At 44.8% G+C, this 143,654-nt stretch overlaps 2 protein-coding genes across 5 annotated transcripts; one reads left to right on the plus strand and one right to left on the minus strand.

Annotated features, from left to right (window-relative positions):
- Positions 1-7,634: 7,634 nt before the first annotated feature.
- POLR3A (RNA polymerase III subunit A) lies at positions 7,635-64,538 on the minus strand. 2 transcript variants are annotated; one of them, XM_066349185.1, is made up of 31 exons: positions 64,355-64,538; positions 58,778-58,913; positions 58,384-58,521; positions 57,286-57,457; positions 56,879-57,033; positions 54,186-54,425; positions 53,902-54,064; positions 53,587-53,723; positions 52,406-52,509; positions 51,847-51,988; positions 49,145-49,285; positions 37,595-37,664; positions 37,053-37,180; positions 36,724-36,862; positions 34,814-34,978; positions 31,644-31,816; positions 29,658-29,769; positions 28,608-28,726; positions 26,864-27,001; positions 24,885-25,055; positions 23,859-23,972; positions 18,741-18,827; positions 18,571-18,653; positions 17,838-18,008; positions 16,708-16,801; positions 16,432-16,524; positions 14,584-14,748; positions 13,958-14,122; positions 13,594-13,725; positions 11,897-12,029; positions 7,635-9,905 (listed from the first exon to the last, which is right to left on the minus strand). In XM_066349185.1, exons 1-31 carry the CDS (start codon positions 64,396-64,398, stop codon positions 9,757-9,759), a joined length of 4,173 nt encoding a protein of 1,390 aa, XP_066205282.1. In that variant the 5' UTR covers positions 64,399-64,538; the 3' UTR covers positions 7,635-9,756. The 2 variants fall into 2 exon arrangements, with proteins under 2 accessions (XP_066205282.1, XP_066205283.1); XM_066349186.1 differs by lacking the exons at positions 7,635-9,905; positions 11,897-12,029; positions 13,594-13,725; positions 13,958-14,122 and having other exon boundaries at positions 14,735-14,806.
- Positions 64,539-65,175: 637 nt separating this feature from the next.
- On the plus strand, positions 65,176-72,906 carry RPS24 (ribosomal protein S24). Of its 3 annotated transcripts, XM_066349086.1 has the most exons (7): positions 65,176-65,278; positions 67,031-67,096; positions 67,607-67,816; positions 69,428-69,538; positions 70,169-70,186; positions 72,425-72,446; positions 72,826-72,906. In XM_066349086.1, exons 1-5 carry the CDS (start codon positions 65,276-65,278, stop codon positions 70,172-70,174), a joined length of 396 nt encoding a protein of 131 aa, XP_066205183.1. In that variant the 5' UTR covers positions 65,176-65,275; the 3' UTR covers positions 70,175-70,186; positions 72,425-72,446; positions 72,826-72,906. The 3 variants fall into 3 exon arrangements, with proteins under 3 accessions (XP_066205183.1, XP_066205185.1, XP_066205182.1); XM_066349088.1 differs by lacking the exon at positions 70,169-70,186; XM_066349085.1 differs by lacking the exons at positions 70,169-70,186; positions 72,425-72,446.
- The last annotated feature ends 70,748 nt before the right edge of the window (positions 72,907-143,654 follow it).

The raw sequence follows: 143,654 nt of genomic DNA on the forward strand, positions 1-143,654 counted from the left end.
TTGAGCCCCAACCCCGCCCCTCCACTCCCTGTCAAGGCATATATGAAAAGCAATCAATGAACAACTAAAGTGAAGCAACTACAAGTTGATGCTTCTTATCTCTCTCCTCACTCTCTCTCCCTTCCTGTTTCTAAAAAAAAATTAATAATATTTCATTGTATAGATATACCATATTTTGTTTAACCATCCATCCATTGACAGACATTTCAGTTGTTTGTGGTTTTTCATTATGGATAATACTGCTATGAACATTCATGTACAAGTTTTTGTGTTAACAGATATTTTATATTCTCTTAGAAATATGCCTAGGCATGGAATTACTGGGTCATATGGTAAGTCTGTGTTTAACATTTTGAGCAACTGCCCCACTGTGTTCTAAAGTGGCTTGTTATGAATTGAATGTTTGTGTTTCACCACCCCCAGCCCAATTCATATGTTGAAGTCTTAAACCGCAATGTGATGGTATTAGGAGGCGAGGCCTTTGCTAGGTAGTTAGATTTATATGAGAACATGAGAGTGAAGCCCCCATGATAGGATTAGTTTCCTTATAAGAAGAGAATAAGCTTTCTCTCTCTGCCATGTGAAGATATAGCAAGAAGACAGCCGGCCATCTGCAAGCCAAGAGGAGGTCCTCTGCCAAGTACTGAATCTGCCAGCACCTTGATCTTGGTCTTCCCAGTGTCCAGAACTGTGAGGGAAAAATGTCCATTATTTAAGCCACCCATTCTATAGAATTAGTAGTGTATGAAGTTTCTAATTTCTCAGTATCTTCTCAAACATTAATTACTCTTTGGTAATAGCCATCTAAATGGGTGTGCAAAGGGGTCTCCTGGGTTTGGTTTGTATTTCCCAAGTTGCTCTGTTGGGCCACAGCCTCTTTCTCTGCTGAGACAGAATCTAGAGGTTCTTCAAGGGTCTCTCTAGACTGACGTTCTTTTTTTTTTTTTTTTTGTATTTTTCTGAAGTTGGAAATGGGGAGGCAGTCAGACAGACTCCCACATGCACCCGACCGGGATCCACCCAGCATGCCCACCAGGGGGCGATGCTCTGCCTATCTGGGGCATCGCTCTGTTGCAACCAGAGCCATTCTAGCACCTGAGGCAGAAGCCACAGAGCCATCCTCAGTGCCCGGGCCAACTTTGCTCTAATGGAGCCTTGGCTGCAGGAAGGGAAGAGAAAGACAGAGAGGAAGGAGAGGGGGAGAGGTGGAGAAGCAGATGGGCGCTTCTCCTGTGTACCCTGGCTGGGAATCGAACCTGGGACGCCTGCACGCCAGGCCAACACTCTACCACTGAGCCAACCGGCCAGGGCCATAGACTGATGTTCTGAATCCTTTAAGTGTTGCGTTCAGAACCCTGAAGACCCACTGCTGTGGTTGGGGATCAGGGAGTGGGTGAGAGAGAGGAAAAGGAAGAGAAGGGCTTCCATAACAGCTCAGAGAAATCCTTCTAAAGAGCCAGTGTTGCCTGACCAGGCAGTGGCATAGTGGATAAAGCATGGGCCTGGGATGCTGAGGACCCAGGTTCGAAATCCCTATGTCACTGGCTCAAGCACGGGCTCACTGGCTTGAGCACGGAGTCACCAGCTTGAGTGTGGGATCATAAGCATGACCCCATGGTTGCTGGCTTAAGCCCAAAGGTCGCTGGTTTGAGTCAAAGGTTGCTGGCTTAAGCAAGGGGTCACTGCTTGGCTGAAGCTTCCTGGTCAAGGCACATTTGAGAAGCAATCAATGAACAGCTAAGGTGCCACACCTATGAGTTGATGCTTTTCATCTCTTTCCTGTCTGACCCTCTATCTATCTCCTTCCTTCGCTTAAAAAAAAAAAAAGCCATGCCTGACCAGGTGGTGGCGCAGTGGATAGAGCGTTGGACTGGGATGCGGAAGGACCCAGGTTCGAGACCCCGAGGTCGCCAGCTTGAGCGCGGGCTCATCTGGCTTGAGCAAAGAGCTCACCAGCTTGGACCCAAGGTCGCTGGCTCCAGCAGGGGGTTACTCGGTCTGCTGAAGGCCCACGGTCAAGGCACATGTGAGAAAGCAATCAATGAACAACTAAGAAGTCACAACTTGCAACGAGAAACTGATGATTGATGCTTCTCATCTCTCTTCGTTCCTGTCTGTCTGTCCCTGTCTATCTCTGCCTCTGTAAAAAAAAAAAAAAAAAAAAAGCCATCATTACTAGCTGTCAGAGCTGCTGGGACTTTTGCCTTCATCCAGTCCAACTGCAGATGAGGACACTGGGGTCCAGAGAGGAGATGGTGACCTGTAGGTGCTCAGCCTGTGACTGTGGGCCACTTTCTGAAGCACAGTTTCCCCATCTGTGTGAGGGGGATAATATCTAGCTTATGGGGTGTTGTCAGGACATAAATAACACAGCACATTCTCTGTAAATAAGTTATTTACTTTCAACTGTGGAATAATTAATATTTGCATATTGTGATCAGAGAACTTCAAACTATACAAAGAAGCACACAATGAAAACTAAGCTTCTCCTCTCCTCCCCCTCCTCGGGGCCACCACTTAGTAGCTTCCTGTCTTTCCCTTCAGATCTACTAGATCTACTCCGTGCATACAACAGAAGTTATTTATCACATGGTGCCCTACAGTTGGTGGAGATCATTAACTTGCCGTCCCTTCTAAGCTGGTCTTTCCCACTCTGCCCCTGCACCTACCGCTCTGCCAGTACACACAACCGTGGGGCTCCCTTATTTGTCCAGCTCCCCCTTCCCAAGCCCCTTCCACCTGGTAATGATTTTCTAGACAGTCTCCCAGGGGTCTCTATGGGACGTTTCCTGCTCCAATCTCCATGGTAACTCTTCAGGTTGCCATGGTGACACTTAAGTGATTATTTGGAGACCCTTAAATAAATCACCCATGGTGGTATATGCTAGAAGCATTTGGCTCTTACTCTCATGTTCAGGGCCAGGGTTGGGGACCAGGCCACAGGCAGAGAAGGGAGGAGGCGGGGAGGTGGTAGTCAGAGCCTGTTGCCCTTGGTTCTAGTGCTGAGAGGGGCCCTCTTTGGGTAAAGGTGGAATTGAACCTTTCAGGAAGTGGTGCTAGGAAGAGCAGCCAGGCCTGTGAGATCCTTGAATAGTGGTTCCGCAGCAAGAAGGACCCCTTAATAGGACTGCAGGCTCAGAACAGGGGCGGCCGCGAGGAAGCTGGGAAGTGACTGAGCAGGGATTCATACGGGACCACTGGACTCCAGGGCCTCACTGCCTGGAGCTGAAACTGAGAGGGAATCTAAGATTGAATCCATGCCTTCATTGATTTGATCAATATTTTTAAAGCACTTACTATATATGTCAGGCACTGTGCTAAGCATTGAGGATACAGCACTGAACGGACCAAAAACACCTGTCCCCATGGAGCTTACATTCTACTGGGAGGAATATAATTAGCACAGTAAATAATGAAACATGTAGGCCAGAGGGTGGTTTCAGTGTCAGGGAAGGAGCCAGACACTGCCCGGACAAGCTGTAGCAGACGCTGTCACAGGGGCTCTGGTCCCTGGGCAGTCATAGGCTCCCGCTTTTCAACAACTCTGGAAGGGAGGAGGATGAAGTGTGGGAGGTGAAAATCCCATCAGCAGTGCTTGCCTCCTTCACGAGTTCTGGGAACAAGGCTAAGCAATTGTCAGGCTTCCAGCTTCCTGGACACCTCAGCAGACACATTGAAGTAGACAGGCATGGCTGAGTTTAATCTCTGTTTTACAGCCCGGGAAACTGATGGCAGATAGAGGGGGGCAGCATGCCCGTGGCAACGTATCTAACGGCAGAACTTGAGGGCAATAGCTTAGTCCAGGACCACTTCTGTCAGGCCATTGGACTTACCATCAAGTCTACAAATTCATACCTGCCCCAAGCACTGTGTTGCAAAAGGCTGAATAAATTGCTTGTGTTGTAGTATGCTAGGCACGGGTGTGGGGGGGTCTGGTTTATTTTATTTCTGCTGTCAACCTCAGGAGGTTATGATACACTTTCCCTGACCTGCATGTCATGAATTGGTTATGCTTCTTCAGCAGCAGAACAGACCAAAGGGTAAGATTCTCCTAACCCCTGGCTTCCCTGGGAGGCAGTATCTTTTCCAGGAAATGGAGAAGATTGGAAGCAGAGGGCCAAGGCACACAGTGCAGTGTGGACTCTGCCAAAAAGCTTCCTGAGAAGGCAGTGAGACTCACGTCTCTCCACACTAGGCTCTTTCTGCCTTTTCTGAGTGTGATTTATCTATTGTCAAATAGGCCAGAGGGTTTTGGGCCAGGTTAACAGGCAATAGAAAATTATTTCTGGGACAGTTTAAGCCCCGAGAAGTGTTCACTGGAAAGGTCCTTGGGTAGTGAGTGGACAAGCTGAGCATCTAGCTTCGGGACGTGCAGGAGGCCATAGACACTCTGGGGCCTGGGCTCAGCTCAGACATCAGTGCAGTTTCTGGAGAGGATGTGATTGGTCTCCTACTGGTGGGCTTTGGCCCTTGGCAGGTCCAGAATCTCCCCTTCCACAGGGGCCTCCTGCACACTAGTCCCTCTGTCTGACCCCCCCCCCCCCCCGCCCCGCATCCTTCAAGTGTCAGTTCAGCGTCACCTCCTTGAGGAGGCTTTCACAGGCTACCCGGTGGAAGCTGGCCTCCGCATTTCTCCTGGACGACTAGAGCTATCTCTTCCTCAGCTCTTAGCAGATTTTAACTACTTGTTATAAGAACAGATCAATGTTTCTGTCTTGCTCTCTCTTTCTCTCTAAAATCAATTAGATAAAAACAATAACAAAACAAAAACGGGTTAAAGAATTGGGTTTTAGTTGTGAACTTCCAAGCCATATTTTTCAGTAAAAACGGTAGTAGTCACATAAGTGCTGACTTAAAGTGTGTATGCTGTACCAGGCACAGGTCTAAGGCCTGTGCACAAGCACACCGAGACATCAAGGGTCCTGAGTTAGGTACTAAAAAGCACCCCTACCTTTATAACTGAGTGAGGGAAAGAGAGGTTAAATTTAAGGTCACCAGACAGAAAGGGGAAATTGGGATTGGGGTTCTCATAGTCTGATCACAGAGCCCAGGCTTTTAAGCACAAAACGACTGCAGCCAGAAGGGTAAACCCCACATATGCAGGGATCTTCCCTAAGGGCCCAGCACACGGGTGGGTACTGAGCAGAAGCTTAACAAATATTCATGGCCTTAAATACCCACTCATTCACACTGCAGATATGTTGGGCTGAGCGAGGATGGCAGCACACTTTCTTGGTGACTGCAGTCTGAGTCTCTGCTTCAAGGCACACCCTCAAGAACCCAAGCTCAAGGAAGGAGGCCAAATGGTGGGGGCTTGAAGGGCCTTGCTGGGAGGGTTGGAGCCTGTGCGGGAAGAAGCTGCCCGACTCAGAGGGACCTTTCTCTTTGCCCTAGTGAGGCCTGATGCACCGAGCTTGCCCATAGGAATCAGGCCCTACATTGTGCTGGACATAATTTTGCCAAGTTTGATGCAGAATTTCTTTTCTTCATCCCTTTTCGCTGAACCATTTAGATGCATTAGTCTCTAATTTGCCTGCTTTATGGCTGTACTTCTAGTAACAAGGACAGTGACTTGGACAAAGTAGGCCCTTATTTGTTGAATGAACAGTTAAGCTAGGCACTTGTACCTAGCCAGGTGTCACTTCCAGGAAACAGATTTAGGAGACAAGGCATTGCCTCCCACTGGGTGTGAATTAGCTAGGAGTGGGATTGCTGCGGGGAACATTAGTTATTTTAGGGCTCAGAGTCCACACGCATCTCAATCACCGTTTCACAACCCACAGTAGTGGCTTTCAACCTTGCTCGTCTCACGGCACACAGAAATTACTAAAATTCAGTGGCACACCAAAACATGTATTTTTTGTCTGACCAAAAACAAAAAACATATACTATTGATTCATTCACACTGTGTGGCTATTGTGTTGGCTGTTGTCATTTTTAAATTATTTTTATTTTTTATTTATTTATTTTTTATTTTTTTTGTATTTTTCTGAAGCTGGAAACGGGGAGGCAGTCACAGACTCCCGCATGTGCCCGACCGGGATCCACCCGGCACACCCACCAGGGGGCGATGCTCTGCCCATCCAGGGCATTGCTCTGTTGCGACCAAAGCCACTCTAGCGCCTGGGGCAGAGGCCAAGGAGCCATCCCCAGCACCCGGGCCATCTTTTGCTCCAATGGAGCCTCAGCTGCGGGAGGGGAAGAGAGAGACAGAGAGGAAGGAGAGGGGGAGGGGTGGAGAAGCAGATGGGTGCTTCTCCTGTGTACCCTGGCCGGGAATCGAACCCGGGACTTCTGCACGCCAGGCCAACGCTCTACCACTGAGCCAACCGGCCAGGGCCCGTCATTTTTTTATTTGACAATCTAAGAGCAAAGAGGTCAGTGCCCCTGACTAGTCAGGTATTGCCTGTTTTAAAAATTCTTGCGGGCAGATGAATTGCTAATTTCATGTATAGCAAGTCTTTTTTAAGTTTCGGTAGAAAAATAAAATTCTGCCAAGAGATGGCAAAAACTCAAGAAAAATCATTTTACACTGTGAGGTTCAATTAGATGTGAATCAATTAATGCACATAGACAAACCTTGAAATAGAAACACATCATTTAACTGAGAGACACTGAGACTCCAGGATGCTTTTCCTACTCCTGATGCTGAACAGTGTAGGCAGTTGTAACTTGAGTTGATAGTTATTTTAATCCTCTTTGTGGAAAATATAAAAAGGGCAAAGGAATAGACAGATTTCTAGTCAGAAATATGTACCAGTTAATGGACCAGACAGAATTGAAGTGTTTTTCTTATTTTTTCCCAAACAGGCCCAGAGTAAAATCCTCACCTACTGAGCTCACTCTTGAGATTACATTGCTTTCTGGTCTTCAAACTCTGCTCTTGCTTTAAAGACGAATGCCAGGGGTAGAGCCGATAATCACATTAGGGAAAATTTTACCACCTACCCATGGCGCACAGTGGGGAGCAGAGTAGGGTTCACCAGCCAATGCTGCCTATGCAGGTGGTCCGAACAGGGCTGGTAGTACTCAAGGAGCAGCACCACCTGTGACACATCACTTCTTGCTGGGTGGGGAGCTCCCTTGCATAACCCCTCTCCTGTCCTGAGACACACGCTGATCTAAACCCAACACTGTATGCACCTAACTCACGGGGACTCATCAACACCCAAAGGCACTCCCCTCAGGTGGGATGGGGCTCCTGGTAAAGCGCCTTTACTACTCAGCACACTGCTACCACAATCTCTCCCCCCTCAACTGTGTCACACATGGGGGAAAGTGGGGGCTGGTGCTCCCTCCTGCTCCCTGGCCCCAGAGTGTCTTCTCAGTAGTCCTGGATCTGATCAGGTCTGCGGCTTCCTTCCCAGGCAAGGTCTCCAGAAGGCAGCTTTGCAACTCTGGTTCTTCTGCAGGTTGTGAGCACTGCCCGGGGTGAGGCCTCAAGTGGCAACTCAGTGTTACCAGACCTACTCCTCTGTCTTGAACCAGGCTAGCTCAATTCAAAGATGCAGGGGAGGCTGAACATGAAAATGACATTTATTTTCACATCATGGATACCCTATGGCAAGTTCATAGGTCAACTTTCTGGGTGAAGGGGGGACCAAAGGGCCAAACCATCAATACAAATTGTCATATAAGTTCTTTCTTCTTTTATTTTTTTTTAAAAAAGCTTATTAACTGATCTTAAACAGAGAGGAAGGAAGAGACAGGGAGGGAAGTATTCATTTGTTGTTCCACTTTGGTGTGCATTCACTGGTCACCTCCTGTATGTGCTGATCGGGGATAGAACCTGCAACCTTGGTGATTTAGGATGATGCTCTACCTGACTGAGCAACCAGCCAGAGCTTAATTGTCACAAAAAATTTTTTTCTTCTTTTAAAAAAATTATTTATTTATTTATTAAAGTGAATTATTGGGGTGACACTGGTTAACATAATTAACCACACTGTTGTCCATGTCCATGAGCTTTCTTTTTTGTCCTTTATAGCTTTCTCCATTTTAAACCCTGTCTTGGCCAAAACTAACTCAGGTCAAGAATTCCTAATTCAGAACCCAATCAGTACGGGAGAGCCCTCCCTCTAACGCAGACCGCAGCGCCAGGGCTGAACCAAGTGCCTCAGCAGCACTAGTTCTAACCCTGGGAAATCAGCTGGGCAGTGTGCAAAGAATGTAAGTGCACGTCCATAAATTAGCACGTGAGTTCCTCCAGCTCTCCTTTTCCTTTCACCACATCCATCTGCTGAATCTTCCAAACCTCCTCCCGCGCAACACTGGACTCCCATCTCTTCAGTTTGGGCTTATTTCCCCAGTGGCTTTATACAGGGAAACAGCGGAGGGTGGTCTTAGAAGTACACTTCCTCAAGTGCCTGGGGCCAGAAACCAGCGCCAAAGCCACTTTCACCCTCACCTCACTCCCAACGTTGCAGCCTTGGTTTCCCCGGGTCCGCTGGGGAGGAAGAGCCATTGCATCTCTCCCATGGCCTGGGGCCGATCCTAATGGCAAATCTGGTACCAAGAGACTGTCCCCAGGAGCAGAGCCTTTCTCTGTTCACTAGAAGATAACTGTGCACACCTCACTTCTGCCTACGCTGCAGAAACCCCCTCAGAAGCCCTGGGAAACACAGCAGCAATGGTGCCTGCCGTCTCTGGCGAACACCCTACAGATGAGTAAATGTGGTCCTTCTGGGGTCACTGCCGGGTCTCTCCTCCCGGCCACCTGGGCCCCCCACTGGCACAGTGCTTTCCTCTCTGAGAAGCCTGCTGTGGCCAATGGGGAGCCTCTGCTCCAGCTGGCCGTCCTCCGCAGGCCCCTCCCTTCCTGTCTGCTGACCTCTCCCCCGTTATAGCTGGCACCTGCTGCCACTGCCCCTGAGGCACTTTTTAGGCCACCAGTTGTGCACCTGTCCTGAGCGTGTGCAGGCGGCCCGGACCTGCCTCAACCATCATCTCCATGTGTACTGACAGTCCCCATCCTGGCAGGCCCCAAATGCCAGCCAGGCCTCCAGAGGCCACAAAGAATGGCCTGACGCTGTCACAGATAGAGTGAGAAGGCGGTTCCACAACCTGTGGGAACTGGAGGTAGATGAAAACAACAGGGCGGCCAGGGCATCTGTGAAGGCAGTCGGAGCAGCTTGGGCCTCAAGACAGTCTCAGCTCAATTACAGACCCTGGACCATCTCTACGGCTGAAACAGTTTTCCCAGGGACACTTCGAGGTTGGCTTTCTTGGTTTCCATAGCTTCCTGGTTTCAAAGTAAAACCAAATAACAAAAACTCCAATATTTCCAAACACAGCAAATAAATAATAGTAACAATATGTACAGGAGTCCATCATACTGAGATTCCGCATGACTGCAGAACTGAAGACCCGGACTGCCTTGGCCCTGGGGTTCAGACCCCTCAGCCCGGGCAGCTGTGAGACACACTGGGAGCCAACAGATACACAGGTGAGGTGGGAATGAGTGCCAGGGCCTCCTCTGAAGAGCAGGGAGGCGGGGTGGGTTGGAGGTGTGGAGCTCTTTATAGGTTAGGTTGCACATGACAGAGAAAGCTCCGTTGTCCTGACCAGGCATTATGGTGAGGTCAGGGTTAGTGGGTGAGGTGCTCCCTGGAGCGTAGGGGGCCTTCTCTGACTGCTGGCTTGGTGGGGGCACGGCCTCTGTCCTAGGGAGCACAAAGCCGAGGCAATAGCTGGTCTCGAGCCCCTTTCCAGACAGGACCAGGAGCCGAAGTCAGGATTGGTCCCCTTTTCCCTGGACTATGTCACAAGGGGTATGTGGAATTCGTTTGTGTCGAAGATCAGGGGCCTCCTGGGAGGGCTTGGGTCCCTGTTGGCCTTGTGGAGCAGCTTGAAGAGCCCGGTTCCAATGTTCATGGGGATCCCCATGATGATGCATTCGGACACCCCTGGAATCAACCAGAAAGGAAATTAGAGGACTTCTCAACACTCAGGCGGGCTGTCCGAACAGAAAGACTGCTGACTCAGGAGCCAGAAACTGGGATTCGAGTCCCGGCTCCACTACACAACTGGCTTAACTTGGGCTGGTTGCTCTACTCCTCATCCCTGACATGGAGATGGCTGCAAAGCACAGGCATGCACCGTGCTCCTAGATGGTGGACAGAATTTACACTTGGGGGGAGGGGGTGCCCACTCACAACCCAGTTGCTAGCTGGAGACTGACAGCTCAGTGGTTCCCTCCATCTGAGCCAAAGACACTCTGTAGCATTATACTCAGACATCAAGGCTAGGGAATGATGCTCAGGGAACCCTGAGTTTGCTACCTGGTGTTTCCTTAGCTTAGTCCCTAGAAGAAAAGCAAACAATAGGATGATACGATCAGGCAGTGGTCCCCCTGAAGGCAGCAGCACATCCTGTTCACTGTGCTCAGCTGCCAGGGCCAGGCCAGGTTTAACAGCATGCCCAAGCCTTGGGAGACCCTGGCCCTAACTCCAGACACTCAGGAGGCAGGGCTCTGTGGAGCGACAGAAATAAGGCGGTAGTGCAGATTCTTTTTCCAAGCTCCATTCAGCTTTATAAGATCCAAATGTTGGGTTCTGCATCAGGCTTCTGGTTCTAAACAAGCAAATATGTGCCTACTACATTCTGGGCTTTGTGCCGCTGGGAAACCCAACTAAAACCCACATGGAACAAGGACTGACACTATGTCACAACATGCAAAGGACCAGGAGGAGCGAGTGGGACGGCCACACCCGGCCCCTGGGCGGGGGTGGGGGTGGTGGTGGTGTCAGGAGGGAGGGAGAAGCAGCAGCGTGCAGCACAGGCCCGGGCTCTGCACACTGGGGCACGGCTGGGTGCGAGGTCTTAGTGTCCTTGTCAGGCTCACTTGATCTTAATTTCACCTTGGCTTTGGCCTTCTGCCCTAATCTCTGCTCTGTTTTTTTTCCTTTCTCCTTTTATCTTAAAGAATGTCATTTCTCTTTCCCTTCATCTACAACCTATACCTTTTTTGAAAGGAGGAAAAGTTCATCTTAGGTGTGTACTGACTGGTGCCCACTTGACCATCACCTGTTTGGCAAATCCACATAAGAATAGGAGTGAGAGGGAAAATGGCCACTAGGAAGCGGAGCTCTGGAGGAGCGATGGCAGCCAGCCTTGGGATCCCTGTGTGGGCTGAAGAGCTTGTGACTTTGGGAGGCTACTGAGCCTCCTGCGCCCCAGCCCCTCATGAGCTCCCTCCACAGGCCAGCAGGGTCTAGGCACGAGAAAGGCTAGCATAAAGCAGACACATGTCAAGGGCTCAGGGAAGAGGCAGGCAGGCCCAGGCACCTTTGTGACAATCCCTGCTCATATTCAGAGATGCACTGCGTGGTTGGGCGACAAGGCCAGTGTAGGGCAAGAGCTCTGCCGTCAGACTCGATGGCACACAAGTTATTTTCTTCAGTCTCCTCCCTTGTGAAAGGGGTTAATACCGACACCTCACAGAGGTGCTGAGATACAGGCACTTAAGGTGTCCAGATCAGGGGCTCAACAAATGGAAAAGGCAAGCCAGCTGCCTTTCCCAGGGAGGCAGGACAACAGGGACACCTGGCACTGCTCCACTCCTGCAAGCCTTGGCATTACAAAGGGTGTAGGCACAGTACAGCTGACTTCATGGGCTCGGAAAGTTCCTACATGCCCAGGGTCCATATTTTCTTCTTGGACCAAAAACTGACTGTACATATAGAGAGGCCTTCTCACATATGTGGGGCATGCAGGGTATGCGAGTCAGCCTTTGGAGATAAAAGATTGACTGGTTTCAATTCCATGACCCGACTTTAATCTTAAAAAATAAAAGCTTTACCTATTCAGCTTGTTTACCTCCCAAATAGCCTCAGCCAGGGTCTAAGTTGCAAACAACCAAGGCCTCTGGGGATGTTATTAAAAACACCCAACCTACCACACACAGAGTCCTTCTGCCCAAAGTAGGCAGCGTCGAAGAGGTGGTCAGCTGTCTTCTCAAAGGACGCCAGCATCAGCACACTTTCCTTCATCTTGGCCAGGCCAAACCTAGTAATGCCCAAGACTTCGCCCTGTGTCAGGGGAGGAACATGTCAGAGTGGCACCCATGCCACTTTGAAAGCTGAAAACCAAACCACACTCACGGCATCCCCTCAACAGAATAAGCAAAACCAGCTAAATCCAGTAGTTAAGTCACAACCTCAAGTTTGAAAAAGATACCAACAGCTGTCTGTCCACCTGTGTCTCACTGAGGCTACTAGTCACTGACAACATCGGTCCTTATGCTCACAAGCAAGAGCCACTGGAACAAAGAATTAAGACTTGAGAACTAGAATTAAGAACCTAACTAAAAAAAAAGAAAGAGGGCCCTGGCCGGTTGGCTCAGTGGTAGAGCGTCAGCCTGGCGTGCAGAAGTCCCGGGTTCGATTCCCGGCCAGGGCACACAGGAGAAGCGCCCATCTCCTTCTCCACCCCTCCCCCTCTCCTTCCTCTCTGTCTCTCTCTTCCCCTCCCGCAGCCAAGGCTCCATTGGAGCAAAGATGGCCTGGGCGCTGGGGATGGCTCCTTGGCCTCTGCCCCAGGTGCTAGAGTGGCTCTGGTAGCAACAGAGCGACACCCCGGAGGGGCAGAGCGTCGCCCCCTGGTGGGCATGCCAGGTGGATCCTGGTCAGGAGCATGCGGGAGTCTGTCTGACTGTCTCTCCCCGTTTCCAGCTTCAGAAAAATACAAAAAAAAAAAAACCTCAATGCAGGGAGACAGTTAAGTATATGTAGGTGTTTTGACTCAAAGGAATATTCTGTTATCATTAAGAAAGCACACTTCAAGACTATGTCACACATGGGAAATGTGAAGAAGTCAGGATGAAAACGGCATGCCCAACATTGCCTGCAACTACAGTGACATGACATAAGCAAAGAGAGAGAGAGTCAAAGGGAGACTTAAAAATGACAGCTTTGCCCTGGCTGGGTAGCTCAGTAAATTAAGCATCGTCCCAGTATACCGAGGTTGCAGGTTCGAGCCCCAGTCCCAGTCAGAAGACGTACGAGAAGCAATCAATGGGTGCACAACTAAATGGAACAAACTGATGCTTCTCTATCTCTCTTCCTCCCCTTCTTTCCATCTCTCTCTCTCTCAAATCTAGTGGTATGAACGGGTCATTCTTCCACCTAGTTTCTGAACTTTCTGTAGAGGCGAGAATGGGAAGGATCATGAAAACCTGTTGTCCTACAGCACTGCTAAGGGAAGACATTTTTTGGGAAAAGGAAAAAAAACATATAACCAACCAACCTCCATATCCCTCAAGATCATGTTAATTTATTCTTTTCCTGAAAATAGCTACAGAAGAAATGTGATAAATGGGGAATAAACACCCTAGCTTTTATTCCTAGCTTGTCAGGAACTCCGTGGGCTACTGGCAATGGCTAGCTGTGCTTTAGCATCATTTCTCAACAAAAAGCACCTTCCAGCTCCTACCATGAGGTGGCAATGTTCATACCAGAATTTTACCAGAACACCCAGCCTGACCACCACTCTTTGGTTTTGGGGGATGGTGACGTCTCATTTTCTGCAATGATCACCATGGCACGTCTTAGAAACATGACAGCGTCTCTCTCCCAGGCGGGGCCCCTCACAAACCTTGTAGGTCATCAGGTCGGACAGCAGCATCACGTGCCGCCTGTCGATGCTCATGCCATGGTTGACCATCGTGTACTGGATCTCATTGATGATAGTGGTCCGGGCGGCTTCGATGCCCAGAGTCTTCTCCACCTGCGGGGACGGCAGGAGCGGAGTCAGCTACTTCTGGGTGCTCCCCACTGCTCTCCACGCCCTTCTCTGCCTGCAGGGTCATGGCAAGCCCTGCCCCTTCTCCAGGAACAGCTCTTCAGTTGTAGACCCAGAGCAGCCAGCAAGGTCCCAGGAGTGTGCCGGCACCGGCTGAGGGCCGAGCGGGGCACCGAGGGAGACAGGATGAGGAAGGGGCCCTGGGCATGACCAGTACCTCATATGTGTTGTTGGAGGTGGTCCGGGTACCCTTGACACCGTGGGTGGCCATGACTGCCCGCAGGTTATCCCCCTCCACCAGGAGCTTGTACTTCTCCTTTCCGCTCTGCTCATCGATGTGGATGACAGCTCTGGACACCTCTGGGATGCCCTGCACCACCACCTGCACTCGGGGACACAGAAGGTTTGAGACCCTGCAGTGCCCATGAGGCTCCCACCACCTGGGAGCCTCAGAAACCACAGCAGCAGTGACAACAGGGGACATCAAGCCCTGGCTCTGCCACCTGGCTCGGCGCCTCTGTCAGTGTTGAGAAGCAGTAAGTTACACAACAAACCTCAAAGGGCCTGCCCACTGTTGGGGAATCAGGGAGAAAAGCAGAAGTTCAGAGAGCTGTGTCCTTTTCAACCATCAGTTCTGAGAGAACAGAGAGGAATCGAATAGACAGAACTGGCATGAGAGTGCTAAGTTGGGAAGGACTGCCACCCTGAGTCTCGGTAGTGACAGTCCCTAGGGTTTGCTGGCATCTGGCATCTAGATACTAACGTCAGAGGTGAATGTGGGCTCTCCCTTTCCAAACGTGCTGGCATTCGGCTGGCCAGGGCCTGCAGCGAGTGTCGCCTTACCTTGGGGAGGTCCTCTTTCAGGAACTGCAGCACGTAGTACATGGAGCTCTTGCTGTTCTCCCGGGGGGTGACACACACCACAGCCTCGCCGTGAACGGCCACGTCGCCTGGCTTCACACGGAGCTTGGACGTGCAGATGGAATACCGCACAGTTTCAGCATTCACCTGCAAGGTGGCCAGGTGGGGGCCGCATGCCCAGACATTACTTCCCAGGGTCTAGAGCCTTTTTTAAATTATTATTAAGATGTTTATTTTATTGATTTTAGAGAGAAGAAAGGAGAGAGACAGACAGAGATGACAGAAACATTGATCTGTTCCTGTATGTGCCTTGACCGGGGATTGTACTGACAACCTCAGTGCTTCAGGACGATGCTCTAGCCAATTGAGCTATCCCGTCAGGGCGGTCTGGAGTCTTTTTTTTTTTTTTGTATTTTTCTGAAGCTGGAAACGGGGAGAGACAGTCAGACAGACTCCCGCATGCGCCCAACCAGGATCCACCTGGCACGCCCACCAGGGGCGACGCTCTGCCCACCAGGGGGCGATGCTCTGCCCCTCTGGGGCGTCACTCTGCCGCGACCAGAGCCACTCTAGCGACTGGGGCAGAGGCCAAGGAGCCATCCCCAGCGCCCGGGCCATCTTTGCTCCTGTGGAGCCTTGGCTGCGGGAGGGGAAGAGAGAGACAGAGAGGAAGGAGGGGGTGGGGGTGGAGAAGCAAATGGGCGCTTCTCCTGTGTGCCCTGGCCGGGAATCAAACCCGGGACTCCCGCACGCCAGGCCGCCGCTCTACCGCTGAGCCAACCGGCCAGGGCCGGTCTGGAGCCTTTGATGCCAATGTTTCTCAGCCTGTTTCATCACTGCCCCTCTAAGAAGTGTTTTCAGACATTTTTTCTCTAACTTCTCTCCCCATAATGAATTCTAATACCAGCGACAGATTGCATATTTGTTATATACTGCATGTAATTTGTGCTTTATTCATAGAAAGCATAATAATTTTTTTCCTACAGATCCCTTGCCCCACTGAAAATGCATGCTCAATTCATGGCAGCACGCATGGGTTCCAGGGAGGCCGGTGGTCAGGAGCTGGTGGCCAGGCAATGACACGCATCAGTGGAGCCTCCCTGGGACCAGGCCGAGCTCAGCACAACTGCTTGAGTGCTACACCCCTTGATGCTGCCCACTCTTCTGGTTAAAGGGCCACAGGGCAGGTGGCCAGAGCCAGGCTGGAGAGCACCCCAACCAGAGAGGCAGCTGCTTAATCTGGGTCATCTTTCACATGGACAAGACACGAACGTGGTACTTGAAGGAACAGGATACGGAATGTGTATAGACTAGTAGAGATTTCAACTCTGAAAGACAGAGGAAGGAGCCAGAAAGCAACTGAGTTTTCTCCTTGCCTTAGTTTGTCCCTGAGAAAGGCCAATAATCTTTCAACTGTTACCTATATGTAACTACCAATGTAATAAGCAAGGTTAACGCACCCATCCAAAAATAGCTCCGGGGCTAGCCAGGCGCTGCGCTGGTGCTGGCCACAGCTGTGAGACAGCTAGCCCTGGGGTCCCTCCGGGCACTGGGAAGACAGGTGACTGTAATATTTTGTCACAGTGAATGGGTTACTGTGGCCTGCACACAATTCCAACTCATTTCCTGCGTGTCTTGAGATGGCAACGTGTATGTGTGAGTCGGGCTCAGAAGGCCAGAATGGGATGGTACAACAGACTGGCAGACAACCACCACCCGAGCAAAGCTGCAGGCTTCCATGTCTTGCTTCTCTCCCGGCCTGGCTTATCAGCGCCTAGCTTGGGACGAACAGAGAACGACTTCCTCCACACATGTAACTACATGACTCACCTCCAGCCTTAGCAGTCTAATCCGTTCCAGGGAGAGCTTGACAAGAATAAAGCAGTCATCAGGAAGAAACACTTCTTCAATGTACTCCGAAATCTGTGGTGTCAGAAGACCAGAAGTCAGTCACTTTCTCCTTTCCCAAGGGTATTCCCGCTCACTCTTTTTTTCAAGGACAGCCTAGTGTGGACACTGACTGGTGTGCCCACTGCACCTGCTGTCCGTGCGTCCCTGCAACACTGCTGGCCTAGTTCCCTGTTGTGAAGAGGGGTTTCTCCTCACCTCTCCCAAAAGGGTCTTCTCAATTCTCCCTTTCACAAGGCGGGCGTAATCTGCATCGTCATCCTTGTCCAGCTGTGCCGTGATGATTGGCGTGCTGAGAAGTGAAGGACGAACAGTTACACTCAGGAGTAGTCTGCCCGAGGATCACGCCTTGTGGAGTCTGAGGACTACTTAGAATCGTGATGTTGAAAGCAACTGAAACTCACTAAGCGTTTGCTCTGTGTCAAGGATGTCCTTCAGACATTCTCATTTAGATTTACTATTTTTAGAGCTTATGAGATAATCTACTCTGCCAGTGAATGAAATGGCTTCCAGAAAATTCTCTCTGACCGAGTGAACCTACCTCTTCCTCTTTGGTCCTAACAAGTAGTTAGTTTAGTTCTGTTCTCTGAGTAAGTTGGCTCTCTGTGCACTACAGCTTCCTTCCTCCCTTTCCCTGTCCCTATCACGGCTCTTCAGGACACCTCCAGCTCCTCCAACAACCAGCGACCAGCTTCCACGCCACTGTCCTGAATGGTGTCCCCTGAACCCACCCTCATGGAAGAGGTGTGACCCTAAAGAGGTCGGCAGAGCTCTTGCCACCGCGGGCGCCCCCGCTGAGCTGCAAAAAGTGCAGCTTTCCTTCACTTAATGCTATTTGTCATTTTTTTTTAAGTTTCAGACCATAGATGAATCATTCTCATCAAATACACTGCAATATGTTCCTACCTTTTCTAGCCTCAGATCACCTACAAGTCTTATCATGAAATCATGCGGCAGCCAGACTATGACCACAGCCCAGGTGCAGACACGTCCGTCAGGTCTAGTCAGGCTGGGAACATGACATCAAAAGTTTGAAATCTACAAGGACACACTGCTATAATTTTTCCAGTAGATTTTTTATGTTTCTCTCTTTCACGTAACCTGTGGCCAGAAAGAAACACTTCTTCCATTTTGACTGGATCTAATTTTAACTTATGTTTTGTCAAGTGGTTTTTTTTCTTTTTTAAAAACTAAAACATGATTAACACAAGCACGCCACCGATGTTTCAGAGACTGTCCATTTAAATTGCACATCTGAGAAGAGAATCCCTCTTCTTCAAAACACATGCCAGGAAGTGTGGGAACAGAAGGGCAGCAGAGCCAAGCACCTGATGGCCTTGGAGGCGTTGATGATCTCCTTGATCCGGGGAACGCCCAGGGTGATGTTCATGGAGGCCACGCCTGCGAAGTGGAAAGTCTTCAGGGTCATCTGGGTGCCGGGCTCGCCAATGCTCTGGGCGCAGAGGGCGCCTACTGCAGAGCCCGGCTCCATCTGTGCCCTACGAGGAGAAGACCGCAATGAAAGGCCCAGCAAGCTGCTGGGAAGCCTTCTGGTTATCTCCTTTCAGCAGAAAAAATACAGACGGCTTAAGGGTCAGAAAGGAATTGGCAACGAGCCAGGCTGTGCTGTGAAAGAGGAAGAACGGCACAGGGCAGCATCAGGTGCGAGAGGAAACAGTGCTCAGAGGGGTCCAACAGAAAGTGGATGTTGGGTGACTACATATGGCTACCGTGCGATGACTGGGCCCACAAGTCCACTGCCTCAAGAAGACAAGAGTCTGCTAACAAATAGTACTGAAGGTGGAGGTAGTAGGTGACATTTGCCAAATATATTGGTCGTTTCACTGCGGGGGGAAAACACCTGAAAATTTCTGCATTAATTTCACATCTTGGTGCATCCTATCTACTCCCTGGACTCCCTAGGTAAGAGGTGACAGACCTGCTCAGACACTGGCAGTCAGTAAGTAGGGTGGGTACAGACTTTTATTTCTGTGGGGAGACAGGAAGGATACATGGGACCCATGTGACTGCCCAGCAGTCTAAGGCAATTAGCATCCCTACCTCATGTACTTGTCCCTACAAGTCTCCAGAAACTTTTCTAACTGGGTGGGGGTGATCCGGTCCAACTGGTACAGCACACGGGGCTGGAAGAACAAAAGCAAGTGCAGAGTCAGGGCTGGCAGCCCCTGGAAACACCTTCGCGTCCTTCCCCCACTAGAGAGGCCATTTACCTCCGTCGTGCCGTTATCGTTGATGCCGTATTTGTCTCTGGTTTTCTTGATCTTCTCAGAAACCCCCTTAATGAATTTCTTTATTTCCTGAAAGATGACACAGCAAACATCAGTTGTATTATTTCTTAGTAATTCAGACGATATGATGTTTTAAAAACTTCAGTAAATATGATGATCCCATCAGATTTTAATGATAACTAAATAAATATGTAAGAGCTACATTACAGATAAAGTTTCTACTACAAAATGTCCAAGGAATACACCAAATCACCCACACCCTGGCCATATCACTCTTGGTTAGGTGTTTCCAAGGCCGTGTTACTCCAAGGGTGCTCCAGCAATGGCATGCACCAGCACTCTCGCTGCCCTGCCCCATCGCCCTGATACGGTGCACGGAGCGACAGCAGGGTAAGCCTCTGTACCTGCCCATTCTCTCCTCCCTGCGGGCATGCCACACTGCCATTCACACAGCCCAGGACAGAAGCGCGCCATTTATTCTTTCAGTCTCTACACTGATTGATTTTTTAATTTCTTTTGAAGTTGTTATAAATTTAAACACTGACAAGCTAATGCAGAGCTTTGCAGATGTTGTACACACTTCACTCACATGCTCTGAGCTTGCCTTTACTTCCGAGGAAACACCCCCCCCGAGCTCAGCTTCTCCCTCCCCCCCTGCCAGACTCTCACCATGCCGCCATCACTCCCCACCCACACACAGAACCTGGGAGGGCTGCCGGAACCAACTCTCAACACTGCAAGTAAAACATCAGTATATAGTATTTGCTATTCCTGCTGAATTTAAGAACAGTACTCTAAAAAGAAAAAAAAGGGAAGAAACAAACAAAGGATGAAAAGAGCAATACTCTTAAGTCTCAGGATGGAGACAGAATGGAGCAAAAAAGGTAACAAGTGTGTTATGTGGAGGGGACACAGGGCAGCGCTAGAGATCACTGACCTGGCTCCAAGTTTCCGGCAGGCATTCAATGGGGAAATACCCACCTGTTTTAGGACTGATAGTGAGCCTGTGAAATACACCCAGCCTCATGGTCACTCCCAGCACCTCCTCTCGGAGAGTGCTTACAGAGCGGGGTTTAGAGGGGAGTGTGCTTTGATGGACAGCCCAATCCAAGCCCTGCTCCCAGGGGTCCAGCCTGAACCACAACAGATTGTTTCTTAGAGTACTTCTAAATGAGCTGAAGGCACAAACCATACAACAGCAAGTCCTTTAGAGGTCACCGTCAATACAGTCCTGGGGCCAGCCAGTGGCTCTTTTGATCCAGAGGCATTTTTTAGAATATGGGGAGAGTGGACAGACTGCACTCCCCTCTGAAACCCCCTGAGAAATACAATTTCCCCCTATGATTTTGGGTAAGTCATGGAAAGAGGGAGCAGGAATGGGACTCTGGCCAATTGTAGGCATCCAGCTGCATGGGCAGACCAGTTAGCTGGCCCAAGGAAGGGAATGCATATTGTGGTGACCTCAACGCCTCATGAGGTCTTATTTCTGGACTCGGAGGTTTGCTGAGGGGCTCTCAAAGAGAAGACCAGCATGCCTGCCCCAAGTCTCCTCAGTTAATATCACATAGCTGAAAACGCTCAAGTTTTGTCTGAAACAAATGTTTTAAAAAGCAGACTGAACCAGAAGTCCACTTTTGCAAAACTAAACCCTACATGTTACCTATAGAGAGCTTAACACTAACCCAGTTCTATCCTAACCCTGCCAAAGTCAATCTCTTGAGTTTCCCATACACTACCTAGCAATTTCTGTTACCACCTTTTCCAAAAGTAAAATAGTCAATGGCTCATGGGCCTTCTGTCAGCGACTGTACAGCTCAGCAAGACCTCCCTATGAGGTGGCATGGCACTTAGCGCCATCACTCCAGAGCAGAGGGACTGAGGGGCTGAAGGTCAGGTGCTTGGCCAAGGGGACAGGCCCCTCCATGAAGTCAGCTGCTTCCTCCAAAGTCTGCTCTCGGGAAGGGGTTTCTGCGATGTCTTCTTTGCCCACTGCGAATTCCATTCTGTGTCCTGGGAGCCCAGGTGACTGAGGGGGAAGGACGCTAAGGTATTTGTTCTTCCAGCCCCATGGGAGGGGGATCCACTACACCTTGGCTATCCCTCGTTCATGAACATGGCCTTTGCCTTCTTATTGGGAAAGTGTGCAGATACTTGGGGGGTGTATTGTGCCACAGCCACCACTGTATGCAGAAAGGTCTTTAACTGATTTGCAAGAACTTGATAATTCTGAGGATTTTAAAAAAAATTTTATTTATTCATTTTAGAGAGAAAAGAGAGAGAGAGAGAGAGAGAGAGAGAAGGGGGGAGGAACAAGAAGCATCAACTCCCATGTGTGCCTTGACCAGGTAAGCCTGGGGTTTCTAATCAGCGACCTCAGCATCGCTGCTCAATGCTTTATCCATTGTGCCACCACAGGCCAGGCCTGAGGAGGATCCTTCTAAAGAGAAACTCTCCAGGCTTGCTTACTGATTACGAGTGTGAGACTGCGTTTTCAGATGCAGTCAGTCAGTGCAGACCAGAGAGGAAACTATAGCTGGGAAGGTGGTGAAGCAATCTCCCCTGGCGTGGCTCTGCCTCACAGTGGGAATATTCAGTCAGTAACAGCCTTTGCCATTTAGTTCTTCCTGTGTCATTCAGTGTAAAGAGCCTCTTTCACACTGCTGATTCCCAGCCCCCAGTCTGCCTGTCCACTGTTGATACGGCAAGCTCCTGAAAGCCCTCTTGGCTCAGACACTGCCATCTGATCACCAGGTGGTAAGAGGCTGCCCCACTTGTTGGTGCACGGAAACCGGAACGAGACCCTATGGCTGAGCAGACCCAGGGGACTTTCATCTGTGAGGAACTGTGCACAAATAGGAGCAGAGGACACCCTAAAGCCATTCCCCAGCTCAGGCACTGGAAATGAGATCTTTCAGCTGCCACTCACAGGGACCCACTTCCAGTGGCTTTGCTGAAAGGAATGACTTTCCTAACACAAAAGTTAGATATTCTGGAGGTTAAAAAATAAAGCTCATTTTGCAGAAATGAATACTGAAACAGGCTATTAAGAGCTCAGCTGAATCAACCCATGCATCCTACAGGAAACTCACAACACAGCAAATGGCAGGCAATTAACCACACAATTGACCAGAGTTTAATGGTGACACTCACGCCACAGCAATCTGTGAGCACAGCACCGGCCTCTGGCACGGGCGAGGGCCAGGGAGTTTCAGAGGCTCAGACAAATCTGTCTGGCCAGTGGATTTTGAACCCTCTTAGCAAAACTGAATTCATAGATTGTGAGCTACTGAAGGGCAAGGGCATGTTTAGTCATCTTTGTGTCCTCAGGATCTGTACAGTGTGTGACAGTGACGGCTGAACGAGGGCTGACTAAATCAACACTGCTGGGCAGAAGGCCACCCGGCCAACCTGGTCAGAGGCACGAGAGGAACCAGTCCAAAGTGAGGCGCAGGCAGCCAAGCCTGCGGCACACGAGGCCCCTGTCCTGGTGCCGCACGCAGCCGCCGCACGGGCCCGCCTGTGCCCAACACTCACAGCATGCCACACGCATCACCTCGGTACACTTCTCATAGCCTGTCTCAGTCAAGGTCTTCAGGGATAAACAAAGAAATAAACAAGTAAATATAACTATGTAGAAAAATAATCACAATCCTAATTTGTTAAAAATCTATAAAAATAAAACAAGGCACTCTTAACTTTAAATATTAAAATCTGTAAGATTTTCTTTTTCACATTCACCTCAACATATAAAAGAAAGACTTTCCCTTCATGTTTTGATTTCTTTTTTCTTAGAGAAATAAAGAAAGAGAGAGAGGCAGGAAGGGAGATGAGAAGCATCAAGTCATAGTTGCGGCACCTTGGTTGTTCATTGATTGCTTCTCATACGTGCCTTGATGGGGGTTGGGGCTTTAGCTGAGTCAGTGACCCCTGGCTCAAGCTAGTGACCATGGGGTCATGTGTATGATCCCACGCTCAAGCTGGCAACCCTGCACTCAAGCTGATGAGCTGGTGACCTTGGGGTTTTGAACCTGGGTCCTTAGCATCTCAGGCCGATGCTCTATCCACTGTGCCACCACTTGGTCAAGTGGTTTTGATTTCTGATACACTGAAAGGGATATATTCCTGCTGATTTTATTTTTTGCTGCATTTGAATCACCAATCAGTACACAAAGGTTACTGCTTACTGGCTTCTGTATTCCTCGCTTTTGATCGTCACCATGATTATAAACAGGAAGGAGCTGCTTGAGTAGGTCAGTGACATTAAAAAACAAACAAAAACGTTAAGAGGATATTAAGGTGACAGTTCCCTGGAAGAAAAAGGAAGTCAGATACCATGGAGTTCTGATCCACACCAAAGTAGAAGAAAGAGCAATGCAAAGTCAAAGGTACTGAAACAATACCTCTTCCAACAAAAATTAGTGCGATTCAGAATGATGGAGGGAAGAGCTGGTCCACAGGATAAGAAAGTGGTTGTAGGGTGTTTAGAGTGGTAGAGTTGTTTTCGTTTTTATTTATATTTTTGGTAGAGTTGTTTTTTAAAAAAAATCAGTTTTCCAGCTAAAGCACTTTTCCTCTAATAGAAAAAACATGTAAAAGCCATAAACTAAGAAAGATGTGAGATAAATTCTTCACAGTGGCTGGTGAGATTTCACAGGGGCAATTCTTAAAATTATTTTTTGTGACAGAAACAAAGAGAACAGAGAGAGGAACCGGTACGGACAGACAGACAGGCACAGAGAGAGATGAGAAGCATCAATTTTTCATTGCAACACCTTAGTTGTTCATTGATTGCTTTCTCATATGTGCCTTGACTGGGGGACTACAGCAGACCAAGTAACCCCTTGCTCAAGCCAGCAACCTTGGGCTCAAGCTGGTGAGCTTTGCTCAAACCAGATGAGCCCGCGCTCAAGCCGGCGACCTCAGGGTTTTGAATCTAGGTCCTTCGCGTCCCAGCCAGACGTTCTATCCACTGCGCCACCGCCTGGTCAGGCCATTTTTAAATTTCTTAACAAAGGAACACACTTACAAAGTTCACCCGCTGGCACCTGGCGAACAATTTCTTGTGGGAGGCAGGTGAGTGTGGCTACCACGTGGACTTACCTGCAGGAAGCTGTCCTGGCAGCAGAGGAACTCGTTCTTCTTCATGATGGACTCCGTGGTCAGAATCAGCTCGTTCTTGCTGAGAGCAGGCTCACCTGGACACGGGAAGACTGCCTCAAGTAGTAAAAGGAAACAGTATGATGTGTGGGGGCAATGGAGCAGGGGGATGACAGCAAAAGCAAGAACTTACAAGAGACGCAACAACCTTACTTAGAGTGATCTTTTAGCAACTCATGATGATTTTTCCCTTCAAAACGAATTTTAGATTTTACCTTTAATATAAAAGGAAAAACTGATACAGGGAAACTTACAGAATTCTGGGCTGGCCAGTGGGTTTTGTTTCATTACTCCTCAAACTTTGCCCAAACACAGATTTGCATTAAAAGTGCAAACTGTTGTTTAAAAAAACAGACAAAAAACCCCAAATACTTTAAGAGTGAAAATATTCCTCCACTCTTAAACTCATGGAATTTCCCCAAAGCTGTGACAGCTCCATGTCATCCTGATGCATAGGCAGACCATTTATACATCTGGGGTCTTCCCCACTGATAGTTTTCCTCTATTGTAAACAACACTGGGAAAACACTCTCACACTTAGGTCACTTCTGGAGGCAGAGTCCTGTAATTGGAGCTCTGGGGTCACAAGGCACTCCTGTTTAAATTCAGATCAGTACTGTCAAACTACCTTCCAAACAGGTGTTTCTAAATTACACCCCCAGTTAAAATATGTGAAAAGTGCCTGCTTTTCAACACCTGTCACTTGGAACACTGGCCTGTTACACAGCAACCAAAGCCCTCTTCTACTGGCATTTGATCACTACTAATACTAGACTTTGAAATTGAGAAAATATGTTTCCTTTAATATTTGGGAAAATGATTCAGAGGAGCAGAAAAAGGAAAACACTAAGCCAGTAGTTGGGTAGGTACCAATAAGCATTAAGGGTGTGTGATTTTCCAAAGGATACCTCCATTCTGAAGAAATGTCCTCAGAAACACTCTAACCCCAGATATAATAAGAAATCTTACTTTGATGTTGTCCAGAACCCTTTTAAACTCCAAGGGCTCATCTTTCCCCTCCATGGCTGCGGGGTCTAAGCCGTCCCCCCCATAAATGAACTGGATGATGTCGCCTGTGGAGCTTCGGACTGTCAGGTCATACTGCGAACAGAGATCTTCGAGGGACTTCACGAGCCTCCTCTAACGGGAAAGAAGCAGAGGAAACCAAGCCCAGCAGCTTTGGGAAGCCTAGTCACATGTGCAGAGAATGCGATTTGCAACTCTAAGTTCCAAGGTTACTAGCCCTTTAATCACATAAAAACATTTTATTAGAAATCTCTTTTAAAGATTCCCCTGATCCCAAGAACAATTAAGGCCAAAAGGGCCGAACTAGCTTGTCCAGTGAGATTTAGAATATACCCCAACCTCCAGCACTTTAATGTGTTTTAGAATACATGCAATTTATATCACATCAATCCCAAAGAAATATGCAAACACTGTTTTCCTAGCCTGCTTTGCCTTCCCTCTTCTTCTCCCTAAGGTATAAATTAATGTAATAACTTTGCATTTCTAAACACAACTTAATCTAGGACCCTTGTGGACTTCAATATGAATTACAGAGGATCAGGTGCAGACCCTGTTCTGGGACACAGGGGAAAGTGAGAACAGGGACAGCATTGTGTCTGAACCAGCAGGCAGTGGCCACTTCTCAAACCTGCTCAGGGAAAGCCTTTTCCCAGCAGAACATACTCTAGCCAGTGATGTGACGTCGGCCCAGTGACTTGAAGAGAAAGAAATCTTCCTCTAGGCAATTTCAAAACAAAAATCCCTCATGTCAGAACTAATTTGTTCTACATTAACACACTGCTCTGGGAAAGTTGTACTCCACTTCAGAATGTAAAGACAAAAAATAAAGTCAGAAGACATTCTGGCAAGAGTGGTAAAGCATTTTACTGTCTGTTGGGTTTCTGACAAAAGCAACACACTCCAAACTGAAGGGCAATTTCCCATCAAAAGATGATTAAGAGAGACACATCAGTAATGACACAGGAGGCACAGACGGGGCTACAGAGATGGGTGTCTACTGACGTGAGTCCATTACGCCCCGGCATCGGCCTTGTTTGTTGCGGCCTACTCATTCACATCTTCACATTATCGATCCTGGTTTCCCATGTCCAAAGGACCATGCTTCCCAAACTGGGATCCAGAGCGGGCAGAGAGGGACACAAAGCTACAGCAAGTTCATGGTCCAGCAACTTGGAGTATTAATTTTACTTGGTGTTTATATATGTATATATATGTATTTACACACACACACACACACACACACACACACACACACACACACACACACAACGGAGCATACAGAAATAAAAATCAGATTGAAAAAAAAGTCTTTGCTTGTGGTCTTTTGGAAGAACAAAGTAGGAGTGTATTTCCACCACTTTGCCATTAGAGGTACCTTTGTGCAGTCTGAGGAGTACAGGCATGGAAACCCTCTGGCGTAGCCCTGTCCCTGAGTCTATTATCCTAGAACTGTACACACAGTGGCAGCCTAGCCTCCAGGCCCTTCTGCCAGCGCCAAATAGGTTCTTGGAGCTATTAGAATGATGCTAATAACAAGTTATGTAAACAGCTGTAAAGTGAAAAGCAGAGTCCTCTCAAAAAACAGAAGGCACGCACTGTCATGCCCATTCTCATGCATTAGGAAACAGAGGCTCAGTGAGGCTCCCTGGTGGCCCCTAGATGCACCGCCAGCCCACATTCTCCTCTAACGGAGCCTTGGTGTCTGTGGCCCCGGTCTGGTCTCGGTCATTCGAGGTACCTAGGATTTGGAACATTAATATTACCCTTTTCTGTTATTTCCAGGGCACCTATGTTTCTTAATTTTTTCTTTTAAATATCAAGACCAGATAAACTTGAGCTCATGTACAAATTTGTAAACAGTAATAAAAATCCTCTGAGCCCTGAGCGACTCCATTGCTAATGGCCACATTTGTTCAGGTTACCTGCATGTATCCTGTTTCAGCTGTCTTGACGGCTGTGTCCACTAGACCTTCCCGGCCGGCCATTGTGTGGAAGAAAAACTCAGTTGGTGTCAAACCAGAATAAAAGCTATTAGCCACAAAGCCTTTGGCAGCTGGGAGCTAAAGAGATGTAAAAAAAAAAAAAAAAAAAAATTAAACAAAAAAGTTCAAGGTCCATCATTCTAAAACCCATTCACGTCAGAAAATGCCATACGTTCCAGCTAATAATACCTGGTCAGTGCACTCTCATGACATGGCAGGTTTTACATACACTTTCCTAAAGGAGAATAAATTTGGCACAACTCATCCTTTCCAGAGACAAGGAAGGAGAGGTCCCAGCCAGGGCTGGTGCCGGTGCCGGTGGCAGTGGCAGGCAAGTGGCTCAGGAAAGGGAAGCCAAAGCCCAGGCTGCTGTCCATAGAGAGGCAGGCAGTCAAGGACCCCGAGGGCAGCCACTGACTGCAGCAGCTGCCCATGCCCTGGGAAACGATGTCTCCCTAAAGACATCTTCCCTGTGGGCCAGGCTGCCCACCTCCACCATATAAGCACATGTTGCTAATGTTTATAAGGTTTCATTGTGGGGTGCTGTAAATGTTTACCGCCATAGTGATGATCACACAACTATGTAAACATACTAAGTCACCGAACTATACACATTGAATGGGTGACTATGTCACATAAAACGTATTTCAATAACACTGTAAAAAATATGTAAGTATATATAAAATGCCAGGTGAAATGGCCAAATGGTCGTAGAACTTGATTGGTCTATGTTCACCACAGGACAATCTTGACAAACAGACCAACCTGCTGCTTCCTGACTTTGCTTAAGGGCAGCTGGTGTACACAGATATTTCTAGGCAAGCACAGATACCCTGAAGTCTAATCTAGCCCAGGGTCAGGGACAGAGCAGTCTGGATGCCCTGGCCTCTCCTCTTTAAATTAGGCTGCCGTACAGCTCTGAGCCTGACAAGCACAGGCAGGTGCCATTCCAATGACTGCTCATCTGCCTGACTTCCACGAACTCTGACCGTGGGCCGAGGACCTGAATTGGCTCTGGGGCTACCTGATACAGAGAATCCCCACGTGTCTCAGTACAGAGGGGATGAACAGACCTATGGCGGTTCCATGGGGAAGAAGCAGTTGGGGCAGCTGGGCCTTAATGGGAATAAGAGCTGACTCCAAACCTAGAATTTACTGTGTGACTAAATCTACTTTAAGTTCCTTAACTACAGACTTACTAGTTGTCTGCCTCTGAATTCCAGAACATCCTCAACACACGCCTGTCCCTCTCTGCTTACACTAGCGCCCAAACTAGAATTCAGAGAAGTCCTTTAGAAGCTGAGTGAGAATTCCAAAGAACCTGAAATTTCCTGGTTGCTCTAGTGTGGTTTATACTATCGCTATTTTAGTATCCTTATATAGGTTGAATGTATATATAATTTAAGCATTCACTTTAATTACTTAAGTTGGATGGGAACCTGAAATCCTCCTGGAGAGAAAATATACAAGGGGGCATTGTCCAAAATTTATAGCTCTGAATTTAACGAGGCTCCTTCTACACGACTCAGTCTGGGCTGAAGAGGGAATGCCAATCCCGAGCAGCACCCGCCCGTACACAACACCTCCTGGAGCCGTTTGGGTGGCAGCCACAGAGCTTCAATTACTCTTTTCTGCACTCCTGATGGTCGCCCTTCAAAGTTCTGCCTGATCCACCACAGCTTACCTTTGAGTGTTTCTCAAAGTGAGGTAAGGACCTGTTTTCAAAGCCATCTGGTACTCGGGAGCCACTGATGGCTTGCTGTCCCACACAAGCAATCATCTGTGATATGTTAATGAAGGAACCTGGGAAAACAGATGAGGAAATAACATGAACTGAAGTGCGAGCAGATTTGTGGAATGAAACAGAACCACAACCCAGCACAGCCTCTTATCCCTAGTCAGTGCACGGTCCAGGGCAGAGCTCTGTCACACAAGAAAGGCAGGAGGGAGCAAACGAGCACTTCTGGGCAGGGGAAAGACTTCTGGTGCACCTTCAGGAAGCACCAAGGGCCAGCTTTCTGGCATAAACAAGGTGGAGGGAGGAATTCCGATATGGGTGGAAGAGCGGGAAACAAAGACACGGGAATGGCTAAGTGTGGCTATGTACCAGGAGCAAAAGTAAAAGAGGTGAACTTTATCTGTAAACAATGTACAGATACAGGAGAAGCACAGGGGTTCTGAATTTGAGCACAGCATCATGAAACCTAATGCTTCAATGTCCTGGATGAGTATGAAATTAAAGTTTTTTGCCTCATCACTAAATATTGTGCATTATTTTAAAAATCCCATCTTTTAAAAAAAGTTGTTTTAAAAAGCTGCTCAAAATACCTTCAAACTCAGAAACCCACATTCATTACCAGTAAGTTCTTCTAGAAGAGTTAAACTCCTCAAAATGCAAATAACCCTTTTTTTATGTACAGCTGACCCCTGAACGGGAGGGTTGGGGATCCAGCTGCCCACACAGTAAAAAACCCACATGTAATGTAAGTCAGCCTCCATATACGTGGATTCCCAACTGCGGGCTGGAAGTGCAGTGGACTAAAAAATTACAGCATATAAGGAACCCACGCATTTCAAACTCCTGTTGGTCAAGGGTCAACTGTAAATGATTTAAAAAGCCCTATTTTATAAACAAAGGGCAGTCTGAAGTTATTTATGACTTACATTTTCCAGACTAAACCAGCCAGCCCCCAGGGAGAATCCAGTGATGGCAGCAGCCAGAGAGCACACTCACCTTTGGAGCCACACAGGGCCATGGTCAGGGGGCTGTTGCTCTTGTCCAGCTCCCGGAGGCAGGCGCTGCCGGCATGGTCCCGGATCACCGACAGCTCCTTCAGGATCAGGGCCTGGGGGAGAAGGGAGAGTGTGGTGGAGTTACCCTCACTGGCTCTGCTGATCCCAAATGTACAGTCTAACTTTAAGGGACTTTGAAAAAATTTAAGCAAGATGTCAGAATGCCAAAAGATAGAGGTTTCAGCGCCTTAGAAGACCAGGATGACCAATATATACAGACCAACATCTTCCATAAGGTTCCAAAATCAGTGTGTAAGGTAAAAGTGATTAGTAACAAAACCTTGAATACTTTAAATGGCAGTACTATTGAATGCACATGGCTTTGTATACAGCAACCTATACAACAAAATATCTGTACCTATATTGCTATGGATACACATACATACCTAAGTATAAAGTGTAAGACAGCACTTCCCCAAGTTAACTGTGTGATGAAGTGACTCTACAGGAATATTCTAGTCCCTGAACTCAGCCATATCATCACTCCTTAACTCACAACTTACGATGCCGAATTTAGGAGTTGTGGTTCCATTAAATATGAGTGCTGCCGAGGCCTCAAGTAATTTTCTAGGTGAGAAACATCCATTTCTTTCTCCCTGTCTTTAAGACTTACGTGCATAAAGACTGAACTCAAGGGCCTGGCCGGTTTGCTCAGTCAGAGTGTCATTCCAGAACAAGGAGGTTTTGGGCCCTATCTTCAGTCAGGGCACATGCAGGAAACGACCACCGAATGAACTAAGTGAAATAATAATGAATGTTTCCTCCTGACCCCCTTAATTTGTCTCTCTAAAATCAATTTAAAAAAAAAGAAAGCGCTAATAAAGGTAAATCTCTCACACAACTATGCTTTACAATTCACTTCTGGCCCGGGTCAGCTGGCTTCCTGGATAGACCCAGGTTCAGTTCCTGGTCAGGGCACACAGAAGAATCGACTATCTGCTTCTTTCCTGCTCCTTCTCCTCTGCCTCTCTCTATTCCTCCCCTATAGCCAGTGGCTCAGTAGGTCCAAGCATCAGCATCAGACACTAAAAACAGCTTGGCTGATTCAAGCATCGGCCCTAGACGGGGTTTGCCAGGTGGATCCCAGTTGCGGAACAGGTGGGAGTCTGTCTCACTAGCTCCCCTCCTCTCATTAAAAAAAAAATAATAAAAAAATTCACTTCTAGCCTGGCCGATAGCTCTGTTGGTTAAAGCAGTCTCTAAGCACAAAGGTTGCCAGTTTGATCTCTGGTCAGAGCACATACAGGAACACATCGATGTTTTTGTGTCTCTCTTTCTCTCTAATAAAATATTCACTTCATCAGGAAATTTCTTACTGCTTAAAGAGCCTTTCTTTCGTACTTAGGTAGGTCAAAGCCCTGAGACCAAGGCTCCTGGGGAAGCAGAGGAGGGCCAGTACAGTCAGACTGCTGACCCAGGTTGCTCTAGGGGAAATGCAGGGCTCCCAAAGGATGGAGTAACTGATTCTGACACGTGCTGCTCCTGTTCTCAGCTAACCTAGTTTGAAATTTTTCGGGATATGACTCTCAACATGAATTTTCCATCTTCTGTACCCAAGTCTCTTTCAAACATCGTCCACTTAAACAGCTGTGGCAGCAGCTCTAGTCGAACAGTGTCGAAAATAGAAAGGGCAGAAGCACTTAAGTATCAGCTCCATAAGGGCCAAGCATGATGTGGGATCAAGGGCAGTCCCGTGTGGCCACATGAAGAGCGAGGGCTGTGTTTCCACCACTTAGAATGCGACAGCTGAAAGGGATGTAAGGGACTTGTTGAAGGCCCTCCCTCTTAGACAAACAAGGACAGGCACAAGCAGCACAGGGCCAAGACGAGACTGAAGCCACTGCCTTTACTTCCCTTCTCCTTAAGGCTCACTGCACAACCCTGTGAGCACAAAGGGGCTGAACTGACCGACACAAAGCGCACTCACCTCCAGGGTCTCCTCGGCAGTGCAACCGGGCTGCTGCTGCAGCTTGCCTGTGTTCAGGGCTTCGATATACTCATCACATTTTTTGTAGCCAGCATTCAGCAACTCATACTTGGCCTTTAGCAGCCCTTGACCTGGTGTGACATCACCAATCCCAATTGAGAACCCACGGTTTGCTATAGAAAAGTTGGTAAATAAAGCAGAAAGAGAGAGTCATGGATGCCAGTCAATGTTTTGTGGAAACAAGTTGATACCTTCAGAGAATTTGCCATAATTCAATTCAATTAAAATATACTGTATTAGCCCCTAGGGAGTTACACAAACATGACTAAAACTATCTCCTCTCTGAGACCTTACAGCTTAGTGGGGAGGACGGTGATATCCCAACTAACAATAATATAAAGCAGACTGCCCTTAATACTGGAGAGCAAGCTGAAGGAGCCAGCTATGGAAAGTGAGCAGCTGACTTCTGGTTCTAAGGCAGCATCACAGGGACCTAAATTCTTTCCCACACCCCCAAATCCTGGCTCTCTTCAAAAGTAATTCCAGAACACAGAGACTAAGAAACAAATGTAAACTCCTCCTTGATGGAACTATGCCCCATCAATAAACCTAACCCTTATATATGTAGAAAGTGAGCAGATGAGAAGTGGGGAATAAGATGCCTCAAGGTGGCTATGGAAATGATCACCAGGTTCTGCAGGTGACGGTGTATGTGCTGAAAACAGAAACCCAGTGTAAAGTCTGCATAAAAAACAGGCCCCATGCCCTTCCTTACCCCTGTGGGAGACTGGGGTTTACTACCCAATAAATGGATGTCGAGACTCTGGGTTGGGGGTTACTAAGGTGCAGACAGATGGGGATGACTGAAAATCAGCCACTGAGGGAAAGTCTTCATATTCCACGACTAAAGAGTCCTTGGCCTCTCTCCCTATCCAGCTCCCAGAATCCTGGCAGCCAGGTCTCCGTCCTTGGTAAGGAGGGTGAGACTGAAGTATATCTCTGGAGAAACCAAGTCTCTTTGGAGAAAAGCATTACTGATAGGGAGACTGGGTAGTTCCACAATCAAAAACTGGTTTCCAGCTCAGTAAGAAACCCAGAGGTCTATCAACCAATCAGCTCCATTTTCAATCAGTGTTTTAGTGCCTCACTCAGAAAATAGCAATGATAGCCAGGGAACCAGATATTTGAGGAAAATCTTTACTACAAAAGACAGAAGACAAGAAACATGCAGAAAAAAGAAACAATATTCAGGGAGCAAATAAAATAAAACTGAGTGATATTCTCTCAGACCGACAGAGAAGATATTTCTGGGGAGCAAGAACAGGAAGTCTTAGAAAAAAAGGAAAAGGAAGTAAATAACTGTGGATAAGAACAGTGGCTGGAAAGTAAATATATGATAGTGAAAAGATGTTTAAATCAATAGAAGTATTAAAAGATAATACAAATCCTGAAACAAACAAACAAAAAAATGGACAAGGAAAAGAAGATAATAAGAGTCAATCCAGGAACTCTAATAGGCAGTTAACAAAAATTCCAAAAAGATGCCTGACCAGGCAGTGCCTCAGTGGATAGAGTGTCCAACTGGGATGCTGAGGACTGAGGTTCAAAACCCTGAAGTTGCCGGCTTGAGTGTGGGATCATCTGGCATGAGCGCGGGATTATTTGGCTTGAGTATAGTGGCTCATTGGCTTGAGCATGGGATCATAGACATGACTCCATGATCGCTGGCTTGAAGCCCAAGGGTGCTGGCTTGAGCCCAGGTAAGCAAGTGGTCACTGACTTGGCTGGAGCCCCTGGGTCCAGGCACATATGAAAAGCAATCAATGAACAACAAAAGTGCTACAACAGCGAGTTGATGCTTCTTATCTCTCTCCCTTATCTGTCTGTCTGTCCATGCCTCTCTCTCTTTCTTGCTAAACAAACAACTTAAAAAAAAAGAATTCTATAAAGAAAGACCAGAGGAAATAAAGGAGAGAAAGTTATTGGAAAAATAATAGAAGAAAACTTCTGGACCCGAAGGACACATAGTTGCAGATTAAGAGTTTACAGAGTGATGAGCACAATGAATTTTAGAACACCCATGTCAAAGATATACCACTGTGAACTTTCAGGGTGCCAAAAACAAAGACAGGATTCTTAAAGCTTTCAGAATAAAAAGACAATTCAAATACAAAAACTTGGAAATAAGAATGAAAATACACTTTAACAGCAACCCTGAAAGCTAGAAAAAAGTAGGACAATAGCTTCAAAATTCTGACGGAAGTAATTTTCAATCGAGAAGTCTATATCTAGCCAGCCAAAGAATCAATCAGGTATAAAAATACATGAAAAATATTTTTGGGCAACAAGAATCTCTTGCCTGACCAGACGGTGGTGCAGTGGATAGAGTGTCGGACTGGGATGCAGAAGACCCAGGTTCGAGACCCCGAGGTCACCAGCTTGAGCATGGGCTCATATGGTTTGAGCAAAAAGCTCACCAGCTTGGACCCAAGGTCGTTGGCTTGAGCAAAGGGTTACTCGGTCTGCTGAAGGCCCGTGGTCAAGGCACGTATGAGAAAGCAATCAATGGACAACTGGGATGTCGCAATGAAAGAATGATGATTGATGCTTCTCATCTCTCTCCGTTCCTATCTGTCCCTGTCTATCCCTCTCTCTGACTATCTCTCTGTCCCTGTAAAAAAATAAAATTAAATTAAAAAAAAAAAAGAATGGCTCAATAAACCCAATAAAAAATAATTAAAAAAAAGAATCTCTTGACCCATGGCATGCTCAAACCATGAGCAAATAAAGGAAACATCACAGTGCAAAGATAGCAGGGAAATACTGAGTAATCTGGTAGGGCTAAATCATAGAAAACCCAGAGGGCTATAGCGAGTGCATGGGCCTTGGAAGCAACCCTCAAGGGCTCTTTATGTAACACAACCCTATCTGAGAGGCAACAGGGAGCCACTGTAGAGTTTGAAAAGAGACTGAAAGGCAAATTCAGATCTGAGCCATTATTCAGTATTGCATTAATTTCAGTAAGGAAAGCATAAATGTTTACACTGGACTAAGTGTCCTTTACTCTTTGTGTATGTGTGTGGGGTGGGAAAGGGAGAATGAAACAATAGCAGAAGAAACCCTAAAATCTCAACAAATAGAGCAATAAAATGAGATGCCAAGATACTCACAGAGGTACACAGGAGCCAGCCTGGCAAGCCGTGACATGGCATCAGCCGCTTCATTCTGCCCCCAGTCTCGCAGCAAAATGTAAAAAATATTGTTCTTGGATCCTGACCCCAGTGTTCCTTTGTCCATGCTGCCACTCATCAACTCACTGTTCTGGATAGTGACGTCTGGAAGGGTAATAACGATTATGCATTTAAACAATCAATTAATATACTTAGCCTCATCCCCAAAGAATTTAAGGTAGTTGAGAAAATTCATTCCCATATTAAAAATAAAGCAGAACAAACAGGAATTCAGTTTAATTGTTCCTTTGAGAGGGAAAAAAAAAAGAAATCTAGCAACTTTTAAAAAGCAGGAAAAGGCCCTGACTGGGTAGCTCAGTTGGTTAGAACATCAACTCAGTATGCCAAGGTTGTGGGTTGTGAGTCTGATCCCCAATCAGGGCACATACAAGAATCAACTGACAAATGCCTAAATAAGTGGAATAACAAATCAATGTTTCTCTCTCTCTCTCTAAAATCAATCAATAAATAAAAAATTTATTAAAAAAAATACGAATAATCCAATTAGTTAGAGTCCTAACTCTGAAATGTACTGGTTGATCCTCCTATTCATCTGTGAACTGTGAATGACAACATCAAGCACTTGCCATCTTTATTTCATGGGGATGCTTTGGGCTCATATCAATGAGATCATGTACAGCAAAGTATTTTATAACCAAAGTGCAAAGCACTATGTTATTCACCTAAGATATTGAAAACTAACAGTAGCACCATCATGAAGAGTATCCAATAAAAAATTAAAATTCTTATCTAGAAAGAAAACAAATCTAAGAAAATCCAAAATATCTAACAACAACAACAACAACAACAACAAAACCAGTGTATTTTTCAAAGGAATGGTTATAAACCTGGGAAAAAGAATGCTCTTTGAAACATTTCATCTTCATTACAAGACATAAACCTTGGCCTTTACAGAGACTCTATAGTTCTTCAGTATAGAGTCCTAAAGATCCATTTCCTGTCACAAGGCCTCATTAGCAAAGCCCATTCCTGTTGTCAGTCTGTGATGACCTCAGGAGCTCATGGCAGACAGTAAATGCTGGCGCAATGACATCAGTCTGTGGACCACACTCTGGGTGAAACGAGTCTAGATCAGTGGTTTTCAACCGTTGGCCCATGAACCAGTCGACCAGAAATTTTTTGCTGGTCTGCAAAATTAACCACCCTGATACTGTATGAAGATTGTAGACCCAATATCTTAGTTGAATTTGCTTATGCTCAGGGTAATTTCTACCTTAGTGGTCCCTGAAATAACTCTCCTATTTTCACTAGTCTCCAAGCGTAACAAGGTTGAAAACCACTGGCCTAGATGACTCAGTTGGCTTATACTTAAACACTCCCAGTATTTCACCTGATGTTTATGTTATGAGAAAATTCACTGACCAAGTGAGGCAGGTAACAAAACTGGTCCTTTTCATTATAGACTTTAGTCATACTTAATAGTCAATAAACACATTTTTGGACATAAAATTATAAATTATATGCCTTAAGTAATGAAACCCTTGTTGATGAAAAATAAAAAAACTCCAAAAAACAAAAAAGGAAAATAAAAGAAACTGTATTAAGTGATAAAAGCTACCAAAAAATACAAAAAACAAAAAAGACAGAAACTAACCACTTAAGACTAAACACCTTTGAAAAGAACATTCTAATTGCCGGATCGCGTGTCTATAGGATCTCTGCTTCTAGAGAAATGGAAAATCACTTCTGAGAGGAGAAACACCAGCCACAATTCCCTGAAGAACAAACTTCCTGCCTAAGGCTAAGGCCTTAGAGAAACATCGAGCTTGTGAACATTATTGATATCTTGCTTTTCTGACACCCCTCCCCCTCCCATAAGTATAACTCACAGGAATCATTGACACAGAGATCTTCTCCTCTCCCGCAGTACTGCTTGCCCTTGGTTCGAAGGTTGGCCCTCACTGGGTTGTCATCACTAGGTCTGAGAATGATGCTGAAGATCTGCTTTCCTGTCCAAAGGGTGACAGGCTGGAGGAGGAGAAGGAGCCAGAGCATCACTGGTCAGGTCTTGTCTCAACTACCTTTCAAGCAAATATGAGACTGCAGTGATCACATGCAAACAAGCACCATCATGGGTACATGCATTTGGGTATATGAGGATGGACAGATGGATGGACACAGACCTGTATACACACACACACACAACTCCTGCACAAACCTTTAATATTGTAGGAGGTGGGAGGCGAACTTTAATTTTCTCATCCTTGCCAACCAATATTGAAGCAATGATTTGGCAAGCCTTGGCTCGGTCAAAGAACGTGTCTTTAAGTGTGAGGAGATAGGCACCTAAAAATGTAAAGAAATACATACACAGACACACAAAGATGAAACTGAGAGGAAATCACATTTCAATTTTAAAATAAATACATACTACTACTAAAATGTGACAAAACCTAGGGCTGCTTATTGGCTCTCTTCTCCAGTGAGAATCTAAGCTCCACAAGTAAAAGGACTTAGATTTACACACTCCTGTATCCTTAGTGAGTAAAACAATTTCTGTCTACAGTAAGAGCTCAATAAATGCTTATGATTCAATTAATAATCAATCAATACAAAACTTCTCAAATAGGTTCACAGTTAAACTTAGTAAACAAAAGAATTAAAAAAGGCACTAAACAGCTTTCCAAGTTATCACATAAAACCACTGAATGAGAATCACTGTGTTCCAAAGTCTCCTTTCAAGTGACTTTCACAACTCACCTGTTAGAAAATCCTGAATAGCAGCAATGAGTGGTTCTCCATTCCTTGGAGTTACAAGATTTGCTTTAGTCTGAAAAGAAAAAGGAATACAGTAAGTTAGCCATTCTGCAGACATGATGCAGTCCAAAGACCTGCACACCCAGGATGAGAAAGGAAGCCAGGGCCTTAGTCCCATCTTTGCCACTAATTTCCAGTTGCTTCCTCTGTTGAGGGGAGAGAAGAAACCCCAGCAAGACAGACCTCAGAAGTTCCTAGCAGCACTAAAATAAAATACCGAGTGAAGATGTTTTAGACCCCTATAAAAAATTCAATTATCCAAGACTTTATTGTTATTAATAAATTCACTTCTCCAAAGATAGTTCACTTCTATGTTATCTTTGAAGTGAACCAATTCCACACTTGTCCCCGACGATGGCAGAAGTGTTAAATTTCTCTTGACATTTAGTTCTAACAACTAACAATTTAGCAATAGGATTCAACTAAAATTTAATGAGTGCCACATTGAGCAAAGAAGGATGCTCAGGGCCTAGGTAAATTTAAAGACATCTCCGTGTGTCAGAGCGCATCTGCTCAACACTTGGTGCGGAGGTGCTCAGACGCACTTGTGGGTATTTGGGGCCTCCATGCCCAGGCTGAAAGGCAAAGACCCGTCTCTGCCTTCTTCTGAGCTATCACCTGGAGTAGTGATCTTTCAACTGGGCAGGAGACAGCTGTTCACTCTGGTTAAGGCAATTATCTGGAGTAGAGCAGCGAGCAGCCTGGGGTGGGAGCAGACTGCATGAACCTGAGATGTGCATATTTTGGAAATAAGTCCTGGGTAACTAGGGCCACATTCAAGCTAGGGCCCAACTTCCTCCACTGAAACAGGACTGGTGAATCAGCACAGCAGGTGAGCTTCTCACAGGAAATTGAGGGGATTTGTCCAGATAGTAACAACAGACTCTTCTACCCAACACTGTTTTTGTTTTTAATATTAAAAAAAAATTTTTTTAAATTTTACTTACTCATTTTTAGGGAGGGAGGGAGGGAGGGCGAGTGAGAGAGAGAAGGGGGAAAGAGCAGGAAGCATCAACTCCCATATGTGCCTTGACCAGGCAAGCCCAGGGAGCCAAACAGGTGACCTCTCTACCCAACATTCTTGAAGACTGTTTTTACTGTTTTCATTTGTAACCCATGAAATATGTTACCATAAAATGTCTAATAAAATGGAGCTATAATAGCAAAGTCAATGGCAAAGTGTGCTTGGCTGAAGCTGATAGCTATTATCACTAATAACATTCCAAACATTCCTTTTAATTACAAAAATAACATATCCATTATAGGGAAAAAACCTCTAAAACCACTGCTTTAAGATTTGATATATAATGCTTCCAATTTTTTTGTTATGAAGTTTTATATACATATAAGCATCTATTTACTAAACAACTGCATATACCACTATGTCATGATTTTTAAGAGCCACAAAGGGTTTTGTTATAACCAATTTCTTATCGATAAACATTGTCTATGTTCTATTATTGCAAATAATTTTGCAGCTCTAATTATTTCCTCTAGAGAGCTTAAAATAAAAAAGAAAGCTTTCCTTATTCTAGAGGAAATCTAATTATTTCCTCTAGAGAGTCATCAGAATGAATGACTGTACTGATCTATTCACCCTTTGAGTATATGAGCACAGAACAAGAACTCATTCATGGCTATCCATCTTCCATAAACCACCCACCCATCAACCATCTTGTACTCTTTTATCACCCACCAATTCCCAACACAGCACTCATTACCATTGCTACAGATATTCAGGCTTAGGAGAAAACAAGCTAGGCTCGTTTCCCCAAGTGTGATTATACCACAGGGTCTTCGCACACGCTGCTCTTCTGCTTGAATTATTCTTTTGCTGACAGTCCCACTGCTTATTCTCCCACTTCTTTCAGAACTTGGCTCATATGTTACCTTTCTAGTGGCCTTCCCAGACTATCCTACTGTGAAACAGAACCCCCTTCATTCTTTCTTCCTTATGCTTGATTCTTTTCTTCCTAGCACTTATACTCACCTGACATATTTTGTATTTGTTTATTCCCCATCTCTCCCTACTCAGATAGGAATGAAAGCAAGAATCTGACTTTTTTATTCACTGCTCTGTTCCTAGAAGAGTGCTTGACACACAGTAGTACTCAATAAGCATCAACTAAATCACTTTAAAAGGCCAAAGAATCTAAAGAAATAATTCAAAAGGACTCTAAATAAAGATGGTCCTTGAGGAATTAATTCTCAAAGCAAATAAGAAAAACACGTTAGTCTGGGATGCGGAGGACCCAGGTTTGAAACCCTACGGTCGCCGGCTTGAGCACGGGCTTATCCAGCTTGAGCATGGGATCATAGACATGACCCCATGGTCGCTGGCTTGAGCAAAGGGTCACTTGCTCTGCTGTAGCCCCCTAGTGAAGGCACATATGAGAAAGTAATCAGTGAACAACTAAGGAGACTAAGGAACCACAACAAAAGAATTGATCCTTCTCATCTCTCTCCCTTCCTGTCTGTCTGTCCCTCCCTCTGTCTCTGTCACAAAAAAAGAAAAAACGAAAAACATCTTAAACAACAGACGGTAGAGGAGTCATGGTGTGCTAAGTTGGAGAAATACGGCAAATCCATTAAAATCAATCATGAAGACTGCAACAAATTGGGTATTTATAACATATTAAGCAGAAAAAAGGAAAACAAAGGGTATCTAAACCATTACAACTACCATCTAAATTAACAAACTGATTAGAGGTGGAAATAAAGAAAACTGTCATGTCTAGAAACTTTACCTGATTTAAATAACTTCTATTATTATGCTAGAATGTTTTAATAAATAAGAATCAATGTTTTAAAAAGTTGAAGACCTCAGTCTATTTTAGCACGTCTTAGAGTTATACAATTCTCCAAAAGATAAACATGTATATACAATTAAATGATACATTAAATATGTATTTAATTCATCAGAAAAGGTATGTCAACTTGGCCATGCAGAACCCTGGCAAGGGCCATAAATGTAGCACCCCCTTCCTGTGCCCACAAATCCCCATGGGCTTTAATATATTGCTCACAAAAATTAGCGGATATTTTATCACTTCATATTCATTTTGAAATGTTCCCTAATTTTTGTGAGCAGTATAGATTTGCCTACAGAATCTACTTGCCTTTACTTTAGAATCGACACTTAATACCCTAAACCAGGCGTCCCCAAACTACGACCTGCAGGCCGCATGCGGCCCCCTGAGGCCATTTATCCGGTCCCCTGCTGCACTTCTGGAAGGGCACCTCTTTCATTGGTGGTCAGTGAGAGGAGCACTGTATGTGGCGGCCCTCCAACAGTCTGAGGGACAGTGAACTGGCCCCTGTGTAAAAAGTTTGGGGACCCCTGCCCTAAACCAAAATAGATTAGAAGCATCATATCAGACACGGTTCTGTTTTTGCAGGAAAGCACTTAAAACCATAAGATACATTAGTTCAGAATACAGAGAACAAGAATACAGAAAAAAAGAAAGCTAAAATTGAAAAACAGACTGGGGCTATGAAGTTTAGGAGGCAAGAGCCCTACACAGCGGTACCACACGCCACGGCACTATGGCTAGGCTCAGGAGCAACTAGAGCACACAGTATGACCGTTACAGCCCAAATATAGGTTCCTAAGAACATGTATCTGCCTCACACAGCACTCAACTCCTCTAACACCTAATAGGCACTCCTTACCCGGTCGTAAAATAAAATGGTGGTAAGAGTCATTACAAAAATGACTATGTTTAGTGTGCCCTTCAGAAGACAAAGCATGTAACATATTTTTGGAAGGTTTCCACTCAGGACATTCAATAAGGTGTTCTGGTGTTTAAAGAATCTTTACCTACTGGAAAATCTACTTATGTAGAACATCAATCTTTCCCATGAAGCCCAGTGGTCAATACACGGCCATACTCTTTTTTTTTTTTTGCGTTTTAAAAATTTATTTATGATTTTAATTTGTGTTTACATAGATTCAAGTGTCCCAACGAATATATCTCCGCTCACCTCTTATTCCCCTCGGTCCCTCCATGCCCCCTCTACCCAATTCCTTCCCTGCTTCCCTCCAGGATTTGCTGTCCTGAACATATAATTTCATTAATCTCTTTCCCTTCTCTGATCCCATCTTCTCTTCTACTTTCCCTCTGGTCCCTTTGATCCCGCCTCTGTCTCTATTCTGTTCCTCAGTTCATATTGTACATTGGATTCCTCAAATGAGTGAGGTCATACGATATTTTTCTTTCTCTGTCTGGCTTATTTCACTTAGCATGATAGTTTCCAGGCCCATCCATGTTGTCGCAAAAGTTAAGATTTCCTTCTTCCTCATGGCCGTGTAGTATTCCATTGTGTGTATGTACCACTGCTTTTTAATCCACTTGTCCACTGATGGACACTTAGTTTGTTTCCAGATCTTGGCTATTGTAGACAATGCTGCCATAAACATGGGGGTGCATTTCTTTTGAATTAGTGATTTGGTATTCATAGGATATATTCCTAAAAGTGGGATAGTTGGGTCAAAGGGCAGTTTCATTTTTAACTTTTTGAGTAATCTCCATATTGCTTTCCAGTGGCTGCACCAGTCTGCATTCCCACCAGCAGCGCAGGAGGGTTTCCTTTTCCCTGCACCCTCTCCAGCATTTATTATGTGTTGTTTTGTTAATAAGCACCATTCTGACAGGTGTGAGGTGGTATCTCATGGTGGTTTTAATTTGCATTTCTCTAATGATTAGTGATGTTGAACATTTTTTCATATGCCTATTGGCCATCTGTATGTCCTCTTTGAAAAAGTGTCTATTCATTTCTTTTGCCTATTTATTTATTTATTTATTTATTCATTTTTAGAGAGGAGAGACAGAGAGGGAGAGAGAGGAGAGACAGAGAGAGAGAAGGGGGGAGGAGCTGGAAGCATCAACTCTCATATGTGCCTTGACCAGGCAAGCCCAGGGTTTCGAACTGGCGACCTCAGCATTTCCAGGTCGACGCTTTATCCACTGCGCCACCACAGGTCAGGCTCTTTTGCCTATTTTGATTGGATTGTTTATCTTCCTGGTGTTGAGTTTTACAAGTTCTTTATAAATTTTGGTATTAACCCCTTATCAGACGTATTGGCAAATATATTCTACCATTGTGTGGGTTGTCTTTTTATTTTGTTAATGGTGTCTTTTGCTGTGCAAAAGCTTTTTTAGTTTCATATACAAATATTGATCTACTTACGACCTATGCAACTTACGACCATTTGACTTTACGACCACAACCGCTAGCCACGACTGCTCCGAGTCTGGCAGCGCAAGCATTGCCCAACTGGGTGTACGACAGTGTGGACCAGCTTCCGGCAGCACTACCGTCTCTGTGTGCACCATTTCAACTGTTATCCCAGACTCAGTACAGCAATTTATGTTTTGTGTCTTGGATATTTTTCATCAAACCCCTCCCAAGATGTCTACCAAGAGGAAATTGTCTTTGCAAATATTAAACCAGTTGCACTGGTAATGTAGTGTTTTACTTAAACCTGATGAATGTAAAAATCAGAAACAAAATGGTGTAGAGATGATACAAATGGCATAAAATGAACAAAGAAAGTTATGATATATAACAATAATGACAAAAAATTATGATAAAATATGACTTAAAGATTTTTACATCATCTCACAGTACTGTATGTACATATAGCCTACTCAAATTATGACCAAATTGTGTTACGACCGGTTTGTTGGAACCAATCGTGGTCGTAAGTCAAGCACTAGCTGTAGTTCCATTTGTTCATCCTGTCCTTTATTTCACTTGCCCGTGGAGATAAGTCAGCAAAAATATTGCTACGAGAGATATCGAAGAGTTTACTGCCTATGTTTTCTTCCAAGATGTTTATGGTTTCACAATTTACATTTAAGTCTTTCATCCATTTTGAGTTTACTTTTGTGAATGGCGTAAATTGGTGATCCAGTTTCATTATTTTGCAAGTACCTGTACATTTTCCCCAACATTTGTTAAAGAGACTGTCTTGACTCCATTGTATGCTCTTATCTCCTCTGTCAAATATCAACTGACCATATAAGTGTGGGTTTATTTCTGGGTTCTCTGTTCTGTTCCATAGATCTTTATGCCTGTTATTCTGACAGTACCAACAAGCTGTTTTGAGTACGATGGTCTTGTAGTATAACTTGATATCAGGAAGTGTGATACCACCCACTTTATTCTTCTTTTTCAGGATTGCTGAGGCTATTGGTGTTCTTTCTTGGTTCCATATAAATTTTTGGAATATTTATTCTATATCTTTGAAGTATGTCATTGCTATTTTAATAGGAACTGCATTGAATTTATAGATAATTTTTGGTAATATAGACATTTTAATGATGTTTATTCTTCCTATCCATGAACACAGTATATGATTCCACTTGTTTGTATCTTCCTTGATTTCTTTTATCTATGTTTTATAATTTTCTGAGTACAAGTCTTGAACCTCTTTGGTTAAATTTACTCCTAGGTACTTTATTTTATTTTGTTGCAACAGTGAAGGGGATTTTTTTTGTAATTTCTCTTTCAGACAGTACATTGTTGGTGTATAAAAATGCCAATGATTTCTGAATATTGACTTTATATCCTGCCACCTTGCTGAATTCATTTATCAAGTCCAGTAGTTTTTTGATGGAGACTGTAGGGTTTTCTATGTACAGTATCATATATCATCAGCAAATAATGATAGTTTTACTTCTTTTCCAATTTGGATGCCTTTTATCCCTTTTTCTTGTTTGATTACTGTAGCTAGGACTTCCAGAACTATGTTGAATAAGAGTAGTGAAAGGGGGCACCCCTGTGTTGTTCCTGATCTTAAAGGGATTTCTTTTAATTTTTGCCCATTAAGTGTTGGCTTTGGGTTTGTCATAAATGGTCTTTATTATGTTGAGGTATGTTCCCTGTATTCCCACTTTGCTGAGAGTTTTGATCATAAATGGGTGCTGGATTTTTATCAAATGCTTTTTCTGCATCTCTTGATATTATCATGTGGTTTTTCTCCTTTCTTATGTTTATGTGTTGAATCACAGTGATTGATTTGCGGATATTGTACCAGCCTTGTCTCCCTAGAATAAATCCACCTGATCATGATGTATGACTTTTTTCATGTATTGCTGGATCCGGTTTGCTAGTATTTTGTTAAGAATTTTAGCACCTAAATTCATCAGGGATATTGGCCTATAGTTTTCTTTCTTAGTAGTGTCTTTGCCTGGTTTTAGAATCAGTATTATGCTTGCCTCATAAAAGGAGTTTAGAAATTTTTCCTCTTGAATTTGAAATAGCTTGAGAAGGAAAGGAATTAGTTCTTCTTTGAATATTTGGTAAAATTCACCTGTGAAGCCATGTGGCCTGGTACTTTTGTTAGTTGGGAGTTTTTTGATAACTGTTTCAATCTCATTTGATGAAATTGGTCTATTTAGGTTTTCTGATTCTTCTATATTTATTTTTGAAAGATTATATGTTTCAAGGAATTTGTCCATTTTGCCTAAGTTCTCTAATTTTATGGCATACAGTTCTTCATAGTATTTTGTTAGAATCCTTTGTATTTCTGCTGTGTCAATTGTTACTTCTCCTCATTTCTAATATTATTTATCTGAGGCCTCTCTCTTTTTTTCTTGGTGAGCCTGGTTAAAGGTTCATTGACTTTTTTTACCTTTTCAAAGAACCTTACCTTTTGGGTTCACTGATCCTCTGTATTGTTTTTTTAGCCTCTATGCCATTTATTTCCGCTCTGATCTGTATTATTTTCTTCCTCTTACTTCTTCTGGGCTTTACTTGCTGTTCTTTTTCTAGTTCTTTTAGATGCAGGGTTAAATTGTTTATGAGCTTTCTCTAGCTTCTTAAGGTATGCCTGTAGTGCTATGAACTTCCCTCTCAGGACTGCTTTTGCTGTGTTCCATAAATTTTTAGTTGTTCTATGTTTGTTTTCATTTGTTTAAAGAAAAATTTTGATTTTTTCCTTGATCTCATTGTTAACCCATTCGTTATTTAATAACATGCTATTTAGTTTCCAAGTGTTTTTGTTTTTCTATTATAGTTGATTTTTAATTTCATGACATTGTGATCAGAGAAGATGCTCGATATGATTTCAATCTTCTTAAATTTGTTGAGACTCGTTTTGTGTCCTAGCATAGTGGTCGGCAAATTCATTAGTAGGCTGAGCCCAATATCAATAGTACAATGATTGAAATTTCTCTTGAGACCCAAAAATTTAAAACTATAAAGGTAGGTACATTCCTTATTGAGGTAGCACCTGCACGTGGTATTTTGTGGAAGAGCCACACTCAAGGGGCCAAAGAGCCGTATGTAGCTCACGGGCCGCGGTTTGCTGACCACTGTCCTAGCATGTGGTCTATCCTAAAGAATGTACCATGAGCACTTGAAAAGAATGTATATTCTGCTGCTTTAGGGTGAAAGGTTCTGAAGATATCTTTTAAATCCAGCTAATCTAGTGTGTCCTTTAAGTCTGCTGTTTCTTTGTTAATTTTCTTTCTTGAGGATGTATCCAGTGATGTTAGTGGGGTATTGAAATCCCCTACTATTATAGTATTGCTGTTGATCTCGCCATTTATGCCCATCAAAATCTGCTTTATATATTTAGGTGCTCCTATATTAGGTGCGTAGATATTTACAATGATTATATCTTCCTGTTGGATTGCTCCCTTTATCGTTACGTAGTGACCTTCTGTATCTCTTACTATAGCCTTTGTTTTAAAGTCTATTTTGTCTGACATAAGTATTGCTACCCCAGCTTTATTTTTCATTTCCATTTGCATAAAATATTTTTTTCCATCCCTTTACTTTCAGTCTATGTGTATCTTTTGTTTTGAGGTGGGTCTTTTATAGACAGCATATATATGGGTCCTGTTTTCTTATCCATGCAGCTACTCTATGTCTTTTGATTGGATCATTTAATCCATTTACATTTAAGGTTATTATTAAAATGTAGTTGTTTATTGCCATTTTATTCTTTAAATCTACATTCTTCTTTTACTAGATTCCCCCTCACCCCTTTGTTCGTTTACAGCAGGTCCCTTAACATTTTTGTAGCATTGGTTTGGTTGTAATGAATTGCTTGACTTTTTTTTTGGTCTGGGAAGCTTTTTATTTTTCCTTCAATTTTAAATGATAGCCTTGCAGGATAATGAAGTCTTGGTTGTAGGCTCTTGTTTTGCATTACTTTGAATATTTCTTGCCATTCCCTTCTGGCCTCTAATGTTTCTGTTGAGAAGTCAGATGTCATCCTTATGTGGGTTTCTCTGTAGATAATAGACTGCTTTTCTCTTACAGCTTTCAGTATTCTTTCTTTATCTTAATTTTTGTATTTTAATTATGTGTCTTGGTGTTGGCCTTTTTGGGTTCATGGTTAATGAAACTCTCTGTGCTTCTTGAACTTGTGTGACTTTTTCCTTCATCAATTTAGGGAATTTTCCAGCTATGGTTTCTTCAATCAGATTCTCTATCCCTTGTTCTTTCTTTTCTCCTTCAGGAAGCCCAAAGATGCAGTTGTTATTTCTCTTCATGTTGTCACAGAGCTCTCTTAGAGTTCCCTCAGACTTTTTGATCCTCTTTCCTTTTGCTCCTCTGCTTCTGTGCTTTCATTTATCTTGTCCTCTAACTCGCTGATTCAATCCTCAGCTTCATCCATCCTGCTTTTAATTCCTTCCAGTGTGGTCTGCATCTCTGATATTGTATTTATTTCTGACTGATTCCCTTTTATTATTTCAATGTCCTTTTTCATACTTGCTATCTCTTTATTTAGGTGCTTGTTATGTACATCCATTGTTGCTCTAAGATCTTTGAGCATCCTAACAATCATTATTTTAAACTCTGCATCCAGTAATTTCATTATTGCTGTCTCATTCAAATATTTTTCTGGGGATTTCTCTTGTTGATTCATTTGTGTTGCATTTCTCTGCCTTTCTATTTTGTCTGTGTATAAGAAGGGTGTGGCCACAGGAGTCCAATAGGTGTGGCCCACCACTGCCTCGGGGGTTCTGGCACAAGTATTGGCGGTGCCGGCCCGCTGTGGTGGTCACTGAGGCTTCTGCCTCACCTCCACGGGCAGGCCTGTGTTTGTGTGCCTGGGATGCAAGCGTTGGTTGGCCCTGACTCCGCACTGCCCTCAAGGGCGGTACTGTGCTTGTGTGCCTAGGCTGCAAGCCTTGGCTGGTTCTCGGCCTTCGCCCTATCCCCGCAGGCGGGACTATGCTTGCACGCCTGGGCAGCAAGCCTCTGTCCCGCAAGCAGGGCTGCGCTCCTGCGCCTAGCCGCAAGTCTTAGCTAGTTCCCCGGCTTTCGCCTTGCCACTGTGTGCAGGTTTGCAGGCCGGACTGCTCTCAAGTGCTCTACTTGCTGCTACAGGTTGGACAGCTTTCGTGTGCCCCCTCCACCATCACGGCTGCCCTTGGCCTCTGCCCCAGCCAGCTGAGACTGCACTCATTCCAGGCCTCAGTCGCAGCCTGCCCTGGCTTCCGCCTGCACCGACGGGATGTTGCTCCTGTGTCCCGCCGCTGCTGCCTGCCTTATAGCGAGCACTCAGCAGTGTAGGGGTGGCATTGTAGCTCAGACCTCAGCACTTAATACTGTATCCCTGACAGGCTCTGTGCTTCTAAGCGATTCTGCTCTGACTGTAGCAGGAGAGCTTCTGTTTGGCTGGTGACCTGCTTCCCTTTGCTGGTATTGCTGGTTCCAGGAAAAAATACTCACCTCAGATTTGGGGAGTTACTCAGCCCAGGGTTAGGGTGGCTGTCCCTCAAAGTGCTTCTCCCTGTGCTTCGTAGATTACACTCTTTTCCTGGTACTCCAGTCTTCTCAGCTCTTCCCGCCCCCAGAGCCCCAGGTGAGTAGTTTTGAAAGAGGTTTTCTGCACGGACCCTTTAAGATGAATCCTGGGTCAGAGAAATCTGTTTCTTTCTTGCAAACAGTATCCTATATTGTTTTGCAGCTAAATACTATTTGTATGCCTCTTCTAGGCTCTAGGGCTGCAGGCTGGGGCTTTGTTCCTGAGGCTCAGGACCCTCCCCTCTCCGCTAAACTCACTTCCCGCCATGTGAGTCCCTCTGGGCTGCTGCTCGCTCCTGGGAGCCAGGCAGCCCCTTCCACATTTCCACTTTTCCTACCAGTCTCAGTGTGGCTTCTTCAGTGATCCTTAGTTAAAGAGTCCTCTTAGTGTAGTCCAAAGTTAGTTTTTCCAGATGATGGTTCTTAAAATTAAGTTGTAATGCACTTTGGTTCTAGGAGGTGGAAGTTGGTACATCTGCCTACTCCATTGCTATCTTGCAGCCCTACACTGCCATTTTCTCGTCTAATCTTTTTGTAACTGGTGCTTACATAGACATTTTCTCTCAGGAAACCACATTATAGGTCAGAATATATCAACACCCCCAATAAGCACCTAATACAGACACTAACTCACATAAACACTATAAGATGTTTTCTATCAGGGCACAACCCCTTTTCACTTCTTTCATGGAGCTACAAGTGGGGCTGCAGCACTCTACATACCCCCATTAGAACAAGGGCCTCTGCTTTAGCTTCTTCTGTTTGAGGAAGATGAAGATTCATTTCATCACCATCAAAATCTGCATTGTAGGGTGTACATACACACTCGTTAAACCTGAAGGTCCGGTGCGGCTTGACCCTGGCCTGTGGAACACAGAACAAGAGAAGAACTTAGTCGTTTATCCAAAAATTTCTTAGTTTCAAAACATTACAAAATGTCTTCCTTGCACTGGCAGGATAGCACGGTTGGTAGAGGATCATCCTAAAGCAGAGGCCGCCAGTTTAACCCCTTTCAGGCCACATACAGAAACAGATTAATGTTCCTGTCTCTCTCTCACTTTCCCTTCCTCTCATTCAAATCCATAAATAAAAATTTAAAGAAAAAAAATGAATTTTGAGAAAACTGGGAAATTTAGATTAATTTCTAGTATGTTCTGTCAAATGATATATGTCACTCGGGGACTCATTCATCACCACCAATGCAGTGAACTTGCTTTTTAATACTGTGAGGCAAACATCAACACTGGAGCCATGTGAAGGGGCTCTCTCTGGCTAATGATATTACAGTTTGATATAAAAAAGATTGATGGCAGCCTGACCAGTGGTGGCAGAGTGAATTGAGTGTCGACCTAGGACACTGAGGTCCCATGTTCGAAACTCCAAGGTCGCCTGCCTGAGCATGGAATCATCAATGTAATCCTAGGTTGCTGGCTTGAGCCCAGGGTCTCTGGCATTGCTGGAGTCCCCTCCACCTCAGTCAAGGCACATATTAGAAGCAATTAATGAACAACTAACATGCCACAACTATGAGTTGATGTTTCTTATCTTTCTCTCTCTTGCTAAAAAAAAAATTTATGGCAGAAGCTGATTCAAACACACTGATTGCATAAAAGCCCATGACTTTATAATGACAGTGAAGAAAGAATATGCCAAAACAAACAAACACAGACCCTAAAATAATGAGTTGAAAGTAAGTGAACACAAACTTTTTACTTCCAAATTGACAATAAAGGAAAAGGGATTAGGTATTTAGACTGCTTTTCCTATATGAATTTTATTTCTAGGTAAGCAAGAAGCCTTAGTTTTTTAGTACAAGGATCTTATAAACTAAATGTGTGAAAGAAATGATAAATTAGAGCCAGCATTTTGCAGCCCCAATGAAATAATGTAGGCTCATAAAATAATAACACTCATAAATAAATGAAACTATTAGAAAAAAGGTTGATGAGGAACCCTTCAAAGAAGACATCAAGGGAATCCCTACCCTTTTTAGCACAAAAGTGGGGCATTCAGATAACATGTGCTTCCTCAAGCCCTCCTGGAAGTAGCCAGTGCTACCCAGTTGTTCTTGTCAGAAAGTTGAACCTGAATTTAATCATGTCTTGGGAGCTAATTTCCAGTTTATAGGAATAAAAGGCAGAATGAAGAAATACTTAACATCATACCAATACAAACTGAGAACATGGGACATTCTTTAAGACAAACAACATGTTTTTTCCAACAATGACATTAATGTTTAAAAAAGGAGGGAATACCATTTTAGATTAATAGAGGCCTAAGATATGTATCAACCAAATTTAATGTGCAGACTTTGCATTCTGGCTTGACAAACTAGCTGCAGAAAGGTTTCTGAGACTCTTGGATAATCTGATTGTGGACTGGGCACCAGACACTACCAAAGAATGACTTCACTTTGTGAGGTATGATAATGGCACTGTGGTTATTATGTGTGTCTTACTGAAGTAAACTGAAGCTCTGACTGGATAGCTCAGTTGGTTAGTGCCATCCTGATACGCCAAGGTTGAGGGTTCAATCCCCAGTTAGGGTATATACAAAGGAACCAATAAATGCCCAACTAAATGGAACAAACTGATGTTTCTCTCTCTCAAATCAATAAATTAAAAACAAACTAAATCAAACAAAAAAATTCTATTTAAAAAAAATGCTCTAAAGCCAAGCAGAAGTTTCTAGAAAAGCAAGGCTCTGTTCTTCCCAAACCCCATAATCATAACCTCATAATCATAAGCTGTTGCTTTGGTATATCCATCATGAAGTAAAAAGACTGATGTAATGTGTTCAAAAACTACTGAAAAACTGAATCCAAAAAACACTACTTTAAGAGCCTGTTTAAACACTATTTACAAATGCTTATGGATTTAATAGCTTTGAAGATGGGAAAATTGATGAATATTTAACAAATTAAAGTTGCACCTCATTTCCATTTTAATTTCCAGAAAAAGAACTGCTGCTGTTATAAAACTATGTCACCAAAAAATATGGTTCAGGGTCTTAGTTGGAGGACTACTGCAAAGGAAAATCTCCTAAGCATTTTAGTTCCTTAGTAATATGCTAAGTTAAATCAAAAGGCAATTTCCTGCCATATCAATTTTACATAAGTTTGTAAGCACATATATGTATGTATTTTCGTTTGCAAGTAAAATCATGCTAGTCACTTTCTCACTAATTTTCAATTAGTTCCTCTGTTTTACAGTGTATGAATATTACATTATAAATATTAAAAACATATTTAAAGGGAAGCTTGAAATTTAAGTTTCATTCAAATTAAAAAGTGAGAGAAAAGGAAAAATCAAAGTTATGAAAATTTGAGTTTCCTGGCAATTTAAATTTTAGATATCTGAAATTTAGCATTGCATACACAGCAATTTCCACCCCACAGAAAAGAAACCCAGGGATCTCCTACTCACCAGATGCGCCATGATGCTCAGTTTGTGCAGCGAGGGCTGCCGATTGAACAGCACCACATCCCCATCAATGAGGTGTCTCTCCACAATGTCTCCATACTTGAGCTCCTGAGCCATCTTCTCCCTATTTCCATACTTCAAAAACCTTAACATACAATAATGAACATGATGCGTGAGAACAAAGTTCCCTCATCAGGTTTCTCTCTCTTCACATCAGGATTCCATCTCTAAAATGATCATGTTTCCACTGAATCTAAGGTGACTACAGGGGTCATCAATAAAACTACGACAAATTGATTGTAAAATATAGCTTAATTTATCCTAGGGTATTTTGTCCACCTAGACAGTAACACTAAGTGCTAGGGAATAAATTAATACTCCGTGTATATTCAATCATCAAACACGGCAAATGGCTTACCTAGGCTCACTGTAATTTAAACACGTTTCCCATATGCTAACATGTCCCAAAACTATTATGGACTGCATTCTGTGGCTAAGTATGGCGACAGTGGACTTAGTCCTGAGAAGGTTGTCACATCCCACTAGACTGGGAAAGCATTACCTTTTCATCTGTGTGTGTCTCTGCTGAATGAAATTGGCTCCTGGGTGAACTTCAGGTCCATTTTGAACCAGTTTTCTCAAAAAGTTAATGTTTGCTTTGTTGACCTGCAGGACCACAATGATACTTAGATTTTGCTTCTTATACCTCTACCAGTTGTATACTATACTGAGTTGTCTCAGTCTTACTTGCTGTGTGGTTCTAGGAGAAAGAGTGCAGCACCCTGGGCATCCTGCTGCCTAGGGTCTTGAATGTAATGACAATGGCTTGGCACACGGGAGCTCAGGTTCCAGTCTGAACTTGGTCACTCACTCACTGGATGACATGGCCAAGTCTTTCACTGGCCTTTGATATCACTATCAGTAAAATAAGTGGGCTGGATCGATCCTGTAGGATCATTCCAAAACATACTGTGATCCTAAACCCATTGGCAACTTTAACGGCAATGATTCACCATGGGTTCCTGAGGCTCAAAGCTGTGCCACCAGCACTTGAGGCCCTGATCTGCGCTGCAGGATCCTACAACCTCTTGAACAACAGTCGCCTGGAACCCCATCCCAGGGAAGGAGACTGGATCACCAGTAACTCAACTGAGGTGACTGTACACAAGTTTTACCAGAACCATCTACGATCTGGACTCATTATGAATCTCAAGGGCGAAGCCATTAATATCCCCGTTACTAGGCCTTGTACCGTACACTTTATAGTTATGATGAGTGTGGACTGGGTGTAAAGTGGTGCAGCCTTTCTGGTTATGCATCAACAGCCTTAAAGTATTCAAGGCCTTGACTCAATGATTCTAAGGTTTTAAAAAGAAAAACCCATCTCAAGAAAATAAACTGTGTGTGGTGCTTATCATTTAGTTACTTTAAGGCAAGAGGTACGAAGAAACATAAAAGATGTCAAAGATGGTATTACTTGGAAAAAAAAGTTGCAGGACAGTGTATTTAATTCATCTGTGTGTACATACACTGTCTGGTTATATATGCTGTGGACATTGCATACGGTGATGTAGGTGTAAAACCTGAAACCAACTGGAAAGATACACACACTAACACACACCTAACTGTGGGCTGGGTGGGTTCCTGAGGATTTTCTACTACTATCTGTTGCTTGGAATCTTAGACTTTAACATAAAAGACTGGATTAGGAACAAAAGACTCAAGCAGCTGAATGGTACTTACTTTCTCAGGAAAAGTTAGGATTTTGGCCACATGAACTGGCACAGCTACCTCATCAATTCGGAGGTTGGGGTCAGGTGAGATGACTGTTCTGCCTGAAAAATCCACCCTCTTTCCTGAGAGGTTGCCTCTAAATCGACCTAAATAAATAAAAAGGTGTCACAGGCCTCCAAACACAAGGTGAGCCATTTGGCTAATATTAGCAGGAGACAAAGGAAAGTCTGTGATCTCCAATTAGTTAAGTTGGACATGCACTCAAAAACAAACAAACAAACAAAGGCAGAAGACTGTCTTCTCCACATTTTGTTGGCAACGTACCCTGCTTTCCCTTCAGGCGCTGGACAAAGCCCCTGGTCCATTTCTTGGGCGCCATGTTAAGGGGAATGCCCGAGAGCTCACTGTTGATGTAGAGGGCACACTGCAGCTGCAAGAAGTCCCAGTCCTCCATGATCATCTGGGTCTTAGCTCCTGATATCCGATGCTAAAGATGAGCAGAGAATGAAGAGAAACAAGCCTCGTCAATGTGACATTCCTGATTACAAGTGTCTGCATAGTTACACTCCAAAACTTAGGGCTTGCCAGTGCTAATGGGAAGTACTGACCTTTTTAATGACATCATTTAGGAAAATGATTTCTGTCAGTTTCATTGTCAGATCGTCTTCATTGGTGCCAGATTTCAAGTCGCTCACGACTGAGGGTCTGATACACAAGGGTGGCACTAAAAGTCGCGTGAGAATCAAATCGGCGGGCTTTCCAGCTTCTGGGTTCATCAGAAGAAGAGGAACGTCTTCAGCTGGGATTTGCTTAAATAAATTCAGAACTACTAAGGGATTCAAGTTTTCCTATGGAGAGGAAAGAGATCTATTAATTTCCCACAGCTTGGGCTAGGGCTTACTTCTCCATGCTCTAGTCTATTCACCACTTACAGTAAGCATGAGTGATGACAGAGAAATGAAATCATGGTAGAGCCATACCTCGAAAAGTATGAAACCATTAAAAAAAAAAAAAAGGACACTGCAGAAATGTAGCTGTTGCCATGAAAGGTGTTCACAAAATATTAGTAAATCAAATAAGCATGTGGCCTGACCAGGCGGTGGCGCAGTGGATAGAGCGTCGGACTGGGATGCGGAAGACCCAGGTTCGAGACCCCGAGGTCACCAGCTTGAGTGCGGGCTCATCAGGTTTGAGCAAAAGCCCACCAGCTTGAACCCAAGGTCGCTGGCTCCAGCAAGGGGTTACTCAGTCTGCTGAAGGCCCGCAGTCAAGGCACATATGAGAAAGCAATCAATGAACAACTAAGGTGTTGCAACATGCAATGAAAAACTAATGATTGATGCTTCTCATCTCTCTCCGTTCCTGTCTGTCTGTCCCTGTCTATCCCTCTCTCTGACTCACTCTCTGTCTCTGTAAAAAATAAAAAAAAATAAGCATGTGTACAATATTAGCTCATTCAGGATGCACATCTATACAGAAAAGAGGAAATAAAAGAGTTTACCAAGGTTTTAACAGTGCTGTCTTTTACTAAGTCGAATTTTAACTGTTTTGCTTCTAATTTTACATTTAAGTTTTTGGCACTGAACTTACATTGGTCTGTATTAACTTATCAATAATTTAACAGAAGTGCCATAGTGGAACAAACAACTTACTCATACTACATGAATTAGGCAAATTATCAGAGATATTCAAAGATCAAAGGCAAGAATGATCACCTTGCGTCTTGTTGCTGCTTATTAATTTTTCTTGTGATCAAGGATCATGTGATTGAGAATATATGCTACATCCAGAATTTGCTATGCTTAACGAGGAGCAAAGTTCAGAAACTGTTTGAACAGCTACTTCCTTAGAACAGTGCCACAAAAGAAAGTTACTGTGGTCCCACCCTGGGGAAAATGGAAGTGAAGTCGGGGAGAAGGAAAGGAAGGTTTCCCAATCCACATCATGTCGCTTGCGTGCTCAAACCTTCGATGGCCCACACTCGTCAGAGCAGGAGGCCCTCTACAAAGTGGTCTCAGTTGTTTGTCTTTGGTCTGCACACCCTGACCTGGCAAGAAGTCTTGCTCTATCACTCACTGTCATCTTGCACAATGCTACCTTATAAAGTTGTGAGGATTCAGTGAATGAGGCAACCCGTCAAAAGCACCTGGAATAGTACCTGTGTAAAACAGCTGTCACTAAATATGAAGTACTTCCATATCACTTGGTCTTTCAAACAGAACCTCCACTTCAGAACGAGCCTAGACCCTGTCACCTGGACATTTGGAGATTACTGCCCTTGGCACTGTAAACCCTAGTGACATTGAAGAACCAGATCAAACCACACCTGTCCTCACAGTCTTCCCTAACCAAGTCCAAAGTGACATTTTCCTTCTGATTTCCCACTAAACTTACTGACCTTGCCATTCTGTGACACTCAGCACTACGGTCTATGATATTAGTCATCTTTTCACAGATTAACGGCTGCCGACACATCCGAACTGTGGGATCTTTGAGAGCAGACCCAGTGCCTGGTAGTTCCTGATGGTTCCCCATAGGTCTGACAGGGTCTGGTACTCAGTAGCCCCTCAACTAATATGAGAGTTTCATACAGTATCAATTCTAGACAATACCACGTAAACTAAGAACTAATCAGATTCAGCCTGACCAGTGGTGGTGCAGTAGACAGAGTGTCGACCCAGAACACTGAGGTTGCCGGCTTAAGCACAGGATCACTGACACAATCCCAAGGTTGCTGGTTTAAGATCAAAGTCACCAGCATGAGCAAGAGGTCACTGGCTCAGCTTGAGCCCGAGGTGATAGGTCCAATCCCCAGTAAAGGCACGTATAAAAAGCAATCAATGCATAACTAAAGTGAAGCAACTTCAAGTTGATGTTTCTCTCTCCCCCTTCCTGTCTCTCTCTCCTTCTCTCTTTCTCAATAAATAATCAAACTCAGAGCAAGGTAAAAACAAGACACTTCATAAATTCTCTTGGTTAAGTTTATGCCAATTAAAATAATGAAAATTACCTACAATTTCTTATGTCTCATTATCCAAGTGAGAAACAAGATCTTTCAGTTTGTGCTCTACACAGCTATTTTACAGTTTTTTACAATAAAAATATAACACGTTACCCGGACAATTGAAAATTTGTTAGCTACAAGGCCAGTACACATTACACTTGGTGTTAAACACTTGTCACATGAAGTATTCCTGGAGATCTAACATAACCGGACCTCTGACTTTGAAGGTGGAGGGACAGAACACGTGTGAGACCTGGGGGCGGGCAGGCAGGAGGCAGGCACATCCATCAGGCTCACCTGCGCTCTCCCCAGCAGCGGCTCCACTTCCTTGTTATGCTCGATGGCGGTTTCAAAAGACTGAAGGAAATTAGACACAATAGGATCCACCACTTTTTTGTTGGTTTTGTATTTCTCATGAATTATCTTTAGTAATCCACATTTCTTTACAGTTCCTGTAAGAATTTGTTCACCAAGGTTTAGTCAATGCGGTTCTTGGTTAGGCTGGCCTGTTGCAGCCTGGTTATTGAAATTGCTATAGCAACGAGAGATGCAAGGTGCATTTCCTAGCAGGGCATCAGCTGCTAGGCTCTAAAGGCCAATTAACAAGGAAAAGCTGACCTGGAAACCCTGCATAAAACTAGCAAGCCCAGCAGAGAGAATGAGTGGAGAGGGCCGCTGCCCAGCCTTCTCGGCACTCTGCTCACCATTAAAGGCGCCACAGTGATGGCAGATATTCCTTTTTCGGCATTTGTCAGAGATTTTCTTCTTCAGCCCCCGCTTCTGCAGGTAGGTCAGGCTGGGCCTCTTCAGATAATCCAGAAACTGTTTCTTCTCCTCCTGGGACAGCATGATGTGGCAGCAGGTTTTGCAGATCATCTTTCAAAAATTAAACAAAACAGATAAAGGATAAGAGGATGAACGGCACCCCACTTCTTGCCCAGGACACTGAACAGAGTGGCCACAGGCACAGGTCTACATGAAGACATGCACGCAGAGACAGCCATGCTCACGAGAACGCCAGCCAGTCATAGCTGGCTGGCAGGGGTTTGTTCTTTGTGTTGTGCTGTATTACTTGAGTTATTATTTTATTATCTTTTACAATGTTCATCTTCCACCTACTCAAGGAAATTCAAGGAATAAACTCTCTGGGGGGAGGATTAACACACAGTATAGTGTACAGTGATATGTTATAAAATTGGGCACCTGAAACCTGTATAATTATGTTAACCAGTGTTACTCCAATAAATTAAAAAAAAATTTTTTTTGGAGGGGTATTTTTCTGAAGTGAGAAGCAGGGAGGCAGAGAGACAGACTTCCACATGCACCCAACTGGGATCCATCCAGCAAGTCCACTAGGGGGTGATGCTCTGCCCATCTGAGGCATTGCTCCATTGCAACTGGAGCCATTCTAGTGCCTGAGGCAGAGGCCATAGAGCCATCCTCAGTGCCCAGGCCAACTTTGCTCCAATGGAGCCTTGGCTGCAGGAGGGGAAGAGAGAGACAGAGAGGAAGGAGAGGGGGAGGGGTGGAGAAGCAGATGGGTGCTTCTTCTGTGTGCTCTGGCCGGGAATCGAACCTGGGACTTCCACACGCTGGGCCGACGCTCTACTGCTGAGCCAACTGACCAGGGCCTCCAATAAATTCAATTTAAAAAAAAGAATACTTAAGCAACTTAGTTTATTGAAGATAAAATATGTATTTAGTATAAAAATTTTCCCTAATGTATCTCCCACCACTCACATTTCCTAAGCTCAATTGATAACTGTCAAGCTCACATCTGGATGTGACAGTCACACACTTACCTGTAAGATGCCTATCACTGCTCTGAAGTACCCCACGTGAAAACATGGCAGCTCCAAGTCAATGTATCCGTAGTGGCCCAGACAGTCAGCCAAGTTTTTCCCACAGGTCTCACAAGGACGGTCCTTCTCACTTGTACCCTTTGAATAAAAGCACACCCAGATATCAATAATGACTATTGGACAGCAGTCCAACCAGGTGGCCAGGTGGCTCAGAAACAGAATCACCTGGAAAGCTAAAGTGTATTCCTATCCAAGGGGCTGACGGCTGGGGGTCCTGAGATGCACAGGGGAACAGGTTGGATGGAAAGAAGCCCTTGCTTCTACCAGCCTGGTAAGTCACCTATTTCATCAGCATGTTAAAACACAAGGAACCAGGAACGGTCAGGGGTCTTACCATCCTATGGTCGAGCACCCCATACAACAAGGGTGCATGGTTGTTGTCCTGGCTGTACAGGTTCTTACTCACAACTTGGATGTGTGCCTGCTGGCGCATCTGCTCGGGTGACTTCATACCAAAGCAGATGTGGCTTCTGGAATGAAAAGAAACACAGGGGCAATTATATCAAAACCACTACCAAAAATGGTGATTATACACGTGATCCACCATAACCAAACACATCCTTCCAATTCTCTACAGGTCTGCTCTTCCATTATTATATACGGTCTACCGGAAAGTTCTGTCCGTTTTTGGAATAAAACAAAATACAAATTTTTCTTACCGTCAATAAACTTTATTAAATAATATAATTGCCATTATTATTAATGATTTCTTGCCAACATGAGGGCAATTTGTATATCCCATTTTTGAAAAATGTTTTATCTTTTGATGCAAAAAACTGAACCAGTGCTTGTTTGATATCTTCATTTTTGAATTTTTTGCCCTTCAAAAAATTTTGTAAGGACAAAAACAAGTGATAGTCGGAGGGTGCTAAGTCCGGGGAATATGGTGGATGTGACAGAATTTCCCAGCCTAGTTCTGCAATTTTTTGACGAGTCCCCAAAGCAGCATGTGGCCTGGCATTATCATGATGCAGTATGATGTTCTTCCTATTGAACATCGCCGGCCTCTTTTCTTGGACTGCTGTCTTTAAATTATCCAGTTGCTGACAATACTTCTCCGAATTGAGCTTTTCATTCGGTTTTAAAAGCTCATAATGTATTGGTCTTCGAATGTCCCACCATATACACAACATTCCCTTATTCAGAGTCAAATTTGGTTTAGAGGTGGAAGGGCTAGGTTTTCCGGGTTCACAATATGCCCTTTTCCTTACGATGTTTTCGTAGGTAATCCACTTTTCATCCCCAGTTATCATCTGGTTCAAGAAGGGCTCGATTTTGTTCCGAGCAAGCAGAGATGTGCATATGACGACTCGATCATCCAAATTCTTCTGACTTAATTCATGTGGCATCCATCTTGACTATTTCCACACCAATCCTATCTTCCGAATATGGTCCGAAATGGTTTGCTGAGCTGAATTAAGCCTTTCTGCGATCTCCGATGCTGTCAGAAAAGGATCTTGCTCCAACATGGTATTAACATTGTCATCGTCCAAAGATGGTCGCCCAGAACGTGGCTTATCAGAAAGGTCGAAATCACCTGTTTCGAATTTTTTGACCCATTTTCTGCATGTCCTATCAGAAACTGTACCTTCACCAAACACTTTCAATCAATTTCTACATGCTTCTGTAGCATTTCTTCCTTGTTGAAATTCGTAAAAATTATAGTGGCGTAAATTAACTTTATCAGTAGCCATGGGTACACATAAGACTAACGTGAATCAACTTTGTTTTAGTTAATTTGCTATGTCAGTATGTATACATTAAGTGATAAAAATAGAGAGGCACACATGTGCCAAATAAACATGCTTACGTGTTGAAACTTGTTGTGATAGAAACGGACAGAACTGGACAGAACTTTCCAGTAGACCTGATATATTCAAACCTCTCCCATTTTTTCTTGGTAAACATCCCTTCATCCTGTTGGAATTGTTTCTACTCTATCAAATGAAATGGTGTTCAGCAAGGTCACTGAGTCTACCTGCTTGTTGCCAAACTTAATTAATTAGAACATTCTCATTTTGTCTAGCTGTAGCATTAGCAGTTATGCTTCTGTCCTTGTCCCTTGTAATCATGAAATACTGTCTTCTCATGGCTTTGGTGACACCATATACTCTGAGTTTTCTTCTCTTCCATGGCTGTTGCTTTTGTGGTCTCTTTTTCTACTGCCATTGCTTAAATACTGGCATCCCTCCCTACCTAGGGTTATAACCCTCATCCTCTTTTCATTCTGCACATTCCTCCTGAGTGATCGTGTCCCTTGATTATATGTTGGTGTCTGTTTAATCCCTGTCTGTAGGCCAGCTACCTCTACTGGGCTGGAGACCATACAGACACCCCTTCCAGACAGCTACACTTAGATATCCCACAGGCACTTCAAACTCAACACATTCAAAATAGGGCCCAATACGTTCCCTACCAAATCTGTTCCTTCATTCATTTTCTCTCAAACTGAGAATTTACAATGTTCCAGCCACCATTCCGAGGGGCTGAGAATACAGATTACATAAGACAAACTAGGTGCCTGCCAATGTGGAGCTCACAGTTCAGGGTAGGCAAGGCAGATAACACACTGACACACAAAAGTGAATAAATGCACAGAATGAAAATGATGTGAAAGGGTAGGGAGAGTCTGAGGAGCCTGCTTTATGTTGTGTGATCAGAAAGTCTTGCTATAAAACTGACTTTTAAGCTGAATTTTGAGTAAAAAGGAACCAGCAAGAAGAAGACTCATTGGTTGAGCACTTGAAATAGAGCATTAAATAGGGCAAGGGTCCTAGGACTAGCACAAGCTTGGCATTTTCAAGGAACCAAATAAAAGTTGCATACTAGAGCACAGAAAGCTAATGGTACAAGATGAAATCGCCTGACCAAGTGGTAGTGCAGTGGATAGACTGTCAACCCAGGCTGCTGAGGACCCAGGCTCAAAACCTCGAGCTCACCTGCCTGAGTCAGTGTGAGCTCACCAGCTTGAGCATGGTGTCACTGGCTTAAGCATGGGATCATAGACATGACACCACGGTTGCTGGTTTGAAGCCCAAGGTCACTGGCTTAAGCAAGATGTCACTGGCTCAGCTGGAGTTCCCTGGTCAAGGCACGTATGAGAAAGCAATCAATGAACAACTGAAGTGTTGCAATGAGGAGTTGATATGTCTCATTTCTCTCCCTTCCTGGCTGTCTGTCTCTATCTCTCTCTCTCAGAAAAAGAAAAAAAAAAAATGAAGTCACTGTGGTGTGCAGGGGCCAGATCACGTAGGGCCTGAGAACTATGGTAGGGAATTTAAACATCAGTGCAAAGAAACCACTAGATTTTCAGCTGAACTGTCAGGAATGTAATCTGCATCTAAATGGAGTCCCTTGGGTTGCTTTGTGAGAACAGATTACATATGAATACAGGCAGGATTGTAGGTGTGAGAGGCCAGGGTAGATTTGGATAGATGGCCTGGGAGCATTCACCCAAGTAAGGCAATGTTCCCCAGTCCACTGAAAGACAGCCATCATACAGCTGCCCAAGCAAGAAATTCTATTTGTCAATCACATTTCTCCCTTACCTCAACCCTACCCACTTCATACCCTACCAGTGGCCGGCAAACTCATTAGTCAACAGAGCCAAATGTCAGCTGTACAACGATAGAAATTTCTTTTGAGAGCCAAATTTCTTTACCGAGGTAGCGCCCGCACGTGGTATTTTGTGGAATTACCACACTCAAGGGGCCAAAGAGCCGCATGTGGCTCGCGAGCCGCAGTTTGCCTAACCCTACCCTAACCCCTTGGAATCCACTGCTCTCCAATGACTCTACTACTCTAGTGTGGGCCATCGTCATCCTCAGCCTGGGTCCCTGGGGTGGCCTCCAAGGCTTCCCTCTACTTCTGTCTCTCTGGAATCAAGAGATCTTTCAGAAAAACTCTTAGCACACCTCCTCTCCCTTGCTTAATTAAAACCCTCCAAAGGTCCCTCGCTGCTTGCAAGAGGACTCTAGAACACAGCTGCAAATCTCCTGCTTCCTTCTCATCACCCACCCGTGCTTCCTCTAGTATGCTCCTGAAAAAGGCTGGTCTGTCCTGTGTTCTGTCTGAACCTCTTTCCCGTTCGGTGCTCTCTTGTCGGGAGCCGATCTACAACTGCTGGCTGACAAGGTCACAGCAGGAGAAGATCAAAAACTGCTGGCTGACAAGGTCACAGCAGGAGAAGATCAGAAACTGCTGATTGACAAGTCACAGCAGAGAAGACCAACGGCTGCTGGTTGACCAAGTCACCGCAGTGAAGACCAATGGCTGCGGGTTGACAAAGTCACCGCAAAGGAAAGGCACAACGATACTTCCCCCTTTGACCTTTTGAATTAATCTGGCCTTATATCCCCCCCTTCTCTGGGTGTGTGCTATCATTTATAGCACAGGGATAATAGTACCGTGCTTTCCCTGTAGATTCGTAGTAATTTCTTTGGAAATGAGACAGAGGGTGTGAGTTCCACAGAAAAGCCTATAAGCCCCTTGAACTGGGCTCATAAACATAAGAGGCTGGCTATGATATCCCTCGTAAAGGGTTAAGTTTGTAGGAGAATTTCTTCTTATTAATCATGTTAGAAAGAATAGATTGTGACTTATGAATAGGTAGGAAACAGTAACTATACACAGAGCACCTTTCAGCCTTCACTTAATTCATCACTTTTCCTCCCTAGCCTTTTCATGTGGTAGAGTAGAGAAACTTTCCTTTCTTCTTGCATAACTGACCTGCAGGTGGTGGAACACTCTGAGAAAAGTAAAGTTAGAACTTAATTAGTGTATGAATATAGTAAATAAATAAAATTTGACTGGACAATAGTATCCTAGACAAGGTAGAGTTATTAATCAGTACTGACCTTTTGCAAGTTTGTATCAATATTGTTATTGCTGTTCAAGTTATTATATAATTGTACTTTGAATGACTTACCACCTGATTTATAGTTTATAGAAATGAATTAACTGTTACCTAGGAAATGTAACCATAGTGAAACAAAAACAATGATTAATCAATGTATTCTGAATACCATGTGACTGTAACTTAGTGTGTGTGCATAAAAAGAAAGCTAGACCAGCATTTGGCAGAGATGCCTGGCAGTAAATGCTAACTAGAGAATAAAGAGAAAGAAAAGAATTCGGCTCTCTCACTCGATTCGTGCCGACACCGTCTCTTCCTGTGGGACCCCTGGATTCCCCCCGGGGCTGGACCCCGGCACTCTCTGAAGCCTCTATGCCTACCCTGTCCTTGCACTTGTCCTAGCCAACGCTGGCTTGCCTACCTTCTCCAGGTAGACTAAGCAGTCATGTCTTAATTCATGTCGTATCTCCAAGGCCTATCACTGGGACCAGCACACAGTACCTCCCTCAGTAACTGTCTGCCGTCAGGACGAGTGATTTTCATCTGGGGGCTCTAAGGAGAGGCCATGGCCTAATAAATAAGCTCTGAAGGAGAAGGCCCAGAGCAGCGGCGTCACTTCTACGCTGCTCTCCACGGCCGGTGGGACAGTCCTAACTGACAAGTCTACCTTTTCCGTCAATAATGCTGCCTCTGTCATGTGCTCCACAGCACAGCCAGGATTACACGGTCCTGCCCTGCAATGCTCCCCACGCTGCAGCGGGAGGAGAGGGATCACCGCTTGACCTCGGCAGGGCTAGCGCGTCGCCGCGCTCACGCCCCATCCCGCCCGGCCCAGGGACCACCCCGGCCGGCAGTCCCCCGATGAAATGCTTTCTGCCTGATCACTATTCTTTGACTTCCCCGGGTAGTTCTGATCTTTGCCCACACCTTCGGCTCGTTCCGGGCCTGCTCCTTCCAAATGGCCCTCACCTCAATCCCTTGAAAACCCAAGACCCCGACCTCGGACCCCTCTGCCCCTCGTTTCTCCTCCCTTTGGCCACTCTTGCTCCATCTTACATTTTTTTGGCCACATCTGTCTCCCGGAACTGCTCCTTCACCATGGTGACGGCTGCCGGGGTACCTCCTAGAGACTCCGGGAGCTGGGTCAGAAATACGTTTCCACACCTCCGCGGAGTGCCTTTCCTCTCGTTACTGACATAACCGCCGCATCCTCTCGGCCACCGTAAGGCACCCCACGTCGACGCTTCCGCTTCCGCTACTCGCCGGCTCGTCTGTCAAGAGAGGCTTCCGCACGCTGAATTTTGAGTTCTACCTACATTGCCGTCTTGCGGCACCGCCTTGAAACTGCGGTGAGGTCGTCCCCGTATTTTCAAAATCCCATTGCTGCGCCGTTTCTCCCTGTCATCTGACACCTGCAGAGCAGTTACAATGAATTGCCTCAGGACTTTTAGAGAATCAGCGAGCCAAAAATTGCATAAAATTAAAAATAGTCATTATCAACATTAATACCATTTGAATTAAAGCCTGTAATTGTTTAAGGAGAGTTGGAGCCTAAAATGAGTCCTCCTGAGGAACAGACGGCACCATCTGGAGGCCCACCCCTTCAGTGTGGCAGAAAACACTGGCCATGCATGCTCCTCTAGCTCACAGTTATTTTTAAAAATTATTTATTTATGTATTAATTGGTTTTTAAAGAGAGGGAAAGGGAGAGAGAGAGAGAGAGAGAGAGAGAGAGAGAGAGAGAGAGAGAGAGAGAGAGAGAGAGAGAGAGAGAGAGAGAGAGAAACATAGGTTTGTTCCATATATTTATGCATTGGGCCTTATGCACTTTCAATCCGGCATTGGCGTGGTCGGCCTCGCGGTCTGGCCACGCCCACACGCCTGCGACGCCCGGGGTCCTTCCATAGCGTTGATATGATTGGCCGGGGTAAAGTGGCTCTCTTTTCCTCCCTGGCTGCTTGAAGATCGGCTGCAGTCATGGTGAGTTTACCCGGGTCGTGCAGTCATCCATTGCATATCCGAGCCATCCTACGTCCCCCGTTTCTCCCGTCTGCGCTGCAGCCTCCCGAAATCTGTTTGTTTTTATCCGGCCGCGTCTGATGGACGCCGGTTGTTGCGGGCCCCGGAGACGCCGGCGGTTGTTTTCTAGGCAGCGCTGTCGACCCGAACACGCCGGGCGTCAGAGTAAAGGGCCTGGGCAGTGTTGTAGCAGCTGCTGCGTGTTTTTGATTCGTGGAACTTAAAGGACTGGGTGACGTAGAAGGAAACATCGCACCTACGGTCGCTGTTTGGGATGGGTTTGCAGGCGTTGGCAGTCCAGGAAGTGGCTGGGTGCCGGCAGACCCCAGGCCAGTTAGGACAAGTGAGAACCGTTGCCAGGTGTAAGCCAGAATATTGTCAGCTGATTGGATCGTTTTGTTATACGTTGAGGAAACTTGCCCTAGAAAGAAGCCATCAAGTTGTGACAAGTTAGTTGTATCATTCTAAAGGTTCAGCATCAGGGTTTTTTTCTATTTTTGCATTGATTGAGAGGGAAGCGTCAATTTGCTGTTCCACCTAGTTCCATTTTGCTGTGCGCTCGTTGAGTCCTCATACATGACCTGACTGGGGATTGAATTTGCAACCTCTACCTCGGTGCGCGCCCAGGAGGCTTTATCCATCGAGCCACCTGGCCAGGGCCTAGCACCAGTTTTTGAGTCCACTTCACTTGTGAGCCGTTTTTTCTTGACCCTTTGCTTTTATGATGAGGTGCTTTCGAAGTTAACTTATTTTGGTGTAGTTTTTCAAACAAATTGAAATCTAGTTACCTGTAGTTGGCATGTGAAAGCCTCCCCCTTCTCCATCCTTTGGGTAACCTTTTAGTCAGGGTAACATGCTGCATGCTGACAGCCCTTGGTGGTTGTGTAAACAAGAGCTGTGGGCATTCAGAGGGGATCTGGTTTTATGGGCTGGAGAGTTGGCCCTTCAGGAAGGGAAGTTTACATGCGGGTAGTGCAGCTTTGGTGTCAGGGTCATACAGGATGCTGCTGTTAGTGTGAGTCGCAGTTTTACTCCAGAGAAGGTGTTCTTAACTGGGGTTGGCTTTTGCCCCAAAGGGAACAAAGTCTGCAAACATTTTGTTTTGAAGTGGGAAGTGGTGCTATGGGCATCGAGTGACTAGAGGCCAAGGTTGCTACTAAAATATCTTACAATGCTTAGGACTGTCCCCACAGCAAAGAATTTGCTGAACCAAAACATCAGTAGTGCTGAGGTTGTAACAGTGCTCCAGGGTGATTCCCATAAAGTGGAGTAATATTTACAGGTTCACACAAAGCTGCTGAGTTCATATTCTTGGTACGTATATTGTGTATGTGAAGTGTGCCCTGTGAGTTAGGCACTGTGATAAGCGGGTTGGGGAGGAGAAGGGAGTTTGTACCCTTTTTTTGTTTGTTTTCAGAGTTTAAAGTGAAAGTTTATTAGTGGAGCAGTGAAATAGAGTGGCTACTCCACAGAGAGCAGCTGTGTCTTTCACCTTATGTTGAAGCTTTCCTGCTACTAGTCCATGTGGCTCTTAAACATTTGAAATGTGGCTCCTGTAACTGAGGAACTGGATTTTAAATGTTACTTAATTTTAATTACCCACATATGTTCAGAGTCTGCTAATTTGGACAGTGCAGTTCTAGATCTTGGAAAATCACAGGAAGGCCAAGGAAAGGTTGAGTAGTTTTATTAACTAGTGTGTTACGTTTTCAGAATGATACAGTAACTATCCGGACCAGGAAGTTTATGACCAACAGACTACTTCAGCGGAAACAAATGGTAATGGCTTACTTAGCACATTGACGTTTGGTTAATTGTTCTTCAGTCTTTTTTTTTTTTCTTCTGTATTTTTTTGAAGCTAGAAATGGGGAGAGACAGACAGACTCCCGCATGCGCCCGACCCTGACCGGGACACCCCCCCCCCCCCCCCCCCCCCCCCGCACGCCCACCAGGGGGCGATGCTCTGCCCCTCCGGGGGGTCGCTCGGCCGTGACCAGAGTCACTCCAGCGCCTGGGGCAGAGGCCAAGGAGCCCTCCCCAGCGTCCGGGCCATCTTTGCTCCAGTGGAGCCTTGGCTGTGGGAGGGGAAGAGAGAGACAGAGAGGAAGGAGAGGGGGAGGGGTGGAGAAGCAGATGGGCGCTTCTGTGTGCCCTGGCCGGGAATCAACCTGGGACCCCCGCACGCCAGGCCGATGCTCTACCACTGAGCGAACCAGCCAGGGTCTGTTCTTCAGTCTTTTAAAGATGTGTTTCACTATAATAAATACTAAACTTGATGTTTACTCTTAGGTCATTGATGTCCTTCACCCTGGGAAGGCAACAGTACCCAAGACAGAAATCCGGGAAAAACTAGCCAAAATGTATAAGACCACACCAGATGTCATCTTTGTGTTTGGCTTCAGAACCCATTTTGGTGGTGGCAAGACAACTGGTTTTGGCATGATTTATGATTCCTTGGACTATGCAAAGAAAAATGAACCCAAACACAGACTTGCAAGAGTAGGTATCTTCATTTTGTTCAACAGCTGCTGAAGACATTTGTCAATAGCGTGTGTTTTGGGTACAGTGGAATAAGCCAGAGCAAGCAGTCTGGGCAGGGACAACGTTCAGACTTAAAGAACTCTTAAGGGAGAGTGTGGGGGTTCAGAGGTGGGCTCTGCAGCATTTGAGTTGGGTCCAGATCAGCAGATAAAATAGTATTCCTGGAGGTAGGAACTGGAAGTGGTGAATTTGGGGAGGAAGGTTGGCACCAAATAAATTGAAGTCCTTATCATCAAACGCCGTCTGAGTTTGGAGTTAGTTCCCATGGGTAGCCAGGAAACAAAGATTTTTCGATAATTTCCTGAGTGCCAGGCACTAGAGTGAACTACAGTAAACTATAGTAGTGGACTGGGCAAGCTTCCAAGCTTACATCCTACATGGTAAATTAAACTAGCAAGTAGATTGTTTCTTCTTATGTCTGTCCTCTAGCCCTTTTCTTCCCTACTGTCAGCTAAATCTTCCTGGAGCAGGGCTCTGAGGGAGATCACTGGTGTGGCATTGGGTTTTGTTTGAGAGAGACAGATGAGAAGCATCAGCTTACAGTTGTGTCACTTTAGTTCATGATTGCTTCTCGTATGTGCCTTAATGGGGTTGGGGGGACTACAGCAGAGCGAGTGATCCCTTGCTCAAGCTAGGACCATGGGATCATGTCTGTGATTCAGTGCTCAAGCTGGCGACCTCAGGGTTTCGAACCTGGGTCCTCAGCGACCCAGGCTGATGCTCTGTCCTCCATGCCATACGTGATCAGGCGGTGCTGCACTCTTGAATTGGGTGGTCTGGGAGGCGTAGTGGTGATGTTGAAGCTGAAATCCTAGTAAAGATGGGGAGCAGTCTTCTAGGCAGCAGGAACAAGTGAAACATGGCAGAGTGAAAATAAGTGTGTTGATTATAGCGTTCTTCATGGAGGCTGGGTCTGGAGGTGAAATGGAAGAGACCTTGAAGAGAGGTCAGAATATGAAGACCTTGTGACCTGTGGGTTCAAGGCTAGACAATAATAGCCAAGTCCCCTTAACTTACATGCAGGAACTGTGGAGTGGATGTTTGTTTCCCATGTTACTGTTTTTAAGTGGGAGGTGGGGAGGCAGACAGACTCCTGCATGCGCCTAACCAGGATTCACCTGGCAACCCCCATCTGGGCCTACTGCTCTGCCCATCTGGTGTCACTGCTCCGTTGCTTGGCAACTGAGCTATTTTAGTGCCTGAGGTGAGGCCATGGAGCCATCCTCAGTGCCTGGGGCCAACTTGCTCATTTGAGCCATGGCTGTGGGAGGGGAAGAAAGAGAGAAGAGGGAGGAAAGAGGTAGAGAAGCAGATGGTCACTTCTCTTGTGCACCCTGACTGGGAATCAAACCCAGGACTTTTACATGCTGGGCCTACGCTCTACCACTGAGCAACAGGGCAGGAAACATACTGTTTCTTTAATGAACTTTTCTGTTCCAGTATTAAATGTATTTGGAAAGATTAAATTTGGGGAGCTTCATTTCTTGAGCTCCAGCCTCATCCATTTCCCTACCAAATTAGTGAGTAATGATGTTTTGCAAGTCATTTCTGTATTTCTTTCTTTTGCAGCATGGACTGTATGAAAAGAAGAAGACCTCAAGAAAACAGAGAAAGGAACGCAAGAACAGAATGAAGAAAGTCAGGGGGACTGCAAAGGCCAACGTCGGTGCTGGCAAAAAGGTATAGTTAACGGGGAAGTACAGAAATGTCAACTTCAGGTCTTTAGTTTCTAGAAAAGAGGGCTTTTATTTTTTAAATAACCTCTCTTAATGTTTCTTCCTTTCCACTTCTGTAACTTCTGGATTACAGAAGGTAATGTATTTTGAGAAGCTACATAGTGTAGTGTCAACACCACCTCAGTAGAGTAGCATCTCCCACAGCAGCTTTACAACAGCTCATAGATTAGCGCAGTACAGGGGCCACATTAGTTCAGTGATCATCCTGGTGGGCGCCTTGCAAGCCCGATCAGAAGTTCCATTTTATTGCTAATTGGCATAGACTTACTGGGGGAACAGATCTAGTTTTCTGAGACTTGACTTGTTAAAATGGTGACAACTGGCTTAAGAAGAAGTTGAATCAATGTGGCCCACGTTTTCCTGGTGTGCTGGAGAGGCAGCTGAAATCTCAATTGTTTACCTCTCCGGTTAGCCAAGACTTTAGTGAATTTAATGATACCTGGCTTTTTACCAGCTTTGCCTAGCTAATTAAACTGTTGAATTAAGGTGGTGGGTTGTTAAATTAACAAATAATCAAGTGTTCTGTGAACTTTTCTTTTGCCTTTTCCTTCTACTTGGATTTCTTGTTCATCAGAAATGAAGTGTCTGGCAGGTACTGAGATTCTGAGCACGGTGTGGGATGCATCACCTTCACTGAGTTTGCTTTGATGCTTTGCATGTTGGCTTTGAACAGCGGAGTTTTGTAGTATGGTTTATTAGGACACCACTGCTGTGTTTCACCACATTGTGAACAAAGGAGAAAAACTTTTAATCACGCTTACTTTGGAAGCTCAGAAATGCATGTTGTGAAGTGACCCAGTGGAGGAAGGTGGCCTGCTAAGTGGGCACCCTTTAACGTAACACTTGGAAAGCTGTGTTCCAGAAAGTTGCACACTCAGGAGGTGACTTCAGTTAACATGGGGTTTGGGAAGGGTTCTTTAATATGAATAGTCTTTCCCTTGGGGACTTTGGAGACTGGTCCACTCTGGCAGTTCTGGTAATAAACTGGTCTGGGAAATCTGACAAAGCTTCTGTCCTGGGCTCACCCACTCACAGCTGCCTTTTACTATTTCCTTTATCTTTCCGTTTTTTTAAGGGAGTTTTTTTTTTTTTTTTTTTTTTTTGTATTTTTCTGAAGCTGGAAACGGGGAGAGACAGACAGACTCCCGCATGCGCCGGACTGGGATCCACCCGGCACGCCCACCAGGGGCGATGCTCTGACCACCAGGGGGTGATGCTCTGCCCCTCTGGGGCGTCGCTCTGCCGCGACCAGAGCCACTCTAGCGCCTGGGACAGAGGCCAAGGAGCCATCCCCAGCGCCCGGGCCATCTTCGCTCCAATGGAGCCTTGGCTGCGGGAGGGGAAGAGAGAGACAGAGAGGAAGGAGGGGGTGGGGGTGGAGAAGCAAATGGGCGCTTCTCCTATGTGCCCTGGCCGGGAATCGAACCCGGGTCCCCCACACGCCAGGCCGACGCTCTACCGCTGAGCCAACTGGCCAGGGCCTCTTTCCGTTGTTTTTCAGTGCTCTCTAACTTTTCATCTGATATCTTTTTAATTGAGAAATTTTCAATATAATTGTATATTCACATTAAAGCCTTTGCTAAATATGCTTTTCCCACAAGTATTTGGTCAGAATGGTCCACTACCCTGTTTTAAGCACATTTTGCACAGTTGAACAGCCTAAACCATGTATAGGGGGCTGAGCCTGGGTTGGAGAAGGTAGGGTTTTCCCACAGTGATGGTCACTGCTCCTATGTGCCTCCTTTAGACTCCCCGCCAGGCCACGCAGTAAACATGTTCCGCCTGCGTAGCACTCAGGTCACATTGACTTCCCAGTGCCACTAAGTTGTAGTTAACAGACTGTCAAAGGAACTATTTGTGGTTAGAGCCACTCCGTTTGTGAGTCTTATACTTGTGGACAAGTTCTGGAGGTTGCAGAAAAGAATGAGTCAGTATTTCTGATCTTAACTGAAGGATGTTGAACACATTCTTTTCATCATTTAGTCTGAGTCTCGTGTTAGTGCTCAGTGGTGCCCAGTGCCGAGGGCTCCCTGTGGGGCCGAGCCGTCACGGCTCCTGCTTCAGGGTGCACTGGTTGCATTGCACCAGCCCTGCTCTGTAAAGGCAGCTGGGAAACGGTTGCATAAATGAGCACGTGGATTTTTTTGGCTAGAAAAGTCAGGCATATTACTGTTCCTTTATTTCAGTTTTTGTTCAGATGTTGGTATTTGCTTTATCTTTTGGGTGCAATGAGTTATTTTAAATTAAGCAATAAATAATCATGTTTGAAGAACAGTTGAAGCATTTTTAATTTTGCTAAATTTTGTCACTTTTAATACTAATTTGCGCTAACTTTGTTGAACATGCATGGTGGCTTTTAAAGAATTGAACTGAGACAACTTTTAAAAGACTTGCTCGATATTTAGAACTCTCCCACTGTGGTTATATGACTTCAGTCTGGAATGATTACCAAGTCTGTGGATGGTGCTAGTGTGTAGTGTGCCCAGCACAATGTTGCTGGGCAGAGCAGAGGGCCAGTATGCCTACTTCATCTATATGTAGGCAGCGGCAGCCTGCTGTTATACTGGTCGCTCTCCATTGTGAAATCATGCCACCTTGTTTGCATAAGAACCATAGTAATCAGGCAAGGTATTCTCAAAATTGGGAGTAATAAAATCAATGTGTGTGTCCAAGGAGTGTTCTGTATACACTTGCAAAGAAGAAAGTGGTCATCTTTAAGGTACTGGATTGCATGCATGAACTGCAGATTATTTTGGAGTTTAAAGAGACTTAATGAATGTTTCTTTTCCCTCTTCTCCCTTCCCTTCTCCTTTCCCTGCCACTGGTTCAGTGAGCTGGAGATTGGAAAACAGGTATAATTCAAGCTTTTCATTTAGATCACTAGACGTCTTGGTTTACTGACACAGTAATTGAAAAATAGAGCATGTGAAATAAAGTTAGAAGTGATTTACAAATGCTCTCAAGAGTTGTAGCCTACTAATGACTAATAATGACATGGTTTTGTTTTTAAAAATTTAGTAGTATTTAACTTATTTTTTACTTCATTCCTAACTTGAATGTTTTATTTCTTGATGCTTACATTGTATTAAGATCAGACAAAACTGACATGATTCTAGGTTACTAATATTTGTTCTGCATGAGTGTCATTTTGGAGTTTGTTGAGTGCTTTGAACTTTTAATTTATAAAGTTTAGTTCAGCAGTTACTAACAATTTTTTTCTTTGATTCACAGAAGGAGTAAAGATTCTTCAGCGACTGGTGATTATGCAGATTTCTCATGAGAGGATTAATAAACAGAACTTTTCTGTGTCTACTTGTTGTTTGAAATATATTTGAAGTTTATTGGGAGTGTAACTAGTCTGTTGTGATGGGGTGGTGGTTATCCTTTCGTTTAATAGCACAAGATGCCCAGTGTAGAGAAGGGCATTATGGGAGCATGGAGGGCCAGTTTGAAGTATTCATGCTAATATTTTGCATCTGTAGTTTCTCTTAAGAGACAGACTTAAAATCTGAATTTATTTTGGCCTTTCTAGAACCCCACTTAGTTCTTATTACTGAAAAGATGATTTGCTAGCCTCAATAAAAATTAAAATGAGGTCACATTTTCATTTATCCTGAATAGGATCTACCAAAATTGTGTGTGTGTTGTAGGTGTATACTTATGGGATAAATGAGTGGGGAATTTGAAAGAGGCTCTGGGTAATGAGTGTTTGGGTGTAGGGTATAAATCTTGATTAGTTTGGTTATGCATGCTTTCTGTAAAATAGCGAGTTAGCTGGTGCTGCCTTGTCTACCAGATCTGATTCAATGGCTTTTTGAGGCATCAGGGTTTTGGCCCTGAACATGGGTTAGTGATTAGTTGTGGGGTTGAGAGACTTCAGGGGTTGTGTCAGGATTACAGTGTGGCTTGAGAAGCCTTTCGAGAGCATAGAAGAGTTTAGGCCAGGGGTCCCCCAACTTTTTACACAGGGGGCCAGTTCACTGTCCCTCAGACCATTGGAGGGCCAGACTAAAGACTATGAACAAATCCCTATGCACACTGCACAGATCTTATTTTTTAAAAAAAACGGGAACAAATACAATATTTAAAATAAAGAATGAGTAAATTTAAATCAACCAACTGACCAGTATTTCAATGGGAACTATGCTCCTCTCACCACCAATGAAAGAGCTGCCCCTTCCGGAAGTGCTGGGGGGGCCGGATAAATGGCCTCGGGCCGCATGTGGCCCGCGGTTTATGCGTTAGGGGAGAAGAGGTGTTAATGGCTTATTTGCTTTGGATTCTATTTTATTTTTCCCTGATTGGCTTGCACTTTAGGTGTAGGTGGATCCGTCTGGGAGTCAAGTTTACAAATGCTATTAGAAAACATGGCAGTGGATGAGAAGCTCCAGAGAAACCTCAGGAAGAGGTAGAGGAGCTAAAAGACTGGTTGGTTGGGTACAAAAGGAATCCAGGGAGAAAAAATGATAAGAACCTTGCAGGTGGGAGTCGTAGGTATTCTGGAGAGAATGGTGAGAGGCCTTGACTGAAGAAGGAGCTACAAACTGGTGGGAGGAGTAAATAATTGAGGGGGGGTGTGTAGTTCATTTGTGGTTATGCTGAGGTCGTGTACTATGGTTTGTGGGACCTGTGGTCTGTTGGGTTCCCTTGCTAGGACCAGGAGACAGCAGATTGTCTACTAGGGAGAGTGGAGGAGTGGGGCATTTAGGCCTGTAAGGTTCAGTTTTCACCCAAATGACTAATGGGTATAGAATAGGGGATTTTGAAGTTGAGTGGCATTTTAAAATTAGTCATGCACAGAGGCCAGAGCTCATGTGTGCCTGAGGCAGATGCTGCAGTAGGGGCTGCAGTTTCCTGTGACAGCTAGGGTTTGGGAGTAGGGGAGTGGTGAGCAACATGGGGCCAGACTGGGAGGATACTAGGAGACCTGGAGAGGTTAAATTCAGGCTGGCTGGGTACAGGGCAGGGGGTGAAACTGGAAGCGGGTTGGAGAGGCATGGTCCCAGGAGCTGGACACAAAGTTAAGGAGCAGGGCTAGTAGAAGCAATGGATCAAAACTGAAGGTAGGAGGTGGTTTTCACAGTGGGTTACTGAGGACTGATGTGAAGATAGAGGGTGCAGCTGCAGGAAGTCTGAATGGAGGTGAAGGTTGGCATCAAAGTCATGAGCGTTATTTTTTGGGGTGTGCTCAGGGAGGGCAGTTTGTAGCTGTAGCCTTTGGAGAAGAGAACTGATTAACTGGCTGGGCCTGTTTGTTTAGGGGAGCTGCCTGGGCTGGGATGCTGTGGGTCACAAGTTGGCAGTCTTGGACAGGTAGAACATTTTAAAACAACAGACTACATGAAGATCCAGATTTCTAGCCTCTAAATCTGGGGTTGGGAACCTATGGCTCACGAGCCAGATGTGGCTCTCTTGATGGCTGCATCTGGCTCGCAGACAAATCTTTAATAAAAAAAATGTTAAAAATATAAAACATTCTTATGTATTACAATTCATTTTCTACTGCTCATGTTCATGGTTGTGGGTGGCTGGAGCCAATCGCAGCTGTCCTCCGGACAACACCAAATTTTAATTGGATAATGCGTAACATACACAGGTCATATGGCTCTCAAGGAATTACATTTTAAAATATGTGGCGTTCATGGCTCTCAGCCAAAAAGGTTCCTGACCCCTGCTCTAAATAGAGGAAGCATCAGCTGGTCCATCCTCCAGCATGGTGACAGTTGGACAGGATTAGAGCTTTGTCTGGGAGCCTCAGGAGATGTGTATTCACCAGTCCACGGTGGCCTCTGCTCCCACCACTGGCCTGCGCCCTTGTGTACCTGCTCTCTGGTCTTGTGTCCCCTCTGCTCCATTTCATCTAGTCCAGCTGAGTGGGCAGGTCACTTGGTCCCCTGATTGGGTTAATGCCTCTTAAATTGGGGCTCCCAAGGGTACTTTGCTGCCCTATCTTGTCTACTTTGAAGCTTGGGGGATGCATCTTTGTGTACAGTGTGGAAACTGAAGTGCCAAGCGACTGTGACTTTCAGTAATTCTCTTAAATTGTGGACAGTTGTGCTGTTGAACTGAAGGGTTCATGGAGATTCAGCACATTGTTGGCCCTGACAGTAATCACCACACTCCTGCTGTCAAACAGGCTTTGAAGGAGCCTCCGTAAAACTTCAAGATTAGCTTTACAAACGGGAGTCAACAGGAGAGCACATCCCTTCCCTCAACTTGATGCTAATGGTGGAATGGGGTGGTTGCTGGGGCCTTCTGGGTGATAGCAAGGATCTTTGGAGGGTGGTGAGAGGAGAAGCTAGAAGTGGTTCTGAAAAGGGCAATTTTAAAGAGCCCAATGAGTACTGGGGTGCTTTATGTTAGAACTAACTACAGCCCTGAATCCCATTTGTAGTGGCATGTGCCCCCCATTACCCAGCAGCAACTTTTCATGTGTGTACATGGTAGAGACAAAGACAGGCACACAGGAACAGGAAGGGAGAGATGAGAAGCGTAACTTGGTTGTGGCACCTTAGTTTATTGACTGCTGCTCATACATGTCTTGACCAGGAGGCTCTAGTGGAGCCAGTGACCTCTTGCTCAAGCCAACAACCATGGGGTCCTATCTATGATTTCACATGCAAGTTGGCAATCTCGGGGTTTTGAACCAGGGCCCTCAATGACCTACGTTGACACTGCTGCACCACCACCTATCCAGCAGCTTTTAATGGTCTGGTCTCTTCCCTGGTAAGTTGATTTGGGGCTCCTTAAAAGCAACATCTTAAATCCATACTTGGAGCTGAAACAGGTGCTGTTAACTGTATTAAACAATCACCTCCTTTAACCTGCACAATAACTCATGAGTCAGGTCTTACGGGCCCAGGTTGGAGAGGGTTTAGAGCAGTTAACATACCTGAAAGAGCTGAGATTGGAATTCAGTCATATGACTCCCAGGCTTCCTTGTGTATTTATTCACTTAAATATTCAGTAGCGGTATTCTGCAGGACATACAATGTTCTACATAAGACTCATGATTTGTATTCCTACTATGTGTTCAGTAAGGTGTCTTGCCAGGGAACTACTGAATTAGTTATTAGATGGCCAACTGAATTCCCCATCTACTGCTGAGCTGTGTGCTAGTTCCTGTCCTGAGAGATGGATGAAGAAGCAGTCCCTCTGAAAGCTCGGAGAGGTTTCAGCAACTCAAACAGTCCCATGGCCTGGCATCTGCTCCTTACCGTGAAGCAACAGACAGTGCAGTGGGGCTGGGTATTGGCTGGCTTCGGAGAGAGTTAACACCTACTGGGGCAACACACATGATCTAATCTAGACACGCAGGACAGGGGTCTCAATTTGGGGCCATGAAAGATGGAAAATAACACAGGTGGGGACAGCAGGCAGCCATGGTATGAAGTGATACCAATTATTCTGTTGGGGGAAGAAGGGATCGGATTGGGGAGGGTGGAGCAGAGTGCAGGTAGGCATTTTCTCCAGTGAGCTGGAAGGCCCCATGGTTGCAGGAGCATAGAGACCACACTTGATTCATGTATGCTGACAAACCAGAGGCTTTCCTGGGCTCTAGGGCTCTGGAGTGTACATCTGGGGGTGAACAGACTTCCACACTTTTCACTTGTTTTTCCACATCCACGCACCCTTAAACTTCTTTATGACACACTGCAGAAGTGAGGTGCCTCAGAACCGCAAGCTGTCCGTAGTCTGGTTGGGAGGGGTATGAGGGAGGCCCTGGTGGGAAACACTGGGAAGCTCCTCAGGGCACAGGTCAGGGAGGTCCTGTTTGCCAGGCTAAGGATTCCTCTTCAATAGTTTGGTTGAATGAATATGCTAGAGAGTCAGATTTCGGCAGAGGATTGGATTGAGTGTCTTGGACACGTGCTGAATTCTGTGCGTGGGAGCCCCTTGAGCTGTTGGACTGCTTATCGTGTGTGTAGGAGAGGGGATTTGTGCAGAAGGTTGGGTTATGAGATGGCATCCCAGCAGTTCAGCTTGGGAAAGGACTGGACTGGAATCCGGAGAACTGTTGGGCTATGGAATGGCAAGGGACTTTCCTTTTCTGGTCCTCCGTTTCCCTGTCTAGATGAGGTACAAGGGCCAGATAAGTGGCTCCCAAGCCTGGTATGTGAGGGCTTGTTCAAAATACAAATAAATGCCCCAGGCCTCTGGTCCTAGTTTCTAGACTTAGTAGTTCTGGGTGGCACCCAAGCATCTGAGAAAAAAAAAATTAAATTGATTTTTAGAGAGACAAACATTGACCTGTTGTTCCAACTATCTATATACTCATTGTCTGACTCTTGTATGTGTCCTGACCAGGGATTGAACCTGTAACCTTGGCATATTGGGGTGCAGCTCTTAACCAAATAATCTATTCATCCAGGGCTGCATCTGATGTTTTATCAGCTTCCAGTTGATGCTGCTTACCAGCTAGGTCAGGGAAACTCTGCACTGACGAGTCTCTGAGGTCCCTTTTGCCCCTGAGAATTGTGTCCTTGGGCAGGAGACATGGTCTCTGTCCTCAAGAAACTGGCAGATAAACAGTGATACTGTTGCGTCTAATAAAATAGTTAATGACAGCAGAATAGTGTTCTATGTGCCAGGTACAACTAAGTCTTGCACGGGTTATCTCATTCACCTTTCATTACTACTCTATGAGGGAGGTACTGTTATCTCCATTTTATTTTTAAATTTTTCCATTGATTGAGAGGGGGCTAGGGGAGGGAGAGAGAGAAGCATCAACTCATTCCACCTAGTTGTTTCATTTCATTGTGCACTCATTAGTTGCTTTTCCTATGTGCCCTGAGTGGGGATCAAACCCGCTACCTCCATGTGCCAGGAAGCTTTATCCACTGAGCCACCTATTGTCCCCATTTTTTTTTTTTTTTGTACAATATTTTTCTGAAGTTGGAAATGCAGGCAGTCAGACAGACTCCCGCATGCGCCCACCGGGATCCACCTGGCATGCCCACCAGGGGGCGATGCTCTGCCCATCTGGGGCGTTGCTCTGCTGCAACCAGAGCCATTCTAGCGCCTGAGGCAGAGGCCACAGAGCCATCCCCAGCGCCCGGGCCAACTTTGCTCCAATGGAGCCTTGGCTGTGGGAGGGGAAGAGAGACAGAGAGGAAGGAGAGGGGGAGGGGTGGAGAAGCAGATGGGCGCTTCTCCTGTGTGCCCTGCCTGGGAATTGAACCCGGGATTCCTGCATGCCAGGCCAACGCTCTACCACTGAGCCAACCGGCCAGGGCCTATTGTCCCCATTTTATAGACAAAGAGATTGAGGTTCAAATAGGTTAAGGAAATTGGTCAAAATTACAGAGCTTTGACATTCTGTGACACATCTGGGGACATTTGTGGGACTTTTCACAATGGAGCTGCACTGAGGTGTTTTTTCTTTTTTTTTAAGCAAGAGAGAGGGAGAGAGGGCGAGAGAGACAGGGAGAGAGATGAGAAGCATCAACTTGTAGTTGTGTCACTTTAGTTGTTCATTGATTGCTTCTCATATGTATTTTGATGGGGGGGGGGCTCAAGCCAGTGACCTTGGGCTCAAGTCAGTGACCACAGGATCATGTCAGTGATCTCATGCTCAAGCCGGTGACCCCACACTCAAGCTGGCAAACCTGTGCTTAAGACTGATGAGCCTACACTCAAGCCAGCGACCTTGATGTTTTGAACCTGGGACCTCAGCATCCCAGGTCGATGCTCTATGCACTGCACCACCACCAGTCAGGCAACTTGTATCGAGTCTTGATGGGTGTAGAGAAATTAGTTGAGGCAGTGGTTCTCCCAAAGTGGTTCTGAACAGGCAGCATTAGCAACAGGGAACTTGTTAAAAATGCATATTCTTAGGCGCCACCCCAGAACTACTCAATTAGAAACTGAGTTGCATCCAGCAGCCTGTGTTTTAAAAAGTCCTCCGGGCGATTCTGATGTGGGCTGAAGTTTGAGAAACACAGCTAGGGGAAGAGAGAGGAAGATATTCCAGCGGGGACTGTCGTGGAGATTAGGAGGAGTACTATAGACCACCCCATCACTGACCTTCCCTTTGGTGGTAAAGAAAGGTCTGATGAGCCACACAGACTCCCGCGAGGGGGCACTGTGGGCACAGGCTTGGATGCTTCCTGCTTTGTTGTAAGGGCTCTATCCTTGCGGAAGCGTAAAAAAGCCTGATGACACATCAACTGGAGAGGTCACTCTTTCTTCTCACAGAAGGTCTAATGGGGGTGGTAATCTTGTTTATAAGATTCTGGCCTTGTAGGGAAGCGGAACCTGCAGGCTATCTGCTGTTCCCACGTGCACGGCCATGTCTGACAGCCATGGCTGCACATCCTGTGCAGACGGCGTAGCTCTGGTATCTGTGCAGCCAAGGGGCTTGCAGGTTTTGGGGGAGGAAGAATGCTAGAACCTACCCAGAGGCCCAATTCTGACTCAGTCTTCCCCCTACAGTATCATGCCTGTCCTGTGTTTTGACAGTTTTGGGGGGGCCAGAGTGCTGGGTACAAGGCCTGTCTTCAAGCCTTACCTGTGCCCAACCATACTTTGTGATCTCAGGCTAGCCCTCTTTCTTCTCTGGGACTCAGTCTTCTACTCTAAGACAAGGAGTGGCACTGAGAAGGTGGCTTCGGGCACTTCCTCCACACATGGGAAATCCTGCAGTGGGAGGTGAGGAGGAGGGAGACTGTCCCACTCAAGGAGCTCGGGTTGCCAGGCAGTGTAAGCCCTGCTGCATGATACCCATCACCTGTATCCCTTAAGTAAGCCTTAGCAGGGATGTGGCGCAGGGCATGAAGGTGGAATATATCAAATTGGATATTTTAAAAAGTCTGCATCCTTGGACATCGAGGATTTGCCTGTATAGATTTCTATTCTGCATTGCTTGGAGGAAGGAAAGATTTTCACCCTGTTCTCCTCTCAGCTGCAGTATATATTTCTTCTGAAATACTTTGCTTCAGAGGGAGGGGCTGCGGCAGTGGGGGCTTCAGCATTTACCTCATTCATTCAGGGATCAGTGCCCTATACCTCACAGCAACCGCTCACCCAACTGAGGGGCTCTGCCTGGGCTGTTTGTCTCTGGAATTATGTATGCAGAAGGCTGTGGATGTGTGCATCACAGGGCCAGGCGGGCCTTGAGAGAGGGTCTGGTCCGGTCCTCTGCTGGCCACTGCTGTCAGCGATGCTGTTCAGGGAGTTTGGTTAGAAGGTGCCCAGCCTGTCACTGGTGGTTACTGCCGAGCTGCAGCTCCTTGGTGGAGCGAATGTGGAATCATGTCTCTCTCCTTCAGGCTTCCTTGCAGGAGGACAGAGAGCTCTCAGGGGATCTGGCACCTGCATTTTGCAGGCAGTAGCACTGCATTGTTTCTGCTGGCTGAGATTGCTGAGGTCCAGAGAAATCCGGTGACTTTCCCCAGGTCCCTCAGCTTCTCAGAGGGGGGGAGAGGCCTGAATTTCAAGCCTCTCCACCTTGAGCTGACTCCCTCCTGACAGCAGGTGAGCCATTTGCTACTCAGATACTATTTCCTTTTTAATGTTCTACCCTTAGGTGTTTTTTTTTTCTTTTTTCATTTTATTGAGATATAATTGACATATAACAACACAGTATTAGTTTAAGGTGTGTAATAGCATAATGACTTGATATATGTATATATTGTGAAATGATCATCACAGTAAGTCTAGTTAACATTCATCACCTCAAAGTTACAATTTTTTTTCTTGTGATAAGCAAACTTTTAAAATCTATCCTTTTAGCAACTTTCAAATGTACAATACAGTATTGCTAACTATAGTCAATATTCTATGCATTACATTCCCAGAAGTTAGTTATAACTGGAAGTCTGTCCCTTTTGACCCCTTCACCCATTTTACCCACCTTCCACCCTGCCCATCCCCTCACCCTGCCTCTGGCAGTCACCAGTCTGTTCTGTTTCTGTGAGTTGTTTTTGCTTTTACATTCCACATGTAAGTGAGCTCATGCAATATTTATCTCTCTCTCTCTCTCGTTTTCTGACATTTCACTTAGCATAATTCCTTCTAGGTCCATCCATGTCACAAGTAGCAGGATTTTCTTTTTTTATGGCTGAATAGTATTTCTGTGTGTGTGTGTGTGTGTGTGTGTGTATGCATATCTTTGCTTTATCTTTTTCTCCTTTTGTGGGCACTTAGGTTGGCTATTGTAAATTCTGCTTCATTGAACATGGGAGTGCAGATATCTTTCTGAGAGAGTGATTTCACTTCCCTTAGATGTATACCCAAGAGTGGAATAGCTGGATCACGTGGGAGTTCTGTTTTTAATTTTTGGAAGAACCTGCATATTGTATTCCGTGGTGGCTGCACCAATTTGCGTTCCTACCAACAGAGTACAAGTGTTCCCTTTTCTTCTCATCCTCGGCAACACTTACCTTGTCTTTTTGATAAGAGCCATACTAACAGGTGTAAGGTGATAACTCATTGTGGTTTTGATTTGCGTTTCCATGATGATTAGTGATGTGGAGCACCTTTTCATGTATCTCTTGGCCATCTGGATATCTTCTTTTGAAAAAATGTTTACTGAGTTCCTCTGCCCATTGAAATATTTTCTTTAATTAAAAATTTTTTTATTTTTCAATTGCAGTTTACAGTCAGTGTTATTTTTTTTATTAGTTTCAGGTGTACAACACAGCAGTTAATCATATACTTTATAAAGTGTTCCCCGATATTTCCAGTACCCACCTAGCCCCATCCATAGTTAATACAATATTATTAACTGTATTTCCTATGCTGTACTTTACATCCCCATGACTGTTTTATAACTACCAATCTGTACTTCTTAATCTCTTCACCTTTGTCACCTATCTCCCAACTTTTCTGCCAGCTTTTTAAGTTGGATTGCTCGTTTTTTGTTTTTGCTAGTGAGTTATATGATTTCTTTTATATGTTTTAGACATTAACCCCTTATCCAATATGCTGTTTGCAAATGTTTTCTTCCATTGAGTAGATTGCCTTTTCATTTTTTTGATGGTTTCCTTTCCACTGCAGAAGCTTTTTAGTGTGATGTAGTCTCACTTGTTTATGTTTTTGTTGCCTTTGCTTTTGGTGTCAAATCCAAAAAATCATACCAGGACCAATGTCAAGGAGCTCACTGCCTGTTGTTTTCTTCCAGGAGCTCTCAGGTTTCAGGTCTTTAATTCATTTGGTTGATTTTTGAGTGTAGTGTAGGATAGAGGTGCAGTTTCATTCTTTTGCATTTGGCTGTCCCGCTTTCCTGACACCATTGTCCTTCTATTTGTAAGGTTACAAAGCACTGCAGTGTTGGCTAGTGTTCTAGTGTACTTTTCTATGCTCTTCAGCTTATTGCTGGGTGCTGTCTCACAGGGTGTCAACTGTACAGAACTGTTTTCTTGGCGGCTGAGTGTTGAAATGTCTACAGTTGGTGTTCTCTGAGCTGGCTTTGTCTTTGGCTTAGATGGTATGTTTGGTAGGAGGCCTTTAGCTGCAAGTAACTGAGAACTCATCTTAAATTGCCCTGAGCAATGAGGACATGTATTTGCTTAATAAGAAGCCATCTAGATGCAGAGGGGACTTCAGGGTTTATTGATGCAACAGTTCAACAATGTTGTCAAGACCTAGACATTTTCTCTTTCTGCTTCGCTACTCACAGTCTGGGCTTTATTTGGTAAGATGGTTGCCAGTTGCAGTGGGGCTAACATGGCTAGGACTAGGGCAAGGCAATGAGATGCCTCAGACGGGAAATCTAAGGGGGCGTTCATTCAGAGTGGTACAAGTGAAAGGTCAGCGCTTTTATGACCCCAGGAGTACCTGACTCCATGCAGGGCTGGCCCTGGGCTCACCGTGCCCTCCTTCATGTTGGTGGGAGAGAGACTGCCTTGCTGCCTCATTTCAGCTACAGCAGGCTAACTTGTAACAGATAGGTCTCCAAATGTGATGGGCATAAACAGAATACAATTTTTTTATTTTTTTTATTTTTTTATTTTAATAATTTTATTTTTAATGGAGCGACATCAATAAATCAGGATACATATATTCAAAGATAACAACTCCAGGTTATCTTGTCGTTCACTTATGTTGCATACCCATCACCCAAAGTCAGATTGTCCTCTGTCACCTTCTATCTAGTTTTCTTTGTGCCCCTCCCCCTCCCCCTTTCCCTCTCCCTCTCCCCCCTCCCCCTGTAACCACCACATTCTTATCAATGTCTCTTAGTTTCTCTTTTATGTCCCACCTACGTATGGAATAATGCAGTTCCTGGTTTTTTGTGATTTACTTATTTCACTTCGTATAATGTTATCAAGATCCCACCATTTTGCTGTAAATGATCCAATGTCATCATTTCTTATGGCTGAGTAGTATTCCATAGTGTATATGTGCCACATCTTCTTTATCCAGTCATCTATTGACGGGCTTTTTGGTTGTTTCCATGTCGTGGCCACTGTGAACAATGCTGCAATGAACATGGGGCTGCATGTGTCTTTACGTATCAATGTTAACAGAATACAATTTTTAAAAAAGATTTTATTTATTGATTTTAGAGAGAGGAGAGAGAGAGAAAGGGGTGGAGGAGGAACAGGAAGCACCAACTAGTACAGTAGCTTCCCATATGTGCCTTGACTGGGCAAGTCCAGGGTTTTGAACCGGCAACCTCAGCATTCCAGGTCGAAGCTTTATCCACTGTGCCACCACTGGTCAGGCAATATACAAATTTATTTTTAATTCTCCTAATAGTCTAGGGTTGGGTAGTCATGGTCAACAGGGAACTTCCCTTCCAGCTTTCTGCAAAGGCCTGGCCGGAAGTCCACCCTTGTCATTTCTATTCCTATACCTTGGCTGTGGCTTAGTCTCCTGGCACACCTACCTGCCGGCGGGGGCGGGGAGGGGGCTGTGCTGGGAAATGTGGGCTCACGCCAGTCCAGGTAAAGGTGAGGAGAGTGGTTTTGGGGGACAACTCTTGGTCTTTTCCATGGCAGGAAGAAGTAAATGGATACTTCACAGGGACCCGCTGAATATAAGTCTGTCAAGCAAAAGGGGGAATTTATGGGAAGCTGGGAGATGTCAGACAACCAAAACCTAGGCGATGTTGGCGGCCTCCCTGAGAGTGAGGCTGGAAGGCATTCTAGTGTGCATCCGCTTTTCCTTTCTGAGCTACTCCGCTCTGGGTGTGGCTGGCTTTCTTTGCTCCTCTCCTCATGACCGCCACTCCAGGCTTCCCATTACTTCCCATTGCAAGCAAGCCAATAACACTAATTAGCTCTGGTGCTCGTCCCTTCCCAGGAATGAGATGCTTCATTCCTGGGGTCCCTTCCTGGTCCTGCCAGCTCACGGAGACGACTCTCCACTTCTCTGTGGCTGAGGGAAGGGAAGGCAGAGGAGGCTGCTGACGCGGTCACAGCAGCCACCCCTCATGTTGCTGCGGCGTCTCCTCTCCTCGTCATTCCCAGACTGCACCATGTTGCTGCTTAAAAAAAACACAAAACTATATTTAAAGTTTTTTTAAATGTTTATTTTCTTGATTTAGAGAGATAGGAAGAGAGAGAGAGAGAGAGAGAGAGAGAGAGAGAGGAACATCAATCTGTTCCTGTATGTGCCCTGACTGGTGATCAAACCCACAACCTCTGTGTTTTGGAACAATGCTCTAACCAATTGAGCTATCGGGCCAGGGCTTTAAAATTTTTATTTAAAAAATAGCTTTATTGAGATATAATTCACATACCAAAATGTTCATTTTTGTAAAGTATGCAAACAGTGGGCTTTAGTCCATTTGTAGAGTTGAGCAACCATCACCACCACCTAATTTTTGAACCTTCTTGTCATGGCAAGGGGAACTGTGCCATTCAGCACTCACCCAGACTCCCTCCAACCTCTACCCCTCGCCCTGGGCAGCTGCTCATCCACTTTCTGTCCCTATACATTTGCCTGTTCTGCACATACTATTTTATATCAATGGAATTGTATAATCCATAGTCTTTGTGATTGGATTTTGTTTTTTTCTTTTTAAACCTGGATTCTTTCACTTCCTATGTTCTCAAGCTTCATCCATATTGTAGCCTGTGTCAGTGCTTTATTACTTTTTTAAAATACAGCTTTATTGAGATATAATTCACATACCATAATATTTACCCTATAAAGTACACAACCCACTTGTTTTAGTGTATTTACAGAGTTGTGCGGCACTCCCCCAGATCTAGTTTGGGACGTTTTCATACTCTAAACAAGAACCCTCCTGCTCATTAGCAGTTTCTCCCCATTCTCCCTCCTCCCAGCCCGTGACAACAATTCATCTGCTTTAAAGTCTATACAGATAAGCCTATTCTCACATCTATCGCCTAGCATAATGTTTCCTAGGTCTGTCCATGTTGCGGCATACTACAGGGTTCTAATTTTTCCATGTCCTTGTCAAATAATCCATTATATGGATGTACCATATTTATTCATTCATTAATAAAGTCCTGTATTTATTCATTCATTAATTGATGGACTTTTTGGCTATTAAAAATAATTCTAGGGAGCATTTGAAACTGCTCTCTGGCATATGTCTTCAGTTTGACTCAAATATACCCATAAAAATTAAAAAATAATTTCTACAATGCATTATTTACAGTAGCCAGGATACGGAAACAACCCAAGTGCCCATCAATAGACAAGTGGATAAAAAAGCTGTGGCACATACATACAATGGAATATTCTTCAGTCATAAAAAGGAAACCATTTGCAACAGCATGGCTGGACCTTGAATATATTATGCTAAGTGAAATAAGTTAGAGAAAGACAAATACCATATGATTTCACATATGTGGTATCTAAAGAACAATATAAATGAACAACACAAAACAGAAACAGATTCATAGAAACAGAGAAGACTGATGATTGCAAGGCCGAGGGAAGGTGGTGGACTGGGTGAAAAGGGGAAAGGATTAAGAAGTACAGGTCGGTATTATAGAGTAGTCACAGGGTTGTAAAGTACAGAAAAGGAAATACTGCAACAACTATGCCTGGTGCCAGCTGGATACTGGAAATAGTGGGGGGATCACTTTGTAAAGTATATTGTTGTCTAACCACTATGCATTCATCTGAAACTAATACAAAATAATATTGAATATAAAAAACCCCTCGAATACTTATAGACAACAACAACATAATTCTGCTGTTATGAAAATTTATTAGCAAGTTTTTGTGTGGACATATGGTTTCATTTCTCTTGGGTGTATACCTAGGAGTGGAATTGCTAGGTCATATTTGTAACTATGGTTTTTTTGTTTTTGTTTTTGTTTTTGTGACAGAGACAGAGACAGAGAGAGGGACAGACAGATAGGAAGAAAGAGAGATGAGAAGCATCAATTCTTTGTTGCGGCACCTCAGTTGTTCATTGATTGCTTTCTCATATGTGCCTTGACCAGGGGCTACAGCAGATCGAGTGACCCCTTGTTCAAGCCAGCGACCTTGGGCTCAAGCTAGTGAGCCTTGCTCAAATCAGATGAACCTGTGCTCGAGCCAGCGACCTCGGGATTTCGAACCTGGGTCCCCCGCATCCCAGTCTGATGCTCTATCCACTGCACCGCCACCTGGCCAGGCTGTAACTCTTTGTTTGACATTTTAAGGTATTACCGAACTATTTTCCACAGATGTAGCACCATTTTATGTCTCCACCAACGATGGATGAGGGTTCTAATTTTTCCATGTCCTTGTCAACACTTATTATCTGCACTTTGATTTTAGCTATCCAAGCCAAGTTGGTGTGAAGTGGTATCTTGTTATGGTCTTTGTGTGTGTGTGTGTGTGTGTGTGTGTGTGTGTGTGTGTGTGTGTGTGAGAGAGAGAGAGAGAGAGAGAGAGAGAGAGACAGACAGACAGACAGACAGACAGACAGAAAGGGAGAGAGATGAGAAGCATCAACTCATAGCTGTGGCACCTTAGTTGTTCATTGGTTGCTTTCTCATATGTGCCTTGACTAGGAGGCTCCAGCTGAGCCAGTGACCCCTTGCTCAAGCCAGTGACCTTTGGACTCTAGCCAGAGACTGTGGGGCCATGTCTATGATCCCACACTCAAGCTGGTGACCCCATGCTCAAGTCAGCAACCTCAGGGTTTTGAACCTAGGTCCTCAGTGTCCCAGACTGATGCTCTATCCACTGTGCCACCACCTGGTCAGGCTTATTATGGTTTTGATTTGCATTTCAAAATAGTATCGGTGTAGAGCATCTTTTCATATACTTATTGGTGGTCTCCTTTAGAAACATGTCTATTAAACCTTTTGCTCTTTTAAAATTAAGTCATTTCTCACTTTATGGTTGAATTGTAAGTGTTGTATATATATTTTAGATATTAATTTCTTGACAGATGCATGGTTTGCAAATATTTTCTCCTATTCTGTGGGTTGTCTTTTCACTTTCTTGATGGTAGTCTTTATTTTTATTTGTTTTTTAAAACATTTATTTTGTTGATTTTAGAGAGAGAAGGGAGAGAGCAGGAGAGAGACAAGAACATCTGTTCCTGTTTGTGCCCTGACTGGGGATCGAACTGGCAACCTCTGTGCTTTGGGATGACGCTCCAACCCACTAAGGCAGGGGTTGGGAAATTTTTTGGCTGAGAGAGCCACAAACGTCACATATTTTAAAATGTAATTCCATGAGAGCCATACAACGACCCGTGTACATTCTGCATTATCCAATAAAAATTTGGTGTTGTCCCGGAGGACAGCTGTGATTGGCTCCAGCCACTATGAACATGAACATGAGTGGTAGGAAATGAATGGATTGTAATACATGAGATGTTTTATATTTTTAATGTTATTATTATTTTTTTATTAAAGATTTGTCTGTGAGCCAGATGCAGCCATCAAAAGAGCCACATCTGGCTCGCGAGCCATAGGTTCCCGACCCCTGTACTAGGGCTATCCAGCTAGGGCTTGATGTTATTCTTTAAAAGGCAGAAGTTTAAAATTTTGTTGAATTCCAAATTATCTTTCTTTTGTCACTTGTGCTTTTGATATTTTATCTGAGAAAACATTGTCTAAGTCAAAGTTACAAAGATACCTATATTTTATTTTATGAGTTTCATAGTTTTAGCTCTTACATTTTGGTCTATGATTAATTTTGAGTTAGTTTTTGTACGGTGTGAGAAAGGTGTCTGACTTCATCCTTTCACGTGTAGCTACTAACTTGTTTTAGCACCACTTGTTGAAAAACTGTTCTTTTCCCACTGAATTGTATTGGCACCCTTGTGGAAAATCGGTAGACTATGTTACCACTTCTTGGGTTTACTGTACTTGGAAACTGCTGTCAGGGCTCCCAGGAGACTCTGATGGAACAATAATGCCTTTCTTTTATTAAGCGCCTACTCTTATGGTAGGCATATTACATATATTCTCTCTTGCCTTTACAACAGGTTTGCAAGGTTCATTGTCAACAAATATTATTATCCTCAGCTCAGAGATAAGCGAATTGAAACTCAAGATTTAAGCCATTTGCTGAGGGTTATTCAGTAAGTGGCACAACCGGGCCTTGAACTTAAGCCAGTGTGGCTTCAAGCCCTCGATTCGTCCCTTGGCTGTGGTTCTCTGCTCCCAGGAGGCTCCACCAGCTTGGGCACCATTTCCGGTGTTCTTTGAGGTCATGATTAGCCAGATACACTTGTGATAGGGATTATGGTCTGAATCCTAAATGTAAATATATGACTTCATAGTGTAATTTGGATGTTAAAGAAAGCAAATAGTTCCCTCCAGCTGCCTTTGTAGGAAGTGGGCACCTAGAATGAAGGTCCTGTCCTGCCCTGTCCTGTTGGACCACTGCTGGAGATTTTGTTATTTCTGGAAGCCATGAAGTGGAGCCCATTCAGACAAGAGCATCGGGGTGGCCTGCCTTCAGACAATGGCTTGTGAGGCCTGTTTGATGTATTTAGCTGGAAGTGAGCTGAGCAGTGCTGTGGTTAAGGGCTATCATATAGAAAAAAGGGTAAGATTTATCTCTGAGTGTAGAAAGTATGGTGAAATGGTTAGGTCTGACAGGAGTAAGTTTTAAAATTCAGAGCTAAGGGAGGAAGGCAATGGCTGCTTCGGGGAGTGCTGAGCTTCCTGTCTCTGGTGCGTACAAGCAAAGCAGGCTCTCGCTGCTTACTTTGCAGGATTGCTGGAGAAGATCTTTGGCCTTCTGTGAGGTGCAGGCCTGGGGGATTTTTTCATGGTTTCCATTGACCCCCAAAGCCTGAATGTCATGCTTCTGGTTTTACGGGGACATCCTGTCCATGCAGCTGGGATTGCTCCCAGCTCGAATCTGTCAGGCCTCATTGATCCCGAGGGCTAAATTTGGAATTTAATAACAACACTTTGGATTTATGTAGCCTGTTTCCTTGGAGGCACTTCATCTGTTATCGCATTAATTCTCATAACACATCCTGGGTGGAAGGTGAAGGAGGGTGATAGGAGAGGTGTCTCTCTCTGGACTCTTCACATCCTGAAGGTGAGTGGGGATGGCTAGATTAGGAGCACTCAGGGGACTGGCCTAGTGCACAGCCCCCTTTGCTGCTCCCTCGCTTCCAAAAATACAGGTGGCTCATGGGGTAAGGCGTGCATCCCCCAGTGGGAAGCTCATGTCTTGGACATATGCTTTATATTGGTAATGTGATACCATAAAAAATTTAAGATATTGCCATGCATAAGGATTCAGGTCCACTCTGTCAGGAGTGGGAGTGGGGGGTTGTGGAGATGAGAAAATGAAGTCTGAGCCCCAAGGTGAGGGGGAAGGCCAATGTGTCCACCACTAACTGGCTTGCACAGGGGAGGACTTGCAAAAGTTAAGGGCCAGGGATGGCAGGAGGGCTTTTTCAGGGAGAGGGGGTTTGAGCTGAGTTTGGAAAGGGCCCTGGAGAGAACCTGGGGGCTGGACTTGCCGTCTGGAGCTCCGAATTGAGTCTGGTTTTCCTACCTCCTAGACATGTAATGTGGCAAGGTCCTTGTCCCCCTGCTCACTGTTCCCAGGGGATGGCTCCTATTGGGGACCCATTATGATTTTAAGCCTGTGAGCTGAGGGTTACTCCTGGGTGGCTTGAGAGCCAGGGTCTGCGAGGCGGGCCTGTAACTCGCTGAGGGAAGGGGCTGCTGGAATCCATGATGGATGAGCCTGGGTGCAAGGAAAGGTAGCCTGGGTTAATGACTGCTTGGGCAAGGGCTGGTTGGCTCTGGGTTCTCATCTCTTCAGCCATGCTGTTTGTAGCTCCTAGCTCTACTCAGACTCTCTGGGCACCTGGCTTCTTATCCTTCCCAAGCTCTTTCTCTTCAAGCCTTGGCTGGCCCTAGGCCAATGCCCCAGCCTGTAGTGGGGACACTGTTGGCTGCACTGACTGCTGCTGGTCTTCCCTGGCACCAGGCAAGGAGGCAGGACACAGAAACTGGTCCCTTGAAGATCACCCGATATCACACTCTCCTCTTTTGCACATGAGGGAATTGGGGCTCAGAGTAGCAAGCACAGGGAGAAGTCTACCAGGAAGAGAGAAGAGCAGGTGCCAAGACCTGGAGCAAGAGGAAGTGGGTGGGTTTGTGGGGGTAGGAGAGCCAGGAGCCGGGAGTGATGGAAATGGGGCTGTTGTGGGGGGGGGGGCTGTGCTGTAGGGACCGGAGCAGGTGTCTCCAGGTCAGGCTTTACCTGGAGGGCAGGGGAAGCTTTGAAGCAGAGGAATGGTGCCATAAGATCTGTCATTTAAAGGTCACAGGCCAGAAATGGAGTATTCCCTATGTTCCCCTTTTCCCCACTGGGCTTACCCCCTGTGGCAACTTTGTACTCTGCTTTCTGTGGCTGAAAACCCTATAAACAGCCTTGACTCTCTCACCCCACGGCGACTCCATCCACAGAGAGTTTGGCTCTTACTTCAAAGCACATCAGGAATCTGAGCACTTCTCACCCCCTCCACAGCTCCTCTGGTCCAAGCCCCCTCCCATTTCACCTTGTCACTGTGCTCCTGGTCATCTTTGCCCCTTCAGCGTCTCCTCCACGCAGCAGCTGCAGTGCATTGGGAAGGTCAGAGTCAGACGAGGTCAGTTCTCTGTCCAGAGCCCTCTACGGGCTGCACATCTCACTCAGTGAGACGCTGAAAGGCTCTCCATGGTCCACATGGCCCAGGCCTGGTTTCCCACACCCTTCCAGCCACCGGCTCTGCTTGCAGCTTGTCAGCCCTGTTCCTGCCCCAGGATCTTTGTACTTGTTATTTCCTCTGCCTGGCCCACTCGTCCCCCAGCTAACCCTGCAGGTCATGCCCTTCCTTCTCTGTGGTCTTTGCCCAAGTTTTACCTTCTCAGGGACATCTTCTCCGATTGTCTTATCAAAGGTTGTAACTATCCTCACATTTCCTTCCCAGCTTCAATTTTTTCTCAGTGTTCACTTTAATATGTTCTTGTGTATTGGTTGTTTCCCCACTAGAAAGGAAGCTCATGAGGGCAGGAATTTTTATTTTTGTATATGTATCTAATGTGTCCATTGCTGTATCTCAAGAACCTAGCAAGCACAGTGGCCGATTCCCAGCAGGATAAATAAATATGCATTGCTGAATGGCCGGCAGACCAAATGGCTGTGTGGGGAGCATGCTGGGCTGGTGAGCAGGGCCGCCGTGGAGCAGGGATGCCAGCAGGAGGCTGAGGAGAAACCGGAGGGGAGGTGATGGGCTCTTGGGTCTACAGGACACCAAGGTTAGAAGTTTCCCCTTGCTGTGATGTGTGAAGTGTCAACTGAGAACTTTTTGGTCTAGTTCATCCAATTCTGTCTTTGGCCATGTGAGTAAACTGAGGCTCACAAAAAAAGTGCTTCACAAAGTTATGAGAAGAGCCCAGCTTCCCTGTCTTCTTCTTCCTCCTCCTCCTCCTCCTCTTTCTTCTTTCTCTTCATTGATTTGAGAGAGGGAAGAAGATGGGGAGAGGGAAAGAGAGAGACAGGAACATCAATCTGTTCCTATACATGCCCTGACCAGGAATCAAACTGACAACCTCTGAGTTTCAGGATGAAGCTCTAACCAACCAAGTTATCCAACCAGGACTCTCTCCTGTCTTCTTAAAGAACTCTGCTGTCTGTGGGGGAGGGGAGATGCCTCAGGCTTGTGTGGCCATGACTGAGAGTGGCCGCTGGTGCCCTCGGTGGCAGGTTGAGGGCTGTTGAGGTGACCAAGGACATGTATGAAGTGCCTTTCTCACTTGGAGTTTCCGACCTTGGGGTTAAATGGCCCCGTCCCAGGTGCTGCCAGTGAGGCTGGGGCTGAGCACCTGCCTAGTGGGTCGTGGAAAGAGATCTTGGAGGATCTCCAGATGCCTCACCAGGTGTCCATTCATTTCCCCTACCACTCTTCCCACTTGTTTTTCTGAGGGAGTGGGTTTTGACTGGCATAAGCCAATAACAGTGTGGTGTCCACTCCTGCCATAGCTTGCTGATGGGCAATGACACAGACCTAAGCCTATCATTACAAGGAATTTCCCCTGGCCAGAGTGACTGATTGAGGTTGGGCCAATCAGAATTGGCAGGAAGGCTTCCTTTTAATGGCTGGGAAGAGATCACTCCTACTCCAGGGTCACCCGTGGAGTGCAGAAATGAGGCTTGGAACTGCCACACACCTTTTGCTACCACGAGGGAAGCCAGCTTGAGGATGAAGTTTAGATGTGGAGCAGGGCAGAGCTGAGAGAATAGCGGGAAAGCAGCCAGGAACATGCAGATCTCTCTGAAGCACTCATTGTCCTGGACTCCAGTTATGGGGGCTAAGAAATGCTGTCTGCTATTGAAGGTCGTTTGAGTCGGTATTTCTGTCCTAGTCTTTAAAGAAAGCCTAATCGGTATTTGGGTGGATCAGCAGTGATGAGGGGACATGACTGGGGACCTGGTGTGGCTTCTGATGGAAGTGTGCTCCACGGCTCTGCCCAAGTCCCCACTCCCCTGAGAAGACTTCTGTCCTGCCAGGCCAGAGGGTCAGTGTCAAAGAGATGCTCCAACCTGTCTCTTCCTGACAGTGGGCCAGTTTGGGCTGTGTTCATGGTTTCTAGCACTACTGGGACCATGGGGAGAAACCTATCTTCTTGGAGAGTCACTGGCTTTTTAACCCCTTTTCCTCTAAGGAAACATGTCCTCTTAGGAGGCTGTTGCTCAGAATGGAAGGCATTGGTCCCACCTCTGCCGGTGGTCTGTGCACACATCCATATGGGCTCCTGTGAGCGCTTGCTGGACCACAGGCCGCTTCATGCCGTCCCCATGTGGGTCCTTCACCTTGTCTTTACCCCTGGCGGGCTGGTGACCAATTGGCTCCTTCCTAGAATTTTATAAAATGCATAAAAACATTAACTTAAAAAGAAAACCAATTCTGTTCAGGTATATTTAGCAAAATATTTAAAAATTTCTGATGAATATGCTTTTTAAAAATTTCCATTTATTAGTGTGATGATAACAGTATCTCGTGGCAGGTCTAATCTACTCTAACTCAAGTTAGTGATGGAGGATGGTGAGGACATTTGCAATACCTTAACAGCTGTGATGTTATATGAAAATATCTGTGATTTCTGTTGGTGACCAAGTCACTAGAACTGATCAAACTGCTGGGGTTTGCAGTCTACATTCATAGTTGAAAAAAGTGAGAGCTTGCCTGATTTGTGATGGTGCAACGGATAAAGCATCGACCTGGAATGCTGTGGTCACTGTTTGAAACCCTGGGCTTGTCTAGTCAAGGCACATATGGGAGTTGATGCTTTCTGCTCCTCCTCTCTTCTTTCTCCTCCCTCTAAAAAGAAATAAAATCTAAAAAAAATTAAAAGAAAAAGAAAAAAGTTAGAGGTTAGTGAAATAAAGATGTGATTTCCTTTTCCCCATCCCAAGTTCACTGCCTTCCTGCATTCTGTCTGTGAACCTCATGGGGGATGTCTCTGGGCTGCAACTTAAGAACCCTAAGTGATAGGTAATTGTATTAAAAACAAAAAAAGCAAAACCCCTTACACACACACACACACACACAATGTGGGTATATGCACCTACACACCTTAAACTACACAAAGCTACAAAGGATACCTCCTTCTTCCCCAGGTAAACATGCTGTGCATGCACACACATGTACAAGCAGCACACCCAGAGAGACACTGTATGTATGTGCATGCACACACATGTACAAGCACAGCACACCCAGAGAGACACTGTATGTATGTGCATGCACACACATGTATAAGCATGGCACACCCAGAGAGACACTGTATGTATGTGCATGCACACACATGTACAAGCAGCACACCCAGAGAGACACTATGTATGTGCATGCACACACATGTACAAGCAGCACACCCAGAGAGACACTGTATGTATGTGCATGCACACACACGTACAAGCACAGCACACCCAGAGAGACACTGTATGTATGTGCATGCACACACATGTATAAGCATAGCACACCCAGAGAGACACTGTATGTATGTGCATGTACACACGTATCCAGCATATTGGACCATGTGTACACATCTCCCTACAGAAGTATAAGCTCACACTTAAACATGCTCACACATGAAAGCACGTGCACACACATCTAGCTCTGTGCCCAGAGCCTTCTGTAGAAACATTCGTACAATCATAAATCCCAGGGTAGGTGAGCAGAGTCCTTGGGCCAGGTGTGACCATGGATGGCAGTTGTGCATGGACAGAAGAGGTCAAGCTCGTGCCATCTGGACATTGCCACCCGGTTCCCCAACTACCATGGAGGCCCAGTCTATGAGGACGAGAATTAAGTTCATCTACTTTCCCAGGAAACGGATCGAGGAGCCAGGAGGCCTCTAGAGTCTTCCCTCTTTCCTTAATGAAGTCCTAATCTTCCTCCGATGAGTGAGGGGAATTTGGTTGATGTCCCTGTGCCCCTCTGAGTGGGTCTCCAGGAAGGCCTCAGTTTGGGCTCTCGGAGCGGGTGGGGCAGTGGGCAGTAGGCCCAGTACAGTGCATAGGTGCCCTTAAAGGAGAGCATTCTTCATTGGTAATGAACATTATGTCTACAGAAACTAATGGCCCAACCTCCTATTCAGTTTATGTAAAATAAAACAGGCCATATGTTGCTGCTTTCAGAGTTTGGGTGTTTAAATTAAATGTTGTTTAATGAATATTCAAACCCATTTGCTCCAAAGTTGTGCTCAATGTGGTGGTGGCTTTCATCTGTCCTCCTTCCTCACGGCCCCCTCCCTGCTCCAGTACCCAGGGTATTAAGCTATTAGAACGGGGTGTGAACATCCAGGCATCTGTCTTTCAACGGAAAGTTGGATATTAAAATGCTGGAGCAGATGACAGTATAAATAAAGACATACAGTGAGAGGCTCGTCTGGTGGTTTTTTGTTTGGTAATTAAGACTGAGGAGGTTTGACTTAAGTTCTGTCTTACTGAGAAACAGAGGTGGGAGCTTAAGCTCTCCACTGCTCCTCTTTCTCCTGTGCCAGAGAGGCCAGAGAAGGGGCTTCCACATTGGCTCCCATGTAACTAGTCTATTGACCAGTGTCAGCTTGGTAGCATAGAGACATGGAATGGTTTGTTTCCCCTTCAGCTGCTGCTTCTGCTGAACTCTGTCAAGTCACTTTTAATGTCAGCTTGAGTGAGTCCAGAGCTTTATGGTCATTGAAGTCCAGGTTGGTTCAAAACTGCCAGCTACCCCTGGCTGACTGTGGGCCAGACGTGTACTCAGATGCTGGCAGTGGGCAGGGTGTCTTTTGCTCTCCGCTTGTCCCCCCACTCCAGTCATAAATCTCCTTCAGACTTGGGGGCAGAGCCTCCTGGAGAAGCAGTCCTGAAGGTGATGGGAGGTGTCCCTGCTGTGCTTGTGGCTGTGGCTGACCTGGTGGTCTCTGTGGAGGTGGCGGGGCTGGGGTCCTTGGGGCAGGGTCCTGCCCCTGCACCACTGCGGATGTCCTTAGAGAGGCAGCAGTTCTCCCTCAGTTTCGTGAATGGCGCCTACCCTCCCTGTCTCCTTTTGGGGTGAGGCACTGCTTCTTGGGCTGTCCCCTGGCTCCAGTCCATCCTCTCCTCTCAGCAACCTCCACGTGGCAGCACAGGACGAGCTGAGGTCCTTCTGTCCTTCTGTGCCTTCTGGGGACCACAGGACCATGGGTGCAGACACTCCCCCCTCCCATCTTCCTTGGCTCTCTAGTCCCTGGCCCTCCTTATGCTGCTGGTGCTATGGCCTCCAATAAGCCTTCTGCCTTTGGAGAGCTCCTGGGACAGTGGAGGAGTGGAGAGCTCAGGTATCTGTCCAGCCCCCGGGGGCCCGAGTCAGTCTCACCCATTACTCCCTCCCCAGATTTCCCCCTTTCTCATGGCAGTATCAGGGTGGGCTGCAGATGCTACAGCTCGGGGAGGGAAATGACAGCTTCCCTTCTCAAGGGCACCTACTCTTTCATGAGTGATTCTCTCGAGCCCCTCGCATCAAAACAACATGCTCTCTAGAGTCCAGTTCCCCCAGGGCCCCCTTCTTTCTCTGCCTTCCCCAGTCTTTTATATACAGGGTGTGTTTGTGTGAGAGAGAGAGTGGAGCTGGGCTGGGGTCTGCTGGTACAGGGGGCTGGTTTTCTCCTTGATGAAACCCTTTGGAGGTGTCTACTGCTGGTGGCTCTTTGGATGTGTGATAGTGACCATCTCATTGCCCTCGGCTGTGTGCCCCAGTGTCTAGACTAGGGACCACAGTAAAACCCCGATTGACATCTTACTGCACACATTTAGAGTGAAGGTTTGTGTATGACTGGGATGATTTTAGGAGCATCCGGACGGTTTCCATCTCCCTCTCCTACCCACCAAGAGATGTTCCAACCCAAAGAGCTCTAATGCTCCCATGCTTTGAACTATCACCTTCTTGTGGGAGACCCCCAAGCCTCTGTCACCAGCCCTAGGTTCTCTCTGTGGCTCTGTCTCCAGCTGGACATCCCACCAAATTTCACTATGCTCATACCCAACTTTCTCATCTCTTTCCCTCCTCTCCTCCACAATCCAAACCAGTATTTTCTCTGTAGTGAGAATTTACTGAACAAGTACTTAATTGAGCAGCTACTATACACCTAGACCAATGATAGGCACTAAAGATCCAAGGATGACCAAAAAATGGTGCCTGTCCTCAGGGTGTTCTTGGCCCAGTGGGGGCCATAGACTTACAGAGAGACGTGATATGAAATAGGAAGAGCTAAGGTAAGCATAGGAGTGGAGACTTCCTAGAGGTTATTTCACTAATCTTTGAGCACTTGAGCATTCACGAAAGGCTTCCTGGAGGAGATGACCTTTGAGCTCAGTCTTGAATTGTAATAACTAGCAGGGTAAGAAAGGTAGGAAGGGCATCCTAGGGAAAGAGAATAGCAAGGACAAAGACATGGAGGCATAGAATAGCATAGAGTGTGCCGAGAACTGGGAGCAGTTCCAGGGCCTAATGTGCAGGGCAGGGAGTGGTAAGAGATGTTCTGGTTTCCTGTCTCCATTCCTGGCACCTCTTCCTAGCCCTCCATGTGCAGAGTTGTGGCTGACTCCTCTTCAGCAAGCCTTCACCTCTGCTATGCATCCCGCCATAGGACGAATGATGGAGTGGGCGGCTGAGCGTGTGGCATCTTCCTGCTTTGACATCATGCCACCGGTAGTGTGGATGGTGAGGTCTCTCCTGGGAGGGGGTAGCCTCTGTTTGAGGATGGGAGGCTCTTTGGGGTAAGGCAGCTAACCCAAGGCTAGACCCTATGCCCTAACACTGACCCTTCTCTGGGCTCAGCTCTTGGTCTGGATTCTGAATTGCCTTCATGTGTGACTTCTCTTTGCTTCTTTGGTCCCTGAGTTCCAGATTATGGCTCCCAGATTCCATCTGGTCCCTTGAATAGAACCCATCTCTGTTGGCATTAACATTTTGCACATCGTAGGGCACACCTCAGGGAAAAGGACTCATGCATGGACCCAAGGTATCCCTATAGATCCCTGCATGGCTGCCCAGCTCCTACCACTCCTGACCTACACACAGGATTGGGATCTTCTAGGTGAGGCCTGCTTGGAGACTTCCTTCTCTGGCCTGGTTGTGTGTGTGTGTGTGTGTGTGTGTGTGTGTGTGTGTGTGTGTGTGCGCGCGCGCGCGCATGCATGTGTGTGCATTGAGAGAGACTGACAGGAAGCTAGTGTCCCAGCTGAGAATCTGTTCCCAAGGCTCAGAGGAAGCTGGGCACCCGCCCACTGGTCCTGGCTCCCAGTCATCTGTATGTGCATTAGCCACTGTGGGAGTGTTCTGTCCTGGTTGGAAAGAAGTCCTAGACCTAAATCCATGCCCTGGGCTCTGACTCTCCTGGGCAACAGGTGTGGGCTTACGCCTACTATGGAGGTGACTGGCTCTGATGCCTAGTGCCATTAAACATGCTCATCACAGAACCTGCTCCCAACCTGCTCTAGACCCTGAACTCCTCGAGAACAAGAGCTATATCTTATTCATGCTGCTGTCCCCCAATTCCCAGCACAAGCTCTGGCACAGGTTTGAAGAACGAAGAAACAAATAGGTTCCTTACAGTGCATCCAGCTCCAGAAATGTCTGTCTCTGGTTATCATGAAAATGCATTCCGAGTCCACACTTGCTGCCTAGGAGAGTCAGAGCCCAGGAGGGAGGAGGCCCCAGGAGGAGAAGGCCCTGAAGTTCACTCTAGAGTGGTTTGGAGTTGGCAGAAGTAGTCTGCTGTTCCACTGAGCAGAGGTTCCAGGCCTGGTTTTCTGAGATCCACAGAGACAGGTCGCCCTAACACTAAACCTGCTACAGGGGCCCTCAACACCCACAGGCAAGAGGAAGCTGCTCCACGTCTTGGGACCTCCTGTAGTCTTGAAGGTGGGAGAGACAGTGTTCAGGATAGGGCACCTGGTCTACCTGAGTCCACTCAGGTCCCCCCCTGGTGCCCCTGCAAAGCAGAATGAGGTCATCCTGGTGGGAGATGGAAAGACAACGGGTGTCAAAGGCTTTAACTGTGAGTTGGGGACAATAGTAGTTCTTCCTCCCCTTGCATCTGGGAGTGGTTGTGATGAGCATGCGAGACAATATTTGTGAAAGTGTTGAGAAAAATCAACTTCTACAAAGCTTAAAACTATACTTCTGCCTGAATTTATCCCACTCCAGGCCGCTGCCCAACCATCACAACACATTTATTTTGTACCTACTTGTTACCAGTCACTGCAGTGAAAGGCAACTTACAATGGACAGACAACCTCTTATTTTATTTTACACTATTTAAAAATAAATACATTATTTTGCTGAATCCTTTCCAAACCATATCAGTCAGACATAATCTCCATAAAGATGAGAAATTTGAGCAACAGAGAGGTTATTTGTCCCGGGTCACAGAGCTGGCGAGTAAGAGAGCCAGCATTGGAATGCAGTGTTTTGACACCAAATGGCTTGCTTGGCTCCGATGCAGTGGTGTTGAAGGGTTACATTTTTATTTGGTGGAGGAGACTCCATTCCAGGAGACCAAACAATCTATCATGTGGTTGCACTGAACTTCCTTAGTAAAGGGCAGTAGCTGTAGGAATATTTACGTATCTCTCCTCTTATGTTCAGAGATTGTTGAATCATGACCCCTGGAGTTCTGTGGCAGGCTAACCTGCATACTGCCCAGGAACTGGGGGAAGTCCTTGCCGGCATGTGGGGTCTGGGTCCCCGGAAAAGATGGAGAGATGGAAAGAAGTATATTCAGAAAAGTATGGAGCCAGATCCCTTACACCAGGGCCAACAGGGCCCTGTAAGATGCACCCCTGATCCTTGTTGGATGCTCCTTGGCATCATTATTGTAGGTGAGGATCACTGGGTTGCATGGACTACATGCCAGCTTATGAACTGGGGGTTGGGCACAGGGCATGGCTATTGGAGCAATACAGGGCTCTTTGGATGGAAAGGGAAGCCAGCAAGCTCATGGGCAGTAGGAGGCCACCCAGAGAGAGGCCCTCTGTCTTTGTCTCCAGTCTCCCATCTCTTTTGAGCTGTATGGCCTCTGCTCTTTGCCTCTCTCTCCACCTCTGTTCCGTTTTTCTCTCTGCAGTCAGGATTCTTCTGCTTATTTGTGGCTTCTCCACTCTGCATACCCACTCCTCCAGCTTGTTTTCTGCAGGGCCAACTATGGCCAAGGCTACACAATCCCAAATGCCCATCACTAACATGGTTCAAATTCTTTAGAGATACAATCTGATTGGTCACTAGTTAACCAATGAACTTGATGTCCTTAGGTCAGGTATCCAGCTGTGGCCCAATCAGAGGAGAGCATGTGGTACAAAAATGGTCACTTAAGGCTGCCCCTTCATCTGGGGCTGTGGGCAGGACAAGTGTGCCTAAACCCATCTGCCATAGATCAAGAGCAAGCCAAAGATGTTGTCTCACCCAGACCATGGGCAGGAGGGCAACACCAGGCTTTGTTTCTAGTGGTCTTATTTCCTCTGAGTAGGCAGCTGCCTTCTGGAGGTTCTGAGCAGAGAGAGGAATTGTGCCCTTGGAGAGGCCTGCAAGACTACACAGTTCACTGCTGGATTTCCACTTGACCCATGAAGAAGGGAGAGTACTCCAGGAGACACATATCCACAGTGGTCAAGAATCTAGTAACACTGTTTCCTGAGGCCTCCTAGTGCCAGCTTCCGTGCTCAACATTTTACCCAGGGACTCTCATTTAATTCTCATAACTTGCCAGGAACGCTGGGCCCCATGATAACCATCACACAAATGAAGATATATTCATTGCTCACCAAGTGTTTATTGAGTGCTTCCTGGGTGCCGAGGCTGTGCTGGGTACTGGGGATTTAATTGTGCACAGTGGCTCCCATTACTGCACACTAACATGGACCAGAGACCACGTGAAGGAGCTGGTAATGCTCATCCCTTCCAATCCTCAGAACCACCCTATGAAAGAGTTTCTGTTTTTAACCCTTTCTGCAGATGAGAAAATTATAATTCAGAGAGGATAAGCTCCTTGTAGATGGTCACACATCTAGGAAACGACACAATCTGAATTTGAACCCAGGCCCAATGGCCTCTTAGGCAATTTAGGAATTTTGGGTAAAGACAGATTTTGCAGGCCAGGAGACACCTGGGACATGATGTTCTCATGGTCTTCGGCTCCTTTGGGTACTTTGGTTTCCCAGGGAGCGGGGGGCGTGGGATTCCCTGCGTGCCCCTCCCACCTTCCTGCTTCATTGTCAGGGCTTACTTTCTGCTTTCTGGCCCCACTCCTCTCCTCCCAGCATGGCGCTCCCCATCCAAGGGCCACAGAGACTGTGGGCTATGAGTGGTCCTTTCGTAGGCCACATTGCTGTAGCACGTACTGTGAGCTGCGTGCTTGTTGTCAGATCAGAATTCAGGTGTTAAAATCGTAATCCCCATGGTGATAGTGTTTGGAGGGGGGGCCTTGAGGAGGTTTTGGGCCATGAGGGTGGAGTCTCATGAATGGAAGCAGTGCCTGTATAAGAAATGCCCCAAAGTTTTCCCACCCACATGAGGACAAAGAGAAAAGTCTGTGACCTGGAAGAGGGCCCTCACTGTTTCCTGAGGCCTCCTAGTGCCAGCTTCCATGCCGGTGTCATGATTTTGGATTTCTAGCCTCCAGAATCCTGAGAAATAAATTTCTGTTATTTATAAGCCACACAGTCTGTGGTATTTTGTTACAGTAGCTTGAATGGACCAGGGCACTTTTTGTGTCCAGGGACTGTGCTTGCCCAGCTGGCTGGGCAAGGCCATGTGTGTCTGGCTGCCCTGCCAACAACGGCCCAGCGCTGCGGGCCTTCCCTGTGCTGGGGTCTTGTCTTTACTGAAATAACAAGTTGTGTGTGTGTGACAGGGAGAAGGTGAGACATCAGAGGCCTTAACATCAGGGCTTTTAATGGGCAAAGTGATAAGGTGACTGTCTTTAATTGGCTACCACAGCAGCCAACTGGGTCAGGCCTCCTGCTTCCTTGAAGATCAGCTATGTTAGGTGAAGGCTCATTTGGAAGCAAGCTGTCAGGGCTTAGCCCAATCAGCTGGGGCCGAGAGCAGGGGACAGCCTTCCTTCTGGCTCTGGGAATCCAGGAGACTTAATCCAGCAGGGATCAACTGTCACGGCCCGCTTTCTGGGACGGGAGAGGGCCTTCTCCCTCTGCCTGGTTGCTTTCATCATGGCCTAGAAAAGGAGCTTCTGGCTGGGAGTGTTTAACTCCTGGGCTGTTATACCTAACTCCTTATGTTATAATGAACCCAGAAGCCACCAGTGAGCGTATGGGCGAAGGAACAGTCCTGTTTTGGATGAGCTGGTAGAGTGAAAGAGGACCTTGGCTCACGATTCCCATTTTAGCTGAGGAGAGAAGACATAGTAATGTCAGAGCACTGGACTGCAGAAAGATGTCTGGCTTTGATGTCATGAAAAGAGCAAAAAGTAGGAGCCAGGGGCTTGGAGCAAACTTCTAAGCAGATAGTAGCTAATAATAACATAGCACTTATTCTGGGCTGGGCACTCTTTTAAGCACTTTTTAAGTTTTAATTCATTTAATGTTTACAACAACCCTACAAAATAGGTACATCATTACCTGTACATTATAGTTGATGAAACTGAGGCACAGAGAGGGTGAGGTCACGTAGCCTATTAGTGGCTAAGCAGGCAGCCATGAGCTGTGCCAGCCTGCTGCATGACCTGGGGCACCCCTGAGCCTCCTTCCCTGGAGGAGCTGGTCTGGTGTTGTCTGCTGTGTTTGACATTGCAGTCTGGCCCACAGGTGTGAGATGGTGAGGGATAGAGCTTCTCTTCCCAGGGACAAAGGAGCTGCCCAGATGATGTCGTCAAGCTGCTGAGCCATCCTTTCCCGGTTGATCGCACTGGTCATTAATCTGCCCGTAGAACACAGTGTGGGGACCAGGCTCCAGGCCCTGTAGTCACTGCCATGTTTTCATGAGCCTGACAAATGATTCTGCTGGAAAAGGCTTGAAGAGCATCTGTGGAAAGTGGTTGTGAGCAAGATTCTTTTAGACATTTTTACACACTCCCATCTATTCTGAAATGAGAATGCTCGCAGTATTGGGAAGCCATGCTCTGATGGTCTTCAGAGTCAGAGGAAGCCTGTGAGGTCTTTTCCCAGGAAATGGGGGTGCTTTAGAGAGGAGCTTAGTTCATTCTTTTCACTGCATTTGGGAGACCTTGGTACAGACGGGAGAAGGGACTAGCTCAGCATTGACCAGCATTGGTCCCAGTGCTAGGACTCTTAGGGCCACGCCTGACCTTCCTCCCTGCCCACCTACCCTATCTATAAGACTGATACAGTGCATGCATTTTCTCCATCTATCCTCATGGAGATGAGTGCTATTAATCCCATTTTACAGGTGATGAAATTGAGCCCAAAGTGGCAGACTGGGATTTGGCCCCTAATGTTTCCTTATTATTTTTGTGCTTCCTTTTATTTTTATTTATTCATTTTAGAGAGGAGAAAGAGAGGGATAGAAAGAGAGAGAGAGAAGGGGGGAGGAGCAGGAAGCATCAACTCCCATATGTGCCTTGACCAGGCAGGTCCAGGGTTTCGAACTGGTGACCTCAGTGTTTCCAGGTCGATGCTTTATCCACTGCGCCACCACAGGTCAGGCCTTCCTTTTAATATTAAGATTTCTTTATAGTTTCCTGAGCACTTTTTATTTCATGCACAGGCTGTCTGGTGGCCATTATTCCTGAACCAACAATCAGTATGGCCAGTCTAACTTCAGACAGTCCAGGTTCAAATCCCAGCTCTACCATTTACCATGTGCAGTCTTGACTAAGTCATGCACTCATTGAAGCTTCAGCCTTTATTTTGTAAGTTGGAGATAATAATGTCTAAATCACGGGGCATTTTTTTTTTTTAGAATAAAATGAGACAATCCTCTGGAGGTACTTATAATATTAAGTTAATAAATTATTATTGTTATTTTTAAGAAGTTCTAATATTTGATACTGAGTCTTGTCCTGAAAATCTAGAATTAAATTAGTTGTAATTATATGCTAAAGCTTCTGACTAATTTCTAAAGGAGAAACAGCTATTATGATTTCATTTAAGGTCTGTGGTAAGCTGAATAATGGGACCCCCAAATGTCCATGCCCTAAGTCTGTGACTATGTTACCTTATGTGGCAAAAGAGATGTTGCAGAAGTGATTAAATTAAGGATCTTGCGATGGGGAGATGATCCTAGATTATCTGGGTGGGTCCTTTAAAGAAGGAAGTAGGAGGGGCAGAGTTAGAGAAGCAGATACTATGGCAGAAGCAAAGTTCAAAGAGAGAGAAAGAGTTGAAGATGGCTTGCTGCTAGCTCTGAAGGTGGAGAAGGGTACACGAGTCAAGGAATGTGGGCAGCTTCTAGACCTGGGGAAAGCCAGGAAGCAGGTCCTCCTTGACAGCCTCCAAAAAGTTTGCAGCCCTGCCAACCCATTCAGGACATCTGACCTGCAGAACTGTAAGCAAATAAATTTGTGTGGTTTTAAGCCACTAAGTTTGTGGTAATTTGTTATAGCAGCAGTAGGAAATCAATACAAGGCTCTTATTTAATATTTTCTATTCGAATTCCACAGGCATAGGCACCTCCTTCAGGCCGGGTGCTATGCTAGTACTTCCCCTCACTGTGTTTCTGTGACAGCATGATGAATGAGTGGGTGTGGAGAGTGTGGTCTTTGATGTAGGAGATTTGAGCAGGAATCCCAGTTTTACTGCTCATTAGTGATATGAGCAGTCACCTGACCTCTCTGAGCCTCAGTTTCCACATCTGTTGAGAGTTCAACACATGAAAAATACTTGACATGGGCCTGGCACTCAGTAGGTTCTCACCCAATTAATGCTGCTACTGACTCTGCCCAGACTCACTCTCTTCCGCAGAGAGCCCTCTTGTCTGGCAATGCAGCCTACTGTCGTGGGCTCCCCTGAGGAAGGGGCAGCCTGCCCAGCTGCCCCCAGGACAGAGTTAGAGCCAGGTGGTGGGGAAGAACTCACTCTCAGCCAGGCACTCCAGAGGTAGAGTCAGCTCCTTGCTACTCTCCTTGCTTGTAGGGGGACCCAGGGCCTGTCCTGTGCCACAGGGGCCTGGGAGAGACATTTGACCTGGGCTACACATTGTGAGGAGCCTCAGATGAGCACTTCTGATGCTGTCATCTCCTGAGGTCACACACAGTCACAGAACCTGCTGGTGGGACTGAGAAGGAAAGACGTGCACCTTGTGGCCCTGTGCTGGGCTCAGTGCTGGCCTCCCTACCTGTGCACCCGTGTTGCTCAGGATGCAGGCTTTCCTCCCGACTAGCACAGCCACACTGCCAGCCGCTTTGGATGGCTGGGTTAAAACAACATTTTGGTAAAGGTGCACTCTGAACTCCCCCCACCTTTTTTTTTTTTTTTTTTTTTTTTTTTGTATTTTTCTGAAGCTGGAAACGGGGAGAGACAGTCAGACAGACTCCCGCATGTGCCTGACCGGGATCCACCCAGCACGCCCACCAGGGGCAACGCTCTGCCCACCAGGGGGCGATGCTCTGCCCCTCCGGGGCCTCGCTCTGCCGCGACCAGAGCCACTCTAGCACCTGGGGCAGAGGCCAAGGAGCCATCCCCAGTGCCCGGGCCATCTTTGCTCCTGTGGAGCCTTGGCTGCGGGAGGGGAAGAGAGAGACAGAGAGGAAGGGGGGGGGTGGAGAAGCAAATGGGCGCTTCTCCTATGTGCCCTGGCCGGAAATCGAACCCGGGTCCCCCGCACGCCAGGCCGACGCTCTACCTCTGAGCCAACCGGCCAGAGCCTCCCCTCACCTTTAAAAACATTCTGGCTTTGGCAATTTTTCATTTATCACTCTGCTCAGAGCTTCAAGAAGTGTCAGTAGCCTGAGCTGATCTTAACCTCATGAAGGCTTTATCTCCAGCCAGTATCTGAAAAAAAGTAAAAAAGATAAAACTAGCCAGTCTCCCACACGTGAACAAAGCCCCTCGCCCTTGCAGCCCTAACCCATTAATTCATTATGTCCTGTAACGCCCTCCAAGCTCTCTGAGGGCCATGTCCTCATTCTCCTGACCCGGCAGTTGACTGGGCTGTACAGGCAGGGGTACCGGCTGTGCGGACACCACTGTGCCCATGGATCTGGTCGTCTGCCATCAGCTTCTGTGCTGATTGGCCAGGGCATGTGCTGTGCAGTTGGTTCCTTGTTGGTATAGGACCCCTGCTCATGCCGGTTTACAGATGAGAAAACTCAGATAGGTGAAGGGTGTGTGCAAGCCAGGCAGCTGACCCCAGGGCCCCTGGCTCTGAGGATGCCGTGCGCTTTGCCCACTGCCCAAGCTGCCCCTCTATCTGGCTGGTTAAATCATGCTGGCTTTAAAGACCCCAATCACAGTACCTTGCTTTATTTTCTTTTTTTTACCACCTTGGAAGCAGCTGTAAAAATATTAAAGCCAATTGTTGTCATCTTTCAGACTGCTGTGTTCATGAGATGTAGCTTTTAAATGAATGGAAATGATCGGAAATCCTTCCTGTTACATTCCGTGGGGCATTCCAGATTTATACAATATTTCTAAGAGTTCTTATAATAGGGTATATGTACAAAGGGCATTAATGAAGTCGGCTCAGAGCAGGCTGTTCTCATTTCATGGAGCTAATTGTTAAGTGTTTTGCATACTTACAATTGAAGTAAATTATTTCAAGCTAGCTGGTTTCAGGAAGTGTTAATTATATTTCAGTAAAGGAAAATTAAGGCTAAAAAATCATCCACTTAGAGCTTATCTATTTATGAACATCTCATTCTGGAGATCTCAAACATATATTTTAACACCATGTGAATATTGAGATTAATATTTCTTCACCAAAGGAACCTTTATCCTTCTTCCTTTCTTTGAAGAGCTTCCCCCCACCCCCACCCCACAATCCTCTGGCGTTATTCAGCAGCCTAGTCTGGAAGTTGAAGAAAGCCTTCCTTTGTATTTCTGGTGCCTCGAATCTTTAAGTTGTATGCCAAGAACAGCATTAGCTCCATTCATCTTGAGTTCAACTGGCCTTCTGTAAATGATATTAAGTAATTAATTTATGGGTCCTACACAGACCATTTAGGACCAAGCACTCCCTTGCTTCTGGGATTCTTTTTCAAGGAGGCTGTTTAGATTGAAGTTTTCACCTGGGACATGGGTTAGAGAGGGTGAGTGACCAAGTGTTGCCCTCAGTCTTAGTACAAGGGAGGGAATGGGAGGTGGGGGAGGATGAGGTGTGCAGTGGGCGTCTACAACACCTGCCTTGTCCATTCACATCTCTTCCTACTCACTGGATCAGAAGGTCTGGAACAAATGCCTAACATGAAGTTCTAGTTTCTTTGCATCTATTGCTCAATTTCTTTTCTATCTGTTTTTAACTTTCTGTTCATTCACTCACTCATTCATTCATTCATTCATTCATCCAGTGCATACATACTGAGCTGTGGACAGCCCATCACACAAGAGCCTGGACCAGGGCCTGGCTGAGGATGGCAGGGCCCCCACCCTCAAGAACCCTTATAAGACACAAATACACCAGGGTGTCAGACTCACCTGGAGGGCTTTTTGAAGCATGAGGTGCCGGGTCCCACCAGAGTTTCTGATTCAGCAGGTCTCAGGAAAGATGATAATTCGCATATTTAGCAGGTTCCCAGCTGATGCTGATGCTTTGGTCCAGGGATCACCCTCTGAGAACCACTGCGGGAGACTGATGGGATTTTAGGAAGTACATCTCGAGACCATCTTGATTCGTTTCTAAATTTATATATGCTGCTATCACAGGGCTTTTTCTGGCTGGCAGATATGAGGGGCATTTTTTCCCCCACAAATAAAGCTTTTTCATTAAAAATCAATTGTCTCATAAATAATGAGTAGAGAATAACCAATATGTGTTGAGAAATGGATGTTGAGTGGTTAGTTGGGTTTATGAAACAGCTGCATAATTCCCTTTGCACAGTAGCCTTCCAGAATAAGATTCAAACCCAGACTTGTGCAACATGCCAAATCACTCCTTTGCAGAGACCTCCAGAATGCTTGCACATGTGTGTGAACTTGGGTGGAATTAATATTTAATAGCAGTGATACAAATGTCATCTTAGTGTTAAATCTACATATGTCCAGATGTACCCAGCACTTAAGTAGGCCTGGGCTTGGCATCTGGGCACTGAAGAAGACATGGTTAACTTGGAGAGAGAAGACACCAGGGAAGCACACAGGAAGTAGTGAGGTGACAATTCACCTGGGGCTTGAAGGATGAATCGGAGTTTTCTAGCATTTCAGTGAGGGTGGGATAGAGTACATTTTGGGTGAGGGAATAGTCTTTGCAAGGTAGAGAGGTGAGAAAAGGTGAGGCTTGTTCACAGAGCCTAGAGAAGGGGTGCAGACATTGCTGCATGATGGTATGCAGGGTAGAGGAGGGAGGAAGAGCAGGAAATGAAGCAGGATTACAAAAACCTTGACTTTAGGCTGAAAAGCTAGGACTTATTTATTCTGAAATACAAGTGATAGAAGACCACTTGATATTTTCTAGTTTGGGAGAGTGACTTGAGATGGCTGATGGATAGAGGTGGGATTAGAAAGGAAGTCTGGCAGTCTGGGAGTCTTGTGGGAGGTAAAATTAATTCAAATAAAAGCAAAGTTTCAGTTTCCTGGCGTTAGTAGCCATGTTGTCAGGGCTCCTTTGCTACATGTAGCTGGTGGCTACCATTGGATGGTGCAGATAGAACTTCATCGGGGCAAAACGTTCTACTGGACAGTGCCAGTCTAGAAGGGAACCATAGTGTCTGGTGGGCATATCCTGTTGGATCCATGGACTCTTTACTACATGGAGAGAGTGGTGTGGCAGAGGAGAACCATAATAGAGCCCTCTAAAAGTGCAGGACCTGCTAGTTGCCCAAGTTCAAGGACAGTGTGTGAGTGGAGTCGAAGCAGTGCTCAGGGGCTGCTAACATGCTTTTGAAACAAAGGGAACGGCTGGAGAATCCGTAGTCAGAGGTCAGAGGAAAGATGGCCCACGCTGAGTCCCAGAACCCAAAAAAGACAGTTTCAAGAAGTAGAAGCCATTGGTTAGCCTAGTATGGGCAGAGGTGGTCAGGAGGCTTGACCTGGACCGGTTGTTTTCTTTATCCTGGAAAGATGAACTGGAACATAGTGACTGAGTCCAGTAACTGGAAGTGCTGAGTTGGAAGGCCATAATGCAGGGGACAGAGCCTGAGGCTTCCATGTTTGGGAGGTTATGGAGGCTGTGTGCAGGAAGAGGAGAAGCCTGTCTGTGGAGACAGAGGAAGAGGTCTACGCCCCTAAAAGAGACAGAGGCAGAGAGAGTCTGGCTCTGATCATCTTCGAGTACCCCCGAGGCCCTCTGTTCTCCCTTTGACACCTGGGCATCTTCACATGGTGCTGCCCCACTTGTAACCAAGGGAGTGTCAGTGAGTTTCCTTTTATTACAATCCATGGATCTATAAACACATTGACTCCCCACTGCTCAGCCTACCACGTGGCTCATGCCAGGTGCTCAATCAAAGCTTGCTGAGCTGCTGAAGTAGTGGGCGATTTGACTAATGGACAAGACTGAGACGAGCAGAGGGAAGGCGGCCAAGGATGGCCTCTTCATGCTGACAGACGTTCCCTCCTTCCTTCATCCCTTTGGGTTTTAGGCACCGGGAATACAGTGCACCCTTCTTCCTCCTTCCAGAGGCTGAGCGTGTGGCTGGCACTGTTTCTAATGACCCTCCTTGCATCACTACACTCTCACATCAGCTCAGATGGTGGGTTAAAGCCAATTAAAATTTATAAGCCACAGGTAGTGAGTGAAGTCCCAAGGATTAATTTGCTCAGTGGCGTGTTAATCTGTGTAATGTCATAGGCACTCCTTTAACAAACAGGGCAAGATGGAGACAGGGAGGTATCTCTCCTCCCATGTTTTACTGTAAATGCTCTAATTGGTCCCACTGGGCTGGCAGTGGCATGTGGCTCCACCTCCTCTGAACACTGCGAAAGGGCAGAGTCAGCTACTTGGGCCCCCAGCTGAGCTGCTTAGAACCCAGCCCCTATCTTCTAGGAGAAAGCAGGATGACCACCCCCTCCCTCAGCTGCCAGAGACCTGCCCCTTCCTGCCAGCACTACCTGTGCTCTGTGCCTCCAGGGCATGGCAAGGGAAGGAGCAGGAATGAGCTGATCCCAACAGACCCCAGGACTTTGTCATTAGAATGCTTCTTAATTAGGAGGCGAAGTGAATCAGCATCCAAGTTAATAACATGGCAATGCCCACCTGTCCAGCTCACCACCTTACTTCTAAGACTGTCCAAAGAGCAGTGGAGAGAATTTATTAATGCCGAGAGCACAAAATCAGGTGTCCATAGTTGGCTGAATGTGAGCCTGTCCAGCAGACTTTGGGATACCTGGCTTCTAATTAAATTCCTTCCCTGACAAGAGCTTGGGTCAGAACTTTGTCTCAAGGCTACTTGATTTTCTCCTGGAGAATCTAAACTCCAGTGTTACATGTCAGAGCAGTTACTGCAGCTGGTTACCTTGGAGTCCAGAGGAACTTAAATGGAATGTCCAGAGAGCCAGACAGTGGCAAACACTTAATATAATGATTAAGAGTTCTATATTTGGAGCCAGATGGACCTGGATTCAAGTCCAAGTTCTGTATTTTGCAGCTGGATGCCCGTAGGCAAATTACCTAACCTCTCTGAGCTTGTTTCCTCATTACTAGAATGCATATCAAAATATTTATCTTATAGGGTTACATGATGTAGATGAAATGTTTAGCACAGTGCTTTCAAATAGCTAACTCTTAACAAATGGTGGCTTTTATTATTATTAAAAATAAGGATAATAATAAAAAAATTGCCTCAGGTGTCCTGGTCCCAGTTTATATCCTGTCCTCTCTCTTGGCCTCTCTCACCTTACCTGGTAATATCAAGACATGCCCTGTCTACTTCACCCGTGCGTCATTATTGTGAGGCAGGAGAGCGGAGAGGACAGCTCTGAAGAGAAGTCGTTGGTGCTTAAGTATAAGGCATTATTATTACTAATAAGCTAAGTTGAAGGCTGCAGAATGGTTGAAGGATTTTAAATTAAGAAATATCTTTTAGCATCACTATTTATTAGTGGCAAAAACTTTTACCTATATTCTGTAGGGAGAACAAATTCTAGCATAAACAATACGTTGAAGCAGTACTTAACTCATAAGGCTACTACACTTTTTATCTGGACCACATTCAGAACCTTTCTCCAGGGCTGGCTGGCTTGCTCTGATGATATGAGGGAGGAAGTTCAGAACAAAAACTCCTTTGGCTTCAGAGGATTCTGATGGGGTCAGCGTTAGTCCAAGTTTGCTGTTGCCAGCAAAACAAATGGGCTCTGGCTGGTTTAAGTAGGAAAGGAAACTGTTGAAAGAAAATATCAGAGCTTCAATGAGAGAGCTTGGGAAGCAGGAAGGCATCAGGATAAGGCTGGTGGGGCACTAGGACCACAGCCTGAACTGTTCTGCAGGGAAGGCTTGGCAGGGAGCTGGTGCGTCTCTATCCTCTCTGTGATGCTCTGGGGACACAGGAGCTGCCTCCCTCTGGGATGTGTTCTCTCCTGACTGTGTCTCTCTCTGCCACTTACAAGTCCTGGGTATCAAACCTGCTCTTCCTGGTGACACACTGGACTTCAGCTGCCAAGAGCAGTAGGGAAATATTAAACACCTGCCAGACCTGCATTGTTTTCTGAATTAGGGGAAGGGCTCTGCTGCCTGCAGACTTCCTGGCACAGCAGGATATTACATAGTGAGGAGACTCAGTTGTGGGGCAGCCATAAAATGATGTATGTCAGTGACAAATGCTGGAGGTCTTCAAAATTCCCATCCAAACAACAACAAGCCTTTCTGGAGATGAGCTTGGGCTGTGACACGCTCCTTGCCAAGCTCGATGGAGGCAGTGTTTTTCAACCGCTGGTCCACGATTAACTTTTTCGGCACTAAATTTCTGGTGGATTGGCCTTTTCCTGCTGTCTCCCAGGGACTTCACGCCCATCCCTCCCCACCCCCACAGTGGGTGACCACCATGCTCCTGGGAATGAAATGCAGCTTCTTATCACCAAATGATAAGGACTCAGCATGATGACTTCTGTTTTTTTTTCCAAATACAGTGTTTAAGCAAACACCAATAAAAACTCAAAAGCTACTCTTATTCATACAAAAGAAAAAAGTAGCACTGCTCTGCCTGACTAGTGGTTGTTGCAGTTGATAGAGTGTGGACTTGGAATACTGAGGACCCAGGTTCAAAAGCCTAAGCTAGTGGGCTAGAGCACGGGGTTGCCAGCTTGAGCGTGGTATCATCGACATGAACTCAAGGTCCCTGGCTTGAGCAAGGGGGCACTGGCTAGGCTTGACCCCTCCCCCCTTCAAGGCACATATGAGAAGCAATCAATGAACAACTAAAGTGATGCAACTCTGAATGGATGCTTCTCATCTCTCTCTTTCAAAAAAAAAATGGCTGCACTGCTTTGTTCAAATTATGGGTTGGTGGATGGCTGGGTGGGGGCCAGAGCCCACATAGCCTCCTTGCATCACCTCAAACAATACCATGAACCCTTAGGAGAGTGGTCCTCAAAGTGTAGTCTATCTATCAACAACTTTGACATCACCTGGGAAGATGTTGATCCCATACCAGACTCACTGAATCAGAAACTCTGGGGTTGGGGCCCAGCACTCCGTTTCAAAAAACTCTGTCGGGGGATACTGAGAACCACAGACTTACGATTTTGAAGAGATATGCTTTTTCTTGAATGGCCTCACTTTCCCCTTCTGTTACAGTGGAGTATTTGAATGATTTGTTTTAAATTACAAATTTAAATAATTCCATGGAGTGGAAAGACCTGGGTTCCTCACATCTACTCTGTTATCAATAGCTGAGTGTCTTTGGGTAAGTCGCAAACCTCTCTGGGTGCAGTTTCCTTATTCATCAAAGGGAGGTATTCAGATGGCTTTGTGGCGGAGGTGGTACCTGAGGCATGAACTGGATTAAATGACTTCCGTGGGCTGCCTGTGGACCCTGGTATGCAGGACCAGGTATATTTGCAAAGTGGCTTTAGGTAGCTCTGATTTTCAAAGCACCAGTGTGAAAACAGCTAAATATCTACAAGTAGGATACTGATTACATAAATTGTGCACCTGTGCAATAAGATTTATCTTATTTATTTATTATTTATTTATTTTTACAGGGACAGAGAGAGTGTCCGAGAGAAGGATAGATAGGGACAGAGAGACAGGAACGGAGAGAGATGAGAAGCATTAATCATCAGTTTTTCGTTGCAACATCTTAGTTGCTCATTGATTGCTTTCTCATATGTGCCTTGACTGCAGGCCTTCAGCAGACCAAGTAACCCCTTGCTCGAGCCAGTGACCTTGGGTCCAAGCTGGTGAGCTTTTTGCTCAAGCCAGATGAGCCTGCGCTCAAGCTGGCAACCTTGGAGTCTAGAACCTGCGTCCTCTACATCTCAGTCCGACGCTCTATCCACTGCGCCACCACCTGGTTAGGCTGCAATAAGATATTTTGCACTGTCAAAAAAAAAATCACCAAAACCAAAACAAAACAAAACACAACAACAAGGAGAGTATACATGTACTGCTTTAGGCCAATCCCTCAGACACATTAAGTGAAAAAATCAAGATAGAGAACATTGTATATAATATGTTAAAACTTGTGTGGGAAAGAAATAAATGTTTGAATACATGTCAGATAGGTCTGGCTATAGTGGATGTATCCTGGAAAGGGCACATTAGAGACGGGTTGGGGTGGATGGGAACAAGACTTACTTGTTACTATATCCCCTTTGGTTGGAGTTTTTAAGGCACATCCCTGTACTAAAAAAATGAAATGCAACAGAAAGCAGCATCAACAGAGATCCGCAGTCCTGTCTGGCCTCTGATATTTGGACCCGTGGAGTACTGGCAGCCAAGACTGAATTTGAAGATGAACGTGGCTCACGTGGCCCCACAGAGAGAGGATGAAAGGAGAGTTGCAGCAGGTGTTGGCAGAGTTCACCAGCACATGGAAATGCACGGGCCCCTGCTTGTAGCTGAGCAGGGAAGCACATGGAAGTGCATGAGCCCCTGCTTGTAGCTGAGCAGGGAAGCACATGGAAGTGCATGAGCCCCTGCTTGTAGCTGAGCAGGGAAGCACATGGAAGTGCATGAGCCCCTGCTTGTAGCTGAGCAGGGAAGCACATGGAAGTGCATGAGCCCCTGCTTGTAGCTGAGCATGGAAGCACATGGAAGTGCATGGGCCCCTGCTTGTAGCTGAGCAGGGAAGCACTGGAGGGCAGAGCTGTGCTTGCCAGGCAGTCAGCACACTGACCTCATGGTGGACTCTGGCCGGGCACTTCTGTGAAGGAGTCCAGGTCCCCAGAACTGCCTGGAGATGGTGAGTCTCCACTGGGACACAGTGATTCCTTGACAGGCTGCCTATTCACAGTGCCCTTCTCCCTGTGCGACCTCCATCTCAGGCGCACCTGTGAGAGGTCATTGTTGTTAACCTGGTCTACACATGGGGAAATGGAGGCTCATTTCTTCCAAGGACCTGTCCAAGATCTTATCACTGGTAAATGGCTGAGCTGGGATTAGAACTCAGTTTACTGGCTCCAAATTCTGTGCAATGAGTGGTGGAAAGAGGTTGCTGGTTGTTAATGACCTGGCAGGACTGGGCATCTCCCTGCTTATGGGCCAGGCTGAAGAGCTCAGGGCCCCAGATTTGACAGTGGATTTGGTAGAGCTGGCCATGCACAGGCAGTGGCTGACGCTTGCTGCTTACCTCACGGGAGCTGGGAAGATGCTTCTGGGGCCCCGCGGAAGGCTCTGCCATAGACTGGTCCCATTTCCCTCTTCTCATTGCCAATCAGACCAGATAAATGAATAAAACAAAATGTTCTGTGCCTTTTGAAATCCTGTTATTCCTTCAAGGTTCAGCTCAAATGCCCATCTCCGTCTGTGAAGTTTCTCTGAGCAGCCCCAGTGGGTGGGATCTTTTTTTCTCAGCTAGAACCCCAGGCAGAGTGAGGTGGTCAATATCCTCTTCAGAGATCACCCACCCTATGTCAAATTGCAAGTGCACAGCCATGTTTGTGAAGGCTGAAAGGTTCCTCGGACTCATTTCTCCTCTCTTCAGAGAGAAATCCTTTAAGGTGACTAGTCCCCTGTGGCTGGAACAGAGGGTGGTTGCAGGCGTGGCCAGTGCTGGGAGCTGGGGTTGGTTGTGAAGGCCCTTTACCCTGCAGGCTGCAGGGAGGGGGTGAGAACTTGATCCTGGAGGCCATGGGAACCATGGCAGGTGCTGAATGAACCTGTGTGGTCCCTCTGTCAGCAGTACGTGGGAGCCTGGAGCTATAGGGAGAGAGAGCCTGGGTGTGTAAGACCAGAGGACTCGGCCCACCCAGGAAGACTGGATGGGGCTGAATTAGGCGGTTGGGGAGGCAGTGTAGGGGTGCAGCCAGAGCTGGAATCAGAAGGCAGGGGAGAGGTGGAAGATAAGGAAAGAAGAAAGGGTGGGAGGGGACTTACATTACCCTGTGGTCTCTGATGAGAATACAGAATTTTAAGTGAAAAGAGGGGTCAGAAGAAGTCTCAAAACCCAAGGGGCACACCCTTTTAAAAAGGAAGGGTGATGGCCAAGTTCACAGGCTTTAGAAGAGGTCAGTCTGGGAGGCAGGGGAGGAGGGGGCTGGAGTAGGCAGTTAGGAGTCAGGAAGGCGAGGCATTTGTCTGACCTGGGAGTGGGTGCCCAGTGCCTACAGGCTCACTGCTTGATTGGTTCTGCTGCTTGAACAACACAAGCAGCTGGAATGTAAACATTGCCAGATCTGCACAGCGCCCCTGCATTGCCAGTTAGCCCTCAGGTGACTCCTAGCAGCAGAACAAGTGCGTCCCTCCTCAGTTCTAGCTGATCTACCTGAGTTCTAGCTGACACCTTGCCCCTGGTTCTCCTTAAGAAATGCCCCAAACAATTACCTAACCCTGCCTCCTGGTCCTACCTTCCCAAGGCACCAAGTTAAGAGAGGGCCTAATTTCTGTAATAGAAAAGTCACGCAGAGAGAATGTGATGTAAATGTTAATTGTTTTTTTTAACTTCACATTATGTGATCCGTTAACATTAATATTTAATTTAATGCAGTCAAAAGATTAATGTTTGCATTTAGTTCTAAAAAAAAAGCAAGGATGCTTCAGGCTGCTTTTCAGCTTGGTTGAGCTTTGGGAAAACAAAACAACAAACCCACCCAGAACAGAAGGAAATGTATTCATGCCGTAATAACACAAATACCCTCTACCCCACTTACTCTCCCTCCTTACTTCCTAAAAATAATCCATGGGGTTCTAATGGGGACACTGATTAAATATTCAGCTCTGTAATTTATGCCCAAGTGAATCCCAACAGGAACCAGGGGCTCTGGAAATCTGTTGTGAAATAATTATCCTGAATGACATTGTCGAGATGGTCTGCAAGGGTGCTGTCAATAATGCATTAGCCCAAATCTGTTTGAAATACAGCAAGGAAATTACACGATATTCATGGGAACCTGAAAGAATTATCAGTAAACAAATTTAATCAACTGAATGTTATGCATACCACTCAACCTCTTATTATCTGATCATCTAGGTTTAGAACACACAGGGGAATCGGATGACGTGGGATGCGAGGCTGAGTGTGTGTGTGTGTGTGTGTGTGTGTGTGTGTGTGTGTGTGTGTTTGGTGGAACTATGTCAGGTCTCAGCATTTCTCTTTCTTGGTTGAATTTTATTTGCATATTTTTCTAGGCCTGATTGTTGGCTGCCAGCTTTCACCCTGGCCTGGCCTTTGAACTCTTGTTTTTACCCTCCCTCCTATGTCAGAGCCATGCTTGGAAAAGTCAGCTGACTGCCCACACATCCTCCATGTGCCTTTTTCTCGCCTCTGCCTTCCAAAGAAGTGGTGAGTGCCCCCGCTGTTAAGCTCAGAAATAAAGAGGTTGTTCAGAAAGGTGGTGATGCTGTTATCTGGGGAGATGCTTCCTGGTGTAGAAGAAAGAGCCCCTAAGTGAAGACCTGCCACTGATTTGCTGGGCGATCTTACTACCAGAGTTCTTCCCATGTGTGAGCCTTAGTTTTCCATTTGAAAAATGAGTCTTGGACTGAAGAGTCATATGATTTATTGAAATCTTGATAGATGCTATAAAACATCTCATCTACTGTCTTCTGCTCCTTGTCCTCTAGACTCTGATGGGGCACAAAGCGAAAGGGACTTGCTCAAGACCACATGGGGGCCTGACCTGTGGTGGCACAGTGGATAAAGCGTTGATCTGGAAATGCTGAGGTCGCCGGTTCGAAACCCTGGGCTTGCCTGGTCAAGGCACATATGGGAGTTGATGCTTCCTGCTCCTCCCCCTCTTCTCTCTCTCTGTCTTTCTCTTCTCTCCCTCTCTCTCTCCTTTCTAAAAAAAATGAATAAATAAAATTAAAAAAAAAAAAAAGACCACATGGGAAATTGGAGGTGGAGTCAAGTGAATTTCACTTCTCATGACACCTCTGCACCTCCGAGGGAGAACATTGCTTTTCATCTGCATGAAGAGCCATGGAGAGCAGTCTGAACCTTTATTTCCGAGCTGAGTTCCGGGTTCTGTGTCAGAGGGCTTGGTTGCCTTCTTGGGTTTACAAGCCACTTTTCATTTCCAGGCTTCAGTTTCCTCATCTGTACAACAAAGAGCTTAGATGAGGTGACTTTACATATCCCTCTTATTTCAGCTTTGGTATTCCATGTGTAACCTACTTTCTAAGTTTCTCAGTTGGCTCTGGCTTCACAATTTGAAGAGGGTTTAGAAGGTAAACTTCCATTCTATTTTATTTGTGGAGTGAAAGTATGTTCTTATTGAGTACTTGCTGTGGTCAGTGCCCAGGGCCAAGCCTGGGGTGGAGAGAATAAGCTTACTGAACCCTACTTTTTGCCTGGCCCTCACCCTGACATTGAAGTAACTTGGTGGAACTCAGGAAGTTCTACTTGGGGACTAAATAAGAGCCAATTCATTTAACAACTTCTTTTTTGGGCACCTATTGTGTGTCTGTCCCTATACTTGGCATTATGTAGGATAATAGTAACATCTATGAATATGGACGATGTACTAAGCACTGAGTTCAGCACTTCACGTGTTTAAGACCAGAGTGAATGAGACTGCCATTGCCTGGGAATGGACGGTTATAAAGTAAAAGTAAAGTTAAGAGGCAATAAATAAACAACTGTATTACAAAGAGTACTCAAAACAAAGAGGTACAGGCCTCCTCTAGAAGCTACTGAATTAGGTCTTCTGCCTCCACCCATCACTGCAGTCTAGACCCTCGCCCCGCACTATCCCAGCCTGTTCAAATGAAAGTCTAGATCTGGCACTATTCAATATGGAAACTGCTGGCCCCAGGGGGCTACTAAGAATTAGAAATGGGGCTAGTCCTGGGGGAGGTGGAGGAGAGTATAGGGGGAAGAGAAGTAAAACAGTCATGTGATTTATTCTAAAAAGAAAATAAAATAAATGTGACTAGTCCTGACTGAGATGTGCTGAAAGTGTAAATTCACCCTGATTCACAAATATTTAGTACAATATAAGGATGTAAAGTATGTCAATAATTTTTATATGATTACATGTTGAAATAATATTTTGGATAAATTGAGTTAAGTGAAATATATTATTAAAATTAATTGTACCTGTTTCTTTTTTGCTTATTTGAATGTGACTAGTAGGAAATTTAAAATTACATGTCTTTCTCTCCTCACGAGGATAGAGAATATTAGGAGGGTGGTGACATGGCTTTCCTTTTCCATTTCTCATGGGGGAGGTTAAAGGGGAGTTTGTCTTCATCCCCTACAAGAAGTTCTAAGAAAATAACATAGAAATGGAGGGGTACTGGATGAAGGAAGATTGGTATCTTTTTCCTGGTTTAATTTCTCCTTAGCAGGGAGGTCACTGATCTGCACCCTGTGCTAATTTGAGCAGGGGGAAGAGATGATTGGAGAATGTGGTAGGCAGAAATATGCCTCCTCCAAGGTGTCTATGTCTTAATCCCCGTGACCTGTGACTATGTTACCTTACCTGGCAAAGAGACTTTGCAGGTTTGACTAAGGTTCAAGCCCTTGAGGTGGGGAGATTATCTTGGATTATCCAGCTGGGCCTAATCTAAGCACATGAGTCCTTGAAAGTGGAGAACCTTTCCAGGCTGCTGTCAGAGGAAGATGGGGTGACGAGGGTGATGAAGGAGAGGTGGAAAAAATAAGAAGTATGAAAGGACTCCACTTGTCGTTGCTGACTCTGAAGTTGGCGGGAGGGGACCATGATCCACGCAATGCAGATGGCCTCTAGAAGTGGGAACAGCAAGGCACCAGATTCTTCCCTAGAGTCTTTAGAAAGGAACACAGCCCTGCTGACACCTTAATTTTAGCTCAGTGAGACCTGTGTTGGACTTCTGACCTACAGAACTATAAGATAATACATTTGTGTTGTTTCAAGCCTCTGTTTGTGGTAATTTGTTATGGCAGCAATAGGAAACAGAGAGAATTTGGGTTGGAGTGAGGATATAGCATTTTGGTAAAATAAAATTGTATGAGTTGCTCATGAGTTGGTGGACATCTTGCAATACAGTCAGTTTTGGAGCATTCTACCAAGACCCATTCAAGTGCCTGGATGCAGGGCAGGAAGCTTAGCAACAAGAGGCTCTGGGGTAGAGCACCAAGCGTAGTAGTTGAGGGTGTCCAGAGGCTGTCAGGTTGGAGGAGCTCTTGGGGATATGTGGTGACAAGCCCTCTTTCTGTAGGGTCTCCTGGAGAGCTCATGCTTTCATTCCAAGACTAGTTTGTGACCTAGCACATAGAGATTATTACTTGAGACAGAGAAGAGTGGGCTATGAAAGAGCTATTAGCCACCTGTGTTAGGTATATAGGCTACTTATGCTAAGTAACAAATGCCCCCCCAATCTTAGAGCTTTATTACAATGGAGATATATTCCTAATGCATTATTGATATGCATCACTATTCATTTTAGTGGGATCTGTGCTCACATATCATTTGCTACAACATGCTACATGGTTCCACCTAATTTCAAGGGGACAGAAAACTGACTCTACCATGTGCCTGCAGTTAGAACTGGGTATTTTTGTTGACCAGCACTAATGTCTATCAATCCCCTTTTCCTTTCTATTGTTCTTTCCAGGCCCAAAGTTCCCAAGGAAAAGGGGCCCCCGTAGAGGAATAGCAGAGCATGTGCCTCCCTCATGGCAGCACTATCTGGTTGACACTTAGCTAGTGTGGGAGGAAGGGTAGGATGTCAGTGCTAAATTAGATATACAGTTGAGATTTTAAACCAGACTGGACTTTCCATTCAGATATTGAAAACAAAGGGAAATTGAGGGATCTTCCGGCAATGTCAAAATAGAGGGGGCAGGGGTGAGGGGAATAAGGAGGGACAAATATATGGTGACAGGAAATGAGTTGACTTTGAGTGATGTGCACACAATGCAATCAACAGTTCAAATGCCATGGATATGTTCACCTGGAATCTTTGTACTCTTACTGATAAATGTCAGCCCATTAAATTAAATTTCTAAATAAAAAAAAGAAAGAAAAACATAGGAACTTGAGATCTATCAGGGCATGAATGAAGGCAGTACTTAGAAACAAAGCTGTATTTTTGTGTGGCCCACTAATTTCAGACACCACTAAATCAATTACCCATGCATTTATTCCATTCCTGAAAACAATCCTTTAAAGTGGTCACCATAATGATTTGACTTTGGGCAATGAGCACATAATGCAATCAACAATTCAAATACTACAGACATGTTTACCTGAAATGTATGTACTCTTATTGATCAATATCACCCAATCAAATTTAATTTTTATTTTATTATTTTTTTTATATTTAGTGAGAGGAGAGGAGGCAGAGACAGACTCCTGCGTGCACCTGGTCTGTGGTTTCCAGAGCTGCCCCTGAGCCTTAGTGCTGGGGCTTTCTTCCCATAGAGTCATTATCTCTTAAGCAGGTAGAAAACAGTGGGGCCTAGTTTAGGCAGAAGTGTCCTTCAAGACTAGAGCCTGGCTAGGGGAGTCGATGGCAGAAGATTTCAGATACAGCGGGACAGACACAGCGCGGCACCGCAGAACATGGTTTAGGCACTTGACGGAGCCGTTTCAGGTCTAGCCTTGTCATTTACCATCTATGTGACCCTGGGCACATAACTCTGCTTTTATGACATTGAAATTAAATGAGACCTGCAATTAAATGAGAACCTGCCTGTTTCCTCACTTGAGCTGAACAGCGCCAAAATGTAGCCGCTTTGGTTTATCTGACCTTCCTGATGAATCCCTTCCCACAGGGGAGTAGGGAGACCTAACATGGCACTTGACAGTCTGGACCAGTCTCCGCAGGCTCCTTTTAGTAAAAACGTTTCCGCTCTTCATTTGTATCTTCCTATCAGAGCTGGTGTATGTAGTCCCTGTGGAAATTACTGAGTAACTCTTTAAGTAAATGTTCATTCTTTCAGAGTTTACTCTTTTCCTTTCTTCTCTCCATGATGGCACCCGAGTATATGAGGTGTTTATTGCATTCTCAAGGCAGGAGGGAGAGGGGCCTTCAATTTATACTGTGCCCTTGATATCCCTGAGCTAATCTGCTCTGCTCCCTGAACTGCTGGCCAATAAGGTACTACTGGTAGACCAGTCTTCTGGCTGATAGATGCAGGTGCAGCCTGTGGTTTTGGCCATTTGTCTTCAGGTCACACAGTTTCTGTTCATGGTGGCTTTTTTCTGTGGAGCCTAGGCTCTGCCCTTTCGGTACCTTTGTGTGCCCTCTTTGGATTCCCTCCTTGATAGAGTCAGGGGTGCTGCCTCAGGCTCATTCCAGTGATCACTGCTGCGCCACCACCCTCTGCTATGTTGAAAAGCTTCTATGAGTGGCGTTTCCTGGGGGCTTACAGATTTCTCCTAGTAGACACGGGAAATAGACTTTTAGTTCTTTATATGGTTTGCCCTTCAACCTATTGAATTTATCTCTTCAAGGTGAGATTACGGTTAGAGGGAACGGTAGGACTCAATGGTTTGAACTCTAGCTTCCCCTTAATCCGTCCCTTTCCCCAGTTTTTCTTTCTCTTTGAATGTGAAGGGATAAACACCTGATATTTGTGGTTCGGTGCTGCTGACTACATGCCTAAACTCCAGGGATATACAGATAACTCAGACCTGGATGGTCAGGCTATTCCCTTCCCCTGGCCAGTGATTGGTTCAGGGATGGACATGTGACCACATTTATACAGTGAGAGACAGCTTTGGGAACTTAGAACTTATAACAGAAAAGATCTCTTTTACATTTTTTAAACACTGAGATATAATTTATATAGCATGAAATGCACAGATCTTCAGGGTTTAGTTTGAAGAGATTTGACAAATATATACACATTTGTGTAACTAACACCCTGTGAAGTTCCCTCAGGCTCTTTTCCAGTCAATCCCAGAATCTTTGTCCCTTTCCACTCAGCACCTCTCTTTCCCCAACATGCACACCAGAGGCCATCACTATTCTGACTTTCATCACTACAGAGTACTTTCCTGTTCCAGAGATTTTCATTCTGTTCCGCTTATCTATTTGTCTATTCTTAATCCAATATCACACTGCCTTGCTGTAGTGCCTTGAAGTTAGGCAGTATACATATTCTAAATTTTTTCCTTTACAAAATTGTTTTTGCCATTTAGGTCCTATGAATTTTTATATATATTTTATGATTACTTTTTCAATTCATCAAACAAAACAAAACAATACAAAACAAAACACAACCACACTGGGATTTTGATTGGATCTCATTGAATCTATGGATCCATTTGGAGAAAGTTGACATTTCCATATTGACTCTTCCACTCCATGCATAGAGTAGATTTCTCTCTACTTTTCTTTTTAATCCTTTTATTCTTCATAGCAATGTTTTGTTGTTCTTAGTACAGAGGTGTTTTATTATGTTCATTTCCAAGTATATATTTTGTGATGCTATTGTAAAAAGTATTTAAAAATTCATTTTACAATGGTTTGTTGCTATTATAAAGTTCTATTTTTAGTGTTTGGGAGATAAGCCATGCAAGGCCCACCCTGGGAAGGTGATCTCCCTGAGAATGAATTCAAACAGAAGGAAGCAGAGCTGAAAAATGGGGATTGGGAAAGAGAGAGAGAGAGAGTTCTGAAGAAAGGATTTGAGCTCCTATATTCAATTTTGCCTGAAGCCAGGTCTGCCCTGGGCTTTAATGGAGACAAGAAATGTATTTATTTTTGCTGAAGCCATTTTGAGCCGGATTCCTGTCAGTTGCAGTGAAAAGAGTCCTGACTAATTTAATTTCTGACATGGCTCAGCCTTGCAGATGTGAGTTGTCAATTCTTCCTCCATCTATCTTCCCCTGAGTAAGAACTGTGGGCCTGCTGGTGTCCTCACTAGGTGACCCATTATGTGATCCCATTGCTTAATTCCATTTTTTTATTGATTTTAATTTATTGTGTTTACATAGATTCTAGTGTCCCCCAAATGCATCCCCCCTCCCCCGTGTTGCCCTCCACATCCCCCTTGCCCCCTACCCCCAATGCCCTTCCCACTTCCCTCCAGGATTTGCTGTCCTGTTCTCTATAACGCTGTGTTATGTGTATATAATTTCATTAATCTCTTTCCCTTCTCTGATCCCATCCTATCATCCCCTTTTCCTCTGTCCACTTTCCCTCTGGTCCCTTTGATCCCGCCTCTGTCTCTATTCTGTTCCTCAGTTCATATTATTGGATTTCTCAAAAGAGTGAGGTCATATGACATTTTTTCTTTCTCTGCCTGGCTTATTTCACTTAGCATGATGGTTTCCAGGTCCATTCCATGTTGTTGTGAAAGGTAAGATTTCCTTCTTCCTCACGGCCGTGTAATATTACATTGTGTGTATGTACCACTGCTTTATAATCCACTCGTCCACTGATGGACACTTGGGCTGTTTCCAGATCTTGGCTATTGTAGACAATGCTGCCATAAACATGGGGGTGCATTTCTTCTTTTGAATCAGTGATTTGGTATTCATAGGATATATTCCTAAAAGGATAGCTGGGTCAAAAAGCAGTTCCATTTTTAATTTTTTGAGGAATCTCCATACTGTTTTCCACAGTGGCTGCACCAGTCTGCATTCCCACCAGCAGTGCAGGAGGGTTCCCTTTTTTCCCACATCTTCACCAGCACTTATTCTGTGTTGTTTTGTTAATGAGCGCCACTCTGACAGGTGTGAGATGATATCTCATTGTGGTTTTAATTTGCATTTCTCTAATGATTAGTGATGTTGAACATTTTTTCATATGCCTATTGGCCATCTGTATGTCCTCTTTGGAGAAGTGTCTATTCATTTCTTTTGCCCATTTTTTGATTGGATTGTTTATCTTCCTGGTGTTGAGTTTTATAAGTTCTTTATAAATTTTGTTATTAACCCCTTATCAGATGTATTGGCGAATATGTTCTCCCATTGTGTGGGTTGTCTTTTTATTTTGTTAATGGTGTCTTCTGCTGTGCAAAAGCTTTTCAGTTTCATATAGTCCTATTTGTTCATCCTGTCTTTTATTTCACTTGCCCGTGGAGAGAAATTAGCAAAAATATTGCTATGAGAGATGTCAAAGAGTTTACTGCCTATGTTTTCTTCCAAGATGTTTATGGTTTCACGACTTACATTTAAGTCTTTTATCCATTTTGAGTTTACTTTGTGACTGGTGTAAGTTGGTGATCCAGTTTCATTTTATTGCAAGTACCTGTCCAATTTTCCCAGCGTCATTTGTTAAAGAAGCTGTCTTGCCCTGGCCGGTTGGCTCAGCGGTAGAGCGTCGACCTGGCGTGCGGGGGACCCGGGTTAGATTCCCAGCCAGGGCACATAGGAGAAGCGCCCATTTGCTTCTCCACCCCCACCCCCTCCTTCCTCTCTGTCTCTCTTTTCCCCTCCTGCAGCCAAGGCTCCATTGGAGCAAAGATGGCCCGGGCGCTGGGGATGGCTCCTTGGCCTCTGCCCCAGGCGCTAGAGTGGCTCTGGTCGCAGCAGAGCGACGCCCTGGAGGGGCAGAGCATCGCCCCCTGGTGGGCAGAGCATCGCCCCTGGTGGGTGTGCCGGGTGGATCCTGGTCGGGCGCATGCGGGAGTCTGTCTGACTGTCTCTCCCCGTTTCCAGCTTCAGAAAGAAAGAAAAAAAAAAAAAGAAAAAAAAAAAAGAAGCTGTCTTTACTCCATTGTATGCTCTTACTTCCTTTGTCAAATATCAATTATCCATATAGGTTTGGGTTTACTTCTGGGTTCTCTATTCTGTCTCATTGATCTGTATGCCTGTACTTATGCCGGTACCAAGCTGTTTTGAGTACGATGGCCTTGTAGTATAACTTGTTATCAGGAATATGATACCCCCACTTTATTCTTCTTTTTCAGATTGCTGAGGCTATCCGTGTTTTCTTTTCTGGTTCCATATAAATTTTTGGAATAAGTATGCTATTGGTATTTTAATAAGAATTGCATTAATTTGTAGATTGCTTTGGGTAATATAGACTTTTTTTAAAATTTTTATTTATTTATTCATTTCAGAGAGGAGAGAGAGTAAGAGAAGAGAGAGAGAGAAGGGGGGAAGGGCAGGAAGCATCAACTTCCATATGTGCCTTGACTGGGCAAATGCAGGGTTTTGAACCTGCGAACTCAGCGTTCCAGGTCGACACTTTATCCACTGTGCCACCACAGGTCAGGCTAATATAGACATTTTAATGATGTTTATTCTTCCTATCCAAGAACACGGTATATTCTTCCACTTGTTTGTATTATATCTTCCTTGATTTCTTTTATCAATGTTTTATAATTTTCCGAGTACAAGTCTTTAACGTCCTGGGTTAAATTTACTCCTAGGTACTTTACTTTTTTGTTACAATAGTGAAGGGGATTGTTTTCTTAATTTCTCTTTCAGACTGTTCATTGTTGGTGTATAAAAATGCTTTGATTTCTGAATATTAATTTTATATCCTGCTACCTTGCTGAATTCATTTATCAGGTCCAGTAGTATTTTGACAGAGATTTTAGGGTTTTCTATGTACAGTATCATATCATCAGCAAATAATGATAGTTTTACTTCTTCTTTTCCAATCTGGATGCCTTTTATTTTTTCTTCTTGTCTGATTGCTGTGGCTAGGATTTCCATAACTATGTTGAATAAGAGTGGTGAAAGGGGGCACCCCTGCCTTGTTCCTGATCTTAAGGGGATTGCTTTTAATTTTTGCCCATTGAGTATGATGTTGGCTGTGGGTTTGTCATAGATGGCCTTTATCATGTTGAGGTATGTTCTATGTATTCCCACTTTGCTGAGAGTTTTGATCATGAATGGGTGCTGGATTTTATCCAATGCTTTTTCTGCATCTATTGATATTATCATGTGATTTTTCTTCTTTCTTTTGTTTATGTGTTGAATCAGATTGATTGATTTGTGGATGTTGTACCATCTTGCCTCCACAGAATAAATCCCACTTGATCATGATGTATGATTTTTTTCATGAATTGCTGGATCTGGTTTGCTAATATTTTGTTGAGGATTTTAGCATCTAAATTCATCAGGGATATTGGCCTATAGTTTTCTTTCTTTGTATTGTCTTTGTCTGGTTTTGGAATCAGAATTATGCTTGCCTCATAAAAGGAGCTTGGAAGTCTTCCCTCCTCTTGATTTTTTTGAAATAGCTTAAGAAAGATAGAAGTTAGTTCTTCTTTGAATATTTGGTAGAATTTGCCTGTGAAGCCATATGGCCCAGGGCTTTTGTTTGTTGGGAGTTTTTTGATAACTGTTTTTATTCCATTCTTTATAATTGGTCTATTTAGGTTTTCCGATTCTTCCAGACTGATTTTTGAAAGATTATATGTTTCAAGGAATTGTCCATTTCATCTAGGTTGTCTAGTTTTTTGGCGTACAGTTCTTCATAGTATTTTCTTACAATATTTTGTATTTCTGTTGTATCAGTTGTTACTTCTCTACTCCCATTTTTAATTTTATTTATTTGAGTCCTCTCTTTTTTTTTTCAAGAAAACCTTGGTTAAAGGTTCATCAATTTTGTTTATCTTTTCAAAAAACCAGCTCTTGGTTTTATTGATCCTCTGTATTATTTTTTTAGCCTCTATGTCATTTATTTCCACTCTGATCTTTATTATTTTTTTTCCTTCTACATCCTCTGGGCTTTACTTGCTGTTCTTTTTCTAGTTCTTTTAGATCCAGGGTTAAATTGTTTATTTGAGCCTTTTCTATCTTCTTAAGGTATGCCTGTAATGCTATAACTTCCTTCTCAGTACTGCTTTTGCTGTGTCCCATAAATTTTGAGTTGTTGTATGCTCATTTTCATTTGTTTCAAGGAAATTTCTGATTTATTCCTTGATCTCATTGTTAACCTATTTGTTATTTAATAAAATACTATTTAGTTTCCAAGTGTTTGAGTGTTTTTCAGTTTTTCTATTATAGTTGATTTCTAGTTTTATGCCATTGTGATCAGAGAAGATACTTGATATGATTTCAATCTTTTAAAATTTATTAAGACTCATTTTGTGCCCTAACATGTTGTCTCTCCTAGAAACTGTACCATGAGCACTTGAATGTATATTCTGCTGCTTTTGGGTGAAAGTTTCTGAAGATTAAATCCAGTTGATCTAGTGTGTCCTTTAAGTCTGCCGTTTCTTTGTTAATTTTCTTGAGGATTTATCCACTGATGTTAATAGGATATTGAAATCCCCTACTATTATAGTATTGCTGTTGATCTCACCCTTTATGTCCATAAAAGTCTGCTTTATATATTTAGGTACTTCTATATTAGGTGCATAGATATTTATAATAATTTAATTTTTCTGTTGGATGCTCCCTTTATTATTATGTAGTGACCTTCTTTATCCCTTACTATAGCCTTTGTTTTAAAGTCTATTTTGTCAGATATAAGTATTGCTACCTCAGCTTTTTTTTTCATTTCCGTTTGCATGAAATATTTTTTTCCATCCCTTTACTTTCAGTCTATGTGTATCTTTTGTTTTGAGGTGGGTCTCTTGTAGACAGCATATGTATGGGTCCTGTTTTTTTTTTTTTTTTTTATCTATGCAGCTACCCTATGTCTTTTGATTGGAGCATTTAATCCATTTACATTTAAGGTTATTATTGATATGTAGTTGTTTATTGCCATTTTATTCTTTAAATCTACATTCGTCTTTTACTAGACGTCCCCCCCCCCCCACCATGTTCTGTTTACAACAGGCCCCTTAACATTTCTTGCAGCATTGGTTTGGTCGGAATGAACTTCTTGAGTTTTTTTTTTTTTTTGTCTCGGAAGCTTTTTATTTCTCCTTCAATTTCAAATGATAGCCTTGCAGCATAATGAAGTCTTGGTTGTAGGCTCTTGTTCTGCATTACTTTGAATATTTCTTGCCATTCCCTTTTGGCTTCAAGTGTTTCTGTTGAAAAGTCAGATGTCATCCTTGTGGGGGCTCCTTTGTAGGTGGTTGACTACTTTTCTCTTGTAGCTTTTAGTATTCTTTCTTTATCTCTTAGCTATTTTTTGTTCTTTCTCTTCTCCTTCAGTAACACCTATTCGGATGTTGTTTCTCTTCATGTTGTCACAGAGCTCTCTTAGAGTTTTCTCAGACTTTTTGATCCTCTTTTCTTTTTGCTGTTCTGCTTCCGTGCTTTCGGTCATCTTGTCCTCTAAATTGCTGATTCAGTCCTCTGCTTCATCCAGCCTGCTTTTAATTTCTTCTAGTGTAGTCTTCATTTCTGATACTGTGTTTGTCATTTCTGTCTGATTCTTTTTTATAATTTCAGTGTCCTTTTTGATGCTTGCAATTTCTTTATTTAGGTGCTCATTAAGTCCATCCATTGTAGCTTTGAAATCCTTAAGCACCCTAACACATTATTTTAAACTCTGCATCCAGTAATTTGATTACTTTCATGTCATCCAGTTCTTTTTCTGGAAATTTTTCTTGTTGATTCATATGGCTTATATTCTGTTTTCCCATTGTTTCTGTGTTTGGTTTGCAGACTTGTTAAAGTTGTGGGTCTGAGGTTGGTTTATTTATTTGGCTTCTCCTCCAGGCTTTTGTTCTTCTGCCTCTGCTGGTTGCTGGGATTTTAATTCTCCTTAACTAGTAGAGTTGCTTTAAAGTCTTGATTTCCCTGCTGTTTTTTTGCTGAACCCAGCAGGGAGCTTCTTATGTTTGCTGATCTCAGCAGGGTGCTTCTATGTTTAGGAGGGGGAAGTGGGAATATATATATATATATATATATTTTGGCCCTAGTTGAAACTGTATCAGGAATGGGGTGGGTGTGACCTCTGAGAATCTGAAGTTGTGTTCTGCCCAGTTACTCTCTGGGGACGGGGGTGTGTTCTCAATATGAAGGAGGAGGTGTAGCTCAGGTCTCCCTGGAAACCTGAGTCACTGCTTTCCCCCCTTACTTCCTCCTTTCCCAGTAGCCTTTCGTGCTGATTGGAGCTGGAGAGCTTTTTGGAGGTGGGTCACCTAGTTCCACTCTAGGCTTGTGCTGGGTGGAGGGAGTGACCCCTCCCTCAGCTATGGCTGCCTCAGTACTGGAGAATGAGTCAGCTCAGCTCAGGTCAGCTCAGGTATTCTTCTCCCCATCACCATTTGTGTCCCCATGTCTTACTCTCCTCACTTTCTTCTCATGTAAGACCAGTCCTCTCAGCCCTCTTAGCCTCTAGAGCCCCAGGCAAGTGGCTGTGAGTGATATTTTTTGCTCTTTTCTTTTGCCAGCTGCTTTCCACAGAGATAACTCTTGCTCTTCTCTCTACTCAATGCTGTCTAGCTTTCTCCTTTAGTCCCTGGGTTTCTAGGCTGGGTCTCCAGTTCTGAGACTGAGGACCCTTGCCTCTCAGGGTCTCTTTCCTTGTAATGAGAGCCCTTCTGGACCCTCAACCTCAGCCTCCCCTCATTCCTGGGAGTGGGAGAGCCCCCACCGCACCCCTGCACTCCCTACCAGGATTGGTGTGAATTCTTCTGTGCTCCTTGGTTTTCGAGTCCTGTTCTTTTAGTCCAAAGTTGGTTTTTTCATGATAATTGTTCTTAAATTAATTTGTAATCCTGTTTGGAAGTGAGAGGTAGCAGTCTGTGCATCTGTCTACTCTGCTGCCATCTTGGAATCTCTCTTAATTCTATTCTATTCTATTCTATTCTATTCTATTCTATTCTATTCTATTCTATTCTATTCTATTCTATTCCATTCCATTCCATTCCATTTCCTCCTTCCCTCCCTTCCCTTCCCCTTCCCTTCCCCTTCCTTCCTTCCTTCCAAAACACAATCTAAAAATATATGAAAGAATTTTAAAAACTAACATTGTTTCTGTTAGCTGTACTGTGGTCCTGCCATTTGAGCTGCAACAGATCTCCTCAGTTTATGTTTTCATCTCTTGGGGCTCATGGCACCACAAAAAACACAATAGTTTTCTCTTATTGATTTTATTGAATTTGAGGGAGGGAAGAGAGAATGACAAGTATCAACTCAGAGTTGCTTTACTTTAGTTGTTCATTGATTGCTTCTCATACATGCCTTGACTGGGGGCTCAAGCTGAGTCAGTGACCTTGGGCTCAAGCCAAACACCTTGGGATCATGTTGATGATTTCATGCTTCAGCCAGCAATGTTGTGCTCAAGCTGGTGAGCCTACACTCAAGCTGGTAACCCTGGGGTTTTGAACCTGGGACCTCAGTATGCCGGGTTGATGTACTATCCACTGCACCACCACCAGTCAGGAAAAAAAATGCAGTAAGTTTTTATGGTTGCTTTCTCTGCATCTCAGGAGTGTCACTGATTCTTGTTAAATTCTCTCAGTTTAGACCCTTCCTCTGATTGTGGAGCAAGTTCTTGGGGATAGGATCAGGGAATGTGTGTATGGGAAGCATTTGCTATTTTCTTCGATAGTTTAGCCATTCATTCATTCAACCATTCATCTCATTGGTATTGAAATTTTACTGGGAAGAAAAGTAAAAATGTATCGGGTGCATTTCATATATATTATTTTGCATGATTCCCATCGTAAGCCTTTGAGATGGAAATTATTATCACACCCATTTTTCAGATGAGGAAGCTGAAGATTAAGGTGTTTAAGCCACATATAAGTCCAGACAATGAGAAAGTAACAGAGCTAGCATTCAAACCCCTAATGCTCATATTCTTTATTTTGAGAGACTTGTCTTGGTTTTCTGTGTGTGGTCCATGCTAAATATTCTAGGGCAAAGGTGAAAGGATTACTAGTGACTGGATATGAGTCTTATGATCAAACCCAATAGTCATCAGAGAAGCTCAGACCAGGAGTGAGTAACTATAATACAAAGGAGAAAGCAGAAGTATCTTAATGTAATGATACTAATATTCCAAATACAGGAACAAAAAATGAGAAATCCAGGGCATTTTCTAAACTATGTTATTTTCAATACTGCCAATGTTCTTCATTCTGTTTACTCATTATTATGCAGAGCTAAACTTTTTGTGTAAGAAATAAGAAATAGTAAGTTAGTGGAATAGAAATATAGCTTATAGTGGCTTTGAAACACTGGAATATGCCAGAGAACATAATTGGGTAGTGTTTGAATAATGTAACATTGAGATCCTCTAGAAGGTTAACAGCACTCAGGAATTACTAGTCTTCCAAAATTTATTTCTTGAAACACCACTCATAGGATTGATGTAAAGTATACTATGCATATAAACCTATTTATATTTATTTTATTTGCAAGCAAATAAAATTTGTTAGCAGCAAAGGGGGCATCAAACACACACTGAAAACACAACAGCAACTATGAGGAAAACTGACTCATCTCCTGTCAACCCTCACATTCAACCCTGTATGTTGACAGTTTCTGCCCTTGATTTTGACTTGACATTTGTGGCATCCTTCAAACCTCTATATTAATAAGCTTTAATTTTCACAGGAGAATTATGATCTATTTTTCTTTTCTCTTTCCTTTTTTTTTTTTTTTTTGAGAGAGAGGGAGACAGACAGACAGGCAAGCAAAATGGGAGAAAGATGAGAAGTATCAACTCATAGTTGTGTCACTTCAGTTGTTTATTGATTGCTTTTCATACTGCCTTGACTGGAGTGTGGGTGGATGCGGTCCAGCCAAGCCAGTGACCCCTTGCTCAAACCAGAAACCTTGGGCTTCAAGTCAGTGACCTTTAGGTCCAAGCCACTGACCACAGGATTATGTTGATGGTCCCATTTTCAAACCAGAGACCCCATGGCTCAAGCCAGATGAGCCTGAGCTCAAGCCAGTGACCTCGAAGTTTCAAACCTGGTTCCTCAATGTCCCAGGTTGATGCTCTATTCACTGTTCCACCATAGGTCAGGCTCTTGTTTCCTTGATGAATTTTTCTTGAGAGTTAAGACTTGGAAAAGCATTTAAATACCCTGAGAAATAACAGGAAGAAATTTCTCAGAAAAGAATGGATACACTGGTCTTGAGGGAGGTGCAGATATAAGCTTGAGGATTTGGGAAGGTACTGTAATTGTAGTGGGTGTCTGTAGAACTCAAGGTAGACTTCCTATAGGAGCTGCTATTTGAACTTGACTGTGAAGGGTGCCCAAGATTTAGAGATTGTAGGTGGGGGGAGGGAAAGGAGGAAGGCATTCTAGATGAAAGGCACAGCTTGAACAAAACAAAGAAAGACTGAAATCAAAGGATGCACCAGGAAGTTAGATTCACTTTGAGTAGAAAGTTTGTGGAAAGGGGTAGTTAATAAGACTGGAAGGATGGAGTGGAGTTGCTCCTTTGGACCTGGGTGGTGCTTATATATCATTTGTATCTCTCAGCCCTATAAAGTAGAAACTCCAAGGTTAAACATTTTGTTTTGGTGAGATGTCTTGCCCATCACAGGAACACAAGAACGCAAGAACACAAAAACACATTGGAAATTTGTGGAAGGAAGGAGTCATGGTTGCCTTCTTAAGTGTCTGTTGAGTTGAACTGATGTGTAGTAATTAGAGGGAAATTAGATTTTTGTTCCTATGAGCAAACACTTTAAGGAAAAATAGGATTCTATAGCAAGGTGTTTTAACAACCACTTTTTTTTTTTTTTTTAATTTTATTTATTTATTTTTTACAGAGACAGAGAGTGAGTCAGAGAGAGGGATAGACAGGGACGGAGAGAGCTGAGAAGCATCAATCATTAGTTTTTCATTGCGCATTGCAACACCTTAGTTGTTCATTGATTGCTTTCTCACATGTGCCTTGACCGCGGGCCTTCAGCAGACGGAGCAACCCCTTGCTGGAGCCAGCGACCTTGGGTCCAAACTGGTGAGCCTCGCTCAAACCAGATGAGCCTGCACTCAAGCTGGCGACCTCAGGGTCTCGAACCTGGGTCCTTCCACATCCCAGTCCGACGCTCTATCCACTGCGCCACCACCAGGTCAGGCAACAACCACTTTTTGAGATATCTATTTGTATGTTTGTCTGTAATCCAGCTGTCTATCTCTAACTGTTGCTGTGAATTTGTAACTGATTGAGGCTCCCTCTTCCTTTTGGTCACAAGGAAGCTTTATGTCAAGTTTGTGGCTCTATATAGAACGAATGGTCTGCCTTTCTGTATTGCTAATCTTAACCCTTGTTTATTTTTTTCCTGCTCCTTTGTCACTTTGCTTTGGATATATTCATTCAAGCCGCTTCAAATTTGGATATAATTAACTAATTAATTGGGCACAGACTGAGGAATTCTAACAATCAGATGTGCAAAACAGCATAATGTGTTGCCTTGTCAGGTCATAAGCTCACTCCCATTAGAGGTGTGTAAAGGGGCTGGAAGACCATTTGGCTCAAAGATCCCTTCGGTTTTGAGATTGTTTTAATTATAAGTGTTGGAAATAGGTCATCCTTTCACTGTGCCCACAACCATCCCTCCAATAAGCTGCACCCTGGTGCCCATAATAAAATCTTCTTTCTCTCCCAGGCCTGAGGTCCTCTGGCTACACAGGCTAATGAGGCTCTGGGGGCTGGAATGCAGGCTGCCTGGCATGGGGGCAACAGTGCAGATGACATTAATAGCATGTGACTAGCAGTGGATTGATTGAGTAAGCAGATATTAAGGTTTTTGCTGATAATGATTCATTACTATTTGGGAAAAACCTGATAGAAATGCTCTCACTCTAAGAATTAATTAGTTTATGCTTCATCAGTCGTATTGAGCAGAGTGTAAATGGCCCTTCTGAGTACAGAGCTCTTCAGTTAGGGGAATTAGCATTCCATCCACCCAGCAAGATATGAGAACAGGGAACTAGTTTCCTCCCATGGAAGAGCAGGCGGAGGGGGAGGGGAGGAACAAGGGGACAGAGAGGCATCCTCCTGATGTTTGTGTTCCAGAATTCATCCCCCTTCTTCCTCCGCTTACCATGCGGAGATGCTCCCTTTGCCACTCCCGATGTGTGCTAAGGTGGGGCTCCTCTCCAGCAGCAGAAAGGGAGGACATGTAATCAAAGCTGGGCCAACTGGTGCACTGAATGTACATGTGTGACCCAGTCAGATTCCATGAGATTTGATGAGACATTTGCTGGCAATCTAGGGAAAGCCATTCTCTCTCTTTTCCCAAGGGGTGTGTGGCAGGAGCTGCATCAGCCATTGTGTGATTCTAGCCTCTATACCATTGAGTCGCTCCCAGAACTTGAGCCTCTCCAGCTGGTGTCATGTGAAGTAGAGACCATTGTCCCCAGTGAGACCTGTCCAAGTGACAGATTTGCCAGCAAATACGGCTGTTGTTGTTTTAAGACATTCACTTTGTGGCTATTTGCTGCATGGCAATTGATAACTAGAACAGTTCATCACCCACACGTTGGACCTCAGACTAATCTTTGCTCGTTGCAGACCTGACATCTTGCTCCCCTGCTTAACACATCTTCAAAAGCCAGAAGGTTAAAGAACAGGCATCTTTGTGTGGTATTCAAGGCCCATCTGCTTCTACCTCTGAGAGCTCATCTCCTTGCCCTTGCTCCCAGAATCCTGTTCTCCTTCACACAGAACTGCTTGCAGTTCCCTAACAGCTCATGCTCTCTCTGGCCTCTGTGTTTCGCGTGTGCTCTTCCCTGTGCCTGGGATGCCTGTTCTGTCCCTGTCTGCAGAGGAGCCCCCTCCTCTCTTTTTCCTTTCTGAAACTCCTATTAGTCAAATGCTGAACAGCTTAGATTGATCATTGTATTCTCTCCTTCTACCGTTTCTGTACATGTTCTTTGTTTTACTATGTGGAGAATGTCCTCCCCTCTGTTTTCCAGCCCCTCTTGTGGAAAATTTTATTTTCATAGCCTCATTTTAAATTTCCAACAACTCATTCTTGCCCTGTTTTTTCCCCTTTGTCTTGTACTTGTTTCATGTTTTATATTTCTTGTTTCATGAATGAAGTAGCTTATTGAAATTTCTGCTCCTCTGGGTGATGAGTTATCCTAGCTTTCCTGTGGGTCTGTTTTGTGTATTTCTTGGTTTCTTGCTTTCTTGTTGGTAGCTTGCCTCAAATGTCTGGTGATTCTGACTTGTCCATTTACGTTTAAGAAAGAGTGGCTTGGGCCTGACTTGTGGTGGTGCAGTGGATAAGGCATTGACCTAGAATGCTGAGGTTGCTGGTTCAAAACCTTGGGCTTGCCTGCTCAAGGCACATCCCAGAAGCAACTATGATAGATGGTTCCTGCTTTTCCTCACCCTGTCTCTCTCCACTCTTTAAAAATCAATAAATAAAATCTTAAAAATAAAATGAAATAAAGAGTAGCTTGGGAGCTCTGAGGACATAGGGATTGGTGGGTGAACAGGAAGCCACTATTACCTGGGAGAGCCTGAATACCGTACAGCAGAGACTGCCACGCCTCCACGAGCTGTCCTTGGTCTTCCCAGGCAGCTCATGTCAACTCCCTCGAGTGCAGCTGTCCTTCCTCACTGGGTGATGCATGCTTTGGTATAGGGCCCAATGCACATGGCGTGGGGGGGAGGGGTGATGAAATCATAAAGATTTCAGACTGACCTTCTCTATTCATTTCCTGACTTTCCTTTTAGCCCTTCTTCCTTGGCAACTTTGCATCTCAGACCTCTCTGGTTGGGCCTGGCAAGATAGCTTTCTCATTGGCTATAAGCTCATTCTCGTGTTCCAGACTGCCTCTTCTTCTCTCCTGCTTCATCCATTTTCAGCCGGTTTGTGAATTCTAGACATACATGAAATGTGTTTTCATGGATGCCCCACCTGCTCTCTTTGTCATATTGGGTTTATGACTTTTAAATCGCCCCGTCATTTTACAGGGATCTCATAGGCAGCGGAGAGAGGTGCTTGGCTCACATCAAGAACTGCAAGTCCAAAATATGCCTTCCTGCCCTGGAATGGGCTTTAGCAACTACTGAGTCAATCTGAAAGGAGAAACCAAAGTTAGAATGGGTGTCGTGACTGGCCAGCGTGGCTGATCTAATAGGGAAGTGGTAGAGTGTACGTATTAGAGCACAGACTCTAAGACCAGTGTTCTGGATTTGAACACTTACTAGCCATGTGACCTTGAGAAAGATACTTAACTTCATCATGTCTCTGTTACCTCATCTATAAAATGGTGATAAAAACAACAACTTTATAGGGTTATGAGAATTAAGTGAGTTAATATATGTGAAGTGTATAGAATAAGGCCCTTCACAGAGTTGTCTATTAGTTTAGAAACTTAGACTGGAACTCACATCTCAGCCAACCTCAGCTTTCTCATCAATCTTTCTTGTGAACTTCTTCCAGGTGAAGTTTCTAAACAAATGGAAACACAGCCATTGCTCAATTAAGTCCAAAGTTTTCATCCTGGTAGCTCAAACCCACTCCCATGTGAATTCCTTGTCCTCCCCCTAACCCAGCCTTTTCTCCTATTGCCTCAAACTCTTCCCCTCTTGCCCTATCCCAGCTGTGGCCTTCTAGGCTGGCCCCGGTCCTCCTGGTCCTGCTTCTCCATGGCTAATTGGAATAGCACCTGGATGAACTCCCATGGTCCACCACTGATAAGTGTGTGGCACCTGGAGACTTTCTTTCATCTCTTTTGCTGCTGCCCTTGCTAAGCTTTAAATTTGTTTAACAAAATAAGCTTTTCTCCTATTTGTGTCTTGGCTCCCATCAAAATGGTGAATTCCAAGAGTTGTGGCTTAGTCACAATCCTCCAGAAGGCTGTTGAAGTATTTCACATTCACTGAGTAAGGTGGACTAACCTGGTGATGGGTAGACCTGGTTGAGGTCTCTACCAGGTAACAGCTATATAGGGTAACTAAATTAACTTCTCTGGACCACCACTTCCTTGTGTGCATTTTGAGATGCAAATAAGATGCCAAACCACATAAGGGACTGTGAGGGGATGATTTTATTGAGAAAATACTGATAACGAGGTGAGCTGTGTGTGATGACAAGGGTTCCCAGCAGGGACCCATTACGAGAGCTGAAACCCCAAGAATCTGTTACAGAGGGCTTGGCAGAGGCAGATAGTGATGGAAAGAAAGAATCAGTAGAGTTGTGTGCATGTAGCCACACGTGGGAGGTGGTAGGCAGGAAGCTGAGATGACTGGAATTCTGTAGTTGATTGTGAGGATGATGGTAGAGAACCAGGATGGAAAAGTTGGGAGAAAAGTAAGTCTGGAGGCCAGATGTGGTGTTGAGTTTGGGAAATATGAAGTTTGAGGTGGGGCTCCTTCACAGATGCTCTCTCAGGCAGTTCAGAGTATGAACTGCTACATGAGAGCAAATCTTGAATGTCTCCTGTATTAGGCTGATTGTTGGTACCTACAAGAGGAGGAGACAACCTCTATAAAAATTCCAGTAGGCTTTTTTTTGGGTAGAAATTGACAAACTGATCTTAAAATTTATATGAAAATGTGAGAGACCTAAAATAGCCACAAAAAAAAAAGTTGTGAAGAAGAACAAAATTGGAGGGGCCACATTTCCTGATTTGAAAATGTACTCTGAGAACACCATAGAAAGACTCCAAAAGGAGAAATGCACCCCCATGTTTGTGGCAGCATTGTTCACAATAGCGAAGATCTGGAAACAGCCCAAGTGTCCATCAGAGGACGAGTGGATTAAAAAGCTTTGGTACATATAAACTATGGAATACTACTCAGCCATAAGAAATGATGACATTGGATCATTTACAACAACATGGATGGACCTTGATAACATTATACGGAGTGAAATAAGTAAATCAGAAAAAACTAAGAACTATATGAATCCATACATAGATGGGACATAAAAATGAGACTCAGAGACATGAACAAGAATGTGATGGTAATGGGGTTGGAGGGGTGGGGGAGGGGGGATGAGGCAAGAAGGAGAGAGGGGGTGGGGGAGGGGAAAGGCACAAAGAAAACCAGATAGAAGGTGATGGAAGACAATTTGACTTTGGGTGAGGGGTATACAGCATAATCAAATGTCAAAATAATCTGGAGATGTTTTCTCTCAACATATGTACCCTGATTTATCAATGTCACTGCATTAAATTTAATTAAAAAAATAGTAAAAAAAATGTACTCTGAACTTTCATTAATCAAGCATAAGGACAGACATAGATAGATGGAATACATGTTTGAGTTCAGAAATAAACGCACACATTTACAGTTAATCGATTTTTTGATGTTATGTTAGCATTTCCTTTTATTTTTTTAAAATAATTTTTATTTTTATTTTATTTTTTATTTATTTATTTTTTATAATAATTTTATTTTTTTAATGGGGTGACATCAATAAATCAGGATACATATATTCAAAGATAACAAGTCCAGGTTATCTTGTCATTCAATTATGTTGCATACCCATCACCCAAAGTCAGATTGTCCTCTGTCACCTTCTATCTAGTTTTCTTTGTGCCCCTCCCCCTCCCCCTTTCCCTCTCCCATTCCACCCTCTCCCCTGTAACCACCACACTCTTATCAATGTCTCTTAGTTTCACTTTTATGTCCCACCTACGTATGGAATAATGCAGTTCCTGTTTTTTTCTGATTTACTTATTTCGCTTCATATCATGTTATCAAGATCCCACCATTTTGCTGTAAATGTTCCGATGTCATCATTTCTTACGGCTGAGTAGTATTCCATAGTGTATATGTGCCACATCTTCTTTATCCAGTCATCTATTGACGGACTTTTTGGTTGTTTCCATGTCCTGGCCACTGTGAACAATGCTGCAATAAACATGGGGCTGCATGTGTCTTTACGTATCAATGTTTCTGAGTTTTGGGGGTATATACCCAGTAGAGGGATTGCTGGGTCATAAGGTAGTTCTATTTTCAGTTTTTTGAGGAACCACCATACTTTCTTCCATAATGGTTGTACTACTTTACATTCCCACCAACAGTGTATGAGGGTTCCTTTTTCTCCACAGCCTCTCCAACATTTGCTATTACCTGTCTTGCTAATAATAGCTAATCGAACAGGTGTGAGGTGGTATCTCATTGCAGTTTTGATTTGCATTTCTCTAATAGCTAAAGAAGATGAGCATCTTTTCATATATCTGTTGGCCATTTGTATTTCTTCCTGGGAGAAGTGTCTGTTCATATCCTCTTCCCATTTTTTTATTGGATTGTTTGTTTGTTTGTTGTTGAGTTTTATGAGTTCTTTGTATATTTTGGATATTAGGCCCTTATCTGAGCTGTTGTTTGAAAATATCATTTTCCATTTAGTTGGTTTTCTGTTTATTTTGTTATCAGTTTCTCTTGCTGAGCAAAAACTTCTTAGTCTGATGTAGTCCCATTCATTAATTTTTGCCTTCACTTCTCTTGCCTGTGGAGTCAAATTCATAAAATGCTCTTTAAAACCCAGGTCCATGAGTTGAGTACCTATGTCTTCTTCTATGTACTTAATTGTTTCAGGTCTTATGTTTAGATCTTTGAACCATTTTGAGTTAATTTTTGTACAGGGGGACAAACTGTAGTCCAGTTTCATTCTTTTGCATGTGGCTTTCCAGTTTTCCCAGCACCATTTATTGAAGAGGCTTTCTTTTCTCCATTGTGTGTTGTTGGCCCCTTTATCAAAAATTATTTGACTATATATATGTGGTTTTATTTCTGGACTTTCTATTCTGTTCCATTGGTCTGAGTGTCTATTTTTCTGCCAATACCATGCTGTTTTGATTGTCGTGGCCCTATAATAGAGTTTGAAGTCAGGTATTGTAATGCCCCCAGCTTCATTCTTTTTCTTTAGGATTGCTTTGGCTATTCGGGGTTTCTTATAGTTCCATATAAATCTGATGATTTTTTGCTCTATTTCTTTAAAAAATGTCATTGGAAGTTTGATGGGAATTGCATTAAATTTGTATATTGCTTTGGGTAATATAGCCATCTTGATTATATTTATTCTTCCTAGCCAAGAACAAGGTATATTCTTCCATCTCATTATATCTTTTTCGATTTCCCTTAACAATGGTTTATAGTTTTCATTATATAAGTCCTTTACATTCTTTGTTATGTTTATTCCTAAGTATTTTATTTTTTTTGTTGCATTTTTTGATGTTATGTTAGCATTTCCTTTCATTTTTTAAAAATAATTTTTATTTATTTTTATTTTTTTTATTATTTTTTTTTCCGTTTTTTTTTTTTCTGAAGCTGATAACGGGGAGAGACAAGACTCCCGCATGCGCCCGACTGGGATCCACCCGGCACGCCCACCAGGGCGCGATGCTCTGCCCCTCCGGGGCATCGCTCTGCCGCAACCAGAGCCACTCTAGTGCCTGGGGCAGAGGCCAAGGAGCCATCCCCAGTGCCTGGGCCATCTTTGCTCCAATGGAGCCTTGGCTGCGGGAGGGGAAGAGAGAGACAGAGAGGAAGGAGGGGGTGGGGGTGGAGAAGCAAATGGGTGCTTCTCCTATGTGCCCTGGCCGGAAATCAAACCCGGGTCCCCGCACGCCAGGCCAACGCTCTACCACTGAGCCAACTGGCCAGGGCCAAAAATAATTTTTATTTTTTAAATTACAGTTGACATACAATAATATATTAGTTTCAGTCCTACAACATAGCAATTAGACATTTATATGACTTAAGAAGTGATCTCCCAGATAAATCTAGTACCCATCTGACACCATATGTAGTTATTACAATATTATTGACTATATTCCCTGTGCTATAATTTATATCCTCATAACTATTTTGTAACTACTAATTTGTACTTCTTAATCCTTTCCTCTTTTCACCCATTCACCAACACCCCTCCCATCTGGCAACCATAAAAATGTTTTCTGTAACTATGAGTTTGTTTCTGTTTTGTTTGCTCATTTATTTATTTATTTTTAGATTCCATATATCAGTGAAATCCTATGGTATTTGTCTTTCTCTGTCTGACTTATTTCACTTAGCATAATACCCTCCAGGTCCATCTATGTTGTTGCAGATGGCAAGATTTCATTCTTTTCCTATGGCTGAGTTATATTTTATTACATATATGTACATATTTTTTATCCATTCATTTATTGATGGACACTTAGGTTACTTTCATATCTTGGATGTTGTAAATAATGCTGCAATAAACATGTGGATGCATATGTCTTTTCAAATTAGGATTTTGGGTTTCTTTGGATAAAAATAACCAAAAGTGGAATTGCAAGTTCCTTCTTTGACTCTTGTTACTGACTTGGTTTTAAAATTTATTTTATCTGTGTGTTCTGCTATTCCAGCTTTTTTAAAAATTCCATTCTTATGAAATATATTTTTTCATCTCTTTATTTTCAGTCTGTACTTGTCATTTGATCTGAAGTGACACTTTTGTAGACAGTATATGTAAGGGTCTTACTTTCTTATTCAGCCACCCTGTTTTTGATTGGAGCATTTAAACCATTTACAATTAATGTAATTGTCGATAGATATGTATTTATTTCCATCTTATTATACATATTTTTATTTTTGATTTTTTTAATCTTTTTTTTTTTTTTTTTTTTTTTTTACAGAGACAGAGAGAGAGTCAGAGTGAGGGATAGGTAGGGACAGACAGATAGGAACGGAGAGAGATGAGAAGCATCAATCATCAGTTTTTTGTTGTGGCACCTTAGTTGTTCATTGATTGCTTTCTCATATGTGCCTTGACCCGGGGGCTTCAGCAGACCTTGCTCGAGTCAGCGACCTTGGTTCCAAGCTGGTGAGCTTTGCTCAAACCAGATGAGCTGCATTCAAGCTGGCGGCCTCGGGGTCTTGAACCTAGGTCTTCCGCATCCCAGTCCAACGCTCTATCCACTGCGCCACTGCCTGGTCAGGCTTATCTTCTTTTTTTTTTTTTTAAAGAAGACCCTTTAACATTTCTTGTAATACTGGTTTGGTGGTAATGAACTTCCTTAGCTTTTTCTTGTCTGGGAAACTCTTTATATGTCTTTCAATTATAAATGATAGCTTTGCTGAGTGTGGTAATTTTAGTTGTAGGTCTAATACACTACATTTCATCACTTTGAATATTTCTTGCCAATTCTTTCTGGCCTGCTAATTTTCTGTGGAGTAATCAGCTGACAATCTTTAAAAATTAATTTAATTTAATTTAATCTTTTAAGAGAGTGAGAGAGAGAGGAAGGGAGATGAGAAACATCAACTCGTCATTGCATTACTTTAGTTGTTCATTGATTGCTTCTTATATGTGCCTTGACTGGGGAGCTCAAGCCAAGCCAGTGACTTCTTGCTGAAGCCAGCAACCTTGGGTTCAAGGCAGTGACTTGCTCAAGCCAGTGACCCCACACTCATGACGGTGACTCCATACTCAAGCTGGTGAGCCTGTGCTCAAGCTGGATGAGCCGACGCTCAGGCAAGTGACCTTGGGGGTTTGAACCTGAGGTGCCTGGAGTTGACTGAGGATGGCTGTTGCTATGCCAGGTCCTCTGACGGTGCTGCTTAGCAAGAGGTATGGGTACATTTAGGTCAGATGCTGCTTGGTTGGTTTTGTGAAATTTTGAGAGTTGTCAGGAAAGTCTGCAGAGTGAGCCAACATAGGCTGTTTTTATGGAAAAGCTACTAGAAACAGCTTGTGTGAGCATGCAAGTCCAGTGGGGCAAGATTTAATGAAAGGTGTTCACCCGGTTGATGGAGAATTTGATATGGTGCCTGCCTGTTAGCTCTGTTGGGGAAGGATTCAGCAAAGGAACAATGGCTTCTGCCATCACTTTTGTCTGGGAGAATGG

The sequence above is a fragment of the Saccopteryx leptura genome, chromosome 9, assembly GCF_036850995.1.
Source record: "Saccopteryx leptura isolate mSacLep1 chromosome 9, mSacLep1_pri_phased_curated, whole genome shotgun sequence".
Lineage (NCBI taxonomy): Eukaryota > Metazoa > Chordata > Mammalia > Chiroptera > Emballonuridae > Saccopteryx > Saccopteryx leptura.

Coding starts and splice junctions, on each gene's coding strand:
- RPS24 (XM_066349085.1), top strand. Junction 67,097..67,606: donor TACTTCAGCGGAAACAAATG/GTAATGGCTTAC, acceptor GTTTACTCTTAG/GTCATTGATGTCCTTCACCC. Junction 67,817..69,427: donor CCAAACACAGACTTGCAAGA/GTAGGTATCTTC, acceptor TTTCTTTTGCAG/CATGGACTGTATGAAAAGAA.
- POLR3A (XM_066349185.1), bottom strand. CDS start 64,398: ATGGTGAAGGAGCAGTTCCGGGAGACAGATGTGGCCAAAAAAAT. Junction 57,458..58,383: donor CAGTGATAGGCATCTTACAG/GTAAGTGTGTGA, acceptor AATTTTTGAAAG/ATGATCTGCAAAACCTGCTG. Junction 9,906..11,896: donor GCAGAAGGACTCTGTGTGTG/GTAGGTTGGGTG, acceptor GGTTGATTCCAG/GGGTGTCCGAATGCATCATC.